The following is a 130,120-nucleotide window of genomic DNA, read 5'->3' on the forward strand; positions in this document are numbered from 1 at the left end:
ACCGAGGCCCTCCCGCATCTGCCACTCTGGACATCGCTGCCACTATAATAAACATATTAACCCCTAAACCGCCGCACTCCCGCCTCACAAACACTAGTTAAATATTATTAACCCCTAATCTGCCGCCCCTAACATCGCCGCCACCTACATTATACTTATTAACCCCTAATCTGCCGCCCCCAACGTCACCACCACTATATTAAATTTATTAACCCCTAAACCTAAGTCTAACCCTAACCCTAACACCCCCTAATTGAAATATAATTTAAATAAATCTAAATAAAATTACTATCATTAACTACATTATTCCTATTTAAAACTAAATACTTACCTATAAAATAAACCCTAAGCTAGCTACAATATAACTAATAGTTACATTGTAGCTATCTTAGGTTTCATTTTTATTTTACATGCAAGTTTGTATTTATTTTAACTAGGTAGAATAGTTATTAAATAGTTATTAACTATTTAATAACTACCTAGCTAAAATAAATTCAAATTTACCTGTAAAATAAAACCTAAGTTACACTAACACCTAACACTACACTATAATTAAATAAATTCCCTAAATTAAATACAATTAAAGAAATTAAATTAAATTAGCTAAATCACAAACAAACCCCACTAAATTACAGAAAATAAAAAACAAATTACAGATCTTTAAACTAATTACACCTAATCTAAGAGCCCTATCAAAATAAAAAAGCCCCCCCCAAAATAAAAAAAAACCTAGCCTAAACTAAACAACGAATAGCCCTTAAAAGAGCCTTTTGCGGGGCATTGTCCCAAAGAAATCAGCTTTTTTTCCTGTAAAAAAAAAAAAAATACAAACACCCCCCCAACAGTAAAACCCAACACCCACACAACCAACCCCCCAAATAAAATACAAACTAAAAAAAACTAAGCTCCCCATTGCCCTGAAAAGGGCATTTGGATGGGCATTGCCCTTAAAAGGGCATTTAGCTCTATTGCGGCCCAAAGTCCCTAATCTAGAAAATAAACCCACCCAATACACCCTTAAAAAAATTGGAACAGCCAATAGAATGCGAGCTCAATCCTATTGGCTGATTGCATCAGCCAATAGGATTTTTTCTACCTTAATTCCGATTGGCTGATAGAATTCTATCAGCCAAATCGGAATCTAAGGGACACCATCTTGGATAGCGTCACTTAAAGAGATATTCATTGCGAAGAAGACGTCGTTTGAAGAGGATGCTCCGTGTCTGATGTCTTGAAGATGGACCCGCTCCACGCCGGAAGGATGAAGATAGAAGATGCCGTCTGGATGAAGACTGCTGCCCGTCTGGAGGACCACTTCTGCCCGTCTGGAGGACCACTTCTGCGAGCTTCGTTGAGGACATCTTGCCGCTTGGATGAAGACTTCTCCCATAAGTGAATCTTTGGGGGTTAGTGTTAGGATTTTTTAAGGGTGTATTGGGTGGGTTTATTTTTTAGATTAGGGACTTTGGGCCGCAATAGAGCTAAATGCCCTTTTAAGGGCAATGCCCATCCAAATGCCCTTTTCAGGGCAATGGGGAGCTTAGGTTTTTTTAGTTAGTATTTTATTTGGGGGGTTGGTTGTGTGGGTGGTGGGTTTTACTGTTGGGGGGGTGTTTGTATTTTTTTTACAGGAAAAAGAGCTGATTTCTTTTGGGCAATGCCCCGCAAAAGGCCCTATTAAGGGCTATTGGTAGTTTAGTTTAGGCTAGGGTTTTTTTTATTTTGGGGGGCTTTTTTTATTTTGATATGGCTATTAGATTAGGTGTAATTAGTTTAAAGATCTGTAATTTGTTTTTTATTTTCTGTAATTTAGTGTTTATTTGTTTTTGTGATTTAGCTTATTTAATTTTATTTATTTAATTGTATTTAATTTATGTAAGTTATTTAATTGTAGTGTAGTGTTAGGTGTTATTGTAACTTAGGTTAGGTTTTATTTTACAGGTAAATTTGTATTTATTTTAGCTAGGTAGTTATTAAATAGTTAATAACTATTTAATAACTATTCTACCTAGTTAAAATAAATACAAACTTGCCTGTAAAATAAAAATACAGCCTAAGCTAGATACAATGTAACTATTAGTTATATTGTAGCTAGCTTAGGGTTTATTTTATAGGTAAGTATTTAGTTTTAATTAGGAATAATGTAGTTAATGATAGTAATTTTATTTAGATTTATTTAAATTATATTTCAATTAGGGGGTGTTAGGGTGAGACTTAGGTTTAGGGGTTAATAAATTTAATATAGTGGCTGCAACATTGGGGTGGCAGATTAGGGGTTAATAAGTGTAGGTAGGTTGCGGCGACATTGGGGGCGGCAGCTTAGGGGTTAATAAATATAATGTAGGTGTCGGCGATGTTGGGGGCAGCAGATTAGGGGTTCATAAGTATAATGTAGGTGGCGGCGGTGTCTGGAGCGGCAGATTAGGGGTTAATAAATATAATGCAGGTGTCGGCGATGTCGGGGGCGGCAGATTAGGGGTTAATAAGTGTAAAATTAGGGGTGTTTAGACTCGGGGTTCATGTTAGGGTGTTAGGTGTAAACATAAAATGTGTTTCCCCATAGGAATCAATAGGGCTGCGTTACTGAGTTTTACGCTGCTTTTTGGCAGGTGTTAGACTTTTTTTCAGCCAGCTCTCCCCATTGATGTCTATGGGGAAATCGTGCATGAGCACGTACGACCAGCTCACCGCTGATTTAACAGCGCTGGTATTGGAGTGCAGTAAGGAGCTTAATTTTGCTCTACGCTCACTTCTTGTCTTTTAACGCCGGGTTTGTAAAAACCTGTAATACCAGCTGTTACAAACTGCTATTTGTAACTGGCCCTTTAAATGGAAAATTGCCCTGCTTCCCTGGATTTTGGAGAAGCCTATTTGCCAGCCTCCTTCCTCATGACTATGGCCCCTGGAAGATTGTGCCCCTGAGAACATATTAACTTTTATTGGGTGTGTATGGCCCTTTAAGAACCGTCTGGGGACATTGGTGAACAATGCCCCTTTAAGACTATGCCCCCAGACCTGTAAAATAACTTGTCCCTGGCTTTCTCCCACTTGGTTCAGTAAATAGGGCTTACTGAACCAAGTACCACACAGGCAGAGTGTTCCACAGAAAGGGAGCACTGTTACAAAAGCATTCGTTTTCATTGTGTGCCATTAAGTGCTATGTGACAGACCCTTCGGTCAGAACTAAAGAGTTAAATTTTGTTCAGCTTCAAGAGCCTATTCTAAATACAAGTTTGCTGGGATCAGCTCTAATTAAGTTTAGTGATAAACATTCCCATTGTCTAATGAGACTGCTAGTATTGATAAGGTGGACTGCATTGTTTTCTTGTGTGTAATGTTATCTGCTGTTGTGGCCTGTCAAAGGGCGTTGTCTCTATCTAAATGTATCAAATGTGTGATTGGGGATTTTATGCCTCCCCCTGAGAGTGTCTTTTTTTTGCATGTAACCTCAATAAAAAGCAGGCTGTGTGTTCCAGCACATCAGACCTTTTCTGACCCTCTAACTTGCAGCTTTGACTCATGTTTGTAGGGGACAGCTATAATCACTACAGGGATTGCTATGCTCTTTATACTCCCTTAGCTACTGAGCTCTTGTAAGAGCTCTTGTTCCTGATCCTGCTTCACTCTACAGAAGGAAGAGGTTCACCTACTGGAGCCTGGTCGTAGGTCCAGGGCGCAGAGCAGATGGCGAGATACCAGCCCAGCAGCGGTGGTTCGTAGAGTCTGCATTACGTATGGTGGCTACGCAGTAGTTATAGTGTCTACGGTGCTGAAGATCCATTGGTGAGCGCTAGGAGCATCCTTTTCTACGGTCCAACTTCCAGCCAGCCTGGAGGCAACCGTAACATTTGGCGGCAGCAGTGGGATAGTGTCCTAGCGCAAGGAGCAGCACCCCAACAGCACTGGTATCGTAGGAGAGTTATTGAGGGCAACGCTAGCCACTGCGCAGCGTCCCTACCTACAGCAGCATGGAGCTGACAAGATACTGGTCAGAACCCTGTGAAGAGCACCTCAACCGGATCCGTCGCTATGAGGGCGCTGATTTCGTTCAAGAGGTAAAGAGGCAGCTAGTCCGATATGGTCCAGACCCTGCGCAGGAGGTAGTCAGTCGCATCATCCGGGAATTGGATACTGAGAACGAAGCGGCACGAGCCTTTGAGCGCCAACTGTGGAGTTTGAGGGTATGGACACCTGGTCTCCAGCGAGAAAGTGAGTTACAGGGAGAGGAGAGCAGCGACCTCCCTCCCCAGCGGCAGTATACCGTGCAGAGGGAAGAGACAACCGGTCTCCTTCCCCAACCCCAACCAGAGATACCAGAGGCAGCAGGCCTCATAGACTGGTCCTGGGAGGACCCCCAGCAGGCAGGTGGAGATGGGCCCGCAGTCTCTCTACCGGCCCTACAGGGATGCTGGGCAGGCGGCCCAGATCCCCAGCAACAGATCCAGCTACAGGGAGGGGAGAGCATTGACCTCCCTCCCCAGCCGGAGTGTGCCTTCCAGGGAGAGGAGACAACCGGTCTCTCTCCCCAGCCGCAGCATGTTCCACAGGGAGTGGAGAGCATCGACCTCCCTTCCCAACGGCCACCGGAGTATCAGGAGGAGGAGGTAAGCCAATCTCCCCCTCCCCAGCTAACTCCTAACTTGGGCCCAGGGTTAACAGTGGAGATGTTAACCCCCACTGACCCCCACGTTCCCTTTGCCACCGGGCAGGACTATGCCCCAATTCCCCCAGCAGAAGAGCTGGCATCAGGACAGAGCGCTGCTGGCCTCTGCCCTACAGACCCCCTTGTTACAGGACTGGCCTGCAAACCCCTCACCCCAGCAGAAGCGCTGGCACCAGGGCAGAATGCCGCTGGCCTCTGCCCCCCAAGTACCATCAGCTATTTGCCCAGCTGCGCCAGGAAGGCCGAGGATGCTACACTTTCATCCTACAACCTGGAACCTACAGGCCAGTACTACTTATTGTGGGGGGGCTACTTTGCTGCTAATGTTTATTTGTGGGTGGGTTGCGAGACTAACTTAGGCACTGACCGACAGAAGGTCAGGTGCCTGGTTAGTCTCCCTCCAAAAGGGGAGATATGTTACAAACTGCTATTTGTAACTGGCCCTTTAAATGGAAAATTGCCCTGCTTCCCTGGATTTTGGAGAAGTCTATTTGCCAGCCTCCTTCCTCATGACTATGGCCCCTGGAAGAGTGTGCCCCTGAGAACATATTAACTTTTATTGGGTGTGTATGGCCCTTTAAGAACCTTCTGGGGACATTGGTGAACAATGCCCCTTTAAGACTATGCCCCCAGACCTGTAAAATAACTTGTCCCTGGCTTTCTCCCACTTGGTTCAGTAAATAGGGCTTACTGAACCAAGTACCACACAGGCAGAGTGTTCCACAGAAAGGGAGCACTGTTACAAAAGCATTCATTTTCATTGTGTGCCATTAAGTGCTATGTGACAGACCCTTCGGTCAGAACTAAAGAGTTAAATTTTGTTCAGCTTCAAGAGCCTATTCTAAATACAAGTTTGCTGGGATCAGCTCTAATTAAGTTTAGTGATAAACATTCCCATTGTCTAATCAGACTGCTAGTAGTGATAAGGTGGACTGCATTGTTTTCTTGTGTGTAATGTTATCTGCTGTTGTGGCCTGTCAAAGGGCGTTGTCTCTATCTAAATGTATCAAATGTGTGATTGGGGATTTTATGCCTCCCCCTGAGAGTGTCTTTTTTTTGCATGTAACCTCAATAAAAAGCAGGCTGTGTGTTCCAGCACATCAGACCTTTTCTGACCCTCTAACTTGCAGCTTTGACTCATGTTTGTAGGGGACAGCTATAATCACTACAGGGATTGCTATGCTCTTTATACTCCCTTAGCTACTGAGCTCTTGTAAGAGCTCTTGTTCCTGATCCTGCTTCACGCTACAGAAGGAAGAGGTTCACCTACTGGAGCCTGGTCGTAGGTCCAGGGTGTAGAGCAGATGGCGAGATACCAGCCCAGCAGCGGTGGTTCGTAGAGTCTGCATTACATATGGTGGCTACGCAGTAGTTATAGTGTCTACGGTGCTGAAGATCCGTTGGTGAGCGCTAGGAGCATCCTTTTCTACGGTCCAACTTCGAGCCAGCCTGGAGGCAGCCGTAACACCAGCGCTGCAGGTAAGTGAGTGGTGAGACAAAACTGCTCGTTAGCACCGCACAGCTCCTAACGCAAAACTCGTAATCTAGCCGTATGTTTACTAATTAGCTGATTATTTCACCTGTGCTCTAGTTCAGATATCCTCAAAATCTGGCCTCTTAGGGAGACCTGAGGAAATGTTTGAAAATCAGTGAGATAGAGCATACAATTTTAAGCAACTTTCTAATTTACTCCTACATTTAGCCACCAATCAGCAAGAGGTACCTAGGTGCTGAACTTACAATGGGGCGGCTCCTAAGCTTACATTCCTGCTTTTTCAAATAAAGATACAAAGAGAACGAAGATAAATTGATAATAGGAGTAAATTGGGAAGTTGCTTAAAATTGTATGCTCTATCTGAATCATGAAAGAAAGAAATTGGATTTAATATCCCATTAATCTGTGGACATTCATAAACCATGCATTGTGTAGTTTGTTTGTTTTTGCATAGCAATTCCATTGGAGGGGACCAAAAGGCTTCTCAGCTGTTGCTTGCCTAGGATTGAGTTGTTGAATCATTAGCTCGTGCACCAATGAATTACAAAGGGTCTAGAAGTGGTTTTTAGTGTAATATTCACTGAAGTCTGTTGCATATAAGATGCAAATAAGTGTCAATATCAGTAAAGCAGACCATTGTGATATATTAATCAGTAGTATAGCCAAAACATCAGGGCATAGATCCAGCACAGGTCCCTATAACAGGGTTGCTATGGAAAAATAAAATCTAATGACAGCAGATTTCACATAGAAGCTCCATTGTTGCAACCTTATCAAACTTGCCACACTACCTACAATTAATACTATTAATTATACTATTTATTGACAGAAACTATATTGTGTTCACTGTACAATAGATAGACTATAATACTGGTACCAATATTATACAGGTGCAAATGTTAAAACCCAATAACCATAACCTCCTCCACTACCTAACCTGATTGTTAATGCTGCCCTATTTGCTGCTGACCCAATCCCCCCCCCCCCCGCTAATTTTAACCCCAACAGTAACCTCTTCCAGCACAAATAACTGTAACCACTGATAAACTAATCCCCACATTAAAGCACTAGACATTGCTTTACCCACTGCAAATAACCCTTATAAGATTAACCAATAAGATGAATGGGCAGGGACATCTTCAATTCTGACTGGTTTAACTAACCAGAACTATAGATTTTGAGTCTACAAATAGGAGAGAAGTCGGGAAGAGGTCAAGACTGCTGCAAAGGACAAAGGAGAAGGAAGAAAGAAGATTTTTCAGGCGGATGTCAGGTAAGAAGATTTTATCATTCAAACAAAAAAGCTGCATAAAATAAAAATGACCTTTATTAAACTAAGACCAAGGGTCCAAACCATGAATAAGAGGCAATGTATCAAGACAAAAATAGGCTCTTAGTCATGTCTAAATTGGTTTAAAATTAAACATAAAATTAAACAGATTGTGTAAAACAACAAACAACTTACTTGAGAGAAATTGTCAATGTAGCCTCTGCCTGGAGCTAGATAAGAGAATTTCCATGACAGAACTTAAGTTCTATTGTCACTTGATTTTAGCAGCAAAAGTTCTCTACTGAGCATGGGCAATAAATTGACTGCAGCTATTAAAGGTGTTTCATAGCAACACTTCAAAGGGAAAGCTGCTCATTTGACTTCCTGTAGAGACCACAGCTGCAACAGGAAGTAATTGACCCTTCATAAATTAAGTTAAAAAAAGTTAAAAAAAAAATAAAAAAAATAACACAAGGTAGAATCATTTTAAAATGATGAATAATGCACATTGCAATGATTTCTTTTAAAGGGACATGAAACCCACATTTCTTTCATGATTCAGACAGATAATATGATTTTAAAAACGTTTCCAATTTACTTCTATTTTCAATTTTGCTTAATTCCAGGGGTGTATTATGGCCTAGGCCAACAAGGCCGGTGCCTAGGGCAACAGATTTGGGAGCAGCAGCGCATCTGCCCTATTCTCTCTAAAAGCCAGCACACAGTACAGTGAGCGATAAAGTGCAGGCTTTTTCAGAGAAGACAAGGCACATGCGCTGGTTAAGGTCGCTCTTCACAGCCAGTGCTCCTTTAAACCGTTGCTTCATTTAGAGCCACCGGCATTTTTGCAGTAGAAACGTTCTTGATGAGAAACAAGTTGAGGCTGGAGGACAAGACCTTGTGCTGATATGCGGCCTCCCCTTGTCAGCTGTGGTGGGTATGCAAGCGCAGTGCTTATTGCAGGTCTTAGTAACTAACAGACTGGATGCGTCTGTGCACTGCTTAGATCATCTTGTGATGTCTAATCATAAACTCTCAGTGCTAATGTATGTTAGCTACTAAAAGCTAGCTTTCTCTTCAATTATGAGCCCATGGAGTAAATAGTAAACAGACACTTAAAAGTTTAATTACTTGAATGATGGTAATTACTGTATGTTGTTGCATGTGAAGGGCAGTGATGGTTTCAGAGTGTATTCTTCTTTCCCTCCTTTACTCTCTCCCTTCTTTCCCTTTCTCCCTCCCTTCCTCCCTCAACTCCCTTCCTCCCTAAACTCCCTTACTCCCTCAACTCACTCCCTCAACTCCCTCCCTTCTTTCCCTCTTGCCCTTCTTTCTCTCAACTCCCTCCCTTGCTCCTTTTTTTCACTCCTTTCTTTACCTCCCTTCTTTCTGTCTCCATTTTTCTCCTCTCCCTCCCCACTTTTCTTTTCTCTTCTCTCTCTCTCCCTCCCTTCTTTCCTTTCGCTCACTTTTTTCTCCCCTCCCCTTCTTTTCTCTCCATTCTCTCAGAGAGAAAATGGTATGAGATGCATGCAATTCAACCCACCTGTATGCAAGTGTTTTGCTAGCCCATTTTCTTTTGGATTGTTATGAAAAAAAATAAAAAATTACACATTGACCAAAAAAAATATTAAGGGGAAAATAGGCCTAAAACTTTTTTTTTTTTGGGGGGGGGGGGGCAGCAGGGTTTTGAGAGTTAATTTTGTTGACTAAAATGAACATAAAACTAAAGAAATTCTATCACGGGCACTGGGCTGAAAGGGTTAAACCCCTACCCCCTACTACCTCACCCCTATTGTTTCTCAGCGGTTTTGGTTTCCTATCTAGCAACCACGATCTCTAGGAGTCTTTGTTTGCTTGTTTTTGTGTTCCTACTTTGTCAGAGAAGAGTTGGTCTCTGACCAGAAAAACCCTCCTAGGCTGGCCGGGCTCCTGGAACTCCCAGTCAGCCACCTCACAACAGACACCCGCCTAACCCCTCTCAGGCTGGATGGGCTCCTAGAACTCCCAGTCGGCCACAGAACAGCAGGACACCCGCTAACTTTACCCCTGGGTGCTCCAGCGGTCCCTTGCCCCAGAGCTCCGCTCTTTTGGGGACCTTTAGCTCCTAGGGAGGACAAGAGGTGGGGGAATTCCCGGAGGGCAGCCCATAACCCATACATTTAATGGACTGTATCTCCGGTCCCCAGTAACGAATCACGCCGCTTTTTGGACTAAGGCATCTGGGGAGAGATAGCTTTAAAATGACACCCTGGAAGTACCAGGATTACCCCAAAACCGCCACCCCTGGGTACTGGAATTCTGTGGGACTGTGGCCACTATGGAGGGGCCGGAATGGCGGAAAAATTGTGGGATTGTTCCAGTGTCTTATCAAGATGAGCTTTGTGTATAAAAGGAGTTTGTGGTTTTCAATAAAATCAGTTCTTCTTTGTTCCACCTAAATGCTAGTTGTCTAGTTATTTGGGTGGAGATTGCTGAAATCATTTTCTCTCCGCTACATAGCAGCTGGTTCCAGGTGTTAGAAGATCGTTTCGGCGGAGCTACCCAGATGGGGTAGCAGGGGACCCGTCACAGTGGTGGCAGCAGTGGGATGCTTCCATTTACCTGGAACGTCAAACCACCACCTGAAGACTTATGTGGATGGAGCGCTATGACAAGACAAGAGAAGCCATCTTAGCCGAGCTGATGGCAGATGACCAGGCTAGGGGCCCCGATATGGAAGAGGGTGGTAGCCGAGACAGCGACACCACAGACACCTCCTTCCAGGGGACTATGACCTCCAGTCTGGATGATCAAATCAGATGGAGAATATCCCTCCTGGGACATAACCCAGCCCCAGAAGCAGTCGCTAGGACTATATCCAAGGCCAGCAAGATTCGTATGCTGGAGCTCCAGAAAGATCTGGGGGGAGCTATCTTATTGCCCCGAGAACCCGAACCAAGACCCAGGAAGATAACTTATGAGGCTTTCCGGGCATTTAAGGATGATTAAACCAAAGAGGTTGACTGCTACCCCCAATACTTCGAGACTCAGTGCAGGTTGCATGGGATTGCCGCTACAGACCGAGTGGCAATTTTGGCTGGAAAGCTGGCCGGCAAGGCAGCGGAAGCTTTCAAGACTGTTCCTCCCCAGGAGGAGAAGGACTATGACCGGGTGAAGGAACACATCCTTACACGGTATGGCCTCACCCCAAAGGCCCATTGACAGAAGTTCAGGGATCTACACAGACAAGAAGGGCAGCCATATAGCAAGTGGACCCACTGGTTAGCCCACTCCTTGAAGTCCTGGATTACAGGTTTCCATGTAAACACACTGGAAGAGGCATTGCAGCTCATCCTCCTGGAGCAATTTTACTCCTGCATCCCAGCCGAGATCCGGGACTGGATTATAGATAGGAAACCAAGGACTGCTAATCAGGCGGCCGTCCTGGCCAACCAATATGTGGATGACCGGCGCCAGACCCGCACCACCCTGGCTCCAGGCCAGGCCCCAGTACCTACCCAACAACCGCAACCTCGTCTGATCCCTGCTCCCCAGGTCGGATGCACAGACTCCTGCAAGTGTTTTGAATGCGGACAGGTGGGACACAAGACAACCACAGCCTCTCCACACCTGCAGCCAGGGCACCCCGCAGTGGGCTCAAGCCACAGCCACAAAATACCAAGCAGCCGCCTACTACACTTATGAGGACAACCCCGACCCCTCTGTCGAATGGGTCAGTGAGGAGATTGGGGTCTTGCAGGAGGTGGGAACAGCATCCACGGACAATCACCAGCATCATTGCCAGAAAGTTCTGGTCAATGGACAGGCTGCCCAGGGACTAAGGGACACTGGTGCTACTCTCACCTTGATCCAGTCTCACCTGGCCCCCAACTCCAGCCATTCATGGAAAACCATTGCTATCCGAGTGGCTGGCAGCACTGTTGTCCAGGCTCCCAGAGCACAAGTCTATTTGAACTGGGGTGCAGGTGCCCATGCTGTTCAGGTGGGCATTATGAGGACGTTGCCGAGGTGCTTTTAGGCAATGACCTCGGCAACCTTGTCTCCACCTTTGTGGGAGATACTCTCCCGGACGTAGTTGTCACCCGCCAGCAGACCCGACAACAAGGCATTTCTTCAGGATTGGGACCACAGGTAAGACAAGTTTCCCTGACTACCTCTGGTCCCCATCCAACCATCCCAACCTCCTTCCGGCCTCTACCCATCCCCAAAAAATCATCCTGATTACCCGCTTCCCTCAGCCTCCAAACCCAGACCTACTGCCCTACCAGCTTATTACTCCCCCTGACCAACTTCCCTGGGCGTCCCCATCCGACATTGCCCAAACCACCCTGAGTGACCCGACACTAGCCCAATACAGAGACCGAGTAGGGTCCAACCCCCAAGGAACTGGTGAAGAGTGCTTCCAGTGGTTGGGAGGGCTCCTGTACCGGATCTCTAAGAGACAGAAGGGTCAGGTGCCTAAACGACATCTAGTTCCGGTCCAACCTGCTATGAATAGGACATGACATTCCCCTAGCCGGGCACTTGGGGAAGTCCCGAACCCATCACCGCCTAGATCAGATCCATTACTGGCCCAGGATCGGAGCAGAAATTAAGGAATATTGTAGAATGTGTGAAGTATGCCCAAAGGTAGGGAAAAACCGGTGAACACAAGAAAGCTCCCCTGCACTCCCTCCCCATTATCGACGAACCCTTCAGCAGAGTTGCTGTGGACATAGTAGGTCCATTAGCCCAACCCAGTTCCTCCTGAAAGAAATATATTCTCACTGTGGTGGACTATGCTACCCGGTACCCGGAGGCAATCCCTCTGGCCAATATCCAGGTGGAAACAGTGGCAGATGTCCTGCTCTGGATATTCAGCAGGGTAGGCTCCGATCAGGGAACACAGTTCACTGCGGAAATTACTAGGCAGCTATGGAAGCTGTGCGGGATTAAACCCCTGCACAGCACACCATATTACCCCCAAACGAATGGGTTATGCAATAAGTATAATGGAACCTTAAAGCAGATGCTGAGGACCTTCTCCACCACCCACAAAGATTGGGAAAGGTTCTTGACGCACCTCATCTTTGCCTACAGAGAGGTGCCCCAGGAATCCACACGGATTTCCCCTTTTGAGCTAGTTTATGGTAGGCAAGTACGGGGACCCTTGGACCCTGTTAGACGACACTGGGAAGGGGGCTCCGCGGAGGAAAGGCACTCCATTGTGGAGTACATCCTCCGCCTCCGGGATAGACTGAAGGATCTCACTGACCAAGTTTGGGGGAACCTCCAGAGTGCTCAGAGTAAGCAGAAATGGTGGTACAACAGAAATGCTTGTGCTCGCACACTGATAGTGGGGCAGAAGGTGCTTGCCATGGCAAGGCCCTTACCGGGTAGTAGAGCAGATTAATGACACCATCTACATAGTAGCCAAATGCTCAGATGGCAGGATCCAGAGAACCTTCCATGTGAACATGCTGAAGGCATACTCTGGGCGAGCCCAAGATGTGGCCACGATATGTTTCCCCGGCTGTGGAGGACTCAGAGAGTCTCCCCATGCCGGAGCTTCCCCTCCCCAACGAAACCCCCAAGGGAATAGCTGATGTCACCCTAGATGAGAGGTTAGCGGCTGCCAAGAGGCAGCAAGTCCAGCACTTACTAGAAGGCCATCAAGAGATGTTCTCTAATGTCCCTGGGTAGACCACAGCAGCCATACACCGCATAGAGACTCCGGCACAGACCCACCTGAGGCAGGCAGCTTACAGAGTCCCCAAAGCAGTCAGAGACAGTATGTACCGGGAGCTCCGGGGAATGTTGGACCTCGGTGTTGTTGAACCGTCCAATAGTCCCTGGGCCTCCCCGGTGGTACTGGTAGCCAAGAAAGATGGCACTACCCAGTTCTGCATTGACTACCGTAAGTTTAATGACAGAACCACCACCGACTACTACCCCATGCCCCTAGTTGATGACCTCCTGGACAGAATTGCCCAAGGTCATTTCCTGACCACTCTTGACCTCTGCAAGGGTTACTGGCAGATCCCTCTAGACCCCGAGTCAGCCCCCAAGTCTGCCTTCATCACCCCTTTCAGCCTCTACTAGTTCACAGTAATGCCATTTGGGATGAAGAATGTTCCAGCCACCTTCCAGAGAATGGTGGATCGCCTACTGGTTGACCTCCAGTACTATGCCTGTGCATATATGAACGACATCGCCATCTTTAGCGATACCTGGGGGGACTATTTGGCCCACCTAGGCATCGTACTAGATCGCCTCAGGGTCGCCGGGCTCACTCTGAAGCCCGACAAATGCACTATAGGGTGCTCGGAGGTCCAGTACCTGGGCCACTGAATGGGCTGTGGGAAGCAGCAGCCAGAGCTGGCACAAAGTAGAGGCAGTTGCAAACTGGCCCACCCCTCGAACCAAGACCCAAGTCTTAGCATTCCTAGGAACCACCGGTTATTATCGACGGTTCGTCCCTAATTACAGTACCTTGGCAAAACCCCTGACCGACCTGACCCGTAAAAGATTGCCCTGACAGGTCCTGTGGTCTCCAGAATGCGAGAGTTGCACTTCTGTTTGTTTATGAAACTTGGTTTTATTTTATTTTTTTAAGTTTAATTAAGACTTTATATATCACAACAGCTAAAACTGTGTCTGTATTGCATGTTTAAACCTTAATACCATAAATAGTAACAGGTGTTATGTTTACTCCTGGAGTATATAATGAGTTTGGGAATTATAGAGAAATGCTTAAATAATGCATTACACTTTAACTAAACCCCTTAGATTTTAGTCAACTAAAACTAAAACAATTCAAATGACTAAAATGCGACTAAAACTAAAATGGCATTTTAGTCAAAAGACTAAAACTAAGACTAAATCGAAATTTGCCGTCAAAATTAACACTGGTTTTGAGTGCCTAGGGCAGCACAAAACCTAAATACGTCACTGCTTCATTCTCTTTGTACTCTTTATTGAAGGAGCAGCACTGCACTACTGGGCGCTCGCTGAACAAATCAATAAGCCAATGACATTAGGCATATATGTGCAGCCTCCAATCAGCAGCTAGCCCCCAGCATCTGAGTTTACCTAGGAATACTTTTTAACAAATGATACCAAAATAACTAAGGGAATTAGATAATAGAAGTACATTGAATTATGATAATGATATGCTCTATCTGAATAATGAAAGAAAAATTGGGTTTCTAGTCCCCACTTCTTAGTGTTTTTGTATTACAATGAAACAGACTTTTATATACATCCAGAGAGCACTTGAAAAATAAATCATTATACAACAGTACCATCTAGTGGACATTTAACAAATTACATAAAGTTATGTAATTTTTTGTGATAGTTACAAATTAGAAATAAATAAGGTTCTGTTTTAGGTTTGAAACATTGAGATCCATTCCATTCAATCAGAATTCCATTCCAGAGTGCTACACATGGGTTTTCATGTGTTATAATTTAAACCTTTTCATAATTGTTTCAAAACCTTGTAATAAACTATTTATATTACATTTTTTAAAATGCATCAGTGCCATAAAAATACCCTTCTCACTTTACATTGGAATAATTTTATGATATTCCAATAAATCAGAAAACACTCTGCCAACTGTTTTCAAAGTATTTTTGGACTTTTCAAATTCAACTAATTTCTGCCCGCTTCAAGGGCATGTCTTGGATCAATGCTTTCATGTTTGTTTTTTCATTTTTTTATTTCTTGTGCATGCTCACATTTAAATAAACCAGAATTTTTTTTTCTTTTAATAAAAAGGTCAAGATGAATACTTTTAAACTATGAAGCAAATTACAATAGTCACATTTTAATACATCAGATCTGGTTTTTTTATTCAATGAAAGTTTATAAAAATGTATACTGTTAAACTATGAAACAAACTAAAATGTGAAACTTTTACCAACAATTAAATATGAAGATCTAAAGGTTCAGTTATAATTGCAATAAGCTATAATAGAATGCTTTTGTGCCCCAAGTTTAAAAATTGGAAAGAAGTCCATTGTCTTCTATGTTAATTTAAATATGTGTTTTTTTATTTTACTTTGTGCAGCAGTTTTGTTTGAATTGCTGATGTAAGGATTGGCAACCTTCATATGTGCCTACTTTTAAAAATAACTAAACAACATGGCATTTATGATTTATTTTTTATTTTTTAATTAAATACATTTTTTATTCTTTGTATTTTGGGTGACATAATTTTTGGAGGTAGGGGTAAGTTGGAAAAGGGATTTCAATTGGGGATTGGCCGCTTTCCGCTTTCCTTTCTCAAAGTTCTCAAAGTGCTATACATATCATAATCCACTAGGTCCGCATGAGAAGCCAGGTTGACAGAGCAATTTAGGAGCTCATGAAATATGACTAATGGTTCGGACGGTGTCCATGCAATTGGCTGCTTTGTGCAATGCTGGATTGGATCAAAAACAGTTTAACCTTGGGGGCGGCCAAATCAGCTTTCTCAAGGTGAAATTCAATTGTCCCTTTAAAGGTGCATGAAGTCAAGATGAAAATTACATTTTTCAAATTACTTCTGTAATCATATTTAGTTCCTTCTTTGGTTGAAACCTTTCTCCTTTCCATGGGGGCATACTGGGGTAGGCAGTTAGCATCTCTATTTTACATTTTGGTAAGCAAAAAGGTGGCTACCCCTATGATCCTATTAACTAATCTGTTGCCATGGTGATCACCTGATAACCTCTTGGACATGTGATTCTTCTACAGTCCCTTTTAGAGCTCAGCGCACCCTAAACATCACATTGAGTCTGCATAGGTGATTGTTATTCCTATCGCAACTACTGAGTACCTAAAGGAGCATGAGGTCCTTCATTTAAAAAACAAATATTCCCTCTCTAATAGGATGGGTGTTGGGTGTATGTAGCATATACTGTCTTCAGTGGATAGGGGCACTAAATGTATACATCATTAGAAAAAGGGAACTCCTCGTTTCCATTTCATTTCTACTGACACGTAGAGAATAAAGGGCCTGATGATACACATTGCAAATCAAAAGTGCATGTGAAATGTTCTAAGGTGATCAAATCATTGTTTGAAGGTAGTTTCACAAATAGATGTTTAAGTACACAGACTTCACTGTGTGATACGAGGGTTCTTTTCCATTAGCAGAATGTTCAATGCGGCAGCTTCACCATGTGCAGTTCCAAAACAATAGTTAAACAAACATGTAAATAAATAATACATTTATTTCAGCTGAGGCATTGTGGATATAATGGTCATAGTATATATATATATTTATATACGACAAAGAACAAATATTCAGGAGTCGGGAGCACACACTTCAAGGAAAGACAACAATCTTGGCTCAGCACAAAGATGCAATGTTTTGTATATGTATAGGGTGATTACATATTCCTGTGCACCCTTCCCTTGTTCCCAGTTCCCAGTTTGTTTGGATTTGAAAGCTTGCATTGTGTGGCTGTTTTAGGGTCTCAGGTATTGGAGAGGACCTTGACGTGGTACCTGAGCTTGTCCCATTTGGCCAGATGTGGTGACTAACCTTTCCAGTTTTGCTTTTAAATCTTAGCTGAGAGCTTGTAAGTGAGTGCTGGGTTTTCTCTGTGTGTTGTATTAATTTGTTTTGTAATTTTCCCTATGGTTCTTGCACCCAGACCTGTCTGGGGTTAACTGCTTGTGGCTCTGGGGACAGCACAGCTTCCTGTGAGTGCCAGTGGCACCCAGGGCTGAGCATGTTGCAGGGTCATGGGATGTGTACCCGGTCCGGTATGAGAGTGCAGTTCCCTTCCGTGTTTTGTATATGTCTAGGGTGATTACATATTCCTGTGCACCCTTCCCTTGTTCCCAGTTTGTTTGGATTTGAAAGCTTGCATTGTGTGGCTGTTTTAGGGTCTCAGGTATTGGAAAGGACCTTGATGTGGTACCTGAGCTTGTCTCATTTGGCCAGATGTGGTAACTAACCTTTCCATTTTTGCTTTTAAATCTTAGCTGAGAGCTTGTAAGTGAGTGCTGGGTTTTCTCTGTGTGTTGTATTAATTTGTTTTCTAATTTTCCCTATGGTTCTTGCACCCAGACCTGTGTGGGGTTAACTGCTTGTGGCTCTGAGGACAGCACAGCTTCCTATGAGTGTCAGTGGCACCCAGGGCTGAGCATGTTGCAGGGTCATTGGATGTGTACCCGGTCCGGTATGAGAGTGCAGATCCCTTCCGTGTTTTGTATATGTCTAGGGTGATTACATATACCTGTGCACCCTTCCCTTGTTCCCAGTTTGTTTGGATTTGAAAGCTTGCATTGTGTGGCTGTTTTAGGGTCTCAGGTATTAGAAAGGACCTTGACGTGGTACCTGAGCTTGTCCCATTTGGCCAGATGCGGTAACTAACCTTTCCATTTTTGCTTTTAAATCTTATCTGAGAGCTTGTAAGTGAGTGCTGGGTTTTCTCTGTGTGTTGTATTAATTTGTTTTGTAATTTTCCCTATGGTTCTTGCACCCAGACCTGTCTGGGGTTAACTGCTTGTGGCTCTGGGGACAGCACAGCTTCCTGTGAGTGTCAGTGGCACCCAGGGCTGAGCATGTTGCAGGGTCATGGGATGTGTACCCGGTCCGGTATGAGAGTGCAGTTCCCTTCCGTGTTTTGTATATGTCTAGGGTGATTACATATTCCTGTGCACCCTTCCCTTGTTCCCAGTTTGTTTGGATTTGAAAGCTTGCATTGTGTGGCTGTTTTAGGGTCTCAGGTATTGGAAAGGACCTTGACGTGGTACCTGAGCTTGTCCCATTTGGCCAGATGCGGTAACTAACCTTTCCATTTTTGCTTTTAAATCTTAGCTGAGAGCTTGTAAGTGAGTGCTGGGTTTTCTCTGTGTGTTGTATTAATTTGTTTTGTAATTTTCCCTATGGTTCTTGCACCCAGACCTGTCTGGGGTTAACTGCTTGTGGCTCTGGGGACAGCACAGCTTCCTGTGAGTGCCAGTGGCACCCAGGGCTGAGCATGTTGCAGGGTCATGGGATGTGTTCCCGGTCCGGTATGAGAGTGCAGTTCCCTTCCGTGTTTTGTATATTTATATATATATATATATATATATATATATATTGACTGACTTTCGGCTAGATTACGAGTTTTGTGTTAGAGGCTATAACGAGCAGTTTTGTCTTACTGCTCACTTACTTACAGCGCTTGTATTACAGGTTTTTACAAACCCGTCGTTAAAAGACAAGAAGTGAGCGTTGAGCAAAATTTTTCTCATTACCGCACTCCAATACCAGCGCTGCTTAAGTCAGCAGTGAGCTGGTCGTACGTGCTCGTGCACGATTTCCCCATAGGAATCAACGGGGAGAGCCGGCTGAAAAAAAGTCTAACACCTGCAAAAAAGCAGTGTGAAACTCAGTAACGCAGCCCTATTGATTCCTATGGGGAAATAAAATTTATGTTTACACCTAACACCCTAACATGAACCCCGAGTTTAAACATCCCTAATCTTACACTTATTAACCCCTAATCTTCCGTCCCCGACATCACCGACACCTGCATTATATTTATTAACCCCTAATCTGCCGCTCGGGACACCGCCACCACCTACATTATACTTATGAACCCCTAATCTGCTGCCCCCAACATCCCTGCCACCTACATTATATTTATTAACCCGTAATCTGCCGTCCCCAATGTCGCCGCCACCTACCTACACTTATTAACCCCTAATCTGCCGCCCCCCAACGTCGCTGCCACTATAATAAACATATTAACCCCTAAACCGCCTCACTCCCGCCTACCAAACATTAGTTAAATATTATTAACCCCTAATCTGCCGTCCCTAACATCGCCGCCACTATACTAAATGTATTAACCCCTAAACCTAAGTCTAACCCTAACACCCCCTAACTTAAATATAATTACAATAAATCTAAATTACATTACTATAATTAACTACATTATTCCTATTTAAAACTAAATATCTATTTAATAACTACCTAGCTAAAATAAATACAAAAGTACCTGTAAAAAACCTAACCTAAGTTACAATAACACCTAACACTACATCTAACACTATACTCTAATTAAATAAATTAACTAAATTAAATACATTTACCTAAATTAAATTAGCTAAAGTACAAAAAAACCACTAAATTACAGAAAATAATAAACAAATTACAGATATTTAAACTAATTACACCTAATCTAATAGCCCTATCAAAATAAAAAAGCCCCCCCCCCCCCCAAAAAAAAAAAAGCCCTAGCCTAAACTATTTTTTTACAGGTAAAAGAGCTGATTACTTTGGGGCAATGCCCCTCAAAAGGCCCTTTTAAGGGCTATTGGTAGTTTAGTTTAGGCTAGGGTTTTTTTTATTTTGGGGGGGGCTTTTTTTTATTTTGATAGGGCTATTAGATTAGGTGTAATTAGTAATTAGTTTAAATATCTGTAATTTGTTTATTATTTTCTGTAATTTAGTGGGGGGGTTTTACTTTAGCTAATTTAATTTAGGTAATTGTATTTAATTTAGTTAATTTATTTAATTATAGTGTAGTGTTAGCTGTTATTGTAACTTAGGTTAGGTTTTATTTTACAGGTACTTTTGTATTTATTTTAGCTAGGTAGTTATTAAATAGTTAATAACTATTTAATAACTATTCCACCTAGTTAAAATAAATACAAACTTGCCTGTAAAATAAAAATAAAACCTAAGATAGATACAATGTAACTATTAGTTATATTGTAGCTAGCGTGGGGTTTATTTTATAGGTAAGTATTTAGTTTTAAATAGGAATAATTTAGATAATGATAGGAATTTATTAGATTAGGGGTTAATAAGTGTAGGTAGGTGGCGGTGATGTTAGGGACGGCAGATTAGGGGTTCATAATATTTAACTAATGTTTGCGAGGCGGGAGTGCGGGGGTTTAGGGGTTAATATGTTTATTATAGTGGCGGCGATGTTGGGGGCGGCAGATTAGGGGTTGATAAATCTAGGTAGGTGTCGCCGACATTGGGGGTGGCAGATTAGGGGTTAATAAATATAATGTAGCTGTCAGCAATGTTGGGGGCAGCAGATTAGGGGAAGATAGCATATAGGAAGATTAGCTCAGACCCCACATCTTTATTCAAACTAAAAATGATTAATATTTTGGAGCAAACGGTGGCTATTGGACTCCTCACCAGGGAGCAGGTTGAGAATTTGGTTCCTGGGAATCCAAGGATTCCGATTTTTCACTATTTACCTAAGACACATAAAAGATTGACCCAACCCCCGGGACGCCCTATTGTCTCGGGGATTGGGTCTCTATTTGAACCAGTCTCAGAATGGATTGATTCAGTTTTACAGCCACTGGTGAGGAGTCTAAAAAGCTATCTGAGAGATTCCACACACCTCTTACAGCTATTAAAAATGCTTAAATGGGAGAAAGGATATAAATGGGTAGTGGTGGACGCCACTGCCCTTTATTCAAGTATCCCGCATGACATGGGCATACAAGCTATGAAGTATTTCTTTGATGGACACACCAGATTTTCTGAAGAGACCAAAATGGTCCTTTGTGACATAATTGACTTTTTGCTTAAGCATAATTATTTTATGTTTAATAAGGAGTTCTACGTGCAGGTTTGTGGGACGGCTATGGGGGCGAAATTCGCCCCCTCGTTCGCAAACCTGTACGTGGGACTCTGGGAGGACAAGTACCTATATAGCCATGACAACCCGTTTAGGGATCAGATCGTCTTTTTTATGCGTTTCATAGACGATCTGATATTTGTCATCAAGGAACCTTTTGATTATGATGGCTTTCTAGCCTATTTAAGCCAAAATGAGTTTAACCTTAATTTTGTTGGTGACACTTTTGGAGAAGTGGCTAATTTTCTTGACTTGACCTTAAAAGGAGATGAGGTACATGGAATGATCATCAGTGACACATATCGTAAAAAAACAGCAGGAAACACTATACTTCATGCTAAGTCATGTCATCCTCCTCATTTGGTGCGCTCAATTCCAAGGGGCCAATTATTGCGGTTGCGCAGAAATACTAATTCAGATGCTTTGTTCGATGAACAAGCCATGGCCTTAATTGAGCGACTCAAGTTAAGAGGTTACAATGATTCTTTACTTCACCAGAATTATGTGGAGGTAAGGGAAAAAACACAGGAAGAGTTGGTTCAGGGATCTGTGAGACAAAGTAATATAACACAAGAGACGGTAGTTTTTTCAACAGAGTATTCGAGCCAATACAATGAAATTTGCTCTATTCTGAAGAAAAATCTCCATCTACTTAATGAGGATGAGATGTTGAGACCCCTTATTGGAAACTGTAAATTTGTGTCAAAAAAGCCCCCAACCTTGTCTTCTAATGGCTTCAAAAGCACCCAAACAGGTACCTATGTTGTGTACTTGCTTGAGTGTAAGCAATGTTTTCTGCAATATACTGGCCAAACGACCAGAGAATTAAGATCTCGAATTAGGGAACATGTGAGGGACACTAGAGAGTATGTCAAAGAATCAGCGGTTGCAAGACATTTCAATCTTGTACACATGACTAGTGTCTTTAATATGAAGGTACAGGTAATTGACCGCGTCATGTTCCCACCCAGGGGTGGTGATAGATGTAAACTTTTACAGAAACAAGAACTATACTGGATTTATAAGCTCAGAACTATCACACCCCTGGGTTTGAACAAGGAGTGGGATATGAGCTACTTTGTTGAGTAGTATTCTCTTTATATGCCACCCATTGTACTATATGGTACAAACATCACTGGTTACAGGTCAGCCAAATATTGGTTACATTGACATTGCTAGATTAATATTGTTAGACTAATATTGTTAGACTGATGTTCTTTACTTGTCCTTCCTTTTTGAATCAATAAGTAAAGTGGTCCTTGTAATGCTCCATTTAATGACATTGAGAAATATATTGCTTTAAATGTTTTTTACATTATGCATATATCTTTATCTCATATATAAAATTATACATGTATATATATATTTTTTTTGTGTTATTTAATGGAGTATTTTCTTTCTTTCTTTCGTTCTTTTTGGACTGCACTTTGAGTATGCATGTTTGCATATAATGTTTCATATGGTTGGACATGTAAGGCTTTTTTGTAACAATTCAATATCCATGATTTGTATGTACTTATTCCCCTCCTTTTCTTTAGGGGGACATTTTCAAAAATTTTAGAATTTATTTTTACAATATATTTTTACAATATATCTGTATATATAAATACTTACATACATGGATATTTATTGTAATTTGTCATCTACAATTACAAATATTGTTATTGTTTTTGGTCTCTGACATTATTATCTTTTGCAGCGTTTGTACATATCGATCCTTTTTGCAATATGTTAACTTTAACATCGTTTTCTCCTTAGACATTGTGCATGTGATTTGTAACAGATTTTGTTTGTTTTGTGATTGATTGATTGATTGATTTTTCGATGTGTATGTGCACTCATAGGTTCCCATACATACATTGAATTTTAATATGCATGTAAATTTAACTAATCACTAACAGGTGTTTCTTTCCCTTTAAAAAGGGAGGGTTCACACCTAACAACTTACCCTATGATTAAGTGCTCTGGTGAGCACGAAACTAGTCAGGGAAGTTCATTTGTGTACTTATGTAAATCGTTCTAATAAAGGTAAATTTTGTTTTACTTTTTTGGCCCTGGATTTTCCTTGCACCAGTGCTGCTGTGTTTCCTTTTGTATGTTCATAAATATAATGTAGGTGGCGGTGTCCGGAGCCGCAGATTAGGGGTTAATAATTTTATTATAGTGTTTGCGATGCGGGAGGGCCTCGGTTTAGGGGTTAATAGGTAGTTTATGGGTGTTAGTGTACTTTTTAGCACTTTAGTTATGAGTTTTATGCTACGACGTTGTACCATAAAACTCTTAACTACTGACTTTTAAATGTGTTAGGACTCTTGACGGGGTAGGGTGTATCGCTCACTTTTTGGCCTCCCAGGACAGATTTGTAATACCGGCGCTATGGAAGTCCCATAGAAAAAAGACTTTACGAAGTTTACATAAGTCATTTTGCGGGAAGGCCAAAGAAGTGTGCGGTGCCACTAAACCTGCAAGACTCGTAATAGCAGCGGTAGTAAAAAAACAGCATTAGGACCTCTTAAAGCTGCTTTTTTACCCTAACGCACAACTCGTAATCTAGCCGTTTGTTTATTATTATTAAAAAAAAAACATGTTATTTAATTTGGCATGTTTTGGGGGTTTTTTAGAAACAAGATTAACAGTACAGGATATTGATATCTTGCAGAAGAAAGTGTCCACAGTTTACAATACTGGGCTTTACAAAGTTCACACACCATTACCAAACTGTACTGTACATAACAAGGTCCTGCAAGTAAACCTGTTCTGTACAGTGAGAACTCACAGTTTGGTGAGAAAGCAGCGGCTCAATACTTTCAATGTTAGAAATATCATTTTTTTTTAAAAAAAAAAACTAATTTACAGTATGTGAACTTTGTGAGAAGGTAGTTGTATTAGATAATAAACCATTTAACAGCACAATGCATATGAATAGCACCCCGTATTCACTTGCACAGTATACCCATAATGCCCCAGCTCAAATACATTTATTTTTAATGTGATGATTTGTTTTTTATTTGTGTTTTTTAATTAACAATGGTCATCACACTACATCGCAAAGATATAAGCATTCTCTGTGCAATTCATGGGCATAACCTGTATAACAATGAGGAAAGTTTGCAGGTATTTCTAACCAATACACATAATCTAAGTTTGACATTTTCACACATATCTGTCTCGCCACTTTTTAAGAAATGTAAATTATGTACAGTGAAAATGAACGCACAATTTATTTTCAGATTTACAAAACACACATCATATAGGGCTAGATGACAAGTGAGGCGCAAATATTTTTGCGCAAGCGATATCGTGTTTTTGCAAACATTTTTTTATTGCGCTGACTTTGGCTTGGGTGTCTTTGCCTCCTCCTGGTGGCCAGGTGTTGATATTCCCAACAGTAATAAATGAAGTCATGGACTCTCCCTGCCTTTGGAAAGAAATTGTGATTGTGCTTCAATCCTTACCGCTATCTCAGAGCTTTGGTAAACTGTTTTACTAAAGTAAAAAGTTGCACAAAACACTTCAAAAATACATTACAAAGTACAGTTACACTCATAATAACACTGTCTAATAACAATTATTTAAAAAAAAACTGCATTAAAACGTTGTAAGGGCTCAAAGATATGAGATACATACAGATACATGTCTAAACATGTATATGTATATATATATATATATATATATATATATATATATATATATATATATATATATATACATATATATGTCTCTATATGTGTACATACACTCACCGGCTAATTTATTACGTACATTTGTTCAATTGCTTGGTAACACAAAGTGCTAATCAGCCAATTACATGGCAGCAACTTAATGCATTTAGGCATCTAGACGTGGTAAAGACGACTTGCTGAAGTTCAAACAGAGCATTAGAATGGGGATTTAAGTGACTTTGAACGTGGCATGGTTGTTGGTACCAGACGAGCTGGTCTAAGTATTACAAAAACTGCTGATCTTCTGGGATTTTCATGCACAACCATCTCTAGGGTTTACAGAGGTCTGAAAAAGAGAAAATATCCAGTGAGCAGTAGTTGTGTGGACGAAAATGCCTTGTTGATGTCAGAGGTCAGAGGGAATAGGCAGACTGGTTTGACATGATAGAAACGCAACAGTAACTTGTTACAACCACGGTATGCAGGATACCACCATCTCTGAACACACAACACGGCAAACCTTGAAGCAGATGGGCTACAACAGCAGAAGACCAAATCTGGTGCCACTCCTGTCAGCTAAGAACAGGTAACTGAGGCTACAATTCGCAAAGGTTCACCAAAATTGGACAATAGAAGATTGGAAAAACGTTGCCTGGTATGATGAGTCTCAATTTCAGCTGCGATATTCAGATGGTAGGGTCAGAATTTGGCTTAAAGTTCATGAAACCCCAAAATTTTCTTTCATGATTCAGACAGAACATACAATTTTAAACAACTTTCCAATTTACTTCTATTTTCAATTTTGCTTAATTCTCTTATTATCCTTTGCTGAAGGAACAACACTGCACTACTGGCAGCTAGATAAACACATCTAGTTAGCCAATCACAAGAGACAAATGTGTGCAGGCACCAATCAGCAGCTAGGTACCATTAGTGTAGAATATGTGTGTATTCTTTTTCAACAAGGGATACCAAGAGAACAAAACACATTTGAAAACAGAAGTGAATTTAAAAGTGTCTTAAAATAACATGCTCTGAATCATGCAAGTTTATTTTTGACTTTCCTATCCCTTTAAACAACATGAAAGCATGGATCCATCCTTCCTTGTATCAACGGTTGAGGCTGGTGGTGGTGTAATGGTTTGGGGGATATTTTCTAGGCACACTTTGGGCCCCTTAGTACCAATTGAGCATCATTTAAATGCCAAAGCCTACTACCTGAGTATTGTTGCTGACCATGTCCATCCGTTTATGACTACAGTGCACCCATCTTCGGGTGGCTACTTCCAGCAGGATAATGCACCATGTCACATAGTTCAAATCATCTCAAATTGGTTTCTTGAACATGACAATGAGCTCACTGTACTCCAATGGGCTCCACAGTCACCAGATCTCAATCCAATAGAGCACCTTTGGGATGTGGTGGAACGCAAGAGTCACGTCATGGATGTGCAGCCGACAAATCTGCAGCAACAGCGTGATGCTATCATGTCAATATGGACCAAAATGTCTGAGGAATGTTTCCAACACCTTGTTGAATCTATGCCACAAAGAATTAAGGCAGTTCTGAGGGCAAAAGGGGGCCCAACCCGGTACTAGCAAGATGTACCTAATAAAGTGGTCAGTGAGTGTATATATTAATGTATCTATATGTGTATATATGTATTTACAGACATATATACACATATAAATACATTAATATATATGTATACATATTTTTCATATTTTCATGTTGTGTATGCGCATTTTACAGTATGTGATCATGTTTGCGTATATTACAGTATGCGATCGGGTATGCTCATATTGCAAAAAGACATGTTAAAGAACATTGGAATAGGAAATATTCATATTTTCATGTCGGGTTCTCGCTAATGAGAATATGTCATGGTGTTTACGGGAGAGAGTAGGTGTTTTTTTTTCACTTTTTTTTCTCCATTGACTTCTATAGGGAAATACGTTAACATGGACTCAATATTGTACGTTCGGATTTTTTCGCTAGTCAGGTTACAGCTTGCCCAATATAAGTATTTATTAACTTGTAATACCAGTGCAACCCGACTAGCACAAAAAGGATAACTCTAGAGGAGTTTTTGCGATCTCAAAAAAAAAAAAAAATATATATATATATATATATATATATATATATATATATATATATATATATATATATATATATATATATACTGCGCCAATTGTAATCTAGCCCATAGTATGTAAACAACTTTTGGGAATAAAGCCTGCTCCATGCTGCTGACATTTGTAAGCATTACTGAAGATTTTACAATGTTCTAAGGTAGTGAGACCATTACTTTCCTAAAAAAACAAGATAGCCAATCATCTGTAAAGCAAGGGAACACCATTTTTTTTTAGGATATTTCATCTGGCGTCGTGAGCATTTTGAAACTGATGAGACAGAAATTAGCATTATTCGTTGGTCACTGAGATCCTTTGATCATTGGTCCCTAAGTATGTTGTCTTTCTAAAACAGGCTGTATATTGCCTGTAAATTGTAATCTCGCATACAAAACACAGGCATATACACCTGCATACACAAGAGTAGGAGGTTTCGGTGCCTCAGAATATGGAAGCTGGCGTCCGCTCATGACGCTCAGCTGTTTTTGTTGCCAGATTTCTGCTTTTGAACATGCAACACACTAAGATCTGGATTTGCACAGATCTTAGTGTGGCATCTGAAGCCTCCAAATACACAGGCCTAGTAGTTATAGCCTTTAGTTACACATAGAACTAATGTATAGCTAGGCATTCTTGAGAAATGAACCATGCATGATCAAATTCCTTCAAGCTATAGTGAATCGATTGTGCTACAGTCTAAGAATTTCTCTCCTCTACAGAACGTTACCATGTTTAGATATTTTTTTGTCCCTTGTCTAATCATTGTTTCTGATAGTGATTGGATCATAAACAACATCTAGCTAGATTAATATTTGCAACATAAACTGGGTTCTGTGTGTTAAAGTTCATCAGTCAATGAGGGCCACACTATTACCTGGGGACTTAAAGGGGTAGTGTACTGTACTTTTTTCTCTTTTTTAATGTGCTATCAATGATACATTTTTTTATTTTATTTTTTAAATATTTTTTATTGAGGGAAAGTTTCGGCATACAGATAAACCATTAAAGTCTTACACAATTTCATTCAAAGAGTAGTAATAACAAGATATGTTATATAGAGTCCATAATGAGATACAGAATCTAAGGTTGGTTATATCAATTGTGTGACGTGAATATACAATTTATAGATGCCCATGATAACCTAAGCCTTCTCTACCAAGATAAGAGGCCACCCTTGGGCCTCAGTACATAAAAGAGAGAATAACATTGACAGAAGGCTATTTAGAGTAGGAGAGCCCACTCACAGCTCTCGTTACATTTCCCTCGAATTTTACATTTTCAATATACTGCAACTGTTAATTATAAAGAAGATATGGTAAACAGGGAGTGAACACTTGTTATATGTACAAAAATGGAAAGAATAGAATTAACAGTATAAGATTGTATGAATATAACTATATATTAGACCACCTTGCAGAACTAATAGGAGAGATGAAACTAAAAATATTGTTATACTGCAAGATTTTGCTAGAGAAAAAGGTAAATTAGGTGCGGTACATGCGAGATAAACCGCGTATTTAGACCTTCTGCTAAGGAAGGATTATTATGTGGGGTGGGGGGGTAGGAGGTGGTATTTTGCTTATGGCAAATAGATAAAACTTCTGCTTGTCTTCCGATTGTGCCGAATAACTGTACCTGTAGGGAAGTGCAGTTGAGATAACTTTTATAGCATCAGAATTCTCCTGTAGCTGTCCAACATGCCAATCTGTGTTCATTTTACAAAGTGAATTAGATTAGGTGAGACCTGCAAGTCATCCAACTATACAAATTCTCATTTTTAAGAGTAGGATGCTGATAGTATAGTGCTCTATTTGCTAAACCTGGATATGTAATAACCATAGTGCTCCTCCAGTAGGCAAGTAAGGTGAGTAAAATACCGATAGCAGTATCCAATATAGTTAATGACTATTTGGTGCTAAGGGGTAAGGCATTGAACAGGCCATATGAGTTTATAACAAAAGAGAAATAGGTGAGTATAAAAGCAATATAAACCATTGAATAACTCGTCCCTGAGAACTTAAATACACCAACTCCCGGATGTGGGCCCACCATCCAGGATTAGAAGGTTTTATATGATTGACACCTAGGGAAAGGGAATTATAACAGCCTATGTTATGATATAGCTTAAATTTAATGCTAGAATTTGACACCCTGTCTGGCATGTCTAAAATTGTAAAGTAGGAACTTCCTCACACTATAATTCAACCATCAGGGCTATGTAAGAAAACTAACAGTGTATAGTAGAAATGATCTCAGAGTACATGCCCTGAAAACTAACAGTTATAGAAATTAGGCTCTGTGTGAAGTCTAGAAGTAACTGCATATGTCAATTGCCTTATGAAGCAGGATATAAAAATGGTCACTTAAACAACTACATTGGGGGTCAAAATTAGATCCAGATTAATAAATGAGCACCAGGGGATCATATGTCTAAAGGGAGAAAAATGGAAAATGCGTGGTTGCAAACATATGGAAATGTGTAACATCCAGTTAGCTTATGTCTAATAAAAAAAAAATAAAAAAAAAAATTCCCTACTAGGTACCCTCTAACACAAAACTGTAATAAACAGGCATAACACAAACAATGACCATAATATGCAATATAGAGATAAGAGAGCAGAATACATTAGAGCAGACCTATAACTAAAATTTATGCTTTAACTTTAGAACATTACATGTGTAACCAGTCCAAAATGAGCATAGGTATTGTGCCAAAATAAGGTATATATGAGATAGCAGAACTGATTTGTAAAAGTACAGATGTGGCAAAATCCGTTAATGAAAACTGATTATGTTAGTAGTATGCAGATTCCAGCTACAGGGCTCTTGCATAGGATCACTTAGTTGCCGGAACCTAGATAAAAAGGTGCATCACAAATAAGCAAAGAACACATATATATGGTGGCTGTTTCCTCGGCAACTATTGCGTGTTATGCCCCAGAGCAGGCTCAACTGTAAAACAGTCCTGAAAAATATAAACATATCTGTCCCAGAATATTTTACTGCTGCAGGGGTCCAGCCGGGAGTGTAAGCACAATAAGCAGTCCCACTAGTTAGTGTGCGAGAGATTGTTCAGTTTCAAAGTGGGTGCCATAAATGCTGCAGACCAAGAGCTGCTAGCATAATCATAGGGAACTTCAGATTATCCGATGCCCCTTCTCAGGTTGTCAGGAGTATACTGCATTTGTAGTGTGAGGCCCCTTAATGCGCACCAACTTACATTGTCTATCCGATGTGGAAACTCCCAGCGTATGCACAGTGCATAGGTTCTGAGTACAACTGACACGGTATTAAGTGTGTTGTGCTGTTCATACCTCTCCAGCAAGTCCCAAAATGCCGGCAGGGATTTGAATGTCTGGTGCGGTCCCTGCGTCTGTATCCAACCGCAGCTGCTCTTTTGCGCGTTTGTCAGTGACGGTTCTCTGGAGGCATCAAGGGGCGCAGCTGCTAGGGAATCATCCGGTTCAACAGCGGACAGCAATTCACCGCTGGCATCCAGCCAAGTGAGCCTCCTGGCCCCCACGACCATGCCTTGTAAGCAAATAGGTGTCGGTTTTGGAAAAGAAGATGGCGGTTGCCCCTGTTCTAATGTGCTCTTTGTGCATTCAGATTCCCTCACATGAGCCGTCAAGGTGGGAAGATAGTTAGGACATCTAGCGTAAGGCTTGCAAAATTCAGCCGATGTGTTACCAAGAGCCTCGCCATAGCGATCCAACAGCTCATGCATCTGGCTCAAAATGGAGGCTGCAGCGTCGTTGCCCATCCTAGGCCTGAGAGGGTTAGAGAGTTCAAAGTTCCAAGAGATAGGACGAAAAGTACCGTGCTGCTTCCTAGTAGTAGTAATGGATAGAGCTTCCACGTAGGTAGAGCGAGAAGTGGGGAAAATAGGCAATAGATCCCCTAAAAATAGTAAATATATCGGGAGCTCAATAGGTGTGCGTCTTGTCTTAGTGAAGGTTGGCTCCTCCTCCCTCAATGATACATTTTACTTTCTGGAGTGTGATAAATTGCTTACAAACAGTTCCCTTACTTTTATTTTGTCATTTAAAATAGCTGCTTTCCACTTTAGAAACTGCCACCCATACTGAAAATGTCAGTGCAACAGTATTGGCTATAGAAAAGCTATGTAAACAGTAGGACTAGGGGAGATAGAATAAAAACAAAAAATTAACCCAAGTATTGGCTTTTTGTGTATACAGACAGAAATAAGATAAGGAGGGGTTTTTGTACAGAAAGAAATATAAAATAAGGGTGCTTTCCCTGCAAGTCCAGTCTCTCTGAATAAGTTGTGGCATCGTTGAGCAAAAAAGGCTATTTCATATACAAAAACAAAATTTATTCTTACCTGATAAATTATTTTCTTTTAGAGTGATGATGGTCCACAGTCCTCAATAACAAATGGGATATATTTCCCGCCACTAGGAGGAGGTCAAGAACCCATATCAGAGCTTAAAATCTCTCCCATCTCTCTTTGTTTAACTTATAGCAGAGTAGAGAATAGGAAACATATAGGCAGGAAAAACAAAGCAGGGTGTGTAGAGGTGTTATTAGAACTGCCGCCCAAAATCTTAATGGGCGGGGCCTGCTGACCATCATCATTCCAAAAGAAAAGAATTCATCAGGTAAGCATAAATTTTGTTTTCTTTCGTAAAATGATGATGGTTCACAGTGCTCCATAAAATATGGGATTAATACCCAAGCAGATGGTCTATGTTATGGAAAGGGTGGGACAATTTTTCTGGCAGTCCCTATTTAGCCAACACCGCAGCTTGAAGGACTTTCCTGCCAGAAGCTGCTTGCGAAGAAGCAAAAACATCAATATGATAAAATTTGGAAAAAGTATGCAGAGAAGACCAGGTGTCAGCATTGCAAATCTGCTCTAAAAGATGCATAATTTTTAAAAGCCCACAATGATACAGCTGCTCTTGAAGAAAGAGCTGTGATACGCAAAGGAGACAACTTTCCCAGCACCAAGTAAGCCTTGTGAATCACTTGTTTAAGTCAAGAAGCCAGCACTACCTTAGTAACTTTTTGCCCTTTACTGTAACAATCGCTCCTTAGAGTTAGAAGGATCTGGACACAATGAAGGAATAACAATTTCTTGATTAATATTTCTCATAGAAACTACCTTAGGAAGGAAATCATATTTGGTACAAAGTACAGCCTTATCCTTGTGAATAATTAAAAATGGAGAATCACAAGACAGTGCTGACAATTCAGAAACTCTCTTTGCAGAAGAAATTGCTAATAGGAAAAGTACTTTCGAAGACAACAGTTTGATGTCAATGGAATGCATTGGTTCCAAGGGAGGACCTTGTAAAATGGAAAGAACTAGATTCAAATTCCAGGGTGGAGAAATAAAACTGGTCTACTTCGAACTAACACCTGAACAAAAGTCTGAACATCAGGAAGTTTAGCGAACTTCCTATGATAAAAAATAAAGCAGAAATTTGACTTTTCACGGACAAACCCTTGTCAAGGCCATCCTGTAAAAATGGAAGGATTCTAGGAATTCTAAAGGAATACCAAGAAAACTGTTTCGAAGAGCACCACACAAAACAGGCCTTCCAAAACTCGTAATAAATCTTTTGTGTCACAGGCTTTTTAGCCTGTATCAAAGTTTCAATGAACAAATCTGAGAAACCTCTATGTTTCAAAACTAGGTTTTCAACCTCCACGCCGTTAAATTTAGAGAATTGAGATCCTGATGGGAAAAAAACATAATTTATGTAAGAACTTACCTGATAAATTCATTTCTTTCATATTAGCAAGAGTCCATGAGCTAGTGACGTATGGGATATACATTCCTACCAGGAGGGGCAAAGTTTCCCAAACCTCAAAAATGCCTATAAATACACCCCTCACCACACCCACAAATCAGTTTAACGCATAGCCAAGAAGTGGGGTGATAAGAAAAAAGTGCGAAAGCATAAAAAATAAGGAATTGGAATAATTGTGCTTTATACAAAAAAATCATAACCACCACAAAAAAAGGGTGGGCCTCATGGACTCTTGCTAATATGAAAGAAATGAATTTATCAGGTAAATTCTTACATAAATTATGTTTTCTTTCATGTAATTAGCAAGAGTCCATGAGCTAGTGACGTATGGGATAATGAATACCCAAGATGTGGATCTTCCACGCAAGAGTCACTAGAGAGGGAGGGATAAAATAAAGACAGCCAATTCCGCTGAAAATAATCCACACCCAAAACAAAGTTTAAATCTTATAATGAAAAAAACTGAAATTATAAGCAGAAGAATCAAACTGAAACAGCTGCCTGAAGTACTTTTCTACCAAAAACTGCTTCAGAAGAAGAAAACACATCAAAATGGTAGAATTTAGTAAAAGTATGCAAAGAAGACCAAGTTGCTGCTTTGCAAATCTGATCAACCGAAGCTTCATTCCTAAACGCCCAGGAAGTAGAAACTGACCTAGTAGAATGGCAGAGGCCTTCTGACCTTTCCTAGAACCGGAAAAGATAACAAATAGACTAGAAGTCTTTCGGAAATTTTTAGTAGCTTCAACATAATATTTCAAAGCTCTAACTACATCCAAAGAATGCAACGATCTTTCCTTAGAATTCTTAGGATTAGGACACAATGAAGGAACCACAATTTCTCTACTAATGTTGTTAGAATTCACAACCTTAGGTAAAAATTTAAAAGAAGTTCGCAACACCGCCTTAGCCTGATGAAAAATCAGAAAAGGAGACTCACAAGAAAGAGCAGATCATTCAGAAAGTCTTCTAGCAGAAGAGATGGCCAAAAGAAACAAAACTTTCCAAGAAAGTAATTTAATGTCCAGCGAATGCATAGGTTCAAACGGAGGAGCTTGAAGAGCCCCCAGAATCAGATTCAAACTCCAAGGAGGAGAAATTGACTTAATAACAGGTTTTATACGAACCAAAGCTTGTACAAAACAATGAATATCAGGAAGACTAGCAATCTTTCTGTGAAAAAGAACAGAAAGAGCAGAGATTTGTCCTTTCAAGGAATTTGCAGACAAACCTTTATCCAAACCATCCTGAAGAAACTGTAAAATTCTAGGAATTCTAAAAGAATGCCAAGAAAAATGATGAGAAAAACACCAAGAAATGTAAATCTTCCAGACTCGATAATATATCTTCCTAGATACAGATTTACGAGCCTGTAACATAATATTAATCACAGAGTCAGAGAAACCTCTATGACTGAGAATCAAGCGTTCAATCTCCATACCTTCAAATTTAAGGATTTGAGATCCTGATGGAAAAAAGGACCTTGCGATAGAAGGTCTGGTCTTAACGGAAGAGTCCACGGTTGGCAAGTGGCTATCCGGACAAGATCCGCATACCAAAACCTGTGAGGCCATACTGGAGCCACCAGCAGAACAAACAAGCACTCCTTTAGAATCTTGGAAATCACTCTTGGAAGAAGAACTAGAGGCGGAAAGATATAGGCAGGATGATACTTCCAAGGAAGTGACAATGCATCCACTGCCTCTGCCTGAGGATCCCTGGATCTGGACAGATACCTGGGAAGCTTCTTGTTTAGATGAGAAGCCATCAGATCTATTTCTGGATGTCCCCACATTTGAACAATCTGAAGAAATACCTCTGGGTGAAGAGACCATTCGCCCGGATGTAACGTTTGGCGACTGAGATAATCTGCTTCCCAATTGTCTATACCTGGGATATGAACCGCAGAAATTAGACAGGAGATGGATTCCGCCCATACCAGTATTCGAGATACTTCTTTCATAGCCAGAGGACTGTGAGTCCCTCCTTGATGATTGACATATGCCACGGTTATGACATTGTCCGTCTGAAAACAAATGAACGACTCTCTCTTTAGGAGAGGCCATGACTGAAGAGCTCTGAAAATTGCACGGAGTTCCAAAATGTTGATTGGTAATCTCACCTCCTGAGATTCCCAAACCCCTTGTGCTGTCAGAGACCCCCAAACAGCTCCCCAACCTGTCAGACTTGCATCTGTTGAAATCACAGTCCAGGTCGGAAGAACAAAAGAAGCCCCCTGAACTAAACGATGGTGGTCTGTCCACCACGTCAGAGAGTGTCGTACAATCGGTTTTAAAGATATTAATTGAGATATCTTTGTATAATCCCTGCACCACTGGTTCAGCATACAGAGCTGAAGAGGTCGCATGTGAAAACGAGCAAAGGGGATCGCGTCCGATGCAGCAGTCATAAGACCTAGAATTTCAATGCATAAGGCTACCGAAGGGAATGATTGAGACTGAAGGTTTCGACAAGCTGAAACCAATTTTAGACGTCTCTTGTCTGTCAGAGACAGAGTCATGGACACTGAATCTATCTGGAAACCTAAAAAGGTTACCCTTGTCTGAGGAATCAATGAACTTTTTGGTAAATTGATCCTCCAACCATGTTCTCGAAGAAACAATACAAGTCGATTTGTATGAGATTCTGCTAAATGTGAAGACTGAGCAAGTACCAAGATATCGTCCAAATAAGGAAATACCACAATACCCTGTTCTCTGATTACAGACAGAAGGGCACCGAGAACCTTTGTAAAAATCCTTGGAGCTGTTGCTAGGCCAAACGGCAGAGCCACAAACTGGTAATGCTTGTCTAGAAAAGAGAATCTCAGAAACTGATAGTGATCTGGATGAATCGGAATATGCAGATATGCATCCTGTAAATCTATTGTGGACATATAATGCCCTTGCTGAACAAAAGGCAGAATAGTCCTTATAGTTACCATTTTGAATGTTGGTATCCTTACATAATGATTCAATATTTTTAAATCCAGAACTGGTCTGAAGGAATTCTCCTTCTTTGGTACAATGAAGAGATTTGAGTAAAACCCCAGCCCCTGTTCCAGAACTGGAACTGGCAAAATTACTCCAGCCAACTCTAGATCTGAAACACATTTCAGAAATGCTTGAGCCTGCACTGGATTTACTGGGACACGGGAAAGAAAAAATCTTCTTGCAGGAGGCCTTATCTTGAAGCCTATTCTGTACCCTTGTGAAACAATGTTCTGAATCCAAAGATTGTGAATCGAATTGATCCAAATTTCTTTGAAAAATCGTAATCTGCCCCCTACCAGCTGGGCTGGAATGAGGGCCGCACCTTCATGTTGACTTGGGAGCTGGCTTTGGCTTTCTAAAAGGCTTGGATTTATTCCAGACTGGAGATGGTTTCCAAACTATACCGCTCCTGTAGGGGAAGGATCAGGCTTTTGTTCCTTATTGTGACGAAAGGAACGAAAACAATTAGTAGACCTAAATTTACCTTTAGATTTTTTATCCTGTGGTAAAAAAGTTCCTTTCCCCCCAGTAACAGTTAAAATAATAGAATCCAACTGTGAATCAAATAATTTATTACCCTGGAAAGAAAGGGAAAGCAAAGTTGACTTAGAAGACATATTAGCATTCCAAGTTTTAAGCCATAAAGCTCTTCTAGCTAAAATAGCTGGAGACATATACCTGACATCAACCCTAATGATATCAAAGATGGCATCACAAATAAAATTATTAGCATGTTGAAGAAGATTAACAATGCTATGAGAATTATGATCTGTTACTTGTTGCGCTAAAGCTTCCAACCAAAAAGTTGAAGCTGCAGCAACATCCGCTAAAGATATAGCAGGTCTAAGAAGATTACCTGAACATAAGTAAGCTTTTCTTAGAAAGGATTCAATTTTCCTATCTAAAGGATCCTTAAAGGAAGTACTATCTGCCGTAGGAATAGTAGTAAGTTTAGCAAGAGTAGAGATAGCCCCATCAACCTTAGGGATTTTGTCCCAAAACTCTAATCTGTCAGATGGCACAGGATATAATTGCTTAAAACGTTTAGAAGGAGTAAATGAATTACCCAAATTATTCCATTCCCTGGAAATTACTTCAGAAATAGCATCAGGGACAGGAAAAACTTCTGGAATAACTACAGGAGATTTTAAAAACCTTATTTAAACGTTTAGATTTAGTATCAAGAGGACCAGATTCCTCTATTTCTAATGCAATTAAGACTTCTTTAAGTAAAGAACGAATAAATTCCATTTTGAATAAATATGAAGATTTATCAGCATCAACCTCTGAAACAGAATCCTCTGAACCAGAGGAATCATTATCAGAATCAGAATGATGATGTTCATTTAAAAATTCATCTGAAAAATGAGAAGTTTTAAAAGACCTTTTACGTTTACTAGAAGGAGGAATAACAGACATAGCCTTCTTAATGGATTTAGAAACAAAATCTCTTATATTAACAGGAACACTCTGAGTATTAGATGTTGATGGAACAGCAATAGGTAATGTAACATTACTAAAGGAAATATTATCTGCATTAACAAGTTTGTCATGACATTCATTACAAACAACAGCTGGAGGAACAGATACCACAAGTTTACAGCAAATACACTTAACTTTGGTAGATCCAGCATCAGGCAGCGATTTTCCAGAAGTATCTTCTGATTCAGGGTCAATCTGAGACATCTTGCAATATGTAATAGAAAAAACAACATATAAAGCAAAATTGATCAAATTCCTTAAATGACAGTTTCAGGAATGGGAAAAAATGCCAGTGAACAGGCTTCTAGCAACCAGAAGCAAATAAACAATGAGACTTAAATAATGTGGAGACATTAATGACGCCCATATTTTTTAGCGCCAAAAAAGAAACCCACATTATTTGGCGCCTAAATGCTTTTAGCGCCAAAAATGACGCCACGTCCGGTAACGCCGACACTTTTGGCGCAAAAATGTCAAAAAATGACGCAACTTCCGGTGACAAGAATGACGCCGGAAATAACAAAGAACATTTTTTGCGCCAAAAAAGTCTGCGCCAAGAATGACGCAATAAAATGAAGCATTTTCAGCCCCCGCGAGCCTAACAGCCCACAGGGAAAAAAATCAAATTTTAAGGTAAGAAAAAAATTGATTATTCAAATGCATTATCCCAAATAATGAAACAGACTGTCTGAAATAAGGAATATTGAACATCCTGAATCAAGGTAAATAAATGTTTAAACACAAATATTTAGAACTTTATATAAAAGTGCCCAACCATAGCTTAGAGTGTCACAAAAATAAGACTTACTTACCCCAGGACACTCATCTACATGTAGTAGAAAGCCAAACCAGTACTGAAACGAGAATCAGTAGAGGTAATGGTATATATAAGAGTATATCGTCGATCTGAAAAGGGAGGTAAGAGATGAATCTCTACGACCGATAACAGAGAACCTATGAAATAGACCCCGTAGAAGGAGATCATTGAATTCAAATAGGCAATACTCTCTCACATCCCTCTGACATTCACTGCACGCTGTTAGGAAAACCGGGCTCCAACCTGCTGCGGAGAGCATATCAACGTAGAATCTAGCACAAACTTACTTCACCACCTCCACTGGAGGCAAAGTTTGTAAAACTGATTTGTGGGTGTGGTGAGGGGTGTATTTATAGGCATTTTTGAGGTTTGGGAAACTTTGGTAGGAATGTATATCCCATACGTCACTAGCTCATGGACTCTTGCTAATTACATGAAAGAAAATTACCTTGCGACAATAGGTTTTGTCTTAGAGGAAGAATCCATGGGAGAGATGAAGACATCTGCACTAGATCCACATACAAAAGTCCTGCGGGACCTGGCTGGAGCAATTAATATAATTGATGCTGACTCCTGTCTGATCTGAGCAATGACTCTTGGAAGAAGAACAAATCAAGGAAACAGGTATGCTAGATGAAACTCCCATGGACATACCAAGGTGTCTATCATGTGAGCCTTTGGGTCTCTTGATATTGTACAATACCTTGGAAGCTTATTATTTAAGTGAGAGGCTATCAGATCTATGTCCTGTAAGCCTCATTTGATCACTATGTTATCAAAAATGTCCTAATTGATAGACCACTCTCTAGGTTGGAACGATTGACTGCTGTGATAATCCACTTCCCAGTTGTGTACCCCAGGTATGTGAGTTACCAATATAAATAAATTACTTCTCTCTGCCTAAGACAGAATCTGAAACACTTCCTACATGGTCAGTGGACTGGGGGTACCCCCATTGATGATTAATGTAGGCCACTGTCATAATATAGTTTGACTGGAAACAGATAAACTTTTCCTCCTTCAATAGGGGCCAGGGTTGAAGAGCCAGAAAAATGCTCAAAGTTGCAGAATGTTAATTGGTAACCTTGCCTCCATGAGCTCTTCAAGAAACCCAGACCACCTCACAGCCTTAAAGACTGGTGTCTGTCGGCACAATTGCCCATTACTGACGAAGGAAGGATGCCCCAAAGGTCAAAGAAAGATTTTTTATCCCCAAGAACCATAAGAACCACCACCTCCATGCACTGAGTTACTGATGGAAATGGAGACCTTTGTAGGGAGAGACACGCCCTCTTAATCTTTAGTTTGCAAAGTTCTGTCTGGAACTAGATGCATAAGAATTGAGTCTATTATGACTCCTATAAATGCTACCCTTATAGCAGGATTCTCCGACCATGGTCTTGAAGAAAAATAGAAGCTTGGAAGTATGAGCAATAGTTAGTGACAGGGAATAGGCTTGCACTAGTATGTTGTCCAGAAACGGTACAACTGAAATGCCCTGAATTCTGATCACCACCAAGATTGTACCCAACACAGAGTGGCAAACTGGAAGTGTTTTGCAGATATGTAAACCTCAGGAACTAAAAGTGATCCCTGTGTATAGGGATACACAGATATGCATCATGGAGGTCTATAGTTTCCATAGACTGACCCTTTTGGATTAAGGGTAACATTGTGCGGAATGTTCCCATTATAGAAGAGGGAACCTTGACAAAGATGTTTAGGGCTGTTAAATCTAGGACAGAAGTGTAAATCCATTTGGACAATAGACAGATTAGAGTAAAACCCTTGAAACTGAGGTGACACTGGTACTGGGATTTATTATTCCCATATCCTCCAAAATGTTTTATAAAGGCTGCCGCCTCTGAAGGATTTTTGACATCATGCAATAGAGAACATGAGAAAGAGAACATGCTCTCAATCTCTTGAAGGACAAAAATAATCAGTTTGGATATACAAACTTTTTTACCTGTGAATCCTAAAATATATAAACTTATACATAAGTTTCTATAAAGTTATAAATCTGTACATGGCATAAGCATCAGTATGTAGTATACATGTACAGTATATATTTAAGCATATCCAGAAATATAAGCGTAGTGAGGAACACCAGCTTGATAAAATTTTGACTTTGTTAACCTTATTAAAAGTTCAAATATCCTCCTATTGATTGATTGGTACATTGTATCATTACATTATGATTTTCTGATAACTATTAGTAAGCTATACATTTCCAATATTAACACAGAACTCTGATGTTACACCTTCACAGCAATACTCCACAATAGAATGTTATTACCGTAAAGTCTTTATAATCAGGTGTTACTTGAAGAGACATACTTAAAGGGCCATGATACCCAAATGTTGAAACACTTGAAAGTGATGCAGCATAGCTGTAAAAAGCTGACTAGAAAATATCACCTGAACATCTCTATATAAAAAAGAAAGATATTTTACCTCAAAATGTCTTAAGTATTCAAACCCCATTGCAAAGGACTTTAAAGGGACAGTAAACCTTAAAAATAATGTTATATAATTCTGCACATAGTGCAGAATTATATAACATTATTTAGATGCTATAGCTATAAACGCATTTTTTACCTTTTAATTTGCTAAAAATATGGCGCTTTTACAGACCCGCTCTCTGCTCTCTGTTGAGCGGGTCTGTTATTTTTAGTCGTCAGCGCATCGGGCCAGCTGTATAGTCACAGCCCGGCCCGACCGCGCCATAAGACTAAGTGCAGCTCGCTCCTGTGACAGGAGCGAGCTGCACTTAGTGCTATGGCACGGTCGGGCCGGGCTGTGACTATACAGCTGGCCCGATGCGCTGACTAAAAATAACAGACCCGCTCAGCAGAGAGCGGGTCTGTAAAAGCGCCATATTTTTAGCAAATTAAAAGGTAAAAAATGCGTTTATGGCTATAGCACCTAAATAATGTTATATAATTCTGCACTATGTGCAGAATTATATAACATTATTTTTAAGGTTTACTGTCCCTTTAAGCAGCAAATCAGTATGTCTGTCCCGGGACAGGCAAGGGAGTGAGCCTCGTGCACACTCCTGTAATTTCTCTATTCAGTTTAAGGAGTTTACTATGAAATATCAAAGAGTTAAGTCAAATCTCATGAGGTCACAGTAAAAGAGTTCATGACCTCAGCAGTGTTGATACTAATTGGCTGCTGTTCATTTCTTCAGTTTTTTTTTTTTTTTTGCCTGCAGCTGGACAGCAAATGAAGTACAACTTTTTATACAGGACTTACTCTGCTGAGCTAAGGAGATTGTGAGGAAGAATCAAACTGAAACAGCTGCCTGAAGTACTTTTCTACCAAAAACTGCTTCAGAAGAAGAAAACACATCAAAATGGTAGAATTTAGTAAAAGTATGCAAAGAAGACCAAGTTGCTGCTTTGCAAATCTGATCAACCGAAGCTTCAATCCTAAACGCCCAGGAAATAGAAACTGACCTAGTAGAATGAGCTGTAATCCTTTGAGGCGGAGTTTTACCCAACTCGACATAAGCATGATGAATTAAAGATTTCAACCAAGATGCCAAAGAAATGGCAGAGGCCTTCTGACCTTTCCTAGAACCGGAAAAGATAACAAATAGACTAGAAGTCTTTCGGAAATTCTTAGTAGCTTCAACATAATATTTCAAAGCTCTAACTACATCCAAAGAATGTAATGATCTCTCCTTAGAATTCTTAGGATTAGGACATAATGAAGGAACCACAATTTCTCTGCTAATGTTGTTAGAATTCACAACCTTAGGTAAAAATTTAAAAGAAGTTCGCAACACCGCCTTATCCTGATGAAAAATCAGAAAAGGAGACTCACAAGAAAGAGCAGATAATTCAGAAACTCTTCTAGCAGAAGAGATGGCTAAAAGAAACAAAACTTTCCAAGAAAGTAATTTAATGTCCAATGAATGCATAGGTTCAAACGGAGGAGCTTGAAGAGCCCCCAGAACCAAATTCAAACTCCAAGGAGGAGAAATTGACTTAATAACAGGTTTTATACGAACCAAAGCTTGTACAAAACAATGAATATCAGGAAGATTAGCAATCTTTCTGTGAAAAAGAACAGAAAGAGCAGAGATTTGTCCTTTCAAGGAACTTGCAGACAAACCTTTATCCAAACCATCCTGAAGAAACTGTAAAATTCTCGGAATTCTAAAAGAATGCCAGGAAAAATGATGAGAAAGACACCAAGAAATATAAGTCTTCCAGACTCGATAATATATCTTCCTAGATACAGATTTACGAGCCTGTAACATAGTATTAATCACAGAGTCAGAGAAACCTCTTTGACTAAGAATCAAGCGTTCAATCTCCATACCTTTAAATTTAAGGATTTGAGATCCTGATGGTAAAAAGGACCTTGCGACAAAAGGTCTGGTCTTAACGGAAGAGTCCATGGTTGGCAAGAGGCCATCCGGACAAGATCCGCATACCAAAACCTGTGAGGCCATGCTGGAGCCACCAGCAGAACAAACGAGCATTCCTTCAGAATCTTGGAGATTACTCTTGGAAGAAGAACTAGAGGCGGAAAGATATAGGCAGGATGATACTTCCAAGGAAGTGACAATGCATCCACTGCTTCCGCCTGAGGATCCCTGGATCTGGACAGATACCTGGGAAGTTTCTTGTTTAGATGAGAAACCATCAGATCTATTTCTGGAAGTCCCCACATTTGAACAATCTGAAGAAATACCTCTGGGTGAAGAGACCATTCGCCCGGATGTAACGTTTGGCGACTGAGATAATCCGCTTCCCAATTGTCTACACCTGGGATATGAACCGCAGAAATTAGACAGGAGCTGGATTCCGCCCATACCAGTATTCGAGATACTTCTTTCATAGCCAGAGGACTGTGAGTCCCTCCTTGATGATTGATATATGCCACAGTTGTGACATTGTCTGTCTGAAAACAAATGAACGATTCTCTCTTTAGAAGAGGCCATGACTGAAGAGCTCTGAAAATTGCACGGAGTTCCAAAATATTGATTGGTAATCTCACCTCCTGAGATTCCCAAACCCCTTGTGCTGTCAGAGACCCCCAAACAGCTCCCCAACCTGTCAGACTTGCATCTGTTTAAATTACAGTCCAGGTCGGAAGAACAAAAGAAGCCCCCTGAATTAAACAATGGTGATCTGTCCACCACGTCAGAGAGTGTCATACAATCGGTTTTAAAGATATTAATTGAGATATCTTATTGTAATCCCTGCACCACTGGTTCAGCATACAAAGCTGAAGAGGTCGCATGTGAAAACGAGCAAAGGGGATCGCGTCCGATGCAGCAGTCATAAGACCTAGAATTTCCATGCATAAGGCTACCGAAGGGAATGATTGAGACTGAAGGTTTCGACAAGCTGAAATCAATTTTAGACGTCTCTTGTCTGTCAGAGACAGAGTCATGGACACTGAATCTATCTGGAAACCTAAAAAGGTTACCCTTGTCTGAGGAATCAATGAACTTTTCGGTAAATTGATCCTCCAACCATGATCTCGAAGAAACAACACAAGTCGATTCGTATGAGATTCTGCTAAATGTGAAGACTGAGCAAGTACCAAGATATCGTCCAAATAAGGAAATACCACAATACCCTGTTCTCTGATTACAGACAGAAGGGCACCGAGAACCTTTGTAAAAATTCTTGGAGCTGTTGCTAGGCCGAACGGCAGAGCCACAAACTGGTAATGCTTGTCTAGGAAAGAGAATCTCAGAAACTGATAGTGATCTGGATGAATCGGAATATGCAGATATGCATCCTGTAAATCTATTGTGGACATATAATGCCCTTGCTGAACAAAAGGCAGGATAGTCCTTATAGTTACCATTTTGAATGTTGGTATCCTTACATAATGATTCAATATTTTTAGATCCAGAACTGGTCTGAAGGAATTCTTCTTCTTTGGTACAATGAAGAGATTTGAATAAAACCCCAGCCCCTGTTCCAGAACTGGAACTGGCATAATTACTCCAGCCAACTCTAGATCTGAAACACATTTCAGAAATGCTTGAGCCTTCACTGGATTTACTGGGACACGGGAAAGAAAAAAATCTCTTTGCAGGAGGCCTTATCTTGAAGCCAATTCTGTACCCTTCTGAAACAATGTTCTGAATCCAAAGCTTGTGAATTGAATTGATCCAAATTTCTTTGAAAAATCGTAATCTGCCCCCTACCAGCTGGACTGGAATGAGGGCCGCACCTTCATGTGGACTTGGGAGCTGGCTTTGGTTTTCTAAAAGGCTTGGATTTATTCCAGACTGGAGATGGTTTCCAAACTGATACCGCTCCTGTGGGTGAAGGATCAGGCTTTTGTTCCTTGTTGTGACGAAAGGAACGAAAACGATTATTAGACCTAAATTTACCTTTAGATTTTTTATCCTGTGGTAAAAAATTTCCTTTCCCTCCAGTAACAGTTGAGATAATAGAATCCAACTGAGAACCAAATAATTTATTACCCTGGAAAGAAAGGGAAAGCAAAGTTGACTTAGAAGACATATCAGCATTCCAAGTTTTAAGCCATAAAGCTCTTCTAGCTAAAATAGCTAGAGACATATACCTGACATCAACCCTAATGATATCAAAGATGGCATCACAAATAAAGTTATTAGCATGTTGAAGAAGATTAACAATGCTATGAGAATTATGATCGGTTACTTGTTGCGCTAAAGCTTCTAACCAAAAGGTTGAAGCTGCAGCAACATCCGCTAAAGATATAGCAGGTCTAAGAAGATTACCTGAACATAAGTAAGCTTTCCTTAGAAAGGATTCAATTTTCCTATCTAAAGGATCCTTAAAGAAAGTACTATCTGCCATAGGAATAGTTTAGCAAGAGTGGAGATAGCCCCATCAACCTTAGGGATTTTGTCCCAAAACTCTAATCTGTCAAATGGCACAGGATATAATTGCTTAAAATGTTTAGAAGGAGTAAATGAATTACCCAAATTATTCCATTCCCTGGAGATTACTTCAGAAATAGCCTCAGGGACAGTAAAAACTTCTGGAATAACTACAGGAGATTTAAAAACCTTATTTAAACGTTTAGAATTAGTATCAAGAGGACCAGAATCCTCTATTTCTAAAGCAATTAGTACTTCTTTAAGTAAAGAACGAATAAATTCCATTTTAAATAAATATGAAGATTTATCAGCATCAACCTCTGAGACAGAATCCTCTGAACCAGAAGAACCATTATCAGAATCAGAATGATGATGTTCATTTAAAAATTCATCTGAAAAATGAGAAGTTTTAAAAGACTTTTTACGTTTACTAGAAGGAGGAATAACAGACATAGCCTTCTTAATGGATTTAGAAACAAAATCTCTTATGTTAACAGGAACACTCTGAGTATTAGATGTTGATGGAACAGCAACAGGTAATGTAACATTACTAAAGGAAATATTATCTGCATTAACAAGTTTGTCATGACATTCATTACAAACAACAGCTGGAGGAACAGATACCAAAAGTTTACAGCAGATACACTTAACTTTGGTAGACCCAGCACCAGGCAGCGACTTTCCAGAAGTATCTTCTGACTCAGGGTCAATCTGGGCCATCTTGCAATATGTAATAGAAAAAACAACATATAAAGCAAAATTGATCAAATTCCTTAAATGACAGTTTCAGGAATGGGAAAAAATGCCAGTGAACAAGCTTCTAGCAACCAGAAGCAATAAATAATGAGACTTAAATAATGTGGAGACAAAAGTGACGCCCAAATTTTTTAGAGCCAAAAAAGAAACTCACATTATTTGGCGCCTAAATGCTTTTGGTGACAAAAATGACGCCACATCCGGAACGCCAACACTTTTGGCGCAAAAAAACGTCAATGACGTCGGAAACAGAAAATAATTTTTTGCGCCAAAAAAGTCCAAGAATGACGCAATAAAATGAAGCATTTTCAGCCCCCGCGAGCCTAACAGCCCACAGGGAAAAAAGTCAAATTTTTAAGGTAAGAAAAAAATTGATTTATTCATATGCATTATCCCAAATATGAAACTGACTGTCTGAAATAAGGAACGTTGAACATCCTGAGTCAAGGCAAATAAATGTTTGAACACATATATTTAGAACTTTATATAAAAGTGCCCAACCATAGCTTAGAGTGTCACAGAAAATAAGACTTACTTACCCCAGGACACTCATGTACATGTAGTGGAAAGCCAAACCAGTACTGAAACGAGAATCAGTAGAGGTAATGGTATATATAAGAGTATATCGTCGATCTGAAAAGGGAGGTAAGAGATGAATCTCTACGACCGATAACAGAGAACCTATGAAATAGACCCCGTAGAAGGAGATCATTGAATTCAAATAGGCAATACTCTCCTCACATCCCTCTGACATTCACTGCACGCTGAGAGGAAAACCGGGCTCCAACCTGCTGCGGAGCGCATATCAACGTAGAATCTAGCACAAACTTACTTCACCACCTTCATAGGAGGCAAAGTTTGTAAAACTGATTTGTGGGTGTGGTGAGGGGTGTATTTATAGGCATTTTGAGGTTTGGGAAACTTTGCCCCTCCTGGTAGGAATGTATATCCCATACGTCACTAGCTCATGGACTCTTGCTAATTACATGAAAGAAATATACATTTTACTCTGCTACAAGTAGACATTATAGTCTAAGCTACTACAATCTTCTGACAAACTGTTCAATAAATGTTTGTATGTATAATTCCAATACCTTGATACATTGCAAAAGGCAGATTATATTCCAGTCATAAACTAACATGATTTGAATAGACTTTAAAAAGTTTATTGTTACCACCACTTGAATTAACATTAAAGGGACAGTCTACTTAATTGTTCACTAATTGGCTGTAATGCAAGCTTGTAAAAGTCACTAAGAGGGCTAAGGGGGAAGTCTGCAGAGGCTTAGATACGAGGTAATCACAGAGGTAAAAAGTATATATGGTAATAAAGGGATTATTTATATTTTTAAACAATAACATTTTGCAAGTAGACTGACCCTTTAAAGGGCCATTCTAATCAAAAATAAATTTTCATGATATAGATAGAGTCACTGGTTTTAAAACCTGTCCTTGTGCCTCCCTAACAGGCCACATTTTGAGGATATCTGAATTGGAGCACAGGTGAAATAATCAGCTGATTAGTAAACTGTTATTTTACCTGCTCTCCTCCAAGGTAATCCCGAAAACATGGACCGTTGGGGAGGCCTGAGGACAGGTTTGAAAACCAGTGAGATAGAGCATGCAATTTTAACAACATTCCAATTTACTTTTATGATCTACTTTGCTTTGTTTTCTTGATATCCTTTGTTGAGAAGCCTATTAGGTAGGCTAAGGAACAGCAATACACTACTTGGAGCTAGTTTCTAATTGGTGGCTGCACACATCTGCCTCTTGTCATTGGCTCACCTGTGTTCATCAAGCTCCCAGTAGTGTATGGTTGGTCCCTCAACAAAGGATACAGAGAATGAAGAAAATGTGATAATACAAGTAAATTGGAAAGTTGTTTAAAATTGTATGCTCTATTTGATTACATGAAAGAAAAATGGTGTGCTTCATGCCCCTTTAGTGACCATACGTTTTACACAAGAATCAGTATTTTTCACTTACAACATTATGATTAATCTCTTCTGTTATCAATATGTGAAATCCACAAAGAGTACACCAATCAGAGCGCTAATATATCATGGGGTATTATATAAGAACACAGTTGTAGTCAAAATTAAAGGGTAGTAAAGTCAAAATGAACCTTAAACGAACATGAAACCCCAAATTTGTCTTTATGATTCAGACAGAGCATACACTTTTAAACAACTTTCCAATTTACTTCTATTATCTAATTTGCTTAGCTCTCTTGGTATCCTTTGTTGAAAAGCATACCTAGGTAGGCTCAGCTGGGACCTTGCTGCTGATTGGTGGCTGCACATATATGCCTCTTCTAATTGGCTTACCAATTTGTTCAGCTAGCTCCCAGGAGTGCATTGCTGGCTTCTTCAATAATGGATACCAAGAAAATAAAACAAAATTGATAATAGAAGTGATTTGGAAAAACATTGTTTTAAAATGTGTGTTCTATTTGAATCACGAACAAATTTGGGGTTTCATGTCCCTTTAAATGGATTATATAGAGCATGGTATTTAAAATTTTCAAATTTACTTCTTTTATCAATTTTGCTCAGGACTCTTGGTATCCTTTGTAATCCTAGATGAGCTCCAAAGTGTGCACGTGTCTTTAACAGTCTATGGCAGCAGAGCTAGAAAACTGCTGTCAGATGGTTAAAAACACGTGCACACTTCTGAACCCCCTTTAGCCTTCCTAGGTAATGAAAGTAAACTGGAAAGTTGTTTCTAATTGCATGCTCTGATTCATGAAAGTTTAATTTTGACTTTACTGTTCCTTTAAGATTCCTGTTCACACAAGGGACCAGTCCAGTATGAAAGATGAAATAAAATAGCTAGGACATGGACCAAAAATTGCCATTCGTTATTCCTTACAGAAATAAATACAGAATACAGCATTCTGCTGTGTTCAGCATCAAATTTATTAGTGTAAAAATGCAACATACACATTTCTGGATTATCACAGATATTTGTGTGTTGCACATTTAAAGTGATGGTAAACTAGCTAATCAAATACCATAAATGTAATCTTTGCCATTAAAAAAGTAAATGTATACTTTTTTGTTTTTAATCCATCTGTGCAAGGGTTAAATTAGTTCATACAATAATGTTTCTATTACAATGTTAATGTTGGCCCACATGGATGAACTCTTTTTTTTATTTCTATTTTTTTATGACATTTCCAGTTAACATCCAATCAACATGTGTGTCATTTGACAATCTTGAAGTCCAGCCCCTTTAAACCTCTTAGAAAGCCTATGTAAAAGAGTGGATGGGACTACTCTATGAAATGAAGGGGGGCGGAGGAACAGACAATACCAATTAGAATTATAAACCTTTTATTATAAAATACATATACACTTTTGAAGAAAAAGAAAAAAGAAAATTTCTGCTTACCTGATAAATGTATTTCTTTCTTGACACGATGAGTCCACGGATCATCTAATTACTACTGGGACTATCACTCCTGCCCAGCAGGAGGCGGCAAAGAGCACCACAGCCAAGCTGTTAAATATCACCTCCCTTCCCTCCCACTCCAGTCATCCGACCGAAGTATAGGAGAGAAAGGAAGTAACAAGGTTCAGAGGTGTCTGAAGTTTAAAATAAACCCACAACCTGTCAATATAACAGGGCGGGCCGTGGACTCATTGTGTCAAAAAAGAAATAAATTTATCAGGTAAGCATAAATGTTCTTTTCTTTTTAATGACACAATGAGTCCACGGATAATCTAATTACTACTGGGAATCAATACCCAAGCTAGAGTACACAGATGATAAGGGAGGGACAAGACAGGTAGCCTAAAAAGAAGGCACCACTGCTTGAAGAACCTTTCTCCCAAAAGCGGCCTCAGCCGAGGCAAAAGTGTCAAACTTATAGAACTTTGAAAAAGTGTGGAGAGAACCAAGTTACAGCATTGCAAATCTGTTCCACAGAAGCTTAATTTTTGAATGCCCATGACTAAGCAACAGCCCTCGTGGAATGAGCCGTAACTCTCTCTGGAGGCTGCTGTCCAGCAGTCTCATAAGCAAAACGTATGATACACTTCAGCCAAAAAGAAAGAGAAGTAGCCGTGGCTTTCTGTCCCTTACGTTTACCTGAAAAAAACACAAATAAGGCAGACGACGAAAATCCTTAGTCGCCTGCAGATAGAATTTTAGAGCACGTACCACGTCTAAATTGTGCAGAAGCCGTTCCTTCTGAGAAGAAGGATTAGGATTAGTACACAAGGAAGGAACAACAATCTCCTAATTAATGTTCCGGTCAGAGACCACTTTATGAAGAAATCCCATCTTTGTACGTAAAACTACCTTATCCAAATGGAAAATAAGATAAGGAGACTCATACTGCAATGCCGAGAGCTCTGACACTCTACGAGCAGAAGAAATCACAACAAGAAACAACACTTTCCAAGATAACAAATTAATATCTAAGGAATGCATAGGCTCTAATGGAGCGCCTTGAAGAACCTTAAGAACTAAATTAACACTCCATGGAGGAGTAATTGTTTTGAACACAGGCCTGATCCTGACCAAGGCCTGACAAAAAGATTGTATGTCTGGTACGTCCGCCAGACGCTTATGTAACAAAATAGACAAGGCTGATATTTGACCCTTTAGGGAACTTGCCGATAATCCTTTCTCCAAACCCTCTTGGAGAAATGACAAAATTCTAGGAATCCTAACTCTACTCCAAGAGTAGCCCTTGGATTCACACTAATAGAGATATTTACGCCATTTCTTGTAGTAAATCTTTCTAGTTACAGGTTTACGAGCCTGAATCATGGTCTCTATGACCGATTCTGAAAAGCCCTGCTTTGATAAAATTAAGCGTTCAATCTCCAAGCATTCAGCTTCAGAGAAACTAGATTTGGATGAAGGAAGGGCCCTTGAAGTAAAAGGTCCTTCCTCAACGGAAGATCTGCACACCAAATCCTACGAGGCCAGGCGGGTGCAATGAGGATCACCGACGCCCTCTCCTGTTTGATTCGAGCAATGACCCGAGAAAACGGAGGAAATAGATATGCTAGCCTGAAGGTCCAAGGTACCGCCAGGGTGTCTATCAGTGCAGCCTGAGTATCCCTGGACCTTGATCTGTACCTCGGAAGCTTGGCAATCTGTCGAGATCCATAAGGTCCAACTCTGGCTGACCCCATTTGAGAATCAGGCTGGAAAACACTTCCGGATGGAGTTCCCACTCCCCCGGGTGAAAGGTCTGCCTGCTCAGGAAGTCCACCTCCCAGTTGTCCACCCCTGGGATGTGGATCGCTGTCAGACAGCAAGAGTGAGACTCCTCCCACCAAATTATCTTGGCTACCTCTGTCATCGCTAAGGAACTCCTCGTTCCTCCCTGATGATTGATGTAAACCACTGAAGTTATGTTGTCCGACTGGAAGCTGATAAACTGGGCCGAGGCTAACTGGGGCCAGGCCAGAAGAGCATTGAAGATCGCTCTCAGCTCCAGAATGTTTATAGGTAGAACAGACTCTAACTGAGTCCAAACTCCCTGAGCCCTTAATGAACACCCGAAACTGCTTCCCATCCTAGAAGGCTGGCGTCTGTTGTCACAATTACCCAAGAGGGTCTGCAAAAGCAGGTTCCCTGGGAGAGATGATCCTGAGACAACCACCATTGAAGAGAGTTCCTTATCTCCTGCTCCAGTAGTATTCGAGGAGACAAATACGTATAATCTCCGTTCCATTGACTGAGCATGTTTAGCTGCAGATGTCTGAGGTGGAAACGAGCGAACACGATGATGTCCATTGCCGCCACCATCAGCCCGATTACTTCCATGCACTGAGCCACTGATGGCCGAGGAGCGGACTGAAGCGCTAGACAAGAATCGAAAATCTTTGATTTCCTGACTTCTGTCAAAAAAATCTTCATAGATATGGAATCTATTATGGTTCCCAAGAAAGTTACCCATGTATTTGGAACTAAGGAGCTCTGTCACAGATTTACCTTCCACCCGTGAGATCGCAGGAAGGATAACAGCATTTCCGTGTGGGACCTTGCTTGTTTAAAGGATGGTGCCTGGACCAGGATGTCGTCCAGATAGGGAGCCACTGCAATATCCCTTAATCGAAGCACCGCCAACAGAGATCCCAGAACCTTTGAGAAAATTCTGGGAGCTGTAGCAAGACCAAAAGGAAAAGCCACGAATTGGAAGTGTTTGTCTAGAAAGGCAAACCTTAGAAACTTGTGATGATCCCTGTGAATCAGAACATGCAGGTACGTGTCCTTTAAATCCACTGTTGTCATAAATTGACCCTCTTGGACCAAAGGAAGAATGGAAAGAATAGTTTCCATCTTGAAGGATGGTACTCTGAGGAATTTGTTTAGACTCTTGAGATCTAAAATTGGTCTAAAGGTTCCCTCTTTTTTGGGAACCACAAACAGATTGGAATAAAAGCCCAGACCCTGTTCCTGCATTGGAACAGGAACTATTACTCCCAGGACGGAGAGGTCCCGTACACAATGTAAGAACGCCTCTCTTTTTGTCTGGTCTACAGACAATTTTGAAAGCAGAAACCTGCTTCTGGGAGGAAAACTTTTGAATTCTAGTTTCTATCCCTGGGATACTATTTCTACCGCAAACAGAGTAGTTCAGCACCAATGTCAGGTATGTGCCTGCTGCAGGGTTCACTCTCTAAAACCCTCAATAACAGTATAAGGTCCAACAGGCAGCCGCACCATAAAAATATCTCAAACCCAAGCCTGAGTGAAGAAGGAAAGTCTGCCCCCTACAAGATCCGCTCCCAGATCAGGGGCAGGCCCTTCATGCTGACTTAGATTCAATGGCAGGCTTCTTGGACTGTTTTCCCTTACTCCAAGACTGGTTGGGTCTCCAGGAAGATTTAGCCTGTTCTTGCTTGGGGGTGGAAGCAGAAGAATTTCCCTTGAAATTCAAAAGAAACGAAAATTACTCTGACGTCCCTTTTGCTTGTTTCTCTTATCCTGAGGGAGAAGATGACCTTTACCTCCCGTGATATCTGAGATTATTTCCGTCAAGCCCGGTCCAAACAAAGTCTTCCCTTTGTAAGGAATCGCTAACAGTTTAGATTTAGATGATACATCCGCAGACCAAGGTTTTAACCATAAGGCTCTGCAGGCAAGAACAGAGAAACATCTTTGCTCCCAGCTTGATAACTTGTAGGGAAACATCCGTAATGAAGGAATTACTTAAGAGCCTTTATCCTATCCTGAATCTCATCCAAGGGAGTGTCTTTCTTAATAGCATCAGACAACGCATCAAACCAATATGCCGCCGCACTGGTGATGGTAGCAATGCACACATCAGGTTGCCATTATAACCCCTTGTGTACATACATCTTCTTAAGTAATCCCTCTATTTTTTTGTCCATAGGATCTTTAAAAGCACAACTATCCTCTATGGGTATAGTAGTTCTCTTAGCCAGGGTAGAAACAGCTCCTTCCACCTTAGGGACTGTTTGCCAAGCCTCCTTGACAGAGTCGGCTATGGGAAACATATTTTTAAATATAGGAGATGGAGAAAAAGGGATACTCAGTCTCTCCCACTCCGTAGCAATGATCTCAAAAGCTCGGTCTGGTACCGGAAAAACCTCTATCGAAGGTACCTCAAAATATTTGTTTAGCTTACTGGATTTCTTCAGATTAACTATGACCGTAGTGTCGCTGTCATCTAATCTAGCTTAAACCTCCTTAAGTAATAGACAGAGGTGCTCAAGCTTAAACCTGAAGGATATAACTATCAGTAGTAGGTATTACACAGAGATTGTGAACCTACAGGAAGTTTGCTGTGTTCTCTTTAGGTATTACACTGTCAGAGTCTAAGATTTCACCCTCAGATGCTACCGAAGAATCCTCCTCCTCAGGCTTCTGGGAGGCAACATCCGAAATAGCAACAACTGCGTCAGTAACCTCACCTACTGAATGTCTACTTTTCCTCTTGCGCTTCCCCTGCAACATGGGGAAGGCAGATAATGCATCAGAAACCGCAGAGAGAAGCGATGTCTTGCAACGTAACTCCAGGAGGAGTTAGAGAGGAAGCGCAGGGCACTGCATGTGTGGGCGAAACAAGTTGGGACGCTTGAGGAGAAAGCTGCGGCATATATTGAACATTGACATTAGACTCCTGAACAAGTATCCTCCTTGAAGAATGATGGCTCAGAAAAAAGTCTATCCCTGTAATTTAAAGTTCTCTCCATGCATGAGGAACAGAAAGGGATTGGTGGTTCCACATTGGCATCAAAACACAAAGAACAAGTAACATTTTGCAAAGTTTCCTGGCCCATTCTAACTCACAATGTCAAATATCAGATAAAAAGTTCAAATCTTTATTAAAACGTTAGTCACTTTAAATTTTAAACAGTAACCTTTTTACTTTTACATTGCAGAAATGACAGTAAATTTAAACAATATCTCAGATCACCTCTACACCTCAGCAGCTAAGCTGAGGTGCCTACCTGCCTAATGACACCAGCCTTTTTCTGAACAGGAGCCGATATTTTATTTAACGGATCTGGACTCAGCAACAGATGAAAGAAACCGGTCTCCGTTTCCAACCACGCATAGGAAAAGCGCAATGGGTATACGGAAAACAGAAGCTGCACTGTCTCTTACGATCAACAGGAAGTACAGGCAAAAGGCGCACAACGCAAATTGAAGCCTCCTTTAGACCCGCCCATCGTGGGCGTCACACAAGTCTTCTCCCAGTTGGTCTATTTTGAAACCGCCGGGAGAATGGAATCACCAACTTGCCTTTTTATTCTTTATCCCCCAGAAAATAAAGTAAGCACTTACCTCCTCATCTGCCTGACAGCAAGGCAGCTCCCAGGTTTGAGAGGTCCTCTCCCTCCCATGGACCTGTGAAAAGAAAGAACTGACTGAGTAATATTATCCAGTCAGTCAGGGATAGGGCAGCATCAGTATATGGGAGGCGCAGTGAGAATTATGTCCCACAAGTTCCCATTGCTCTAAAGGCACCACTGCTCTACTGAAGAGACTGATATGGACTACAGCTACACCCTAGGACAAAGTAGCACAATCTTGCACCACTTAATAATAAACTCTTGATTGAAGATCTTTTTCTAACACCTAACTTTACCACTTCCTTGCTCTAACATAGGCAAAGAGAATGACTGGGATGGGAGGGAAGGGAGGTGATATTTAACAGCTTGGCTGTGGTGCTCTTTGCCGCCTCCTGCTGGGCAGGAGTGATATTCCCAGTAGTAATTATATGATCCGTGGACTCATCGTGTCATTAAAAAGAAATATGTGGTTTTACTTGCAAACTAATATATTTTTAATTGCAACATTCTTATATTCTGAAATTTACCATCACTTTAACATTATAGAAGTTTTATCTATCCTTGGATTCTTTTTTATTTAATGCAATCAGGCTCTACAAAAACCCACTCATTTCTCTCTGGTGAAAACTTCGCTCTCTTTTCTCACTGGAGTTGATAGAAACTTGTAAATCTATAAAAACAAAAACAAGGAAGCGCAAAAGACAGAGAATCTAAGTGTATAAAACCTATTTATTTAAAGAGCCAATTTCGAATCACAATAAAAGCGTTTTTTATAGTCGAGGAATACATGTATATATTTATCTCTTTTAATCCATTCCCACCGTTAAGACGTTCCATGCTGTCCTAACTGCGCTAGGCTTTTGTGTCGTTAGGACGGCATGGAATGTCCTAGGCGTTTCGCCGTACTGAAGCCATAGGCGCTTCCTGAAAGGGATCGCGGACTGGAGGGGATGCCTAGCGTCATAGAAACTTCCCCCTGACTCGATCCCATCATTGAAATCCGGAGATCGCATGAACGATTGCGTGATTTAAATTTTTACTTATTTGTTTACATTGGAATTTTGTTCCGTTAGGAAAGGGTTAAATACACAAAATCGTCTTGATCCTGTGAAGTCCCACAATACAGGTTCTATATAACATCATAAATCTGAACAGATCATTGTTGTATAGTCACAAGAAAAAACACTTTTGAAGTGACCAGCCAGAGCAATGGGTATTTGAATTTCAGTGCTACATTAAAAAGTTGTAGTCTTTTTTCCTTACAACTGATGTATTAAACTCCATCTAAAATATCACTAAAATTCCGAAAACAAAGGGGAAGTTTACCATCACTTTAACACTACGCTTCTAAAGCGTATGTATTGGAAGACACTTGAGCTCCACCATGCTTTTTCATGTCTTCAAAATTTGACAATGAAACCTTACAAAACATTAAGTAATAGACACTACTATAAAGAAGAATATGCACAGATACTGATCTAAAAATCCAGTCTAAAACCTTTTAAAATCTTAGAAGCTCCCAGTTTAGCATTGTTGGTGAGGTAGTCTGGGACACCCACTGAAAGGGGCTGGGTAAACAAAAAGAGCACACATGCCCCCCCCCCCCCTTTGCATATATAGAGACAAATAACATAAACAGGAGCCTGTAAATGTGTGTATACATCTGGCACTGTGGGGCTTGGTTAGGAGTCTGAAAATCAGCACAATGTTCTTAAAAAATAAGCAAAACTATACATCATTACAAAAACACTCCCAGATGGGCTATATAAATTAATCATCTACAAAATATTTATGCAATGAAAAATCTAGTGTATAATTTCCCTTTAAGGGAAGGCCATATTAATCATGGAAAGTGTTGATCTTTTACTGTCATATTGAGTGGAGGACTTTACCTACAAGTAATTATACCACAGTAACCAATAAATTAAGGTATTAAGCTTTTCAGAGCAAGCTACTCATCTCCACTTTCTCTTTGATAGAGGTGACCCAAACTGTCAAACTGGAAACGGCGGCTATAAGCACCTATCAGACTACAAAAACACAGGCACACCTTCCAGGTAATGACAGTATCCATGTCATACTTTTAAAGGGACAGTCTACTTGAAAATGGTTATTGTTTAAAAAGATAATCATTTTATTACCCATTCCCCCAGCTTTTCAGAGCAAGCTACTCATCTCAACTTTCTCTTTGATAGAGGTGACCCAAGCTGTCAAACTGGAAACGGCAGCTTTAAGCACCTATCAGACTACAACAACACAGACACACCTTTCAGGTAATGACAGTATCTATGTCATACTTTTAAAAGGGACAATCTACTTGAAAATGGTTATTGTTTAAAATGATAATCATTTTATTACCCATTCCCCAGTTTCGCATAACCAACACTGTGATTACCTGTATCTAAGCCCCTGCAGTGCCCCCTTGCATTTTAGCCAATCATTGCTGGTTCATTCTTCACAGGAGTGAGAACAATAGTATCTATATGGCACACATGAACTAGCACTGTGTGGCTGTTGTATAAGATTTAAAAAGAGAATAAAAAACACTGGAGTAATGGACGGCCTGCAGAGTCTTAGAAACAGGCAAACAAAGGCTATAAAGTATATTTAGATAAAAATGATGGCTAAGCAAAGCTGAGGTAATGGGTAGTAAAGGTGTTATATTTAACAGTAAAAGAATAATTAAAGGGACACCGAACCCAATTTTTTTCTTTTGTGATTCAGATAGAGCATGACATTTTCAGCAACTTTCTAATTTACTCATATTATTAAATTTTCTTCATTCTCTTGGTATTTTTATGTGAAATGCAAGAATGTAAGTTCCGATGCCGGCCCATTTTTGGTGAACAACCTGGGTTGTCCTTGCTGATTGGTGGATACATTCATCCACCAATAAGAAAGTGCTGTCCAGAGTTCTGAACCAAAAAAACTTGGATACCTTCCTTTTCAAATAAAGATAGCAAGAGAACGAAGAAAAATTGATAATAGGAGTAAATTAGAAAATTGCTTAAAATTGCATGCTCTATCTGAATCACAAAAGAAATAATTTGGGTTCAGTGTCCCTTTAAGTAGACCATCCCTTTAAGGATTTCTTAAAACACCACAAATTTTACAATTTCCTTATTTACTTTCCTCAACAGATGGAATTCACTATCACACAGATATCTCCAACACCACCACACCAAAATCCAGGTACAATACGAAATGTGGTTTACAGGAATCCCTAATGTTTCTTAGGAGCTTTCCATCTTGAGCCCCATATTAAAAAATGCCCATATTTCTTTCCATCTAGAGCAGGGTTCTTCAAACCACGGGTTGGGACCCATTACTGGGTTACAAATTGTGTGCGTCTTGTAGGGAGTTTGTGTGGTGTGTTGTAGGAGAGTGTGATGTATATATGTGTGTGTGGTGTATAAGAGTGTGTAGAGTGTGTGTGTGTTGTATGAGGGAGTGGTATGAGTGTGTGTGTTGTATGGAGTGTTTGTGTATTACCTTTTAAAACACTTTCAAGTTTGACTACAATCAGGAATAAAGTATGCACACATTTTAGTCACTTCGCCAAAAACTGCAGCTACCTTGTATTTTACTTCAGAAATTTTCAGACCAAGCATAAAAATAGGGTCACAAAGGTATCATTGTACTGGGTCTTGGGGGAAAAGGTTTGAAGAACCCTGATCTAGAGACTGAAGGTTGAAATTGTTTTGTTGCTGTGTGTGTGTGTGTGTGTGTGTGTGTGTGTGTGTGTGTGGTGGGGGGTTCACTGGTTATTGAAAACAAATACTTCTCTTATTGTATATTAGGGTAGCAGAGATGAAGTACAGGGCCTGGGATATTCTCCGTTGGCTTCTTTTCCTTGCCATGGTGATATTTTTGCTGTTCTTCCGTTTCTACGAGAAGTTTTCAGGTACATTTAACAAGAATATTAACTTGCAGATATAAAATGACATATAACCTCACTAACTATCTCATTTCCTTACAGGCATGTTATATCATTGTCATTATTTAAAGAACCAACAAAATCCAGAAGATATTAATAGGATGATGGTTACTAAAAAAAGAAGACTGCATACTCTTTAAAGCAGAAATGAATGGGTCTAATCTAAAGTTAGAAATACTTTTTGTTGTTAAGCTAAAAAAAAGTCTTATTAATGTCCAGAAATAGAGCTGTTGTGAGCTGTCCTTATAAGCCTGTTGGCAATTAAAGGTAAAGTAAACACCTTGTAATTACAGGATTTTTCTATTGTGCTGCTATAGAACATATCAGCAAAGTCTTAAAAGGGACATTAAACCCACATCTTTTCTTTCATTATTCAGATAGAAAACATAATTTTAAACAACATTCCAATTAACTTCTATTAGCTAATTTGCTTCATTCTTTGTTGAAGAAATAGCAATGCACATGGGTGAGCCAATCACGAGGCATCTATGAGCAACCACCAATCAGCAGCTTCTGAGCCTATTTAGATATACTTTTCAGCAAAGGATTTCAAAGGAATTAAGCAAATTAGGTAATAGAAGTAAATTATAATTTTGTTTAAAAACAAAATGTATGCTTACCTGATAAATTTCCTTATTTCCGGGCATGGAGAGTCCACAACATCATTCCAATTACTAGTGGGATATTCAACTCCTGGCCAGCAGGAGGCGGCAAAGAGCACCCCAGCAAAGCTGTTAAGTGTAACTTCCCTTACCCATAATCCCCAGTAATTCAGCTGAAGGAAAATGGAAAAATAAGAAACACAAGAGTAAAAAAGGTGCCAAAGGTTTACTCAAAAAACTGCCGAATTATAGAAACATAGATATTGATGGCAGATAAGAGCTATAGGCCCAGCAAGTCTGCACGATATTACCTAACAGTATAAACGTATCTAGTTTGTAGGATAGACTTATGCTTGTCCCATGCATTTTTAAAGTCCCCCACAGTGTTTGTCATTACTACCTCTTGAGGACGTTTATTCCATAAATCAAACACTCTTTCTGTAAAGAAGTGCTTCCTCAAATTACTCCTGAATCTACTACCCTTTAGATAGTTTAGGTCCTCCTAAACTAAATAAAAAGACAGGGCAAGGTCGTGGACTCTCCATGCCCTGAAAGAAATTTATCAGGTAAGCAGGAAGGACCTAAAACAAGGCAGGAGGACCTAAACAGAAGGCACCACCACTTGAACAACCTTTCTACCAAAAAAGAGGCCTCAGCCAAGGCAAAAGTATCAAATTTGTAGAATTTGGATAAAATATGCAAAGAGGACCATGCTTCCGCCTTGCAAATCTGTTCCACAGAAGCTTTATTTTTGAAAGACCAAGATGAGGAAACATCCCTAGTAGAATGAGTCGTAATTCTCTTAAGGAGGCTGCTGTCCAGCAGTCTCATAAGCAAAACTAATCATACTTCTTAACCAGAGGGAAAGAGTAGTAGAAATGGCCTTCTGACCCTTACGTTTTCCAGAGAAAACAACAAACAGGGCAGAAGATTGTCGAAAATGAAGGTAACATTTTAGAACATGCATAACATCCAAGTTTTGCAAAATACGTTCCTTATAAGAAGAGGGATTATGACAAAAAGGAAGGAACAACAATTTCCTGATTGTTTCGATCCAACACCACCTTAGGAAAAAATCCTAATTTAGTACGAAGGACCGCCTTAGCTGCATGAAAAATAATGTACAGGGAATCACACTGCAGAGCTGGAAGCTCAGAAACTCTGCGAGCTGAAATAGCAAGGAGAAACAAAACCTTCCAAGATAACTTTATATGAACAACATGCATCAGCTCAAACGGAGCCTGCTGCAAAACTTTAAGAACTAGGTTAAGGCTCAAAGGAGGAGCAACAGGTTTAAACACAGGCCTGACTCTGACCAGGGCCTGAACAAAATCTTGAACTGGTAAATCTACCAGACGTTTGTGCAAAAGAATAGACAGTGCCAAAATCTGACCCTTCAGAGTACTGACTGAGAAACCTTTCTCCAGGCCATCCTGAAGAAACGATAAAATTCAGGTAATCCTCACCCGACTCCTGGAAAAACCCTTAGCTTCGCACCAAAAAAGGTATTTACGCCATACCTTATGGTAAACCCTGCAAATAACAGGTTTACGAGCCTGAAGTATAGTATAAATGACCGCTTCCGAAAAAACACGTCTAGACAGAACTAGACGTTCAATCTCCAAGCAGTCAGCTTCAAAATATCTAGATTTGGATGGAGGAATGTACCTTGAATTAGAAGGTCCTTCCTCAGAGGCAACCTCCAAGGTGGAAGAGATGGCATCTTCACCAGATCTGCAAACCAGATCCTGCAAGGCCAGGCCAGAGATATTAGGATCACAGATGCTCTCTCTTGCTTGATACGAGCAATGACTTGTGGAAGGAGAGCAAATGGAGGAAACAGGTATGCTAGACCGAAATCCCACGGAACCGCCAGGGCATCTATCAGGGCGGCCTGAGGATCTCTTGACCTTGAACCGTACTTTGGAAGACGCCATCAGATCCAACTCCGGAACCCCCCACATGAGGGTTATCCTGGAGAACACTTCCGAATGGAGAGCCCACTCCCCGGGAAGAAAAGTCTATCTGCTCAGAAAATCCACCTCCCAATTGTCCACTCTTGGTGTAAGGATTCCAGTCCTGCTTTTACCTTTTGCTTCAACTCACCTCCCTCACCTGTACTTAAGGCATCACCACGCCCCAAACAAATGCTTAGTTATTGAGTATTGTTTGCTAAAGTCAGTGCTCTGTTTCTTATAAGCTAAATTAATATAAAAAGAAAATTAGTAAATACACTGATATAATAGCCTGTACTACAGTTGTGAAACATATATAATTTATTTTAACTCTGCAGTTGTGATTCAAATAAGCAAGGAACCTGATATAATAACTAAGCCATATATAATGGATCCAGCAGAGCTTCCTCAAATTGTTTATAATTTGACACAAAGAGTTGATCAACTTAGTCAAGCCTTTAGAGAATTACAATTAGAAAATGAAACTTTAAGAAAAGTTATAAAAGATACTGTCTCTACTAAACAGAGCCTCCCTGACAATCTGTCAGAACCATTCATTGCACCCCCAGAATTTTTCAATGGAGATAGGAATTTATACCGTCAATTTAAAAATGCTTGTCTGCTTAATTTCACCCTTAAACCTAGAACATACCCAAATGATAGGGTTAAAGTCCTTACAATGATAAGTTATTTAAGAGGTGAACCTCGCATTTGGGCAGACACTCTCTTTGAGACAAATAATCCAGTTCTCTCATCTTTTTCATCTTTTCTGGATATCATGGATGAATTATACTATGATTCTAACTTACAGTATACTGCTGAGAAAAAGATGAGGAACCTAAAACAAGGTATCAAACCTGTTGAAAGTTACATAACAGAATTTAAACAATATTCTATTGACTCTCAATGGAACGCCATTGCTCTAAAAAATCAGTTCAGGCTTGGACTCTCTGACACAGTAAAAGATGAATTAGCCCGAACTGAGTTACCTGAAACATTGGAAGGCCTTATGAAGCTCAGCAGGCAAATTGATAGGAGATTACGTGAAAGAAGATTTGAACGGCAATACCCCGAAATTGTTTACAAGAAGGATAAGCTTCTAAACCATCCCACTTCTATCAGTTCTCATACTGGTTCAACTGGTGCTGAAGCAATGGACATAAGTTTTATCAGAGGACCTCTTACTCCTGAAGAACGCATCAGAAGGAAGACTAGAGGCCTCTGCATGTATTGTGCATCCTCATCTCATACTCAACAAGAAGAGTAAGTACCATACCAATCTTTCTATCCAGTTAAAGCATAACAACCCTCTTCATTGTTCTTTACTCCTCTCTCTACAGTGGGCAAATAATCAAGTGACCATTCCAGCCATCTTGGATACAGGAGCACAAGGAAACTACATTGACAGTTCTCTGGTTTCAAAAAATAAAATACCATTGATCAAAAAGTTGTCTCCTATTCTCCTTCGTGTGGTTGATGGGTCTGAGATATCATCAGGGCCCATTACACATCACACCATCCCTCTCTCTGTTACCACATTAAAAACCCATCATGAACATCTCACCTTTGATGTAATCACATCTCCATTATTCCCTATAGTACTTGGGCTAGCTTGGTTACAGCTACACGAACCAAATATTAATTGGAAATCTTTAAATGTTCAATTAAATTCTGAATTTTGTCAACAGACTTGTTATAGAACCTTTTTTCACAGTTTATCCTCCACATCAGAGACTCTGATACCAGAAATGTACAAGCAGTTCTCTGAGGTCTTCAGTAAAAAGGAAGCAGACACCCTTCCCCCACACAGAATCTACGACTGCCCTATCGAATTGAAACCTGGAACCACACCACCCATTGGACATCTATACCCACTCTGCCAACCAGAATTGGATCATCTAAAGACTTACCTAGATGAAAATTTAAAGAAAGGGTTTATCCGTCCTTCGGTTTCTCCTGCAGGTGCAGGAATGTTTTTTTGTGCGGAACAAAGACCAATCTCTTCGGCCTATCATTGATTTCAGACAATTGAACAAAATCACCATAAAAAAACGATACCCCCTCCCCCTCATTCCTGAACTCATAGAAAGACTCAGGCATGCTCAGATTTTTACTAAATTGGATTTGAGAGGGGCGTATAATCTAGTACGTATTCGAGAGGGGGAAGAGTGGCTTACCGCTTTCAGAACTAGATATGGGTTGTTTGAATATCTGGTTATGCCCTTTGGCTTAACCAACGCACCCGCAACTTTCCAGTTCTTTATCAATGACATTTTCCATGATCTTCTAGACACCTGTGTTGTTGTCTACCTAGATGACATTCTAATCTACTCCACAAATCTAGAAGAACATATCAAACATGTTAGTTGGGTTTTAGCAAGACTCCAAGTCCATCGGCTCTACACCAAATTGGAAAAATGCATTTTTCACACCAACAAAATAGAGTTCCTGGGCTACTCCATCAGCCCGAAAGGGATTCAAATGCAAGATAACAAAGTGGAAGCAGTAAAATCCTGGCCCACACCTTCAACAAGGAAAGAACTACAGAAAGTTCATTCGCAATTTCTCAAAAATAGCGAAACCTCTGACTAAATTAACTAGTGCAAACTGCACTTTCCAGTGGACCAAAGAACAGAATGATGCTTTCAGCTTTCTGAAGAATTCTTTTTCATCTGCTCCCATTCTGAAATACCCTGATCCGAACCTTCAATATATCCTAGAGGTGGACTCTTCAGATTATGCTCTTGGCGCTGTCCTCTCTCAAAGACAGTCTCCTAAAGAACCTCTACACCCAGTTGGGTTCTATTCGAAAATTATGACTTCAGCAGAGATCAACTATTCCATTGGGGACAAGGAACTGTTAGCCATTAAAAGAGCCTTTGAATTCTGGAGACATCTTCTTGAAGGTACCTCTCTACCTATAGTGATTTACACAGATCACCGGAATTTGGAATATCTACAAAACAACAAAACTTTATCTGGACGTCAAGTGAGATGGAGTCTCTACTTTAGTCGTTTCAATTTTCAAATCATGTATAGGCCGGGATCAAAAAATAGGAAGGCAGATGCACTCTCTCAACGAGATTCAAGACCTGTACAAGAAGACTCTCCTACTACCATTCTTCCTCATACTCGTTTCCTTGCTATCCTATCTCAACAGGATAAGGAATACCAATCTGATCTATCATCAGAAGACCAAACCCTATTAGATAGTCTAAGCCTCCAGAATGGTTTTTACTACCATGGTTCTAGACTATATATTCCAGAACGTTTCAGACAGAAAATAATCAAAGAACATCATGACCCTCCACTAATCGGTCATCCAGGTATCAAACGTACTTATGAGCTTATCGCCAGAAGTTATTGGTGGCCATCGATGAAAACCAGTATAAAAGAATATATACAACATTGTACAACTTGTACAGTATCAAAACCAGAAAGAAGACCGCCATACGGGTATTTGATTCCTTTGGAAGTACCAGAATCTCCTTGGTCTCATTTGGGAATGGATTTCATAGTTGATTTACCACCTAGTTCAGGACAAACTACCATTTTTGTTGTTACAGATCATTTTACTAAAATGGCACATTTCATTCCTTATCACAAGTTACCCACTTCCATTGAAACAGCATACCTATTTCTAAACCACATTGTACGATACCATGGGTTACCCTCTATTTTAACTACTGATAGAGGAACCCAGTTCACTTCACGTTTCTGGAAAGCACTCACTAAAGCACTTCAAATTGATCAAAGATTAAGCACTGCTTTTCACCCACAGACAAACGGCCAAACTGAGAGACTCAATCAGTGGCTTGAGCAATACCTTCGTTGCTATTGCTCATATCATCAAAATAAATGGACTTCTTTCCTCTCTATGGCTGAATTTGCCTATAATAATACCATCAACAGCACTACAAATTACTCTCCCTTTTTTGCCAACTATGGATTTAACCCAAGATTCACTATTTCAACGACTTCTACACATGATTCACCATCTGTCGATGTGTTAACACAAAACATAGCTGAAAATTTCTTACACTTACGTGATAACATCAAACATGCTCAGGCTTCTCAGAGAATTTTTTATGATCTACGACGTAGAGCTTCTCCGAAATATTCCATTGGGGACTATGTTTGGTTATCTTCCAAAAATATTAAAATGCACTTACCAAGTAAAAAATTGGCTGGGTTGTTCCTTGGCCCATTCAAAATTCTACACATCATCAATGAAAATGCCGTCCGGCTTGACCTACCTGAATCTTTACCCATCCACCCAACTTTCCATGTATCATTATGGAAACCCTACTTAGGAGATAAGCCTGATGCACTTCTTTTACCCCCTTCTCCTATACAATTAGGCACTGATGTCTATGAAGTTTATGATCTCTTGGACTCAAGACATTATAATGGAGAGTTACAGTATCTGGTCCGTTGGAAGGGGTTCACCCCAGAGGATGACACTTGGGAACCTCATGCACACATCAATGCTCCGAAGCTTATAGCTCGTTTCCATAGACGCTATCCAAGTAGACCCAAATTCCAACCCGTGGTCGGCTTGCTTGAGGGGGGGGATATGTAAGGATTCCAGTCCTGCTTTTACCTTTTGCATTAACTCACCTCCCTCACCTGTACTTAAGGCATCACCACGCCCCAAACAAATGCTTAGTTATTGAGTATTGTTTGCTAAAGTCAGTGCTCTGTTTCTTATAAGCTAAATTCATATAAAAAGAAAATTTACTTTTACTACTTCAAGTTATGGATTACAAATACCAGCTGCAGTTTGGTCTCATAAAGGACTGATAACAACTAGTTACATTTCATCCTGAAAAGTATTACTCCTGGAAGTAACAACCTAATTCAACTTAGCATCTCTACAGGAATTGCTACTTTGTCACCAACAAAAGGATTCTACTTTCTACCGCTACGGTATTTGTATCACTGCTATTTTTTTTTTTTTTTTAACATTTGCAACGTTTGTTTCATGATATTGTTATAACCATACTTTGATTCATTTCCATACCGGACAGTAACGGACTTTGTGACGTCACACAGCTTCACATAACAGCGTGTCACTGCTCTCAATACACTCTCAGCTCTGTGTTCAGTTATCCACGCTGCAAACACTATTCAGTGTGCTGTGTCTCGCAACATGTTACGCCCCTGCAGTTGTCTATCTCATGTCTCTCACGCTTCAGTGATTATTACAATGAACTTTATCTCTCCTATATAGGCTTGAACTATATAAATGTCATAAGTTGTTATTAATAATATTACTTATATTCAGTCTCATATTACTTATATGGTATTACATCAATATAAAACCATATAAAGTCTTCTTGCATTTCCTTATAAAAATCACTCTGAGTAAATACAGTCTATGCTGATATAATAGCCTGTACTACAGTTGTGAAACATATATAATTTATTTTAACTCTGCAGTTGTGATTCAAATAAGCAAGGAACCTGATACTTGGAATGTGGATGGCAGATAGGACAATCTTGAGCTTCTGCCCACTGCAGAATGCAAGTCACCTCCTTCATGGCTAAGGAGCTCCGAGTTCCTCCCTGGTGGTTGATGTAAGCCATCTGGAGGTGATGTTGTCTGACTGGAATCTGATAAACCGGACTAATGCCAAGCTGTCATGGCATTGAAGATTGCTCTCAACTCCAAAATGTTTATGAGAAGAGAGGACTCTTCCCGAGACTGCAGGCCCTGAGCCTTCAGAAAACCCAAACAGCTCCCCAGCCTGACAGTCTGGCGTCCGTAGTCACAATCACCCAGGAAGGTCTCAAGAAACAAGTGCCCCGAGATAGATTTTCCTGAGAAATCCACCACAAGAGAGAGTCTCTTGTTAAGGGGTCCAGATTTATACTCTGAGATAAATCTGAATGGTCTCCATTCCATTGACGGAGCATGTAAAGTTGCAGTGGTCACAGATGGAACCGAGCAAAAGAAATTATGTCCATGGAAGCTGCCAATAGACCAATCACCTCCATGCATTGAGCCACTGATGGACGAAAGGCAGATTGGAGGGTAAGGCAAGAAGCTAGAAGTCTGGATTTTCTGACGTCCGTCAGGAAAAATCTTCATAATCAGAGAATCTAGGATTCACCCTTGTAGATGGAACTAGAGAACTCTTCTCCAGATTCACTTTCCACCCACAGGAACGTAGAAAAGACAACATTATCTCTGTATGAGATTTCACTAGTTAAAAAGATGATGCCTGAACCAAGATGTCATCTAGATAAGGCGCCACTGCAATTCCCTGGGATCTGATCACTGCCAGTAAAGCTCCCAGAACCTTTGAGAATACTCTGAGAGCTGTGGCAAGACCAAGCAGAAGAGCAATAAACTGGAAATGCATGTCCAGAAAGGCAAACCTTAGAAACTGGTAGTGATCCCTGTGAATGGGAATGTGTAAGTACACGTCCTTCAGTTCTATGGTCATCATGAACTGACCTTCCAGGACCAATAGAGGAATGGAACAAATAGTTTCCATCTTGAAGGACGGAACCCTGAGGAATTTGTTGAGGCACTTGAGATCTAGGATGGGGCAAAAAGTTCCCTCCTTTTTTGGAAACCACAAATAGATTTGAATAAAATCCTAGACCCTGTTCCTCTAGCGGGACTGGAACGATAACTCCCAGGGAGGATAGGTCTTTACGCAATTTAAGAAGGCCTCCCTCTTTACCTGGTTTGAGTATAGTCTTGACAGGAGTAACCTGCCCCTTGGAGGGCAAGACTTGAATCTTATTTTGTAACCCTAGGATACTATGTCCACAGCCCATGGATCTGGGACATCGCGTATCCAAGCCTGTCGAAAAAGAGAAAGTCTGCCCCCCACCTGATCCAAAATTGGATCGGGGGCAGCACCTTCATGCTGATTAAGAGTCAGCGGAAGGCTTTTTGTTTTCCCTTATTCCAGGGATGGCTGGACTTCCAAGTGGACCTGGATTGGTCTGGCTTGGAAGAGGAGGTCTTCTGTCCCTTAAAGTTCCAAAAGGAATGAAAATTAGAAGTCTGACGACCCTTAGGTCTGTTTCTTCTCGTCCTGAGGTAGGAAAGACCTCTGAAATGATCTCCACCAGACCAGGTGCAAACAAAGTGTTACCCTTATAAGGCAAATCCAAAAGCTTGGCCTTTGAAGAAACCTCAGCTGACCAAGATTTTAACCACATAGCTCTGCAAGCTAAAACAGTGAAGCTAGATATCTTAACTCCCAGTCTAATTACCTGCATGTTGGCATCACAGATAAAGGTATTGGCCAGTTTAAGAGCCTTGATCCTGTCTTGGATCTCCTCTACTGTAGTCTCTTCTGAAATCAGATCAGACAGGGCATCGCACCAATAAGATGCTGCGCCCACAATCATGGCAAAACTTGCCACAGGGTGCCACTGTAAACCCTGATGGACATAAATCTTTTTTAAATAAGCCTCCAGCTTTTTATCCATAGGATGCTTAAAAGAACAACTAATCTTCTATAGGAATGGTAGTCCTCTTAGCTAGAGTAGAAATAGCACCCTCAACCTTAGGTACGGTGCGCCATGAGTCTCGAATAGAGTCAGCAACAGGAAACATCTTTTTAAAAACAGGGGAAGGGGAAAAAATGACCCCTGGCTTATCCCATTCCTGAGCTAATACTTCAGAAATTTTCCAAGGAACAGGAAAAACATAATCAGAAGGAGAATCATAAACTCTATTCAGTTTAGAAGACGTCTTAGGGTTGGGAGCAACCAAAGGTTCAGGGTCGTCCAAAGTAGCTAGAACTTCCTTCAGAAGTAACCGAAGATGTTCAAGTTCAAACTTAAAATTAACTTCAGATTCAGAAGATTTCAATGCCAAAGAGTCAGAGTCTGAAATTTCACCTTCAGAAGCTACTGTCAATTAAGAAAGGTTGACCAGCGCAGATTTAGAGGGGTCAGAAGCCTTACTAGCAGACAAATGTTAAGATTTTCTTTTACGCTTACCCGAAGAAGTGAAAGCTGACAAAGCCAGTTACTGCAGAAGTAATCTGAGCGGCAAAATCCCCAGGTAAATAAACAACCCCAGGAGTTTGAGAGAACACAGAAGGCACTGTATGGGAAACCATCAAGGCTTGGGACGTTTGAGGAGAAAGCGGAGGCATCTCGTGCACAGCATTATCCTGAGAGACATTTGGCTCAGAAGGGAGTAATTTGTCTTTAAATTTTAACGCTTTGGATAAACACGAGGAAGAGAATGGCATTGGCAACACAATTTGAGCTTCTAAACATAATAAGCATTTATCAACAGACATGGTTTGATCTAACTCTGAATCAATTTTACAGAATTCAACAGTTAATTGAAAAATAATAAAATCTGACAACATTAATTAAAATGTAAAAAAATTTAGAGCAATAAAGAAACCTTCAGATTGCCTGAAGCTCCTACCAGACAGGAATTGACACCCCTACTAGTCAGGAAACGAAATCTTTCTGCAAGGATCTTCTCCTCCTAGCACAGAAAATGATCATTTGATGAAAATAACAACAAAAAAAAAACTTAGCATCCGACAGAGCCCTGCAATGCGATACACCTCAGCACAATGAAAAGCTCATTAAGCTCTGCTCCAATATACAGGAAGTGCGGACGTCAGGTGAGTGAGGTGAATAACTAACTGCGCCACTTGAAAGAGCGCGAAAAAAGAAACTGATCACTGAATTTCCGTTTATGAAAATAAAGCCTCTCAAATTGTTTCTCAAGAACAAGTCAGAATACACTAACAAATATAATGTATTCCGCTAAAGAAACACTCCATGATCCATCTTAATAAAGTTATAAGTCCCTTCAGCCAAATAACGTCTCCATTTAACCCATAAGTGTCCAAATAAAGTATCCGTAACAATAAAGATGCAAGGATCTTCTATTTATATCCCATTGCCATAATCTGTCCTATGTATCCTTAATTATAAAGGATATATGTCCTAATTTGGATCTGAGTGAGGATTAACCTCTTAAAGGACAGTAAACACAGTAGATTTGCATAATCAACAAATACAAGATAAGAGAAAACAATAGCAATTACTCTGAATTTCAACTGAGTAGTAGATTCTTTTAGAACACATTTCAAAGTTATGTATATTTCCACTCCCCCTGTACCATGTGATAGCAATCAGCCAATCACAAATGCATATACGTATAGTCTGAGTTCTTGCACATGCTCAGTAGGAGCTGGTGACTGAAAAAGTGTAAATATATAAGACTGTGCACTTTTTTTTTTAATGGAAGTAAATTGGAAAGTTGTTTAAAATTACATGCTGTATCTGAATCATGAAAATGTAATAAAACCTGAGAGTGTCCCTTTAAGTGCTGCTATCCTTCAATACCTAGAAGGAAAAGGCACTTACCTGAGATCCAGCTGCTGCTACTTAGGTGTGACAGGCACTTCGCTCCCTGTCATGGACCTGTAGTAAAAGAAAGAACAGAGTAACTAACTCTGGCTTTCTGCAAAGGGGTAGCAAAATGTTAAAAGTAAAGCCAAGACTAACTTGCTGCCTTTTAACTGCTTAAAGGCCACCACTACTCTTACTAAAGAGACTGACATGGACACAGCTAGACCCCAATTCTTGCTTGCAGGGAAGAGTACCTATAGAAGAATTAATATCTTCAGACATCAACTTCGCACAGCCTCCATTTACAGAGGCAAAGAGAATGATTGGGGATTATGGGTAAGGGAAGTTACACTTAACAGCTTTGCTGGGTTTGCTCTTTGCCTCCTTCTGCTGGCCAGGAGTTGAATATCCCACTAGTAATTGGAATGACGTTGCCATAGGAAAAAAAATTCATGCTCTCTTTCTAGATCATGAAAGAAAAAAAATGAAATAAAATGTGGGTTTCATGTCCCTTTAACGATTTTAAAACAAATTCATATCCATTTTACTGCAATTATTTAACTATAGGCAAACGCCACCCACCATTTGCCTTATTTGGAGGAGCCAATCTGGGCCTTAGTCAATAGACAAGACTAGTCATGGTCATAAAGTTAGTATAAAGTGCATTGTTTTGCAGTTCTCAGGTAAAGCCAACTGGGGACAGATTTATAGCAGAAGTCAGCAGGGTGCAGTTTAACCCCTTAATGACAACAGTACTTTTCCATTTTCTGTCCATTTGTGACAAAGGCTATTGTTACATTTTTGCGGGGTTTGTGTTTAGCTGTAATTTTCCTCTTACTCATTTACTGTACCCACACATATTATATACCATTTTTCTCGCCATTAAATGGACTTTCTAAAGATACCATTATTTTCATCTTATCTTATAATTTACTATAACAAAATTTATAAAATATGAGGATAAAATGGAAAAAAAAACACTTTTTCTAAATTTTAGCCCCAAAAATCTGTTACACATCTGCAACCACCAAAAAACACCCATGATAAATCATTTCTAAATTTTGTCCTGAGTTTAGAAATACCCAATGTTTACATGTTCTTTGTTTTTTGTGCAAGTTATAGGGCCATAAATACAAGTAGCACTTTGCTATTTCCAAACCACTTTTTTTCAAAATTAGCGCTAGTTACATTGGGACACTGATATCTTTCAGGAATCCCTGAATATCCCTTGACATGTATATATTTTTTTTTAGAAGACATCCCAAAATATGGATCTAGACCCATTTTGGTATATTTCATTTCACCGCCAAATGCGATCAAATACAAAATATCATTCACTTTTTCACAAACTTTCGGTTTCTCACTGAAATTATTTACAAACAGCTTGTGCAATTATGGCACAAATGGTTGTAAATGCTTCTCTGGGATCCCCTTTGTTCAGAAATAGCAGACATATATGGCTTTGGCATTGCTTTTTGGTAATTAGAAGGCTGTTAAATGCCGCTGCGCACCACACGTGTATTATGTCCAGCAGTTCAGGGGTTAATCAGGGAGCTTGTAGGGAATGTGTAGGGTTAATTTTAGCTGTAGTGTAGTAGACAACCCAAAGTATTGATCTAGGCCCATTTTGGTATATTTCATGCCACCATTTCACCGCCAAATGCGATCAAATAAAAATAAATTGTTTCCTTTTTCACAAACTTTAGGTTTCTCACTGAAATTATTTACAAACAGCTTGTGCAATTATGGCACAAATGGTTGTAAATACTTCTCTGGGATCCCCTTTGTTCATAAATAGCAGACATATGTGGCTTTGGTGTTGCTTTTGATAATTAGAAGGCCGCTAAATGCTGCTGTGCATCACACGTGCATTATGGCTAGCAGTGAAGGGGTTAATTACGTAGCTTGTAGGGAGTTTGCAGGGTTAATTTTAGCTTTAGTGTAGAGATCAGCCTCCCACCTGAAACATCAGACCCCCTGATCCCTCCCAAACAGCTCTCTTCCCTCCCCCACCCCACAATTGTTCCCGCCATCTTAAGTACTGGCAAAAAGTCTGCCAGTACTAATATAAAAGGTATATTTGGGTTTTTTTTTAATAGCATATTTACATATGCTGCTGTATAGAATTCCCCCTTAGCCCCCCAATATCATGGATCCCCCATCAAACCGTTCTCTAACCCTCCCCCTCTAGCCTAATGGGCGCCATCTTGGGTACTGGCAGCTGTCTGCCAGTACCCAGTTAAGGAAAAAAAAAATATTCTTTAATTTTAAGCTACTTTCTGTAGTGTAGCTACCACCCCCTCCCAGAACCCTTCGATTACTTTATAAATAAAATCCCCCCCCCTTTTCTCCCAATGTATTATTTTACTTTTCTGTAGGGTAGAGGTTCCCACCCGCTCCCGCCCACGCACCCGCCCAACGCCCCCCGTGCACGTGTCCATGCGCTCCCCCGGGTACTCCCGCCTACGATCCCACCCCCCCTCCACATAATCACGGGCCCATTGCAGGGCGCCCACCCGCCTCCCTGTTTTGCTCCCACCCACCAACGATGCTCCGGTGCAGAGAGGGCCACAGAGTGGCTCACTCCACATTGGAGGCTTGTAAAGGGGTATTGCAGGATGCCTCCATATCGAGGCATCACTGCAATACCCTCAGAGCTGCTGGAAGCGATCGCAATTGCTTCCAGCACTCTGTTAAGACAACTGATGTACCAGGTACGTCTATTGTCATTAACTGCTTGTTAATGCATGACGTACCTGGTACGTCAGTTGTCATTAAGGGGTTAAAGGGAAACTGAACCCAAATTTTTTCTTTCGTGATTCAGATAGAGCATGCAATTTTAGGCAACTTTTTAATTTACTCCTATTATCAAATTTTCTTTATTCTCTTGGTATCTTTATTTGAATTGCAAAAATGTAAGTTTAGATGCCGGCCCATTTTTGGTGAACAACCTAGGTTGTCCTTGCTGATTGGTGGATAAATTCATCCACCAATCAAAAACTGCTGTCCAGAGTCTGAACCAAGAAAAAAGCTTAGATGTCTTCTTTTTCAAATAAAGATAGCAAGAGAACGAAGAAAGATTGATAATAGGAGTAAATTATAAAGTTGCTTGAAATTGCATGCTCTATCGGAATCATGAAAGAAAAAATATGGGTTCAGTGTCCCTTTAAGTTATGGGAATTAGAAATTGTTTTATTTTCAGAGCTAAATTGCATGAAAGGGGGGCAAAATAAAGAATGAACGTATATTGCAAAGATGTTTTATTACACATAACTAAACATTTTATATAAAAATATCAAGGTGTTTACTGTCCCTTTAATAGTACCACTGGTGGACAAATATGGACATTTTGCCATTTCAAACTACATATTTTAACTGCTTAAAATAGATTGTTAGACACCAGAAACTTTGTAGTAAGAAAACAAAATGTTAGCTATTATATTGCATATTCTAGAAAAGTTTCCTGCAATGAAAAAGTACATTTAAAACTTTAAAGCAGTAGTTCTTAAAGGGACGTGATACCCAGATATTGAATCACTTGAAAAGGAATGCAGAATATCTGTAAAATGTTGACTTGATAATATAAACATCTCTATGTAAAAAAGGAAGACATTTCACCTCACAATTTCCTCAGCCTCATATCACTATAAAGGAACTTTAAAGCGCCCAAATTGGATGATTATCCCGTGACTTGCAAGAAAGCGTGCATCTGGCACGTGCAGGTCATTTTATTTTCCTCCTTAGTTTAATTAATTTTACTATGAAATACACTCACCCGCCACTTTATTAGGTACACCTGTTCAATTGCTTGGTAACACAAATTGCTTATCAGCCAATCACATGGCAGCACCTCAATGCATTTAGGCATATAGACATGGTGAAGCCGACTTGCTCAAGTTCAAACAGAGCATCAGAATGGGGATTTAAGTGACTTTGAACATGGCATGGTTGTTGGTGCCAGATGGGCTGTTCTGAATATTTAGAAAGCTGCTTATCTACTAGGATTTTCACGCACAACCATCTCTAGGGTTTATAGAGAATGGTCAGAAAAAAAAAGAAAATATCCAGTGAGCAGTAGTTGTGTGAACGAAAACACCTTGTTGATGTCAGAGGGGAATGGGCAGACTGGTCTGAGATGATAGAAAGGCAACAGTAACTCAAACAACCACTCATTACTACCAAGGTATGCAGAATACCATCTTTGAACGCACAACGGCTACAGCAGCAGTAGACCACACCGGGTGCCACTCCTGTCAGCTAAGAACAGGAAACTAAGGCTACAATTCGCACAGGCTCACCAAAATTGGACAATAGACGATTGGAAAAACATTGCCTGGTCAGTCTCGATTTCAGCTGCGACATTCAGATGGTAGGGTCAGAATTTGGCTTAAACAACATGAAAGCATTGATCCATCCTGCCTTGTATCAACGGTTCAGGTTGGTGGTGCAATGGTGTGGGGGATATTTTTATGGCACACTTTGGGCCCCTTAGTACCAATTGAGCATCATTTAAACGCCACAGTCTACACAAGTATTGTTGCTGACCATGTCCATCCCTTTATGACTACAGTTTACCCATCTTCTGATGGCTACTTCCAGCAGGATAATGCAACATGTCACAAAGCTCAAATCATTTCAAACTGGTTTCTTAAACATGACAATGAGTTCACTGTACTCCAATAGACTCCAGATCGCAATCCAATAAAGCACCCTTGGGATGTAGTGGAACAGGAGATTCGCATCTGTGTGATGCTATCATGTCAATATGCACCTTGTTGAACCTATGCCACAAAGAATTAAGGCAGTTCTGAAGGTAAAGGAGGGTCCAACCCAGTACTAGCAAGGTGTACCTAATAAAGTGGCTGGTGAGTGTATAGTAAAATATGAATTTCAGGAGATCACATTAAAGTATGAACTCAGAACTGATGAAGCTGATGAACACTTAGCTGTACAAATGTTGAAGTCAAATATCTTCTTTTTACATACAGAGGTTCATGTGATAGTTTGTCGGCTTTTTACAGTTCTGCTGCATCACTTTCAACTGATTAAAGGGATATGAAATCCCCCCAAAAAAATTTTGTGATTCAGACAGAGCATACCAGTTAAAAAGAAAAACGTTTCAAATTTACTTGTATTATCAAATTTGCTTAATTCACGTTATTCTTTGTTGAAGAGATATGTAGATAGGTGTTACATGTCAGTAGTGCCATCTACTGCTCTTGTATATAGATAATTGCAAAACTGCTGCCATATAGTGCTCCAGATGTAACGCTCCTGAGCTTACTTCACTGCTTTTCAAGAAAAGATACAAGAAAACAAAGAACATTTGATAGTAGAGGTAAATTGCATGCTCCAAATCATGAATGATACATTTTGGGTTTCATGTCCCTTTAAGCATATGATTATCATGTCCTTTAATACATATAGCCCATACTTACTTTTTTAAAAAAAAAAAAAAAAAAAGGTTCAAAATGTCAATTTTCACACGAATAAAATAATGAAACAGGTTGCCAAACTGAAGAAACAAGCAAGCTTCTGCACACTAGTTTGGAAAAGGGATATGGTTTGACAGCCAAATCACATGTGGATGAAGAGTTAACTAAATCTTGAGCAATGTGTGTGCACTAAAACAGCATTCTATCTTCTCAGTTGCACATCAAACATTTTAAATTCTACAGGATGCCCTGCTGTTATAAAAGGGATGTAAAATAAAGTGTAATTACAAGATTTTATGTAGCATTGCAATGAATTGGCATACCAGATTGTGAAACCATTCTGAATACATTAACACCTTGTTAGAAATATTTTTTTTCAACGGCCAAACTCCTCCTTCCATTTACCTTATTTGTAGAAGCTAAAAAAAAATTGTTACTGGAGTAAACAAAACTTGTCACTGTTAGAAAAACAGCTTCTTATTACCAATACCAGTTAGGGACAGATAAGCAACAGGGTTAGACTAGTGAAGTCTGCAGTTCTTAAATCCAAATGAGTCAAAGTTAAATTACAGGAAAAGAGGGCAAAATAATCAAAGTGTATTATTTTTTACTACACAGAATTAAAAACATTTTAGATTACAAGATTACATTTTTTTCCAGTCACCTTAAGCCCCAATGTGACCTGCTTAATTTTCTAACGTGCAAAGAAACATTAAAATGAACTGTAAAGACCACTATGGTAGTTAATAAAGTTTTATTAGCTGGGTGAGGTACACAGTACAAATACAGCTAATAGAAATACAATTTGAAGAAAAAAAAAAAATGTATTATAAAATAAAAATATGTACAAAGTTATCCATAAGTAACAAAATACACAATTAAATCGGACCCAATTCTCCAGAAGTACACATACAGTGAGAAATGTGACATTCCTGCAAGCAAATACATTTAACACAGCTTCTGCTGTTTAAGAATTAAACTGAAATCCTGCAGGTTAAAGACATCTCTCGCTTTGTTTAGATAAATAAAAAGCACCTTACGTTTGCCCTCATTTGAACATGTATACAGAGATAAAAACATCTGGGAATCAGAAACAAGAAGCGATTAACTCTACATCTGAAATACATCATATTACACCTTAAAGAAAAAAAAATACAATATCAAAATGTATCATAAATCCCTATCCCCCTCCCTCTTTTCTGTAAGATGGCATTTAAGTTTGCCAGTTAACAGATTTCTGTACAAAACAAGACCCAGTATAAAGAAAAAGAAAAAAAAAAAAATATATATATATATATATATATATATATATATATATATATATATATATATATTTTTTTTTTTTTTTTTTTTTTTCCTCTCTTTAAATACAAGCCCACCTACAATTTACAACATGCTGTTTGAACCAAATATGGCTGTTAATGCCTGGGCAATCAACCTTCAGACACCCACTGCAGGGCAGGATGCCTGTAAGCACACCACCAGCAGTAAAGAGGTTAAACAGTTTCCCTCAATCTACTTCATTCCCTAACAATAGAGGAAACTCTGGAAGACCCCTCCAAGGACAGAGTTGGGCAGCTTTACAACTAGCGCCGATCACTAGCCAAAACTGATCAACAGATCCAACTGGAGAATCTAACTCTTCACATGCAATCATAGTAAATCTGAAAAGTTTAGTTTCCTGTGCCAGGGTAAATATGTAAAAAAGGTGCGAAGAAAAATTGACTGGAAGATATCTTATAACGGCTCAGTCCTCATCGCTGATGAATTCATGATGAATGATGACATCTGTGTAAATGTCTCTTCCCTGAGATGAATCCTGTATGAACATAAAAAAAAATACAAATGTGACATAAGTGCATAAACCAATGTATCAGGGGGGTTTTGGGCTCTAATCACAGAGTAAAAAAAATAAATAAATTTAACTTCATCAATCTGCACCAACGATTGACTTTTATGAAAAAAATCTAAAAAAAACATAAAAAACCCCCCACTAAAATAAATCAGATTTCAAAATGACCTGAATGCCGCAGACCACAGCCATTTTCAGCATTCGGTTCATTAACGAATATTGAAATCCAACATGCCTATTTATTTAATGAAACATCTACAGATACAATTAGAAGGACCTAAAAGTTCCTACAACATATAAACATATCTTAACTCAAAACAGTTCTGAAGCTGTATGGAAATTAGATGCAGACTCACTCCCAGCGGGTCCAGGTTTGATACAGCTGTAATTCTTGGCAGTGTAATTTGTGTATAGCAGTGCTTCTGCTATTAATTGTTTAGAATCTAAACAGTTTATAGTTGCTTCTTGTTGTAGGGATTTATGTACTCAGTCAATGTATTTTCTACTATTGTTTTGTGTAAACAAAGTAGATACTTAAAGGGATAGAAAGGTCAAAATTAAAATGTGCATAAATGCATTTCAAATTGAAGTAGAAGCATTTTTGCAATAAACTTCGATTAGCAAAAATGCTTCTTGTGAAAGTTATTACTATTTCCCTGCGGCATATGCACATATCTTGTAAGGGCCTGAGCACCAGTATTGAAGTTCAGAGAGCTGGCGATGGTGTGTTGTGTCTGTGAAGACTTAATTTGTTTTATAGAAGACACCACAGACTCTTTCAGGTGTAGTGTTTGAATACTGATGCATAGGCCCTTACAGGATATGTGCATATGCTGCAGAAAAACCAGGAACTTTGACAAGAAGCATTTTTGCGAATAGAAGAATATTGCAAAAATGCTTCCATTTCACATTGAAATGCACATTTTGACCTTTCTATCCCTTTAAAACATTTTTTGAATGCATAGCATTACAACAGACATGTTTGCCTATGTCCGTTAACTTAATTGCAAATTACTATTTCTCAACAACATTGTGAATAGGCATGTGTCATAGTGATCAACTATTCCTTTTGGTATAAAGACAACATGTAATCTCAACTAATATTTACAAACACAAAAAGGTATGCCCTGTAGTTTGTTTTTTTTTTGTTTAAGATCATGAAAATATCCCTTTAATTTGATGAACATCCTAGCATTATTTTAGAATACTTTGTTTGCTTTTATGTGTGCATAAATGTATAGAGAAGTATGACTTTAAAAAGAGAGATAGTTAACAGGGTCACTAACAAAAACCATGTCCTAAATTATGTAATTAGTACAAAACAATAAGCAAAGTCCTTTGTAAAGACTTGCTGCATGAATTACATTTATTTTAGTGCAAAAACATTTATGAATGCAGCAGTCCAAGAAAGCGCCTCCCCAAACTCTGCATCAGGGTGCACGGTAAATAAACAGGTGGCGGTTTGCAATAGGATGTGCCATCCTCTTCATCATTGAGAAAAAAAAATAATGATTTAGGCACAGGGCTGCCAGCTGCTTTGATTGATGTAATTTTGACTTTTTAAAACAAGTTTATTTAAGCTGCATATTTGTATAACGAACTTCTATTACTGTAATGTGCTAATTGCATAACTTACATGACACTATTAAAGGGTTAGAAATTGATTCCCATTTGACCCTAATTAAACTATATTATTATAATGATTATTATAAAGGCAATTAAATGAAACAGGTTTTTTTTTAATTAAGCTTTAACATAGCTTATTTTTTAGCATTAAACTATAACTAAATGAGCAGTAATGACCGCCCATAAAATGAGACATGGCTCATGTAAATCCAGCATCCGCCCCCCATCCAATGGTGAAGTGGCTGGGCCCCTTAATTTCAATATTGCTATCAGTCAACATTGTATGCACAGTCTCTGTTAATGTACAGCTGTTCACAGCCTATTCATCAGTATTGGAGGGGCAGCTTCACACAGGCAAATGAGAGGAGACAGGGAATAGTAAAATAACCTTAGCTGAGACTAGGGGCTCGATTTATCAAGCCCCTGCGGCTGTAAGTTCTCACAAGAACTTGCTCGCCGTGATGTATCAAGCAGCGGTCACTAGACCGATGCTTCCCTAAGCTCTTCGCCACCTCTAAGGTGGCGCAATTCAAATCTCCTCGGCCGAGTCCGACCGAGGAGATGGACAGCTCCTGCCCGCGCGCAATTGGCTGTGCGCGGGCAGGGGGCGTGATTGCACGTGAGTGCAAAATAGCGCTTGTGTGCAATGGAAAATACCTGCGGGTAATTTCGCCCCACCACAGGCGAGCTGAGGCGTACAGGGGGGCGCGTATACGTGCCCCTGTACGCCTCAGCGTTAATAAATCTAGCCCTAGCTGTGCAAGACTTTGCTGCTGCTTTTGTCCCAGTTCAGCCCTGCACTAAGGAGAGCAGAGTATATACTAGAATTCTTCCCTGCCTGTGATTTAGTGCATCTTTGCTTCAGACTTTGAATACAGCAGCAGTGTGAAAGCTCTGTTTATTTAAATTGTCCGGCTTATCTCCCCCCTCTTCCTTGATGTGTTTGCTTGATTAGTGAGGGCTCCAATTCAACATGAAAGCAAACATAGCAAGAAGGAGGGGGAGATGAATCCGACAGTGTAAATAAACAGAGCGCTCATACTCAAGTCAAGTATACTTTATTAGCATGACATTATTACGTGTTGCCAAAGTAATATGTTACAATAAAACAGATCAATAACAATTTATAAAGTAGGAGTATAGTGGGTAAATATGATAACAGTTCATTTCATCTGATTGGGGGTTCTGGTCATGTGACAGTCTGCTCAATATTTTGCTACTATGCTTGTAGCTTTGCTTTTTTTCTCCTAAGAGCACACAGTCTTTGTTCAGACATCTGTGGGAAGTCTGTTCTTTCTTTCATTATTTTTGGGAAGTATTTGTATCTTGTACAGTATAAGAGGAAGTGAGCTTCAGTCTCTATGACCCCACTGTCACACTGCGCACATTGTCTGGCTGCCCTGGGTCTCCATTTTGTCTGATATCTGCCAGTCTCTATTTCCAGCTGGTGGTCAGAGATTCTATATTTAGTGAGTATCTGTCTGTGCTTTGGGTTGGTGACACTTGTGAGATACTCAGCTAGTTTGTTCTCTCTCTGTAGAGACCTGTAAGACTCAAGCTTGTTTTGTTGCCCTATCTTTTTCTCACGCTGTAAATGTCTGAAGCACAGATGCACTTCATCACAAACAGGGAAGAATTGTAACACACACAATGTTGATGCCGGCCAGTTTCTGAGATCCTGTGAAACATATCTGTCAGGTGGCTAGAGATGCCGCTCTAGCATACTACCAACTTATGTTCCTGCCTCCTCTAAGTAGACTGCTGAAAGAGGTGCTGGAGAGGCAAGTCTGAGCAAGTGTTGTCAATGCAAATAGTTTAATTGCGCATGCGGCCGCCATGATATTTCTACCTAGGTAGAACATTGTAACAGGCTGCATATTAATAAGTAGAAAATGGGTTTGGCGCAAAATTATTTTTTTCAGTTAAAATTGCAAGAAATGGAAAGAAAACTATACAAAGGTCCCAATTACAAATTACTTTATTATAAAAAGAAGTTTTGAATGAGTTGAAAATATTTTTGGGGTTTACTATCCCTTTAAATACTGTGTATGCTTTTCCTTTAAGAGTGTGATGTGATAAGTTTCACATCACATGGTTTCCCTACACCTAATACATAGCATGTTCATGAAAAAGTCATACACAGACACTTACCGTCAGACCGGTTTCATCTTATCATGCTTAGTGATACTCTACTTCCTGGGAAAAAAATAATTTTAATATCAGCATTTAATACAATAGTAAATGGTGCAAAGACCATGATCTACAAGTTTAATGTATCCCTTACCTGCATGTGAAGTTCCTCTTTTTCCTTTGGAGAGAAAAATCTCCCACCATCACCTCTCTTCCTAGCCATGGCATGGCGATGTCGTGACTCATGCAAGTATTTCTAAAGAGATAAAAGAAAAATGATGTCAGAATGGACACCTTTAGCCTGCACAACTCCCAGCTTTAAAGGGATATTAGACAGTATGAGATTGTAATAGAACATGTTTAATTATTTGTGTAGTTAAAAACAAAACAAAAAACTTTGCTATATTCGTTCAATATTTATTTTGTCCCCTTTTCTGGTAAGAAAAGGAATATAAAACCCAATTTTTTCTTTCATGATTCAGATAGAGCATGCAATTTTAAACAACTTTACAAATTACTTCTAATTTTTTTCCCATCGCTCTTTGTATCTTCTGTTGAAAAGCAGTAGTGTATGCTTAAAGGGACAGTACACTGTAAAATTGTTTTTCCATAAATGTATTTTAAATGACTTGTTATACCAGCTGCAGAGTATAAAATATTTGAGAAATTGCATTTTCGGGTTTATTTGCGTATCTGAAGTAGCTGGTTTTGTGCTTTGAAACCACAGCCTATTACAATGGGTTGAGCTTCAGGTAATATCAGATCTCATTATGTTATCACTTTTATGTACACAGACTTGCTTCCTTATCTTATATTTGTCTGGAACACCAAAGCTCAATACATAAAGAGAACAATGGAAAATTATCATTTTATTACTTAACTATCATGCCCCCCACTGAGGGTGTAATCTATTCTGCTGGCTGTGTTTACTTAGGCTTGTCAATAGCGTATACGCCAGTATCAAAACTTTCAGTATAGGTTGGGAAACCACAAGCTAAATCAGCTATTTCAAATGCTGAAATATGAGTAAAGGAGCTACTTGCAACCAATTTAATACAGTCTAGCAGGTAAAAAGGATCATTGGGAATAATTTAAAGAGGAGAAAGTTTATGGGTGAACTGTCCCTTTAAGAACTGTCCCATTTCTGGAACACTATATGGCAGCAATTTTTCGGTTATCCATTTGCAAGAGCACTAGATGGCAGCACTATTTCCTGCCATTTAGTGCTCCAGTTGCCTACCTAGGTATCTCTAACACAAATCATCATAGGAACAAAGAAAATTTGATAACTGAATTAAATTGGAAACTTTTTAAAAAACAAAAAGAATATATTTGGGTTTCATATCCCTTCAACTTGAAAATTGTTTGTTTTTGTCACAGGCCCAGACTGAGCATAGGCCAAACCAGGCAAATGCACGGTGGGCCGCCGGTTACCTAAGCACCGCCCATCATTACCGGCGCACACACAGTGCTTCACTTTACTGTGGCTCTTATTTTATTGAGCGTGACGTGTGACACTAGGATTAGATAACAACACTCATACATTACAGTTGGTGCGACTATTGGGGTGGGCCGCCAGTTCCCTTAGTCCTGCCCACCATTACCCTTAACGCAAGCCACAAACTTTACACAAGCAACAGTGTGAGAGAGTGGGACTTGACGGAAAATTGCCCAGGGTGCCAGGGACACTAACGCACAGCGGCATCCTTAATAAAAAAAAAAAAAAAAAAAAAATATATAGCATAGTAACTTAGTGGTTTCCACTCGGTCCTACCACGGCACCACATGTTGCTTCACTGCTGTCTCCTGCTGGAGCTGCAGCTCCAGGGAGGCCCATGAGACAGTGGTTATTACTTTAATGTATTTGGCAAGAGTCCATGAGCTAGTGACATATGGGATATACAATCCTACCAGGAGGGGAAAAAAGTTTCCCAAACCTCAAAATGCCTATACATACACCCCCTCACCACACCCAGAATTCAGTTTTACAAACTTTGCCTCCAATGGTGGTGGTGAAGTTTGTGCTTCATTTTCTTCAATGATATGCACTTCTCAGCATTTTGAAGCCTGATTACTCTGAGTACAGTGTTTGTCAAAGGGATGTGACGGGAGTATCACCTATTGATTCTATGGTTTTCCTCACAGGAAATCTTTTCAAAGGTTCTTTGTTATCGGTCGTAGAGATTCATCTCCTACCTCGCTTTTCAGATCGACGATATACTCTCATATTCCATTACCTCTACTGATACTGTTTCAGTACTGGTTTGGCTATCTGCTTTATGTGGATGGGTGTCTTTCATTACTTAAAAAAGGGACAGTCAACACCAGAATTTTTGTTGTTTAAAAAGATAGATAATCCCTTTATTACCCATTCCCCAGTTTTGCATAACCAACACAGTTATAATTATACACGTTTTACCTCTGTAATTACCTTGTATCTAAGCCTCAGCAGACTGCCCCCTTATTTCAGTTCTTTTGACAGACTTGCAGTTTAGCCAATCAGAGCTGGCTCCAAGGTAAATTCACGTGCATGAGCTCCATGTTATCTATATGAAACACATGAACTAATGCCCTCTAGTGGTGAAAAACTATCAAAATGCATTTAGATTAGAGGCGGCCTTCAAGGTCTAAGAAATTAGCATATGAACCTCCAAGGTTTAGCTTTCAACTAAGAATACCAAGAGAACAAAGCAAAATTGGTGATAAAAGTAAATTGCAAAGTTGTTTAAAATTACATGCCCTATCTGAATCATGAAAGGGTTTGTTTTTTTTTACTTGACTGTCCCTTTAAGCCACTCAGCTATGGTTTGGCACTTTATGTATTAATATAAAGTTTTAAATATATGTATTGTACTTATATTTGCCATGAGTCAGGTTTATGTATATTTCCTTTTGCAGACTATTCAGTTTAAAATTGGGAAACATAATTGACTGCTTTTTCATTAATTTTCGCGAGCAAAATTAGGCTCAAAAAGTCGCAAAATGCTGATATTTATTGCATCATTCTTGGCGCGAGAATTTTATTGCCGCAAAGATACGTTCGGCGACGCAATACGTCATTTCCGGCGTCTTAGTTGACGCCAGTTTCCTTGCATAAGGTTGCATCTGCCATGACGTGAGTTGCGTCATTTCCGGATGTTGTTTGCACCAAAAAAAAAAATGTCATTTTGCGTTGCGCATCATACTTGGTGCCAAATAATTTAATTATTTAAACCCCACTTCCTATATGCCTCTTTTTATGCTCAGAGAGCTATACTGTTTGCATTTTTTTCCCATTCCTGCAACTGCCATATAAGGAAATTGATCATTTTGCTTTAAATATGTTGTCTCAATCTGATCCGGTCTCAGAAACCACTGTTGGAACCCTGCTGCCTGATAACAGTTCTACCAATGCTAACTGTATCTTTTGTAAATTAGCGGAGATTATATCTCCAGCTGTAGTATATATCAGTTGTCATGATAAGCTTTTACATGCAGAGAATGTATCCATCAGTACTAGTACAATGCCTGTTGTTCCTTCAACATCTAATGCAAATGATATCCCTGTGAATATAAAAGATTTTATTGCTGATGCGATTCAGAAGGCTTTGTCTGCTATTCCGCCTTCTAATAAACGTAAAAGGTCTTTTATAACTTCTCATAAAAGTTGATGAAATTTCAAATGACCGACAACATACGGAATTATCCTTCTCTGATGAGGATTATCTGGTTCAGAAGATCCTACCTCAGATACTGACAAATCTACTTATCTCTTTAAGATAGAGTATATTCCTTCCTTGCTAAAAGAAGTGTTGATTACTTTGGATATTGAGGAAACTAGTCTCCCTTGATACTAAAACTAGAAAACGTTTAAATTCTGTTTATAGACCTCCTGTGGTTACTCCAGAGGTTTTTCCAGTTCCTGATGCTATTTCTGATAGGATTTCAAAAGAATGGAATAGGTCTGGTGGTACTTTTATTCCTTCTTCTAGGTTTAAAAAGTTGTATCCTGGCGGGGCGGAGCCGGCATGTAAACATAGCAGACGTACATCCAGAAAGCTCTTAGGCCATAATTAATCTATAGTGATAAAACATTTAAAAATCTGCAACTATCCTTTATAAATTTGTGGGGAAGTAACTGCTTCATGGTGCAGACTGTGTTGGTGAGACTTCTGATACAGCAGAGTGACAAAAGGGCGACCGGTGAGATATCAGCACACCACTAACGTCACAACCCCAGAGCAGGGACACAAGCTAACCACCGAACTTCACCGCAATCCCCAAACTCAAGGTCGGGGCTCCGCTCCTGAGTGGATACAGAGTCGCTGACAAGTGATAGTGACGAGCCGCAGCTGTTCACTTACCAGACTACGCAGCAGCCGGCACACAAGTTAACGGACCGCTCATGCCTGCAAGACGCCCAAGTGTATATAGTGACCCGAAACCTGCAATGACACGAAACTTGCGGAGGCAGCCCAGACTCATTCAGGCTACAAACCCCAGAAGGACAGTACGGATGAGGTGAGGTTTAAATTCTCAACAACTTTGATATAAGGAAGGGGAGCCGCCATTTTGGCTAACAAGTGCATAGCACTTTCACTCTGCAGCTTAGTACACAGAGGATAACATACTAATTAGGTCCCAAAAACTTCAGACTATTAATGCTCATAAAGTTTTGAGGTACTACTGGGAGACTTTTTCTTATCTAAGCCCTTATACACCATACATCAGTGTGTCATCTTAAGAGCTACCCTTTTTTTTTTTTCTCTGAGAGGAGTGCTGCTAAGAGTCAGATATATTTAGGCGCAGAAACCCCAGATCCTATAGTGATATACATCAAGAGATTATAAACTGTGATTAACTCTTGGGATTAGTAGTGTCCCAACTTGGGCTCCTGGGCCCACCCCACATAGTAATTCAGCCCCACACTTATAATTGCAGAGAGCAGACTGCCCCTACATTGCCCACCACTACAGATACTATCAAGGTGTCAAGTATCATACTGCTGGGACATTGTATAGGGCTCCTAGTGGGGACTTTCTTATCTTATCTATCCTAAAAGACTTTGTTTCAACCTACATCCCACACACTGTTATAAGGTGCGCTGCATTGCTTGCTCAGTGAAGGAGCTGATAGAACTATTCCCACACCTCCTCCCAAAGGTACTAACAGGCTCATTTCAACAACTGTGCTATTGTGCCCCTCCTGATCCTTTCCCGCTCCCAACGTTAGAGCGGGTCATATCCTCTGCCCTTTGCCCGTCAGTGTCCAGTGGTGACATAATCCCAGAGGAGGCCCACATATACATCCAGAGATATTAGCAACACACTTATTGACCGGGTATACGATAGCACCTACTACCACATCTTTTCTCACGGCCTCTTCATGAGTGCAATCATGGCTTAAAACTCTAAGGCCATTTCTACCCAGGGGGCCCAATGTAGAGTCTTGGGGTCTCTAACCAGTAAGAATCAGACAGCAGGGAACTATCATGCCACAAGGTAACAGGAATAAACATTTGGCGGCAATACCAAAGAAATCCTTATCAAATAATTTTAAGGCCGCTACTCATATTGAGAACACCTCCCATAGTCCTGGGATAATCCCTCAATCTGAGGCCCTGATACCAAACACGCCTACACCTCTATCCTCTGAGGCTTCTATGGATGGCATTAAAGCCTCAGCGATAGTTGATACTCTAACGGAGACAATGAAGAACCTGGAAGAGACTCACTAAAACTATCCGGGGCTCAGTTGCTGAATTGCGAAGACACATTGGTGCTATCAACGAACACATCGAAGCTCTGGAACGCAAGCAAGAAGACCTAGCCATAGAACAGGCTAATTTGATTACCCACACACAACATGTAATGGATCCTGTAGATATTATTGAAGCAAAAGTGGCAGATCTCGAAGATCGTTTGAGACGGAACAATCTTAGATTCCGGGGTATTTCAGAAGATGTCTCACCCAGCGAACTTGGGGATTTCATCCTCGAGTATTGTAAACATCTTAAACCATCCACAAATCCATCTGAATCCCTAATAGACAGGGCACATAGTCTCCCGAGAGGTGGGAATGTCTCAGCAGATAAACCATGAGATACAATAGTACGTTTCCACTACTTCACATTTAAAGAACACATTCACAAAGCAGCCTTCAACACCTCTTCCCTACCAGAAGGAGTTAAACACATACAAGTCTTCCCGGATCTATCCCAATACACCATGAAAAAAAAGGAACTCTTTCCGGGAGATCACGACTACGCTAAGGAGGAGGGGTATCAAATATCGGTGGGGATACCCGACAAAGTTCCTCATTCACAAGGATGGTTCGCTGATTACTATAAATGACCCCTCTTGAGGGAGACACCTCCTGGACCGGTGGTTTCAGGAGCCCCCAAGATCTTTGAACTCCCTGCCAATGAGACCCTCTGAGACCCAGGATCTACAAACTCTAATATACAATAGGTCTGAGAGACTAAGTCCAACAGCTAAGGAATGGGACCCACTCACTCAGAGATCGCAGCCTCCAAATGCTAAACCTCAGAATCAAGACTGACTCTTTCCTGAACTGACGGAACTACAATTTGTTTCCTCTTCTTGGGACTTTAAGCCATAAATGATCGAGGTCACCAAATAGTAATGTATACATTTTTTGTGAGTTCTAAGGTTTCCTTGCACTGGTTATCTTTTATTTCTTATTACGATACGTCCTTACATGTTCATGCTAAAATGTAACCCTTATTGCAGGCTCACTTATATTGTTAAGATTTACTATTGGACTGTTGCCTGTTATATTTGTCTTCCCTACACGATATTGTTATATCAAGGTTACATCTCAGGGTAATGGTTTATAATAACCCCCCCCCCCCAATCTCCTACCATATGGCTCTATCCCAAAACAATAAGTTAGTAGACCCCACAAGACGCCAAGTTTCATTTTTCTTTCGCCTATGATATAGGCCCCCATGCCCCATAAATTACCTTTGACCTGTACCACATAGAGACGTAATTAGACCCCTATTTAGTTGCTAACATACTCAAGTCCTCATAACCTTATAGGCTCCGCCCCCCACACCCCAACCCCTACCCTCTCACTTCTTTTCCGGAACTGAGGGGTGATTTTTACCCTCTAAGAACATTTAACCTGAGCCATTTTACTAAAAACTTACCCATAACTTCCTACCCCACTTCTACCCCTTTGAGCTTACTTCGTAAGCAGTGGAAAATATATCCTATAGAAAATTCTCTTGGTTTAACATGTATGTCAGTATGTTTTAGTGTCCACTGTTCTTGCAATTTACTGATGATATATTTTGTGTACCCGAACGTACTTTGATGATATTTAATATTACTAAGGTACATAATGGACACGCTTCTACTGGATATCTTATTGAATACTGTTGATAATGTGGCATACCACTTGTGATTGCTAAATGTTTGATACAGTGAAAAGTATCTATGGAACTATTCTTAATAACTTGACCACATGTATACTACTGTACTTGATGTATATGTCTATTTGTTAACAACTTGTATACATTCCTGTTCAGTGATTATTTGTTGACTTATGCACAAAATCTTTTAATAAAACAATTTTGGGGAAAAAAAAGTTGTATCCTTTGCCAGCAGTTAGGTTGGAGTTTTCGGAAAATAAATCCCCAAGGTTGATGGGGCTATTTCTACTCTTGCCAAACGTACTACTATTCCTAGGGAAGATAGTACTTATTTTAAGGACCCTTTAGATAGGAAACTTGAATCTTATCTAAGGAAAGCTTATTTATTTTCTGGCTACATTCTTAGGCCTGCTATATCCATGGCTGATGTTGCAGCTGCATCAACTTTTTGGTTGGAAAGCTTAGTGCAACAGGAAACAGATCCTGATTTGTCTAGCATGGTTCGCTTGCTTCCACATGCTAATCATTTTATCTATGATGCTATTTTTGAGATCATCAATATTGATGTTAAAGCTATGTCTTTAGCTATTTTAGCTAGAAGAGCTTTGTGGCTCAAATATTGTAATGCTGACATGGTATCTAAGTCTAGATTACCATCTCTTTCTTTCCAAGGTAATAAGTTATTTGGTTCTGAGTTGGATTTGATTATTTCAACTGTCACTGGGGGGGAAGGGAGTTTTTTTTACCTCAGGATAAAAGATATAAGGGTAAATCTAAAGCTTCTAATCGTTTTTGTTCTTTTCGACAGAAAAAGGAACAGAAAGCCAATCCTTCCCCCAAAGAATCTGGTTCCAATTGTAAACCTTCTTCAAGTTGGAATAAATCCAAGCCTCTTAAGAAACTAGCCAGCCCTCAAGTCTGCATGAAGGTGCGGCCCTCATTCCAGCTCAGCTGGTGGGGGGGGGGACAAATTAATTTTTCAAAAACATTTGGGCAGATTCTGTCCAAAATCAATGGATTCAGAGTATTGTCTCTCAAAGATATTGAATAGGTTTCAGAGTAAGACCTCCTGTGAGAAGATTTCTTCTCTCACACGTTCCAGCAAATCCAGTGAAGGCTCAAGCTTTTCTGAAGTGTGTTTTAGATCTAGAGCTTTCAGGGGTAATCATACCAGTTCCGTTTCAGGAACAGGGTCTGGGGTTTTATTCAAATCTATTCATTGTCCCAAAGAAAGAAAATTTATTCAGGCCAGTTCTGGACCTGAAAATTTTGAATCGTTTTGTAAGAGTGCCAACTTTCAAAATGGTGACTATAAGGACTATTCTGCCTTTTGTTCAGCAAGGTCATATGTCCACAATAGACTTGCAGGATGCATATCTTCATATTCCGATTCAACCAGACCACTATCGGTTTCTGAGATTATCTTTTCTAGACAAGCATTACCAATTTGTCGCTCTCCCATTTGGCCTAGCGACAGCTCCAAGAATTTTTTCAAAGGTTCTCGGTGCTCTCCTCTCTGTAATCGGAGAACAGGGAATTCCGGTGTTTCCTTATTTGGACAACATCTTGGTACTAGCTCAGTCTTTACATTATGCCGAATCTCACACAAATCAACTAATTGAAGGATCAATTTACCAAAAAGTTCCTAGATTCCTCAGACAAGAGTCACCTTTTTAGGTTCCCAGATAGATTCAGTGTCCATGACTCTGTCTCTAACAGACAAGAGACGAAATGTTCCAAAAATACATAGATAAAAAACAGGTACCTTGCGGTGTAAGAATTTTTAAAAATGGTTAATTTAAGGAAGATTTAACTCTCAATTCCAAGTGGGATGAAGCACTAAATGATTGTTCTATAACACTCATAAAGATATTAATTGCCCATAGGAAGGTGTTAGTTGAACAAGCATGTAAAGAAATAGATACTATACAAAATAGTTTGGAAAAATTTAAAACTTTGAAATTATATGAAGACCTAAATAATATGGTCTTACAGAAAACAGACACTTTCCAAAGAGAACTAATGAAAATAAAAAATCGTAAATTAATCAGGGATGAGGAAGATTATCAAAAAGGTTGAATACACATACAATAAAAAGAAAATTATTTCTAGTCCTCATCCAGTGGGAGATTTGAACCACCAACAAAGCAATAATCACCTACAAACACCTACTGCAAATACTTCAAATGATCTCACTAATGAGTGGACTGCAGTTAATAATTCTAAAAACAAAAATAAAAAACTACCATAATAGGAATGATCATCATTATAGAGGTAGTGGCTATCCTAATGGTAATCGTTAGTCTTCCAGGCATTTTGAACAGCCTAATAGTAGGCCCCATTATAATCCGAATGGACAACTTCCCAGACAACAATAGAACCACAATGATTATATGGAAAGGAGAGTCAATGATATAGGACACCATCACTACAAATGTTATACTCCTAAACAATATTCACAGTCGAATGTAGCCAATCATTGGTCTAAAAATTATTATCAAACACAAGAAGGTCCTTTCCATTCTTCCACAGCATCTTATCCCTCTTCTAACCATCACTATGAACGACTAAGAGATTTCCCCCTCCTGGTCAAGGTAATGTCTATAATAGAGAGGCTCCCCCTTCTGGTCAAATTAATGTCTACAATAGATCTGCTGCTCGCAACGATATAGGTTCAAACCATATCGAAAATCATTCAAATCTGAATTCACATTCAGGTCCCTATAATAATGGCAACTATGCAGGCACTTCTAATGATAATAGTAACTCTCCCAAACTTTTTTTTTTTTTTTTTTTTAGAGTCAGGTCCAAGACAACAGTCCTGGAAACAAAAAACAATAGCCAGTTACCTAGAGCCTGTAGTCTCTTACCGCACCTCCAAAAGGGAAAAGGCCCCACGGAAACAAGGGTGTAGAGGACGTAGCACAGCCCTCAAAAAGACAAGACAACAGACCCTGAGTAAGGGCATATTCAATCTTTCATCACATGTTCTGATGATTAAATACGGGTTCTTGGCAAAGGACTTTTCTTTAGCCCCACTAATAAACACGATACATTTTCACTTTTTGTTGACTTGAATCGTTTTACACAAAAATTGTCTATGCAAAAGTATTTAGCAGAAAAAGCACTTAAAAATAGTTCAAGGTTGCCAATTCTAACAGATACCATGAATACTAGACTTAGTCAGCAACTAGTCCTTACCTTTGAACCAGATTCTTTTATTGATCAATTGTGTGATGGTTATATTCACAAACATTTTAAAAAAATCTATTTTTGTGCCTCTACTTACCAATAATGCACACATTGAAATTTTCAAGCAACTTGTCAGTGACGATTTTGATAAAATTCCAAAGAAGAATACTAGCCAAAGCAATCTATTTGCCAACGAGAAAAGAGCCCTTATAAGCCTAAAAAGTCTCTGGTGATTAGACAGGCTGATAAGGGGGGTGGGGTAGTCCTCCAAAATTTAGATGACTATTTATTGGAAGCCAAAAAAATTCTCCATGATGTGTCTTATTATACTAAGCTTACTTTTGACCCCACTATTAAATATAAGGCCATTTTAAAAGATCTTGATGAGTCTGCCTTTGAAGAAGGAATACTTCTTAAAAAAGAAGAATATCTAGTCCCTAATGAGCCGAACCATGCATTTTACGAACATCTTCCTAAAATACATAAGGATTCTACATGTCCACCAGGTCGGCCAATAATAGCGGGCATAGGAAGCTTAACAGATAATGTATCTTCCTATGTTGACTATTTTTTGCAGAAGTATGTTTTGGGCCTTGAATCATATATTCGAGACTCAACTGACTTGATTAAAAAATTACTGACATGATTTGGATCACGTGTGATGGTCAGGCACTGTATTCCAACATTCCTCATGAATTAGGGTTGTCGGCAGTGTCTAAATATCTTGAACAAGATTTCTATTTACCGGAGACTCAAAGGCTTTTTTTTCCTACAGCTTATTTAATTTATCCTGAGACACAATTATTTTGTGTTTCAGGATGAATTTTACCTCCAGACTAGAGGAACAGCCATGGGTACCAGGTTCGCCCCCAGCTATGCGAATTTGTATATGGGGTCAATTGAACAAAAATACATTTATGATCCACGATTTGGGACGAACCTGGTATTCTATGGAAAATATATTGATGATTTAATTATTGTATGGAGAGGGTATCAGTCATCTGCCAATCTCATTGTTGATTATTTAAACACTAATGACAGGGGTCTTACTTTTACGAGCTCAATACATCATTAGTCAATTGTGTACCTTGATCTCAAACTTTGCTTTGCCAATGGCAAAGTCACCAGTACCACTTTCTTCAAGACAGTGGATTGTAAAAGCTACCTGGACTTTAGGAGTAGTCATTACTACCCTTGGAAACTAAATGTGACTTATGGACAGTTTAAAAGAGTTTGTCGCAATTGTAGTACTCTTTCGGACTATGAGACTCAAAGTCTAATCCTAAAAGAACATTTTAAGGAAAAAAAATTATCCGCCTCATATTATAGACAATGGTTATTTTGGGTGATTTGATAGGAAACAAACCTAAGGTGGCATTTAAGAGGGCCCCTAATTTAAAAACTATATTGGCCCCCAGTAAAGTGGTAAAACTTAAGAAATTAGCTCCATCTATGAAAGATGTGAGAAGTATTTTGCCTTATGGCTCCCACAGATGTGAGAGATGTAAGATGTGTGACCATATTGTTAATAAGCAACAAACTTTTCAGTCCAAAGTGACAAAAAGATCTTATTCTATTATTAGTCACATCTCTTGTGCATCCAATTATGTGGTTTATCTCCTGTCCTGCGTCTGTGGGATCCAATATGTAGGACGCACCTGTAAGCGCTTTAGTACAAGGTGGTCAGAACATCAGCGTAATATGAAAAATAACTACAGATTTCATAGTGTTTCTAGACACTAACAATATTCACAATGGTGATAAAAATTGTTTTTCAGTGACTACCATCGAACATATACCAAAATCTCATCTTTACAATCGATTTTTTAGACTCAGGCAGAGTGAGACCTACTGGATTCATGTACTTAAGAGTTTGCATCCAGCTGGCTTAAACCTGTGTGTCGATTTAGCCGCTTTCCACTAGTCTTGATCCAGTGCTGCTCCCTGCGCCTGACTCTGCGAGACCGATTTGTTAAATCGATTTATTAAAACTGATCTATATATTTAATATAATATTTCAATGCCTGTCTCAAATATGTAGCAATATAATTATTTTAATATTCTTTGAGCATTTCACTATGTGAAGATATTTGGATTAGGTCGTATGGGTCTTACACTTGCATTACAGCTATTTATGTCTTAAATGTTGCAACGTTAGTATTTTGTTAAGCAGATTTTATTTGCTTAATGGGTTATATCTGTGGGACTAATTTATATGTATCTAAAGCACTGTTAGATTTTGCCTATATGATGTCGATATGGTTAATGTTTCTCTATTAATAGAGCTCTTAACTTTACAATTATACTACTACGTTAATTTTTCTTTTATATGTTCATGGATTGATACACTGTATGTACATACATATGAACCTGTACATACATATGAACAAGTGTTACATGGTGGTTATTAATTTCATCTCTGCATTTATCCTAATGCCTATTGCACCTAGTTTTTAAATTTTTGATAAGCTAACTGACCTGCTATCGCCATGTCGAGATGGGTATCAGGTTAATGAATATGCATTTGACTATTTGCAGGTATTGATATAGATTATGTATTATGGGTATTACCCTTTAATGTTATCAAATGTTTTAATGTTAGCATTGCGGAGAAGTTTATTGGCGCCTGTATTTATGTAATGGGTTAATCATAAATACCCTGTACTCAGGTTCAATGCTATTTTAATCTTTATATACCCCTCCATATTGCAGTTGAATCTTGGATACACGCCCCCTCTGTTACAGCTTATGACTTTTTGACTGTCCAGGCCTCCGACTGTGATTGGTGAAGTGTAGTCGTAAGTAGAGCAGGTTTTTATTGGTTAGTTACAGCCTGATGAAACGACCTATATGGTTGAGAAATGCGTTGCTGTGTTTAATCCTTTTATTCTTGTCATTTTACAATAAAATTTTGACATATTACTACTTGCTCTACGTACTTCTTACTCCGTAGTATCAACCTCCACTGAACTGTCACCTATTTTGCGGTACTGAGATTGGTTACTACTGTGACGTCTGAACCTGTGCTACCGCTGATTGGCTACTGAAACCCATGTGGTGTTACCTGTGTGTTTGTCGGGCGACGTGAGGTAACGTCCTGTTAGGCACTTTTTCAAGCTGCTTTCTATGCGAGTACCCTCCTGGTTGGAGCTTGAGACTGTCATTTGTTCCCCACCTAGTCCTGACGTTACTGCTCTATGAGGCGCCTCTCTATCCGTTTTCAGGTTCCATCCATTGCTTCCCCTCAACAAGAGTGCTGCCTTTGTCGATTGTCTTCCCTGATGCCCCGATCCTGATTTCATTGCGCACCTCCTTTAGAGGCACCGTGCTCTAATCCACTTGAAGAGATAAATAAAAATTAGTTTCAGCTTGTCGAAACTTTCAGTCTCAATCATACCCTTCAGTAGCTATGTGCATGGAAATTTTAAGTCTCATGACTGCAGCATCGGACGCAATCCCCTTTGCTCGTTTTCATACGAGACCTCTTCAGCTTTGTATGCTAAATCAATGGTGTAGGGATTATACAAGGATATCACAATTAATATCATTAAATCCCAATGTTCAACTCTCTGACTTGGTGGTTATATCACCATCGTATAGTTCAAGGGGCTTCTTTTGTTCGTCCAATCTGGACTGTAATCACAACAGATGCAAGTCTTTCAGGTTGGGGAGCTGTCTGAGGTTCTCTGACAGCACAAGGGGTTTGGAAATCAAGAGGCGAGATTACCAATCAATATTTTAGAACTCTGTGCTATTTTCAGGGCTCTTCAGATTTGACCTCTGTTGGAGAGAACCATTCATTTGTTTTCAGAAAGACAATATCACAACTGTGGCTTATGTCAATCATCAGGGTGGGACTCACAGTCCCCTAGCTATGAAAAAAGTATCTCTGATACTTTCTTGGGCGGAATGCAGCTCTTGTCTAATTTCTGCGGTACATATCCCAGGTGTAGACAATTGGGAAGCGGATTATCTCAGCCGTCAGACTTTACATCCGGGGGGAGTGGTCTCTCCATCCAGATGTGTTTTTTCAGATGTGGGGTCTTCCAGAAATAGATCTGATGGCTTCCCATCTAAACAAGAAACTTCCCACGTACTTGTCCAGGGATTCTCAGGCAGAATCGGTGGAGACATTAGCAGTTCCTTGGTTTTACCAACCCGCTTATTTATCTTCCCGCCTCTAGTTCTTCTTCCAAGAGGATCTGTGTGAGGCCATGAGGATCTGTGTGAGTCCATGAGGATATTGTTTGGATGTCCAGTTGCCAACCTTGTCTACTTCCTTTACGACCAGACCTTCTGTCTCAAGGACCATTTTTCCATCAGAATCTCAAATCGTTAAATTTGAAGGTATGTAAATTGAACGCTTAGTGCTTAGTCATAGAGGTTTCTCTGACTCAGTGATTGATACTATGTTACAGGCTAGTAAATCTGTTTCTATAGGAAGATTATCGAGTTTGGAAGACTTATATTTCATGGTGTTCTTCTCAAATTCTCCTGGCATTCTTTTAGAATTCCTAGAATTTTCCAGTTTCTTCAGGATGGTTTGGATAAAGGTTTGTCTGCAAGTTCCTTGAAGGGACAACTCTCTGCTCTGTTTTATTTCACAGAAAGATTGTTAAGCTTCCTGATATTCATTGTTTTGTGCAGGCTTTGGTCTGTATCAAGCCTGTCATTAAAGGGACAGTTTACTCAAAAAATTTCTCCCCTTTAATTTGTTCCCAATGATTCACTTTACCTGCTGGAGTGTATTAAATTGTTTACAAGTAGCTCCTTTACCCGTATATTGGCATTTGAAATTGTTAATTTAGCATGTGGTATCCCCACCTATTCTGAAAGTTTGTGGCCACGCGTACCAGCTATAGATAAGCTTTGTAAACACAGCCAGCAGAAGAAATTACACTCCCAGTGTGATAAAGCAGAGATAAGGTAATAAAATGTTGATTTTCCATTGTTCTCTCAAAGTATTGGTGATTGTTTTAAGGACAGATATAAGATAAAGAAGCAGGTATATGTGCACAATGTGATACAGTAATGAGATCTGATTATACCTACAAGCTCAACCTATTTTATTAGGCTGTGGCTTCAAAACACAAAATCAGAGCTTTAATATACAGAAATAAACCTTAAAAAGCTAATTTTCATACATTTTTTACTCTGCAATTGGTAAAAAAAGCAATTGTAAACACATTAAGGGAAAAACTATTTTACAGTATACTGTCCCTTTAAATCAATCTCTCCTCCATGGAGTCTTAATTTGGTTTTAAAGGCTTTACAGGCTCCTCCTTTTGAGACTATGAATTCTTTGGATATTAAACTACTTTCTTGGAAAGTGTTGTTCCTTTTGGCCATCTCTTCTGGTAGAAGTTTCCAAATTGTCTGCTCTTTCTTGTGAATCTCCTTTTCTGATTTTCCATCAGGATAAGGCAGACTTCATTTAAATTTTTACCTAAAGTTGTGAATTCTAACAACATTAATAGGGAAATTGTTGTTCCCTCTTTGTGTCTTAAGACTAAGAATTCTTTGGAGACATCCTTACATACTCGGGATGTTGTAAGAGCTTTGAAATATGTTGAAGCTACTAAAATTTTCAGGAAGACTTCTAGTCTATTTGTTGTATTTTCTGGTCCTAGGAAAGGTCAGAAAGCTTCTGCCATTTCCTTGGCATCCTGGTTAAAGCTTTTGATTCATCAGGCTTATTTGGAGTTGAGTCAGGCTCCGCCTCAGAGAATAACAGCTCATTCTACTAGATCAGTTTCCACTTTGTGGGCTTTTAAGAATGAAGCTTCAGTTGATCAGATCTGCAAAGCAGCAACTTGGTCTTCTTTGCATACATTTACTAAATTCTACCGTATTTGCCTCTTCGGAAGCAGTTTTTGGTAGAATATTCTTTAGGCAGCTGTTTCAATTTGATTCCTCTGCTTATGTTTTAAGTTTTTTCTTTTCAATTATGAGAAAAACTTATTTTTTGGATGTGGATTTATTTTTTTCAGCAGAAAATGGCTGTTTTTATTTTTATCCCTCCCTGTCTAGCGACTCTTCTGTGGAGTACCACATCTTGGTTATTACTATCCCATACGTCACTAGCTCATAGACTCTTGCCAATTACATGAAAGAAAACATAATTTATGTAAAACTTATCTGATAAATGCATTTCTTTCATATTGGCAAGAGTCCATGAGACCCACCTTTTTTATGGTGGTTATGTTTTATTGTATAAAGCACAATTATATTTCCAGTTCCTTTTGTTGACGCTACTTGGCTATTCATTAAACTGAATTGTGGTTGTGGCGAGGGGTGTATTTATAGACATTTTGAGGTTTGGGAAACTTTGCCCCTCCTGGTAGGATTGTATATCCCATACGTCACTAGTTTATGGACTCTTGCCAATATGAAAGAAATTAAATCAGGTAAATTCTTACATTAAAAAAACAAACAAAAAAACACAAAACATAATTTATGTGTGCCTTTTCGTGTAGCGCTCAATTTATAGCGTGTAGGCTCTTAGAATGATAATGGGGACGACCAGTGAGGAGGAGCTGCATAGCAGCCTGAAGAAAGAGAAGAAGTTGGTGATCTGAGAGTGCGATAGTCAGGAGAGCAGGAGTCGAGAACAGTAGGTTAAGCTTAGGGGTGTGTGTGTGTGTATATATATATATATATATATCCTATATTATAAAAGACAAGTGTTTGTCTGAAGCCGTCATGCGCAGTACAGACAAACACTTGGCCTTAGATTCTATTCTCGCGCACCTCGGCATAGCTGACAGCTGACAGATTGGGAGCGCGAGGTACACAGCATACAAGCAGCTGTGAGATAGGGAGCGCGAGCTACTCAACAGCTGTGAGGTCTGCTGCGTGAGAAGCGGCAACGCGCTCCCCAGACCTCACAGCTGTTTGTGGCCGACGGGAGCGTCGCGAGGGGCGTGGCCGGCGTCACGAGGGGCGTGGCCGGGCGGCGCGGCCGGGTGGGTGTTGCCGCGATGGGGCGTGGCCGGGCGGGGTCCCGCGAAGACAGAGCCAGAGAGGGAGCAGGAGGGGGGGCAGAGAGCCAAAGAGAAGGGGGGGGGGGCAGAGAGCCAAAGAGAAGGGGGGGGGCAGAGAGCCAAAGAGAAGGGGGGGGGGCAGAGAGCCAAAGAGAAGGGGGGGGGGGCAGAGAGCCAAAGAGAAGGGGGGGGGGCAGAGAGCCAAAGAGAAGGGGGGGGGCAGAGAGCCAAAGAGAAGGGGGGGGGGCAGAGAGCCAAAGAGGAAAAAGAGCCAAAGAGGAAAAAGAGCCAAAGAGGAGAGAGAGCCAAAGAGGGGGGAGAGCCAAAGAGAGCGCCAAAGAGGGGGGAGAGAGAGCGCCAAAGAGGGGGGGGGGAGAGAACAAAGGAGGAGGGGGGGGAGAGAAAGCAAAAGAGAGGGGGGAAAGAAAGCAAGGGGTGGGACCGCTGTTCTGAAAAAAATGGCCCGTGTACACGGGCTTTAGTACTAGTGTATATATATATATATATATATATATATATATATATATATATATATATATATATATATATATATATATATATATATATATATATGTTTTTTTTTTTTTTTATATTACCGAGGACGCTCAAGAAGTGTGTTGTAACACACTGACAGTGTAACACTGTGGAGATGGAGGCAATTCAAGGTGCTAGTGGCTGGTGCGGGTTATAGGGAGGGCCCTGGGGCTGATGGTGGTTACAGGAGGGCCCTGAATTTGAATCTCTGTGAAGCTGGAGCTTTTATTTTATCTTCTCTGGGCAATTTGTATATATTTGTGTTTTTTTACTTTGTTTATTTCTCATTTTAAGTAGGATACGAATCATTAGAGTCCCTAATAAGAGGCCGCTAGCAATTTTTAAATAACAATTGTACTCCAGAATTGTTATTGTTTAAAAAGTTAGATAATCCCTTTATTACCCATTCCCCAGTTTTGCATAACCATTGTTATATTAATATACTTTTAACCTCTGTGATTACCTTGTATCTAAGTCTCTGCAGACTGTCCCCTTATTTCAGTTATTTTAACAGACATGCATTTTAGTCAATCAGTGCCCCTCATGCATAACTCCACGGGCGTGAGCGCAATGTTGTGCCATATGGCACACATGAACTAACACCCTCTAGCTGTGAAAACTGTCAAATGCATCCAGAGAAGAGGTGGCCTTCAAGGCCTTAGAAATTAGCATATGAGCCTATCTAAGTTTAGCTTTCAACAAAGAACACTAAAAGAAAATTTGATGATAAATGTAAATTGGAAAAGTTGTTTAAAGTGACATGGCCTATCCGAATAATGAAAGTTTAATTTTGACTAGGCTGTCCCATTAAATAGTAAGCAGAGGGGGAGGGGAGAGAAGAGTGGGTCTCTTTGCCCTAAAATGCCCGGGGCTCTTTTTGGTCCCAATCCAGCCATGTTTTGTCATCATGTCTAAAATGATCTCACTCTTCTGCTACAAACAACTCGGAGCAGATATAAAAGAGGCAATGAAACCGACTAATAACATGGCAGTGCCCATTATATAGAATCTAGAGTACTTTATAGAAACTAAACTTTTGCACTTATCTAATCAATATTTAAACAACTAATATAATGGTAGAAAAACATAAATTATGCTTACCTGATAATTTAATTTCCATCTGTATGAGGAGAGTCCACGGCTTCATTCATTACTTATGGGAAATACAGAAAAACGAATTAGCTACCCTCAGGGCCTTAATTCTTTTCTGTATCTCATCGAAGGAATTCTCCACCTCGATCATTTCTGACAGTCACACCAATAGGTAGCGGCTCCCGCCACCGCAGCAAGCTGAAATACGAACCCAGTGTGCTGAAACATTTTTCTTAATTTCTTATCCATGGGTTCCTTAAACGACAAACTATCCTCGAGAAGGATAGTAGTGCGCTTAGCGAGCCTGGAGATATCTCCATCCACCTTAGGGACAGATCCCCAAAATTCTAGCTGAGAATCAGGAACAATTTCTTAAAAAAAGAAGAAGCGGAGAAAGAGGAACCCAGTCTCTCCCATTCATTCTTTATAATATTCGCAATCTTTACAGGAACCAGGAAAGTCTGTGGCACCACCCTGTCCTCATAAATCTGATCAAGCTTAGGAAAAGAAGGTTCCTCGGATAACTTCGGCTCCGGAACCTCTAGAGCAGCTAACACGTATTTCAATAAAAAGCGTAAGTGCTCCATCCTAAACCTAAAGTCTGGTTCCTCCGCAGCCGGAGGTTTAGAGGCCGCAGATTCCGACTCAGAGAAAGAGTCCTCTGAAGTATCGGATTCGTCTGCATTGGCGGATAATCTAGTCTCAGAGATCTCCAACGGAGTAGATGACCCCTGGGAAGGATAGCAATGTCTAACCTTTCACTTGCGCAAGGTAAAGCACTGAAGGCCGTTTGCAACTGATCGGCAAAATCAGGCGGCCACAGGACCCCTCCAGTAGGATGATTAGTAGTGCACCGGGGAGCTGCATGTGTAAACGTAGATGATTGTAGAGAACACAACTCGCGGGATGGAGACCCCCCTCAGAGGTGGACGACTCAGTGGTACTAGACATCTTATTCTTTTTAGATATCACTATTTTATCAAGTCATGTGGAACATAGTTGAGCAGGCGGATATACCGAAGCCTCCTCACAATAAACACAGGCATTAGATTTAGGTAAAGAGGGAGTACCCTTTAAGGCATCAGAGTCCTCCATAGCTTGCGCCTTTATTATGGACTATAGAAAAAAATTAAATGGCACCTTCATACTCCCAATGGCCGGGGGAAACCACCACCACCACCTATGACCCAGGCCCACAGAGAAACCGCTTTTGTCTCCGACAACCGACGGTCAGGAAAAGGAAGAGAAAGAAGCCACACCTGGTCATATGGAGTGCTATGTAGGACCGCCTTCTGCAGCCAAAAAAAAGCACGCCAACTAAACAGGCTGCGCAGTAATCAAAATGAAGGAAAAACCTGACTGTTCCACATTGCCAGAGCCACATCTCACAGCAAAAAAACACAATAAAGCAATCATGTATACATCCCCTCCTGTTCAATAATCACCTTCCGGAGATATTAATCCTCGATTCTAGACAGATAAAAGGAGTCACACTGTGACCCTGTCTTCTTGCGTTATTACAGATATTAAAAAAAAAAACGATCTTACCAGAATCAACACCGTGGAACAGGAACACAGCCTCTCAAGTTTGACAGTGATGTAGCATCGCTCCTGACATGGACTTGAGTGATAGAAAGCAGGCAGTGAAACTCGTCAACACCGATTGCTTAAGGAGCTGTTAATACGAGTCTGGATGGTTTCACAGAAAGACTCTCCCTGCATCTCCAGACCCTAACATTCGTCAATGCTCTCACTGAGAGGCAGACAAGACTACTTAAAACTCCAGTCCCATTCCGAAGAGTACTACCATCTATAAGAGACTACTCCGAAATCTTCCAACACTTCTCTGCCATCCTCCTGTGACGAAAGGCAAAAGAATGACTGGGAGATGAGGGGAGTGGGGGAGGTATTTAAGCCTTTGGCTGGGATGTGTTTGCCTCCTCTGTATTTCCCACGAGTAATGAATGAAGCCGTTGACTCTTCTCATATTAAGATGGAAATACATCTACATATTATTCGAAGGCTAATCTCTGCTTTGAATACATCATTATGTGTAGTATGTATTTACTGTTTAATATCCCTTTAAGCTCTCATTTATTTTCTACACTAAGACTTTTGAAATCATATTTAAGTAACAGCTTACCCGCCTCTCCTTGGGTATCTTGCCTTCTGCCTCTAGTTTGGCCCGAGCCTGCCTCCTTTTCAAGATGCGGTGATACTGCTTTGCGTTCACATACAGAGGTTCCTCCTCAAGCATTTCTGCCCCAGGTAGTGGGATCCTTTGCAGAGCAGGAACAGAGCCTGCACCAGGCACCATCTGAATGAAAGCAATGGGCAGAATGGTTAAGTTGACACTAACTAGGTATTTTCCCAGAGAACATCATTTTACAATTCCACAGGAAATGTGAACATAGGATTATAGAACAGAAACTTACCATAACCATGCCCCCAGAGTTCATCACATTACCAGTCACAGGAAGTGTGACTGTAACGGTCCCCTGGCCACTGTTAGTTGTACTGGTGTTGCCTCCAGCCTGCATAATCTGAGCACCAGCCAGGCTAGCTGCAGGGATGGTGATCATTCCTGTAACAGGGACTGTCACTTTAAGGAACAACACAAAACAAAACAAAACACAAAAAGGGACAAAAAAAGGGGAGGGAAAGGCGATTAATCCCAGGGAAAGCTCTAGTACTTATCATGGACATTTAAACCAGTATATATAGAGCATGGGCGGTCCACATAAGGAAAGCTGCTGGTTGGGAGAAGAAAAAAAAATGCAACGGGGAGGGCAAGAGAGTAAATGTGAGGCACAAAACAACTGGCAGTGCAAAGCAGCAGACGGAAGAAGCGAGATATGATATAGTAATTTACAAGGAAATTGTTCACTTACCTTGCTGTAAAATGGTCCCATCTGCATTTACAGGCTGGTAAACAATGGTCTGACCTTCAGCTGTCTGTGCCACCTGCTGACCTTGGACAGTGATCTGCTGCTGACTCTAACAAAGAGAGTCAATTAGCAAAAATGGCCTCAGAAGAAAATAACTTCACAGCATTTTATCTACGTCCGTTTCCCCCAAAGTAGCTTCACATTGGCCGCTTCTCACCTGATTCTGTCCAGCAGTCACTGCAGTCTGTGGCTGCTGGATGATGATTTGCTGAGGCTGTCCCTGTTGGGTCTGCACTTGCACAGCCTGTCCTCCTTGGATCTGGATCTGCCCTGGCTGCACCAACTGAATCTGTTGAGCAATATTTCCAAATAAGATGGCATGTACAAGCATTTAAAAGTGTATTAAAGGGATGTAAACTCCATATCAATTAATTATAGTATTGCTAGATTACATTTGATTTAGACACTCAATTTCATTTAATGCAATGTATGTAAAATCACTTACAAATCGTTGTATAATAACGCCGTCTAATGACGTCTATCTCCAGCCCCCTGTGACGTCATATTGTTTGTTTATATTATTCTATGCAACACGATTTATGCAAGCGCAGTCTTGCATTCTTCTAAGAATACGCCCATCCAATCAGGAGCATTTCAATGTGATGACGATTTTGCGCGTTCATGTATTTTGAACACATGCGCTGTTTCTCTTATTTTACACACGGCACGCAGAAGTAAACATTGAATTGTGTATTATTGTCAAACAATTCATTGTTTACTTGGAACAGTGCCAGTAAGTATATAGCTGCTTTTTTATAGAAAACGCGATAATATTATTTTCATTGTATTTCATCAATATTTATTTTTCAAAACAATTGATATAATATTATTTCAGACAAATTATAAGCCAAAACAAACTATAAATAAAACTTTTATATTATTTGGTGTTGATGGGATTCAATAACTTTAGAGGAAATTTACAAAATTGAACTATATAATGAACAGACTTTGCTTAAAAACTGAAATTTATATTGATATAAAAATAAAAAATAAATTGAAATTCATTCAAAATTTACAAATTAAAAAAAATGAACAATTGCATTGTGGGGAACGGTTAGAATTAATTGTAACAAGGGGGGGGGGGAAGATAATTTGGAATAATTGCAGTGGGTGGGGATATTTAGAATTAATTGTATGCACATATGCTCGTTTTAGAAGGGACCGATAGCTTGCACTCTCTGAAGTCAAACTTTCCCTTCAGCCTGAATCAAGTAAACATTGAATCTTGTGACTCAATGTTTACTTGGTATGTCATTTGCTCCAATGCGCATGCGTTAAAAATGTCAGTGTTGGGAGCGTGCAAATTGTCTGACGTGCAGAGAGGGTGGAGACTAGGTAAGCGTCCAGTTCATTCAGGCAACTAAATTAGAGGGGTGGAGCGATGCGGCGCAACAACTGTTTGTCAATATCGATAAATTTTAATAAAAATACATATAAAAATTTTGAAATGACAATGCGGTTTAATAAATTTAGATATATCGAAATCAGTAACTTAGCAATAACGGAGTTTACCATCACTTTAAGAGCACAACCAATGAAAATGGTGTAATCTTGAAAGCTTTAAATCAGTTTCAACTTTTTAATCTTTGTTTACTCACATATGTAAAACAACATTTTGTGTACACATCTGAAGGGCCCTCACATACACACCTGCTGAAGTCCCTGAGAACCAGACACTGGCACTTGCATAAGGGTTTGCCCCTGGCCTCCCATTGCCTGAACCATAATAGGCTGCCCAGTGGATGTGATTAACTGTCCTCCACTGACCTGCACCATAAGTGGCTGGCCCTGTACCTATGCAAAGGAAAAAAAAGCTTAGTATGGACAAAAGGAATGAAACTATGTATTTATTATTATTATTTAAAAAGCAGGAAATGAAAGTACATAGCCATGGTACAAAAAGGAATAGAATGTAGAAAATGCTGGTCAATTCAACTGAGTAGTTGAGAGACCAAAGATAAAAAAAAAAAAAAAAAGTATGCAGACTGCAAACTTGCAAAACACTGGACCATGCTGTATTTGTATTATACAATTACATGCACAAAGCAAACTAGTAAGAGAGTGCATAAGCAACTGATGAAGCGACTGTTCAAACAGGTTGCACTGGATTGTGCTTATTTTGTACATCAGATAATACATCCACATAAAAAACTATGACATGCGTGGTATATGTGACTCATGCAGCCCTCAGAAATAGACACAACTACCTGGAGGGTCTGAACTTGCTGCCCCGAGGCTGTGCCAACTTGAGCCTCAGTCTGTAACTGGACAGCAGTGACCGCACCCGGCTAAGGGGAAGGAAGAAGAGACACCCTGACCATGAGAGAGTGCGCACTGGAATCATATAGAAACAAGGTCACCCACACTTCCCTCCTGCCCCTCCCCCCCACACAAAAAAGGTATAATAAATTAAATGGAAGGTTTATTTTCTGGGCTACGAATTAGTAAGAAACACAACAAATTATAAGGAAAGGTAAATCTGGTAGTAGTGTATCAAGTGAAGGAAGAATAAAAATATGGATCATTGTTAATAGCATTTCACAACCACATTTACTGGAACTCATGCTGCTGACCTACCTGCTGCTGTATCTGGCCAGCCTGCACCACAATCTGCTCTGGAGAGCCATTACTGCTGGCTGTGTACTGCTCCATCTGCATCGGGCAGAACAAACGCAAATCTCACTGTGCAGGTAACTGTCAAAAGACAAAAATCTAATTTAATACAAGCAGAAAAAAAACAAAAAAAACATGCATTTGCATCTCAGTATAATACATTGTTGTTTTTCTTATCTGTTTCTAACAGATATACAATATCTACTTCCAGCTTGCTCATGTATAGCTTCCAATTAAGTAAGCATAACTTCTTCAATAAAGTAAAATGAATTAGATATTTTAGGATTACAAAAATGGTGCTCCTCAAACTGCAACCAAAGAGACAGTTTAGTAAAATTAAGCTTAGCATTTTCCATAAAATTGATATGGGATATTCCTCAATGAGATGTCTTCCCCTAATGGGGAAAGCAGTTTAGAGGGACAAAAAAGCTCAAAAAAGAAAATGCTCCAATGTGTTATATGGAAGCAATAATGCAATAATAAAATGCTCTCATTATGGCATAGATTACGAGTGGAGCGCAATATTTGCGCTCCACTCAGTAATACCGGCTCACGCAAATGTCCGCAGGTATTACAAGTTGAGCGCAATACGAACGCGACTTTGTGTTTGCATTGCCTGGAAGCATTGCGCTCACGAGAGTGCGCCGTGAGACACGGCAAAGGACCTAGCGCAGCACAGGTAATAAGTCACCCATTGTCGGGTAGCAAAATTTAAAATATATATATATATATATATATATACATACATATATATATATATATATATATATATATATATATATATATACACACACACACACATATATACTGTATGTTTATAGTTTAAAACACAGTCCCCATAGACCGCTATGTAAAGGCACTTTTCAGTGCTGTTTTTTTTCCTTACACCCCACATTCCCTCACGTTAACCTCTTATAACTGCTTTTTGCAGTTGTTAAAAATTAAAAAAATAAAATAAAAAAGAATGCTACTGTATTTTATTTTAATAAAGGAACTGTACATTTTATTTGGGGGACAATTGGGCGAAATTTTAGCAATTAACCAGAGATCTGACTTCTAGTTAATTGTGTTTAGCGCAAAGTGCTACCACGAGCATTATCCAACCACTTGTAATGGCTGGTCATGCACCCATAAACTGGCAAATTTGCCCTTTTACAGAAGCATGTTAAAGGGACACTGAACCCAAATTTTTCTTGTGCGATTCAGATAGAAAGTTGCTTAAAATTGCATGCTCTAATTTACTCCTATTATCACATTTTCTTCATTCTCTTGGTATGTTTATTTGAAAAGCAAGAATGTAATTATAGATGCCAGACCATTTTTGGTGAACAACCTGGGTTGTCCTTGCTGATTGGACAGCACCAATAAAAAAGTGCTGTCCATGGTACTGAACCAAAAATTTGCTGGCTCCTTAGCTTAGATGCCTTCTTTTATAAATAAAGATAGCAAGAGAACGAAGAAAAAATCGATAATAGGAGTAAATTAAAAAGTTGCTTAAAATGGCATGCTCTATCTGAATCATGAAAGAAAAAATATGGTTTCAGTGTCCCTTTAAATTAGCGTTTCACTTGTAATCTAGCCATATGTGTTTTATCTCTACAAAGAAGTTAAACACACTGTTAAAGATATCTCCAGAGCAGTGCGCCTGGGACACAATAAGCTAATAAAAACAATCATAAGTGCAAAGCTACCAATCACCAGGCAGCTCCCAGTAGTGCATTGCTGCTGCTAAGTCTAAATATGCTTTTCAAAAAGAGAGATACCAAGAACTAAAGTAAATTTGCTAACAGAAGTTAATTGAAAAGTTTTATAAAGTTTTTATTGTATATAAATGGCTTTAATAGGGGGCGGAGCCTGGCCACGCAGGGACATGGTCGCTTAATTCCCGGCTCCTAAGCCCTGTGCCTGATAACAATTAAATAACAAGAAGGAATATGCCTAAAACATCTTAAAAAATATAATACAGGAGTGTGATCAATCCCTGCATGTGATCCTTACAACTTTTTGAGCAATCGGCGGATCTTTTACAATACAGAAGACTGCGGCCTACCGGGACCGCTCACCGCACCTCGCTGACTGACATCCTACCTCACATATTACGGAGATATCCACCTCACTGCACCCGATTCTCGGGATATCGATAATCTCTTGAGGCAAACATCGGAAGGCAACAGACCAAGCGGCTCCCCGCCGTACGCCACAAAAGGCGGACACATGATCAGGCCGCAAGGCTCTCTTCCTCTCGCAGTGCTTAAACAACGGCAGCAGCGGCTGAATGACAAAAGAGGCTAGCGGACCCAGAGGACAAGACACCGGTAAGAGGGGAGACCTGTTTGAGCACACACAGGGGTATACCCCATCAATCAGAACCTCATACACGGGGTAACTCAGCTAAACATCATAGCACTGGGCCATTGGGATATCCCCACACGCTGCAAAGAACACCCTATTTTTTATAACCTAACACCTCTCATAGCATTCACCAGAGAGATACTAGAATAACCAAATACGACCTGCACAAATAAGCTTCTACATCTGCTGGTACACAGGGGAAAAACTTTTGCTGTGAGTTATTTACAACACTGGGCAAAGCACACATGGCCACTGTAGCTATTCTCAACCTAGTCTCTGACAGCTCTGTGACCATGTCTAGCAGGAAACATAATAAAGGTGACAAAAACATTAAAAGCACCAGTCTAACTAACTTTCTGAAAATGCCTAATACTTGTTCGGATCAACCCCCTGCAGAAAACACAGAGCAGACCTCCCCACTAACTTTCACTCCAAGTCCTCTGCCCGACATGCAGCCACAGGAACCTCTAACAAGAGGTGACTTAAATGTAATCTCCTCTAAAGCAGACATTAATGTGGTCCTAACAGAAATTAGGTCTTTATTTGGAGACTTGAAAAGAGATTTCCAGCAAATCAGCCAGCAGGTTACCACCTTAGAAACTAAGCAGACAACCCTGCAGGCCCAAGCCGATTCAAATACACAAAGGGCTTTTGAGCAAGAAGGGGACATCCAATTTCTCCTAACCAGGGTGGAAGACTTAGATAATAGGGGGAGAAGGAACAATTTACGCATCAGGGGGGTGCCGGAATCTGTGAATAATACAGCCATTGAGGGCTTCCTGCAAGACTTTTTCCGCACCATTAAAGAAACACCGAGCTCCCCTGATATTATGCTAGAAAGGGCACATCGGGCCCTCCGACCAAAACCCCCCCCCAAAGCCCCCCCGAGGGACATTATTGTCAAGTTTTTGAGTTATAAAGATAAAGATACCATCGCTCAGAGGGCCCGCGCCATCAAAGATCTCACTCATGCTGGTATACCTATCCAGGTTTTCTCAGACCTGAGCCAAATTACCTTACAAAAAAGAAGGGACCTTAAGTTCATTACCAGTGTTCTTCAGCGCCATAAAATTCAATATAAGTGGGGGTTTCCTGTATCGCTTATAGCCACCCGCAATGGGAAACAGGCCATCTTTAAAACCCGCACAGACCTCTCTGATTTCTGCAATATTCTGGATGTAGACATTCCAGTACCCGAAGAAGCAGGATCCAGCCAAAGTGCTCCTGATTTACCAACCACAAGTAGGGACAAATAATAGACTTTGCACAGGACACTCATTTGATACCTACCGAACATTTCTAATATGCCCTATTTCAACATCAGCTAAGTTTTGTTATGGTTATATTGTACTGTTTTTCTTGTAACTGGTTAATATGTCTTTCTTTTTGTCTTTATTTTGTTTTTCTCTCCCACCAGGGTATATTGTCTTTATAGACCAGCCTATTGGAACCATGAGTAACTAAAGGTTTGCACAATAGTAACCCCATATTTGTAAAGATATCTCTAACTATGCCACCCCAGCCTAATAGCGGTAACCAAAGGCCCCTTAATTTTAGACCTTAATACCTATGATTCATTATGGGGGGAGTAATCTCCCTCCCTGAGCCTCCTTTTGCAGTGGCAGCCTTATGAGGCACACTTTCTCTAAATAGACCAGGTCAGATCATAGACTACACTAGAGGCCTTCAGACCCCTGTCCTGGGAATCTTTTGCCTATGTTTACCTACTTGAACCTCCTTTATTTACATTCTTTTTGAGTGGTTCTCATGGCTTTATTTGGATGTAATTTTAACCAGGAACCTGTTGAAGCTACTGTTGATATATGTATGTTGTTGATGATGTTGTATCAAGGGGAATAATATTATTGCTATTCTTGTCACTCCTGACCACGCTCTAATCCTTCTACGTCTTCACTATTCTTTCATTCGCTAACCACATCAGGCACAGGGATACTTATCCCACACTCTTTGATACTTTCTGCTTTCTCTAAAACTTTTTTTTCTTTTTTATTCTTCTTTCTCCTGTGTACAGAGAGACAACACTGCCGTCTCTCTAAAGTACATACCCTATCTGCTGCCCACATTGGACGTCCCCTTTCATTAGGGTCTGCGTCTAATTTACCTTCATTCTTTCTTTACACTCCTCTCTTTTTTCCCTCCCCCTTTAAGGTTTTTTTTTTTTTTTTTTTTTTCTTCTTTTCTCTCTCACCCTCCCCCTTTCCCCTCACCATGCCATCCCACGGGGCACAAACCCTCACTTTGTTGACCATAAACACCAAAGGACTGAACATACCTGAAAAACGCTCCCATCTAATTAGAGACGCTATCAGAACACAGAGTGACGTTGTCTTCATGCAGGAGACTCATTTTCGTAAGGGCAGGGAACCGACCTGGACAAATCCTAAGTTTCCGACCTCATACTTTGCCTCAGGCCCATCAAAAAAAAACGGTGTCGGAATTTTGATTAAGCATTCTGCACCTTTCTCACCTATACACATAGAAAGAGACCCTGAGGGGAGGTTTCTGATTGTAATAGGCCTACTATTCAACAGACTCGTCACATTAGTGAATACATACTTTCCTAATCAGGGACAAAACAGTTTTCTGACCAGACTAACCAACAAGATCCTAGACCTGCGTAAAGGAGCTTTAATTCTTGGGGGGGACTTCAATCTCCCTCTAGACCCAGTCCTAGACACGTCCAGAGCTACGGCTTCTATATCTAAAAAAGTGATTAGACAATGCAACTCCAGACTAGAAGAGTTAGAAGTTCATGATACATGGCGCACTCTTTACCCCACTAGGCGCGACTTTACCTTCTTTTCCCACCCACACAACCTGTACACACGTCTGGACTACTTTTTTACAGATCAGTCCACACTGGCGGGGGTTATAGACTCCCAAATACTCCCCATGACATGGTCGGATCACTCACCTGTCCTGTGTAAATTAAATTGGCCTTCTATCCCAGACAGACCCCACATATGGAGGTTTGATGACTTCCTGTTGAACAATCAACCAATTAAACTGCAGATAGAGACTAGATTATTAGAGTACTTCCAACACAACAACACAGGGGAGGTCCCAGGCCCAATAGTGTGGGAAGCACACAAGAGCGTGCTGAGGGGGGAACTGATCAAACAAAGAGCTCTAAACTCCAAACAGCTGAGACTTAGGTACTCCACCCTTCTCCTTAAAATCCGAGATCTAGAGATTAAGCATAAAAAAACTGCCCTCTGACACCGCGACTACCAAAATATTGCAACAAGCCAGAAAAGAGATCCAAGATATCCATTCTATTGATCACCAAAAAAAGGCATTACAATAAACATACTTTGAATACGGGGATAAACCCGGTAGGCTTCTGGCACGCGCTTTAAAAAGAAAACAATCAAAATCCCATGTTCACTCCATCTTTAATCAGCATAATCAAACCTGTGTAGATAGCCCTTCAATTGCGGAAACACTTAGATCCTACTACCAGAAGTTGTATAACTTAAAAGATGAGAAGGTATCAACTTCGGAGGCAGAAAGAGACCCCCCCCTTCCCCATATCGAGAGATATTTGAGCTCTCTCACATTGCCGACACTGTCGGATAAAGACAGAGAGGCACTGGACAACCCCATCACGGTAAAAGAGGTAACCAAAACCATTGAGGAGTTGAGTACTGGTAAAAGCCCCGGCCCTGACGGCTTTAGTGCCAAATATTACAAATTATTTAAGGATATCCTTTCGCCACATTTAGCAACCCTATTCAATGACATTGGACACACTCAAAATTTCCCCCCAACCATGTTACTAGCACACGTTACCACCATCCCAAAACCCGGGAAGCCACCTAACCGCCCTGAGAACTTCAGGCCAATTTCCTTACTCAATGTAGACCTGAAGATCTACGCAAAAATCCTCGCCACAAGACTAAACGTCTACTTGCCCCATTTGGTTTCACCTGACCAAGTAGGTTTTGTTCCCGGCCGCGAGGCTAGGGACAACACAATAAAAGCCAATCTCTTAGTAAATCACGCCCGGCATAATAATATCCCTTCAGTGCTTATATCAACTGACGCGGAGAAGGCTTTCGACAGGGTCAGCTGGGACTTTCTTGCAGCTGTCCTGTCGAAAATGAATTTCAGCCACTCTTTCATACAAAAAATACTGGCCCTCTACTCGAAACCTACTGCCCAAGTTAAAGTTAATAATATTTTATCTGAACCCTTCGACATCACAAATGGCACAAGACAGGGCTGTCCACTCTCATCCCTGTTATTTGCCCTTTCTATAGAGATCTTGGTGCAAAAGATACGCGCCAATCATACAATTTCTGGGATACGGGTGGGTGGCCAGGACCACAAAGTCTCGCTCTACGCGGACGACGTTCTTTTGTCTATCTCCAACCCTTTGACCTCTCTTCCAGAGATTCTAAAGGAGTTCGATGACTATGGCAAAGTATCTAATTTCCACCTAAATCACACAAAGTCTGAGATTCTAAATATAAATTTATCCCAAGCTGAGCTGTGTCAAATCCCGCACATATGTAAACTTAAAATTAAAACCCAAACGCTTAAATATTTAGGAATCAACCTGACCCCAGATTCAAATGGCCTATTCGGAGCTAACTACCCCCAACTGTCAAAATCAATAACAGACGACCTATCTGCTTGGAAAAATAAGAGAATTTCATGGCTGGGTAGGATAGGTGTGGTAAAAATGAATATCCTCCCCAGGGTATTATATTATTTGCAGACCTTGCCGACCCCATTCCCAATACACTTCTTACGAAAGTTGCAAGGACAACTAGAGACATATATTTGGGGGGGTAGAAGACCCCGAATCCCTAGACGCACCTTATACTTGGCCAAAGACAAAGGAGGTTTAGGCATACCATGCCTCCTATTATATAAAAAGGCAATTAACCTTCAAACACAAGTGGAATGGTGCACTAACTCAATAGAAAAGACTTGGGCCCAAATTGGACGCACGATTTTAGGAGTACAGAACCCGGGAACACTGAGCTGGATCTCTAGTAAAAATAGGCCAAACATAATCTTCCATTACCCTTTCCTTAGTGAATTTTTCTCACAATGGGATAAGACACTTGTCGAACACCCACATATCTCCTCCCTCCCTTCACCACCATCTCCATTTACACACAACCCCGACATCCCGTTTTCGAACACATATCACATAAATATAAATAGGGCACAGATAGATCAAACAATGTTTCATAGACTACTCCTAGATGGGAGATTGAAACCCCTAGAGGAATTGCAGCAATCGGGAGTTCCTCTCACTTGGTATCATCACAGACAACTTCAACACTACTTAAGCACTACTAAAAAAGCAATTTACATTACAAGACAATTTACACGGTTGGAAACACTCTGTCTACTTCCATCCGCCCCAAGACACTTAATCTCAATTATGTATAACCTGCTGTCTTCTCATAAAGAAGTTGGCTTGCCTTCATTTGTTAGAAGGTGGAACACAGAGTTGGATAGGGAACTGACGGATACAGACTGGGATAAAATATTTTACAACCACACTAAGGCATCTGTCTCCGCCGGAATCCTTGAATCTAACTATAAATATCTGTCTCGTTGGTATTTGACACCAGAAAGAATTAGAAAATTCTATAAGAAATCAGATGGCAAGTGTTGGAGGGGGTGTGGTGAATCTGGCACTCTGATCTACATTTGGTGGACGTGCGATCTGATCCAACCCTTTTGGAATTCTGTCTTAGATACGATTGACTCCAAATTAAATGTCAGGGTGAGCAGAAATCCGAGCCTCTTATTATTCCACGGTCTCCCTAAGCTAGTAGAAAAACCCAAAAAACACCTCTTGTATATAATGCTCAACAGTGCTAAAACCCTAATCCCCAAATACTGGAAAAAGACCCAAACACCTCAACATTCAGACTGGGAAAGTAGGGTGGACAGGTATTTGACTCTGGAGAGATACAGGTATATGAGGGATGACAAAATAGAACTACATGAGTACATGAAGGAAATCTGGAAGCCCTTGATCAGATAAAGTCACAAGATATGAAGAAACATCCCCTCCCTCCCTCTTTCCTTCCCCCCCACATATGCGGGGGTCACCCCCTTCCCTTTTTTTTTTTTTTTTCCTTTCTCTCTCTCTCTCTATCTATCGTCCTTCCTTTTCTCTTTTCACTAACTACTGGCATGCACTGAACCCTATGTCGCATGCCAGACCCTAGCGTACAGGTGCGCACAAAAGCACTTGAGTTGATTATTGTTGTTACTGTTTTTGAGATGAATGTTGCAGAGTTTGGTATGCATCGCTACACTCCCCCCTCAGGTTGCAGAGGATAAGACTCAATGGAGTCACGAACTGTTTTCCTTCTAAGATCACGGACATTAGTTATCTAACTTCCTCCTGTAAGCTTTTGTGTAATAATTATCCCCTGGTTTCACCATCTAAATTCTGATTTAATGGAGTGTACTGCTTTATGATTCTTATGAGATGCTATTACCTTTCTGCCATTGTCATTTCTTGTTATTTTCAATAAAGCTTTTTTAAATAAATAAAAAAAAAAAAAAAAAAAATGGCTTTAATAAAACATGTTCCAAGTGCAGTAATTTCAGAACTCTACAAACTAGTAAGCATATAACCAGTTTTTTTTCCCATTTAGAAAAAAGTATGTGATCAATTATAATTATCATTAAATAAAATTTATGCTAAATTAAAAAGGGACACTGAACCCAATTTTTTTCTTTTGTGATTCAGATTGTAAGCAACTTTCTAATTTACTCCTATTATCACATTTTCTTCATTCTCTTGGTATCTTTATTTGCAAAGCAAGAATGTAAGTTTAGATGCCGGACCATTTTTGGTGAACAACCTGGGTTGTTCTTGCCGATTGGTGGATAAATATTCACACACCAATAAACAAGTACTGCCCAGTGTCTGAACCAAATATTGTCTGGCTCCTTAGCTTAGATGCCTTCTTTTTTTTTAAAAAAAGATAGCAAGAGAACGAAGAAATATTAATAGGAGTAAATTAGAAAGTTGCTTAAAATTGAATGGGCTATCTAAATCACAAAAGAAAAAAATGTGGGTTCAGTGTCCCTTTAAGCAGAAAATGTTATATTAAAAAAAGTATTACACTGCCCCCACCTGGCTGATAACATTTTCTGTGGAGAATACTAATATACATCTTCTCACATCTCTGAAACACTTTAATATGAGGATTTCATTATGATAAAGCATTCCTGAACACAATATAGTAGGAGATGAAACATTTAGATTAATTTTAGGAGCTAGTCAGAATGTAAACTAGTCATCTACAAACTTTTTATGAACCAGGGAAAGATACTGTATATAGAATAGATGCAGCAAAAATAATCCAAAAAGTTAGAAGCCAGGAGCAAAATTATAGGATACCTTCTATGGTATTACAGAAATGTAGTGTGGTGGAAGCCAAATTATTTTACTAAATATTGCTGCTCACAGTTTGTAAGCAATGTCATTTAAAATTAGTTGGATGCAGGCAAACAGTGTGAGAAAAAAAACACTAGCAAATAATGACACCGTCATCTGTGTTCTCAGGCTTGGCTGACAATCTAAGTGTCGAATTCCAACCACTACACAGCTGTTCTATCAATCTGCACAAGAAGCATAAGTGTCACACAGATTGAGCCCCTGAGCACCCTGTGGTATCAGTCAATTTAAAATGGCATTAGGAGGTGGTGAAGAGGCAAAAGCAGTTACTGCTTCTTATACTTGTGGATGCAAGCTCACTCATGCAAGCTTGCACAACAAAGCCTCAAAAGCCGTGAATGCTGCTTAAAATGGGACATAAACCCCCAAATATGTTGACGATTCTGATAGAGAATACCATTTTTAAAAAAAAAAACTTTCCAATTTACTTCTTATTAAATTCGCTTAATTCTCTCAGTATCCTTTGTTGAAAAGCAAGTAATCGCAGACGCATGAACGCGTTTGCAGCTCTATATGGCAGTAGTTTTGAAAGAATGTTATACATCTGCAAGAGCACTAGATGGCAGCACTTTTCCTAAGTATTTAATTAACAAAGAATATCATAAAAACAAAGCAAAATGTTATAATAGAAGTAAATTGGAAACTTTATTTTTTTTTTAAAAAAAATGTATGCTCTGTCTGAATCATGTCCCTTTAATAAATCTTCCCCTATGTAATTGACAGTATCTGCACTACTCACATTGGAACTCTATGTGCTTAACCCCCACAAAAGGATTGAAGATACAGTTAAAATCCTGCTCAGGAGCCACAAGCCCTGCAGCTCCTGACAACCGGTGATTAGTGGGCTTGTGTGACTGTCACTGCTAATAGGCTCACAGGCGGTTTCCTTGGGAATAGCTGCTCTAAGGCGATTGAGCGGACTCTGTGTTTAACAGAGTTCCAGTGCAAGTAGTTAAAAAAAAAATGTACACTCTCCAATTAATTCTATCCTCATTTTTACACTACGTTTTGTGTAAAAAGCACACGCCCGGAAGCAGTTAATTGATACTCCAGATAACTATATGACTGAAGCAATCAGGACCATTATATGCGCCAATTAATGGTTGTATCCCAGCCTAGAGTGGCATGGAAGCATACCTGGACTGTTTAAACACACATTAAGAAAATAGAAATTGGTTCAATGGACATTCACCAAAGTATTTTTTTATGTATGTAAAAGAAAGTATTCCCTGACATTGTTAGAAAAAATATTCATGTTTTGCAAAACTAGGACACACTCCTTGAGAAGCCTCTTAAATATTGTTTATCTTAATTCCTTTGCTGTGGTCCATTTAGGACAGATCTTAAAAGTGAAGGTCAATTTACTAATAGTGCCCCACGGCATTGCATAGAAGTTTAAAAAATTTAACAAGGGTTTAATTCATTAAATGTTTTATATTTATAGATATTGAAGAATTTTTACCTATTTACCGCTGCGACGATAAGCACAGCTCTCACATTCACCATTTTGTCAAATTCATTGACAGATGACGATTTGTAAAAGAACCAATCCTTGTTTACCCCGGGCCGTGACATTTATGCAAAGGGTCTGAACGCCCCGGGGGGGAAACAAGGATTCGTTATTTTACAACTTGTCATCTGTCAATCATTTTGACAATATGGCGGGCGGGAGAGCTGTGCTTATCGTTGCGTTAAATAGGTAAAAATTCTACAAAATATATACATATGAAACATTTCATGAATTAAACCCTTGTTAATTTTTAAACGTCTATGCAATGCCGTGGGGCACTATTAGTAACCTGACCTTCACTTTAAGCTCCCGCACATATCAACCACTCACTGTGTAGCATGTATGATCTTCATGGTTCTACATTTCACTGAATGTACTACAGAAAAGGTCAAAACTGAAATGTGCATTGCATGCATTTTCATTTTGAATAGAAACATTGTCTTGCAATATACTTCCATTAGCAAGAATGCTTCCAGTAATTTATTACTGTTTTTAAGCAGCATACACACACCTGCTGTGAGGGTCCGTGCACCAGCATTCAAACACCATGCCTACTCAGAGAACCGATTCAGAAAGAGAGTGCAATATTAAAAAAAACTTTCCAATGCACTTCTGTTATCTAATATGCTTTGTACTCTTGGTATTCTTTGTTGAAAAGCATACCTCGGAATGTTTAGGCACAGCAATGCACTACTGGGAGCTAGCTGCACATATATGCCTCTTGTCTTTGGCTCATCCGATGTGTTCAGCTAGTGCACTGCTGGTTTTTCAAGAAAGGATTCCAAAAGAATGAAGCAAATTTGATAATAGAACATTATTTTAAACAACTTTCCAAATCTCTTCTATCTGAATGATGAAAGAAAAAAAATTTCAGTTTCATGTCCTTTTAAAAGGGCCAGAATAGTCAAAAAATAAAATGCTCTAACTCATGTCACTGCTGTGCAGGGTTCACACTACACTGAACTGATCTCTAAGGTAAGTCTGGACTGATTTGGATTTCTGTATGTATAATATTGCTACTAGTAGCCCTATACTGTATGCTAGCTATTAGTCATCACTCCTTCTTGTACACTGCTTATGTCTTATTCCCACCCTCTTATGTGCTGGCTCAGATTCTCTTACATTGGTGTAATCAAACTGGCTGCCTTATGTATGTTTGGCTTCTGTCTCTCTCCCTCCCACACGTACCAAATTGTTGTTTCCCCTCCCTTTCGGACACTCGCTGCCTCCATCATCTTGGAGATCAACTCACTCTCTCACTCCCATATACTGGCTACATCCATCTATGCTGCATTATATCTCCTCTCTTCTGTGTGAGGACTTCAATCCTTCCTTCCCTCTCACGTACTGACTTCCATCTCTCTCCCTCGAATGTCCTGGATTCCTAACTCAATGACACCCTCAGTCACGGCTTTCCTCCATTTCACTCTTGTGCACTGCATCACACTCACTGTTGTGCACTGGTCACCCTGCATATGAAAAAATCCTTGGGTAATAGCTTTCCTTTTACTAACTAGTTCTCTATTGCTCTTCCACCTTTTGGCTCCCTGCATCACTGACACCCTGTCTCCCTCTATAATATACCGACTTCTCTGTATTACTCTCATGTACTGTCTCCCTGAATCTCTCACTCAAGTGCTGGTTTCTTGCATATCTCGGTTTCCTGAACTGTATTTGCTGTACCTCACAAACTCATTTTGACTCCCTGCATCTGCTTCCCCTCGTGCACAAACTCTTTATCAATTTTGTTTTCATCCCATGTACATCACACATTCTTATGTACTAGTTTCCCTTTCTGTCTCTTTTGGCTTTCTATGTACATCTGTCTGCTCTTTTCAGAGTAATAATTATTCTTGTGAAAGTGCAACACGCTGAGATATGTGGAAATGCAGATCTCAGCATATTACACTTTCACAAGTATAAACACGGCTCTGAAAAGAGCCAAAAAAGAGGCTTGCAGTCGACTAGTTCTGCATTTGTTACAGAACAAAAAAAACAAAAAACAAATGCACATATCTAGTACTGGATCCCCTGTGCATGTCTGCCTGTCTCATTTTCTGGATCCCGTTTGTCTGCCTGTCACAAATTGTATTATCTGTTAATCTAGCTATGCAGGGTTTTGGATGTGAAGTATAATGTATTACAGTAAAAGGTTTCAAAAAAGCCCCAAAAGATTTTGTGTGATTCCTCTCTACGATGGCAAGTTATTTGATCATCAGGCCCTGACTACCATGTACTAGCTGCCTATGTATGTCTGCAGGTCTCTCCCTATCATGTATGGACTCCCTGTATACATCGGCATGTCTCTTATGCAAGTCTATCCGTCTTTCCTGTGTACTGGCTCCCTGTTTATATCCGCCTGTCTCTCTTGCATACTGGTTTCCTGTGCTCGCCTGCCTGTCTTTTCTGCCTGATTTTGTCTCTTGTGTGCTGTTTCCCTGAGTACATCTGTCTCTCTAATTTATTTGCTCTCTGTGTATGTCTGCATTTCTCTCTCGTCTACTGATTGCTTGTGTATGTCTGCCTGTACCTTTCGTATACTGGCTACTTGTGTATGTCTACCTGTCCTCTGCTACTGGCTCACTGTGTATGTCTGCCTGTACCTTTCGTATACTGGCTACTTGTGTATGTCTACCTGTCTCTATGCTACTGGCTCACTGTGTATGTCTGCCTGTACCTTTCGTATACTGGCTTCTTGTGTATGTCTACCTGTCTCTATGCTACTGGCTCACTGTGTATGTCTGCCTGTACCTTTCGTATACTGGCTACTTGTGTATGTCTACCTGTCCTCTGCTACTGGCTCACTGTGTAGGTCTGCCTGTCTCTCATGCACTGGCTTCATTATCTACCTGTCATTTATTTGCTCCCTGCGTATGTCTGCATTTCTCTCTCGTCTACTGACTGCTTGTGTATGTCTGCCTGTACCTTTCGTATACTGGCTTCTTGTGTATGTCTACCTGTCTCTATGCTACTGGCTCACTGTGTATGTCTGCCTGTACCTTTCGTATACTGGCTACTTGTGTATGTCTACCTGTCTCTATGCTACTGGCTCACTGTGTATGTCTGCCTGTACCTTTCGTATACTGGCTTCTTGTGTATGTCTACCTGTCTCTATGCTACTGGCTCACTGTGTATGTCTGCCTGTACCTTTCGTATACTGGCTACTTGTGTATGTCTACCTGTCCTCTGCTACTGACTCACTGTGTATGTCTGTCTGTCTCTCATGCACTGGCTTCATTATCTGCCTGTCATTTATTTGTTCCTTGTGTATGTCTGCCTGTACCTCTCCTATACTGGCTATAGGATGTATGTCTGTGTCTATTTCATCTACTTGCTCACTGTGTATGTCTGCATGACTCATGCACTGGCTACATTATCTGCCTCTCTCGTGTACTGCTACCCTGAGTTTATATATCTCTCTAATTTACTAACTGCATTGTAGCTCCCTCATTACTTTGTATCTATCTTTATGTACTCCCTATTGCTCTCTCGTTATTTGCTCTTTATCTCTGCAGTAGTTCCATGCATCTTTGAACTTGAAGTAATCGCAGTTCTCCTCCTGAAATGTAATTTCAATTATGTAGTGTAACCTTTGTGTCGCTCATTTTAATATTTTTCTCGTGTATCACCTATCACTGTCTCGTGTATTATTATAGCTTTTACTATTTCTAGTACATAGCATGTCCGGCTCCCTATGGTATAATCTACCTCAGTTGATCGTGTTATCTGTTACTATTTCTCTCGATCAACTGCATTACTACCCTTTCTCACTCTCTCTCGTCTACTGGCTCTCTATTCCTTTCGTACATTGGTTCTCTGTTTCTCTTTCATGTATTGGCTCTTTGTCCTTTCTATGCATTGGTTCCCTGTCATCTCTTTCATGTATTGGCTCTCTGTCCCTCACATGCATTGGCTGTGTAGTTCCCCGGGAGTTTCTAGCCATGCCTATCCCGGGATTGGCTGTCTGTCCTGCTCTCTGCTACCCGGGTGTTATTGGTTGTGTGTCTCAGGACAGCACTCTCCCTCCCCGCCATGTTATTGGCTCTCCTCCCCGGTCTTTCTCACCGCCTCTCCGGTCTCGGTTCTCCTCTCCGCTCTGATTGGTTCCAGAACCGGAGCCCGAGCCCAATCAGCTTTTTGGACACTCAAAATGGCGGAAGGACAAAGACGCAGAGAAACAGCAAATAATACGCATGCGTTATTTGCTAGCCCTCCGGGAACTGCGCATGTGTTATAAGTAGCTGTGTTATTCACGCCCCCTCGGCAGTGTAACTGCGCCTGCGTACCAGTGCTTCCCGCCGTCGAAAGTTCTAGTTGATTTCTCAAGCCCACCCCATTTAGCCGGAAGGCGTTGTTGTAGTACTATTATAACACGGAAAATTTAGCACGATAAATTATCGCGGTCTGTTTAATATTCGAAATAGTATAACTGGCTGCAGTGTCAAAGGAGTAATCACATTGTGTAATAGGCAGAGTCACAATTAAAAAGATAACAACGCGTTTGCTTTGGAATAATGTATTTGTGTATGCACATTAATCTTTCACCCGTTATCGCTCGACTGACCCCCTCCCTGTATATATACTGTATATATATATATATATTTGTAGGAGCTTTGTAACCCATTATGCATATGTTCGCAATTATTACATTTTAAAGATAAGTGATTATTTAAAGGGGCATAGTGCAATAATACAATTTTTGGATGTGTTATTTAATTATTGCACACATTGTTACCCCTCCTCAAACAACATTAAACACATAATGGTACATTTATAGTGTTAATGAAAGAGCAGAAGTTAAACGTTGCATATATATATATAATTTTTTACATTAAAAAAATGGTTGAAGCAGGTACACTATCGTAAAACGTATTTATTTTAGAGACATTGTCAGACATCCCAACCTGCAAAAACTCATTTCAGGGAGGTGGCTTCACCTGCTACTGCGCCGTGAAAAAAAGTATCTATTGCACAACCACATACAACAAACCTATTTTCCAGTGAGCGTATGCTTGTTGAATGCTTAAATATTTTAGAATACTGTACAAAGTTTAATTACGTGCAGTAAATAAGGTAGTATTTGTGTTTTAGTTTATTAAAATCAGTGGGGGCTTTTTGGTTACTGATGCAGGCTTTGAGGGGTCTATATCGTCCCAGCAACTAAAGGCATTCCTAAAAGAAACACTTTTCCGTATTTGGGCCACATTGGATCATGGTACTTGGAGTTTCAGGGAGATTGCATTCCATTTGCTGGCATCAGGGAGTCGCTATTAAAATCAGGGAGACTCCCTAAACTTCAGGGAGAGTTGGGATGTCTGCATTATAGTGTTAAAATTACGTAATCTAAGGACGTGACCAAGCCGCAGCGAGGACCAGACGTACAACTACATAGCTCCGATCTCAACTTTAAGATTTTGAGGTTTCTCATTATTTTTACAGATTTTTTATATAATATCTCTGTCAACTATACATCGAGCTAATCCTGTTTCCAGAGATACTACTTTTTGCTTCTGGGACTCACTCTAGCTGAAGTTATAATCCAGATCTTCTGCGGACCGCTGCGGCTCATCTCATAGGAACATCTACCCCCCCCCCTCCGCCCGGTTTGAGGGTTATCCGGACAGGGGGGTATTCATTTATTAATACTTTTATTAGGTGAGGCTTCCTCTGCATTGACTTTACCTTTTATATTTCACTATGGAGAAGAACTTTTACACACTAATAAGAGCGCTGCTGGAAAATCTAGAGCATCGGATGTGCTGTGACTTTGAAGATCTTTCCGCTACCATTAGAGCCGTAAGAGGAGAGGGACACAGTAGTGAAACCAAGATGGCGGATGACACGAAGGAAAAGTTCTCATACGAAACTAACTGATAGCGTAAGCTATACCACTGTCAAGAAGAAGTCTATCATGGAGTCAAGTAAGCTACCGAAGCTACAGGGAATTACTCCCCCCCCCCCCCCCCCCGAGAGTCTTTGCTACCTCGGATTCGGCTCAGATCTTGTACCTCTGATGGAACAGATGAGGAGCAGGCAGTGTGCTCGTTGGCAGACTCTCATGATGGAGCGGCCAGACACCGGGGGTGCGACGAGATTTTGGCCAGAAAATTGAGGAACAATAAAAGGTGTTCTGTAATACAGAAGGAAAGAAGACAGGCCCGAGGTTGTACAAGAACAGAGGTAGCCCCAATATCAACTGCACACCGACCAACTATTCCACTATGGATTTTTCTGATACTGATCCTGTACGACATGTGGGCTCCTCCTGATATGTCTTGCTGGGTTTCCAGCTTAGCACAGCTTTTAAAGAGAGTTGTTGGATAACTGTTTGCTCATATGCTTAGTTTACTAGGGAGTACCAGGTTACTATATTAGGGAGGACTTATTATTTCAACATATGTATCACCATGTTTTAAGTCAACGCCATTCCGGGACTTTAGACTCTCTGCCTTTTACTCCAGCGAAATGTTTTTTTTTAGTCATTTTTAGGCCCTTCCTTTGCTTGCTTATATTCACAGTTATTTTATGTACCCAGTTAGCAATCTTACTCAGATTTATATTTCTAACCAGCTTTTATTTATTCATTCCTCCTGTTATGAGAACTAATTTGCCTATTTGACTAGTTTATTTGGAACAGGGGCATTGTTTGAGAATAATACAGATCCCTAGTACTTCTATATATAATGTGACAGTTTGATCCATTTTAAGAATATAGAAAAGAAATTGTGGGTTTGTTTGCAAATTGTTGGTACTATTTGATAACACAACTATATATATGGGGGAATATCTGATCTCTTGAGCATATATATTATGCTAAGTACCCATGTGTTGTTCAAACTTAGACATTTATATTTATGAATAGCACTTCATGTCTTACCACTACAAGATTCCTTCTCTTAGCCGTCTCAAGACGTCTATAATAAAATCCCCTTTCTCCAATACTATGTAAATACTATGTACTATGCAAATATTTTTATTATATGTGGTGACTTAAGGGACAGCATAGCAGTAAAATATTTCCACACTCTTAATTTATTTTTAACGTTCCCTTATGTTTGTGTGCTCCTGGCACTGTTTTTTTAGCACACTCGTCTCGTTTTGCTCACTCCTAGCTCTGTACTTTTAAATTAAGCACATTTTTAAAAAAAAATTAAAAAAAATTGTTACTTAGCGTGCTCCTGCACAACTGATTGTGTAGCTGAAAATGCATGCTCTAGCTCTCAACTCCTATGTCGGTTTAGTGCATCACATAGCTGTTAATGCTTAGTGTAGCATTCATTTTTCTTCGCACCATTTTAACTCTCAATTTTTATTCTCTCAGCGTGTTTTTTAGGCTTAGCATGAGTCATTACCTGCTCCTATTTGCTTCATTACAGAGGGGGTGAATTACCTAATATTCTCAAGAGACGGGAGGGGGTGAAAAATTTGGTTACTATTTCTATTTGGGTGTGTGATTTTAAAAACCTTTGGTAGGATGTTGTCCTGGGAGTAAGGGATACTACCCTCATTTGTTGGATTTTGCTTTTTTGTTGTAGTTGCTCAGAATTTAATACTATTGTTATAACAAACTATTTGAACTTACTTGAGAATACTACCTTGTTCTTTCTAATCAGATTGCATTGTTTTTTTGCCCACTGGGCATTACTTGAAGGGGGGCTGAGAAGGTATAGCCAATTTAATTACCACCCCATCTAGCCACTCTCAAGACATTGAATCTTTTTCTTATTCTTCCCTTTAATAGAGATTATACATTCTATTCACACCCACACCACTCTTACTCCAGCCTTTCCCTAATTTATAGTGCAACCATTTTGCCCCTTATGTGGTCTGATAATGCGTTCTTGCAATGTGATTTTTAATTGGTCAGATCTACCTGTGTTCCCCTTTATTTGGAGGCTAGATGATTATCTTTTAGAAAATCCCTTACACGCGGTAGAATAAAAGAAGGCACTTAGCGAATATTCTCAGTTCAATACATCAGAGCAGCTCAAACTGTCTTCCATATGGGAAGCTCATAAATGTGTTATCAGGGTAGTGCTAATCAAATTAAAATCATAACAACAAAAACAAAATAGACAATACAACTCTCTTTTAGCCCAAATTTCCCATTGGGAAACCGAACATAAACCCCCCCCCATCTTCTCCCATCATACTACAGTCCCTGATGGCTTTGGAATTAAGTATTATAAAACACCACATCTGCTTCCATTCCTGATAAAGGAGGCTTCTCATCCAGCATGCTTGAAACTCATATTACAGTTCTGCCAAAACCTGGTAAAACACCCGATAAACCAAAGAATTTCCGACCAATCTCTTTGCTTAATATTCATATAAAAATGTTTGCAAAAATACTGGCAACACGAATACATAGCATCCTCCCTAATCTAATAAACTCTGACCAAGTGGGCTTCATTCCAGGAAGGGACATGAGAGATAATACTATTAAGGTCCTCCAGCTTATATCTTATGCACAAAATAACTGTCAAGGTTTCACCCTGCTTTCATTTGTTATTGACTGCTTGGCTGCCATTTTTACTCACCTGTCTCTCTCCTCGCCTGCTGCAGAGTGTGTAAAGTTGCTCACTACACCCAGGCTTCCTCTTACGGCCAAGCTAGAGAACATCATCAGTGAGAGACGGGTTGCAGTCCCAGAATTATATTGTCATCACTTACTATTTAAAGTGCCTCAGTTCAATCTGCCTTTGCCCTTCCATTGTCTCAGACTTCTTTGTGAGCGCCTGTGTTCCTGTTTCTGTTGTATAGCCTGGCTTGTTTGACATCTCTTCTCTTTCCTGATCCCTGGCTTGTTCCTGACTTTGCTAATCTGAATTCTTGACCCCGGCTCGTCTGACTACTCGCTTTGGATCCTGACCCGGCTCATCTTACTACCAGCTCTGGCTTTGACTCCTGGCTTGTCGTTTGGCTTTTGGACTCTTTATTATTTTTTTTTATTATTTAATAAAGGTGTGATTATTTTAGCATTTCATGTTTCTGTCTGATTCCTGGTACCCTGATAATAACCCCATTCCTTTATCACTGATCTCAACAGACAAGGAAAGGCCTTTGATAGAGTCAATTGGATCTTTATAAGGGCTACTCTGTCAAAACAGAATTTCAGCCAAAGGTTTATCAATTTGAAATTTAACCTTTATAGTATACCATCTGCTGAAGTAAAGGGGAATGGCCTGCTCTCAGAGAGCTTTTTGATCACTTACATGCACACATTGTTACATGATACCTCAGGGTTTGGAGTAAGACACTGATAAGGGAGGTCGAGCAGGCTACACTTGGCAACACTAAAGTGTAAGTAATTTTGCAGATTTTTGGAAAATTTATTAAAATACTTATAAGTTTTTTTCACACATTGTTTACCGCAGTTAACCCTTTTATAATATGCACATAACTCAAAATGTTTTATGGAACTTTAAATTGACCATTGTACACTAGATTTTTCCTTGCATAAATGTTTTGTAGATGATCCATTTATAAAGCCCATCTGGGAGTGTTTTTGTAACAATGTATAGTTTTGCTTATTTTTTAATAACATTGTGATGATTTTCAGATTCCTAACCAAGCCCTGCAGTGTCCGAATGAGAGTATCAATCACCCTCTCAGAAAACCCTATCTTGGCTAAGACTAGGCGTTCAATCTCCACGCAGTCAGCCTCAGAGAATCTAGATTTTGATGAACAAAAGGACCCTGTTCCAGCAGATCGCTGCGACAAGGTAACCTCCATGGAGGAGATGATGACATCCTCACCAGGTCCGCAAACCACATCCTTCGCGGCCACGATGGAGCAATTAGAATAGTCGAGGCTTGCTCCTGCTTGATGCGGGCCACTACCCGAGGTAGAAGCGGTAACGGCGGAAAAATGTAAACTAGGTTGAACCCCCAGGGCACTGCTAAGGCATCTATCAACTTTGCCTGGGGGTCCCTGGACCGCAACCTATATCTGGGTAGCTTATTATTGAGTCTGGACGCCATGAGATCTATCTCCGAAGTCCCATCTGTTGCAAATCTCCGCAAACACCTCTGGATGGAGAGACCATTCCCCCGGATGAAATGTTTGTCTGCTGAGAAAGTCTGCTTCCCAGTCGTCCACACCTGGAATGTGTATTGCTGACAGCGACCAGTTGTGGACCTCCGCCCAGTCCAGGGTCCGAGATACTTCCCTCATGGCTAGGGAGCTCCTTGTTCCCCCCTGATGGTTGATGTAAGCCACCGAGGTAATGTCCGATTGAAATCTGATAAACTGGGACGAACCCAGAAGAGGCCAAGCCTTCAGAGCGTTGAAGATCGCTTGAAGTTCCAGAATGTTGATCGGGAGAAGAGATTACTCTCGAGTCCACTGGCCCTGTGCCTTCCTGGCACCCCAAACAGCTCCCCATCCTGATAGACTTGCTGCCGTAGTCACAAGGATGGTCTCAAGAAGGATGTCCCATGGGACAGGTGATCTGGACAGAGCCACCAAGAGAGCGATTCTCTTGACCGGTTGGCCAGAGAAATCTGTTGGGATAAATCCTAGTGATCACCAATCCATAGCCTCAGCATGCACAACTGAAGAGGTCTGAGATGGAACCTGGCAAATGAAATGATATCTATGCTTGACACCATGAGCCCAATCACCTCCATACACCGGGCCACAGATGGCCTTAAGGAGGTCTAGAGGGCAAGACAACTGGAATTAATTTTGTAACATCTCTGGTCTGTAAGGAATATCTTCATGGATATGGAATCTATTATTGTGCCCAGGAATTCCACTCTGGTACTGGGAACTAGAGAACTCCTTCCTAAGTTTATCTTCCATCCATGAGATTGAAGGAGAAGTAAAAGAGCTCTCGAATGGTCTTCTGCCAGCCGGCAGGATGGAGCCTGGACCAGATTGTCGTCCAAATAAGGCGCTACTGCAATACCTCTGGATCTCGCCAACTCGAGCAGAGCCCCCAGACCCTTTGTAAAGACTCTTGGAGCAGTAGCCAGACCAAAGGGAAGAGCTACAAACTGGAAGTGCTGATCCAGAAAAGCGAATCTTATTATTATTATCGGTTATTTGTAGAGCAACAACAGATTCTCCATCGCTATAAACAAAGGCAGAGTACAACAAAACAATTATAGGGATTGAATGGGTAGAGGGCCCTGCCAAGAGTCGCACTTTTGTAGTCAGCTCTTAAGAAGGTGATCTAGAAACAGCTGGACTCTTAGGCATACATGCTAAGGGGGTTCAGTGGATAGCAATGGAGGAGAGAAACTGGTATAAAGAAAGGTTAGTGTGGGTTGTATGTATCCCTGAACAGTAGAGTTTTTAGGGAGCGCTTGAAGCTTTCAAAACTAGGGAAGAGTCTTGTGGAGCGAGGCAGAGAGTTTCACAAGATAGGAGGCAGTCTGGAGAAGTCCTGTAAACGGGAGGGTAATGAGGTAACAAGAGAGGAGGAGAGTAGGAGGTCATGAGCAGAGCGAAGGGGACGGGAGGGAAAGTATATGGAGATAAGGTCTGAGATATAGGGGGGAGCAGTGCAGTTGAGGGCTTTGTATGTCAGAGTGAGAATTTTGTGTTTAATCCTAGAGGCAAGAGGAAGCCAGTGAAGGAATTGGCATAAAGGGGCAGCAGATGAAGAGCGGCGTGTAAGGAAGATGAGCCTGGCAGAGACATTCATTATGGATTGTAAAGGAGTTAGGCGGCAGCTGGGGAGACCAGAGAGGACAAAGTTGCAGTAATCGAGGCAGGAAAGGATGAGAGAGTGGATTAAAATCTTAGTTGTGTCTTGTGTAAGGAAATGTCTAATTTTAGAGATGTTTTAAAGGTGGAAACAGCAGGCTTTAGCCAAGGACTGAATGTGAGGAGTGAAAGAAAGATCAGAGTCAAATGTGACCCCAAGACATCAAGCATGTGGGGTAGGGATAATGATGGAGTTGTCGACAGTTATAGAGAGATTGGGGGTGGAGATTTTGGAAGAAGGGGGGAAAATAAGGAGCTCAGTTTTGGAGAGATTTAGCTTGAGGTAGTGAGAGGACATCCAGGAAGAGATGTGAGAAAGACAGTGACATGAGTTAGCAAGGAAGGATATAGGTCTGGTGCAGAGAAGTAGATTTGGGTGTCGTCGGCATACAAATGATATTGGAAACCGTGGGACTTTATTAGGGAACCTAATGATGATGTGTAGATTGAGAAGAGTAGGGGACAGAGCCTTGCAGTACCCCGACAGAAAGCGGTGACGGGGCAGAGGAGGCCCCAAAGAAGGCTACACTAAAGGTACGGTTTGACAAGTAGGAAAAGAACCACGAGAGGGCTGTGTCACAGATGCCGAAGGATTGGAGGGTTTTGAGCAAAAGAGGGTGGTCAACAGTATCAAAGGCTGCGGACAGATAAGCAGAGAGAAGTGGCCTTTTGATTTTGCTGTAAGTAGGTCGTTGGTAACCTTAATGATTGCTGTCTCTGTGGAGTGATGGGGTTGAAATCCAGATTGCAGTGGGTCAAGAAGGGAGTTTAGTGTAAGGAAATGTGATAGGCGTGCATATACTAGTTTTTTGAGAAACTTTAAGGCAAGAGCAAGGAGGAAAATAGGGCGGTAGTTGGATGGGGAGGTTGGATCAAGGGAAGGTTTTTTGAGGATAGGTGTGACCAGTGCATGTTTCAGAGATGAGGGAAATATACCGGTGCTGAGGGAGAGGTTGAAAATGTGTGTGAGTATAGGGGTAAGGGTAGAAGAGAGGGATGGGAGTAGCTGTGAAGAGATAGGGTTAAGGGGACAGGTAGTAAGGTGAGAGCGCAGTATAAGTGCCGAAACTTCATCCTCAGTAACAGGGGAGAAAGAGCTAAGTTTATGGCTATGTGGGTTGTGGTTGGTTGCGAGCGTTTGAGGGGGTGAGAGAATGGAATTATGTTGAGAGCTGATTTCGTTT

At 40.2% G+C, this 130,120-nt stretch overlaps 1 protein-coding gene across 7 annotated transcripts; it reads right to left on the reverse strand.

Annotated features, from left to right (window-relative positions):
* Positions 1–76,282: 76,282 nt before the first annotated feature.
* Positions 76,283–121,387, reverse strand: NFYA (nuclear transcription factor Y subunit alpha). Of its 7 annotated transcripts, XM_053706758.1 has the most exons (11): positions 121,286–121,387; positions 105,858–105,974; positions 105,485–105,568; positions 104,931–105,074; positions 103,438–103,569; positions 103,224–103,329; positions 102,768–102,916; positions 102,476–102,649; positions 81,308–81,409; positions 81,175–81,219; positions 76,283–77,364 (listed from the first exon to the last, which is right to left on the reverse strand). In XM_053706758.1, the coding sequence occupies exons 2-10, from the start codon at positions 105,936–105,938 to the stop codon at positions 81,202–81,204; spliced, it is 990 nt and encodes a 329-aa protein (XP_053562733.1). In that variant the 5' UTR covers positions 105,939–105,974; positions 121,286–121,387; the 3' UTR covers positions 76,283–77,364; positions 81,175–81,201. The 7 variants fall into 7 exon arrangements, with proteins under 7 accessions (XP_053562733.1, XP_053562735.1, XP_053562729.1 ...); XM_053706760.1 differs by lacking the exon at positions 105,485–105,568; XM_053706754.1 differs by lacking the exon at positions 81,175–81,219 and having other exon boundaries at positions 105,488–105,568.
* Between the last annotated feature and the right edge of the window lie 8,733 nt (positions 121,388–130,120).

Source organism: Bombina bombina, chromosome 3, assembly GCF_027579735.1.
Source record: "Bombina bombina isolate aBomBom1 chromosome 3, aBomBom1.pri, whole genome shotgun sequence".
Lineage (NCBI taxonomy): Eukaryota > Metazoa > Chordata > Amphibia > Anura > Bombinatoridae > Bombina > Bombina bombina.

Bases quoted from the DNA above. Each gene is read 5' to 3' on its own strand.
- NFYA (XM_053706753.1), bottom strand. From the start codon at position 105,938: ATGCAGATGGAGCAGTACACAGCCAGCAGTAATGGCTCTCCAGAGCAG. The intron at 103,570-104,930 runs GTGTGTATGTGA...ATTGCTCAACAG, and splicing joins GTTCTCAGGGACTTCAGCAG to ATTCAGTTGGTGCAGCCAGG. The intron at 103,330-103,437 runs GTGAGAAGCGGC...TCTCTTTGTTAG, and splicing joins TGACTGCTGGACAGAATCAG to AGTCAGCAGCAGATCACTGT.